Source organism: Sarcophilus harrisii, chromosome 3 (genome assembly GCF_902635505.1).
Source record: "Sarcophilus harrisii chromosome 3, mSarHar1.11, whole genome shotgun sequence".
Taxonomy (NCBI): domain Eukaryota; kingdom Metazoa; phylum Chordata; class Mammalia; order Dasyuromorphia; family Dasyuridae; genus Sarcophilus; species Sarcophilus harrisii.
Genome location: NC_045428.1, coordinates 87425239 through 87547134, shown reverse-complemented (window position 1 = coordinate 87547134; position 121896 = coordinate 87425239). Strand labels below are relative to the sequence as shown.

The window sequence follows — 121896 nt, the reverse complement described above, 5'->3', positions numbered from 1 at the left end:
ATAGATAAGTGCCTAGTTAGTAGATTGATAAATACTAGATAGAAAAATAGATTAATAATAAATTGACATATAGATAGATGATAGGGGGCCATAGACAGATTGTTTGCTAGAGAGTAGGGAGACAGATCGTAGAGAGATGATACTCAGATTTGTAGATAGCTCACTACAGATAGCTAGTAGATGGCTAGATAAATACATAGATAGATAGGTTGTTTTCTTTACTCCCTTTTCCTTGTATCAAGAGTTCTACCACTTTGTTTCATCCCCTTAAGGTCTTGAAGGATATGGGGTTTTCAAAAAATCTCTTATTAAAGTTCAAACAACTATTCATCAGCTATATCTTTAGAGAGGGAATTAAGACACAGAATAACACTGTGCTGAAGAACTATGAGGAACAAAGCCTGAGGTTAATTTCTCTTTTTTACAATATCATATGGGATCTACCTTGATCATAAGCAAATAACAGTGGCTCAAGTTAGGATTTTAACAATGGTAACTCACTTCCCCTTCCCTTCCTTCCCTTCCTTTTCTGGGTTCTTTGATCACTTAAGAAGATAAACCACAGGATAGTGGTGACCAACTTTTCCACCACTCCTGATCTGAACAAAGGAAAATGAAATATATCAGCCAAACTGGACAGTTTTCCGTGCCTCTTCTTTTCCTGCTTTCAAGCCTTTGTACAAGTCTTTATTCTTTCCCGTGCCTCTTCTTTTCCTGCTTTCAAGCCTTTGTACAAGTCTTTATTCTTTCCCGTGCCTCTTCTTTTCCTGCTTTCAAGCCTTTGTAAAAGTCTTTATTCTTTCTTTACTCTGATAGGTGTTATTGCTTTCTCCAGCCCCTAAAAAAATTATTTTGTTTACCTTTCCCATTTACTTATCTGTGGACATGCTGTTTCTCCTTACTGAATGTAAGTTCTTTGAACAAAGAGACATCTTCACATTTTTCTATTTGTATCATTGGCACTAAACACATAGTGGAGATTTAATTTATACTTGTTAAATTGAATTGAAGCAGTATAATTTTAGGGTAAAAATAAAGCACCAAAAAACCTAACTCTTCCTTCACAATTTTCATGGATTTATTTGCAAACGACAAGACAATGTGGTGAAGTGGAAAAGACAAGGTGACTGGGAGTTAAAGGAACTGGATTGAAATTCTATGTAAGCCGCTGAATAGTTATGTAATCTTTTAATCTAGTTTCTTAAAATTTTTTTTTTGGAGGGGGTTCATTTCCTTCTTTGTGGGGTGAAAAGACTGAACTAAAAGTTAGGAGTTCTTTACTTGGAGTCCAGGAACATGGTTTTAAAAAAGCTTTGGCAATTATTTAAATATAATTGCCAAATTAATATAATTTAAATATAATATATAAACCAATTATATTTAATTTTTTATATTATAATATAAGAAAAGAAATATTAAAAAGAAAATTATAATAAATTTTATATTATTCTTTTTAATCTGGTGTACTTTATTTTATATATTCAAAACTATTATCCTGAGAAATGGTTTACTAGATTGCTGTAGGGATTGAGACATCAAAAAAAAAAAAAAAAAAAAAAAAGGTTCAGAATTCCTGGACTAGATGATCATATTAGGAAGGACATTGATAAGACGGAGAGTGTTTTGAGGTAATAACGCAGGATGATAATCTGATTATAACGAGGCAACCAGATGATAAAGGGTTTGAAACACATGAGAGATGAGGAGCATTTGAAGGAAACGGGTATGAAAGAAGATGTGGAGAGACTTGACAGTTGTTAACTATCTTTAAGTATCTGAAAGATTGTCGTGTGGAAAGATTAGTTACACTTGCCCCAGAGGGCAGAACCAGGACTCGTAGGTAGAAACTGCTTCATGTTTAAAGAAAAAAAAATGCGTTTGGAGGCAGAAGATAGAGATAAAAACCTGACCGAGTTGCTATGGGCAAGTTGCACACTCAGTTTTTTTTTATGAAAAACGAGAGGATTAATACCCTTTCTCCCCAAACCATTCTATACTTATTTTCTACATGTTCTGAACATACCTAAACACGAATGTCTATTTGACCTCCCCACAGAATATAAGTTCCTCAAGAAAAAATCTGCTTCGTTTTTTTCATGTATATCTACCGTACTTAGCACACAATAGAAATTTAATAAACGCTTATTGATCACTTGGTCTTTTTCCTTCCAGTCTGACGGATCTTTCAATCTCCTTTGCGGGATCGTTTATCCGTGGGTTAGCGCTTTTCTGGGAGTCCCTAAGCCACGTTAACCCTCCATTTTCATTAGCTCCCGGAGACTTAATGGCCACTTGTATTTGGATGGTCCCACGTCTACACAGCCAACCCTAATCTCTTTCTCCAGCTCATGGATGCCTCCTGGGCATCTCAAATTTAATTTATTCAAAATGGAGTCCATCATTCCCGCCAAACGCATCTTCCTTCCTGACACCGTCGTTTTTAGCAAGCGTGACCCCTAAGAGACCTTTCCTGATTGCTGCAGTTGTCAAGACTACCCCAACCCCGCCTCTCCCTGTGTTTATCTTGTGTATGTATTTTCTGCGTTCGCTTTTCACGTCGTGTGGAGTCTCCCTGACACGGAGAAGGTTCTTTAAAAAAAAATGTTTAGTGAATTGAATTGAGGGCAGTCTAGTCCCCTCCCTGTCGTGGAATAGGACTTAATAAACGCTTAATTGTTTATTTGATTTAAGAAAGGAGCTCTCAGGAAGGCCCGAGTCTGGACTCAGAGCCCAGATTGCACAGTCACCACAAACACCCAGAAGCCTTTGCAAAAAAGCATAATGCAGCTGAGAAGCATCCAGCCAGCCTGTGGTTTAAAACCCCTGCAGCTGAGAGAGCCCCCAGGCCAATGGGAAGACAGCATCAGCGTCACGGGACACTCCAGCACGGCTGACATTTTTCTCCTTTTTTCAAAGAATTTTCTTTAGCCCCGCCTCCTTATGCGCCATCTCGCGAGAGCTGCCCTCCTCCCTCTCGCGAGGGTGGATGGAGGTACTGCTTTGGGGCGGGGCAGAAGGCACGGTAGGCGGAGCCGAGCGCTAGAGCGGCTACGGCGGAAACCGGTGCGCGGCTCGGGGGCGGGACGCGGGGGCGGGGAGGGAGGGGGGAGGGAAAAAAGGTGGGCGGGTGGGGGCGCTTCGCGGGAGCCGTTGGTCGTCGTCAAGACCGCTGACATGTCTGGGAGCAGAGGGGCTGTCGCATCCCCGAGGTGAGCTCAGAGCTGGCCCTGGAGCTTTAGGTGCAGTGGCAGGGCGGGGCCGGGGAGGGGAGGTAAGGGATGAGGGAGGGGGAGGGGCGGGGAGGATGGAGAGGGCATCTCGTCGCCCCCTTCCCATCCCCCGCCCGGCTTCGGACTCGAGTCCGGCCCCTCTCCCTCCACGCCTCCGGAGCCCGTCCCGTAGGTCCTTAGAACGCCTGCGGCAGTAGCCGCCGCCGCCGCCGCCTAGTGCTGACCGTCTCTTCGAGCTGTCTGCCGCAGGAGGGAGGGGGGTAAGAGCTGCAGAAGGGCGAGGGCGGGGGCGGGGGCGGACGCTGCTCGGGGAGGAAGGGGTCGGGGGGGGAGGGGAACCCAGACACAGCTGGAGGAAGTCCCCCTCCCCCACTGGCTCGTACACCCCACGCGGGGGCCGAGCGCTGCTCCCCCCCGCCCGCGCGCCCCGCCCCCCCCCCCCCCCCCCGCCCCCCCCCCCCCCCCCCGGAACCCGGGGTGAGCCCTGCCGGGCAGCGGGAACAGCCTCTGCGGGGGCCGCCGCAGAGCATGGGTACCTTCCCGTATTTTCCCCCATGAGCATCCCTGCGCTGAGGCAGAGGGGGCTGGGCTGGTGACGCCACTGGAAGGGACCCTGCTGGTGTCCTCCAGGTAGCTGTCAGCGGCATCCACTAAGCACCCTCCTTTCCCTGGTTCTTACTCATTTGTATAAACGCCAACGTCTCTAATGTTACAGGAAACCTTGCCTTTGAGGCTATTTTATTATACTTAACGACATGGACCCCCAAAGGCAGTTCTAATATTTCCCTTTGTAGCGTGAAGGGAAGAGGCTCATTGTTGTTGTTTTTCCCTTTAGGTTTTTAAGCTTATCCCACTCCATGAGCACAAGTGTATAGATACAGTGGAAAGAAAATTGGCTTTGGAGCCAAAGGACCTTGGTTCAAATTCTGCCTCTGACGTTTGTTTGTATGGCCTTGAATAAATCACATAATTCCACTGAGTCTCAGTTTCTCTTCTGTAGAATGAATGGGGTTTGACTAGATATTTATTTAGGCTCCTTCTATTTGTCATTTTTTTATGGATCTGATATAATCTTATAAACATTACTTCATAAGGAGGGAGGCAACATGATGTCGTGGGGGAAAAAAAAAAGTTGGATCTGAAATCAGTGAATTGAGAAATCTTATATCTGATTTCAAGTTGTATGATCAAAGACAAGTCACTTCCTGAACTTTGCCTTCTCAAGATTATTACTAATATCAAATGAAACTATAGAGAATGATATGTGTAAAGGTAATTTGTTTCTATGGGTAATTTATCTTCTTGAGCTCATTAAAATAAGTAGCAATAGTGGAAGGAAATCTGGGAAGTATTACCTGATCAGTAGAAGCTACTCTATAGGCCTTGTGTTTAGGAAACCCAAATTCTATTTTCAGCTTTGCCATATGTTTAGTCTTGGGCAAATTTCTTAACAGTTTTTTCTAGTTAGCTTTAACTATGTAGTAATAATCTGAGCTACTTTGTTAAGATTATTGTTACTGATTTTGCTGTGTTTTGAAAGTGTTCCATAAAAAACAAAAAAGTTGAAATAAAATTGAAATCATTTTTATGCTAAATTTTAAAGAGAACCATCAAATGAGCGAGCTAGAATTAATGTAGTTTAAGATCACAATTCAAAAGCCAAATGAGAAGCCATTTTTTTTGTCATTGATATCTAATAATACCTGCTTTCCCTTTGTCATAGGGCTGTTGGGAGAATCAAATAAGATAATGTTTTTGAAGTGTGTTCAAAGGCTATATAATTATCAGGTCATCATTATCATCATTATTATTAATCCGTTGGTTTTTAACTTTTTTTGTTAAACTGGATGCTCAGTAGACATCTTTTATCAATAATCATTAAGTGCTTACTGTGTGCTAGACACTGTACTAAGTTCTGTGGATATAAAAAGAGGCAACAGAGTTTACAGTCTAATGGGGAAGACAGCATACAAATAAATGGACACTACACAAACCATGTACAGGATAAATAGGAATTAATAAAGGAAAGACACTAGAATTAATATAGGAAATAAAAGATGAGGTTTTATTTGTTTTATGACTTAAAGCAAGCCAATAGGAAGTAAGTAGGTAGAACAAAGAAGGCAGAGAATTTCAGACATGGAGGAGAGCTGGAGAAAATTTCTAGAGCACCCTATCATCCCATTCACCTAGGTTCTAGGATGATAAATGCCATTTTTAACTCTTCAGTTTCTCTCCTTTCCCTTTCACCTCATCCAATCATTTGCCAAGTTCTGTTCTTTCTACCATTATAACACATCTTTTAACATTAAAACATCCCCTTCCTAGTCTTTTCCCTCCTTTCTCCCCCTGCAGGTTTTCATCACTTTATACCAGGATTATTGAAATAGCCTGTTAAAAATTGGTGTCTGCCTCTTCTTTCCCTACTTTAGTCCATCCTCCACTCTCAGCTGTCAAATTGATCTGTAAGCACAGGTCTGACCATGTCACTTCCCTCTATTCGGTAAAATCCAGTGACTCTCTTATAAACTCTAGGAGCAAATGATAAAATCCTCTTGTTTGCCTTTAAAATTTAAAATTCTCCCCATGTACTCCAGTGACACTGGCCTCCTTTCTATTTCTCAGATATGAGACATGATCTCCAGCATGCAAGTATTTCAGTAGTTGGCCTGCTTCTCTGGAACTTTCTCTTCATCTTTGCCTCTGATTCCCTGGCTTAGATTGTGACCTCTTTGAGATCAGGGATTGTCTTTAACCTTTTTTTTTTTTTTTTTTTTATCTCTTGTGATTAATGGTGCCTAGCATATAGTAGGCACTTAATAAATGGGTGTGGCCTTGCCATGAAGTGTTTGGTGATTTGTTAAAGCATCTATAGATACCTTCTCAGAATAATTATTTTAAATTAATAAAATAAATACCTGAGATAACAAACATGCCTATTTTATGAATTCATTTATCAGAACACTATATTAAATTAAGTTTATGCATCCTAAATGAAGAACTTCTGCTTTAAGCCACTAAAGCAATTTACTAAGTCTTTGATTTGGGGCAAGTTACTTAGCCTGCTAAGGCTTCATTTTCTGAATCTGTAAAAATCTCTTCTGATTCCTTATCTTTTCTCTGCATTTTCTATTGTGTCATTTGGTACTACTTTTCTATCTTTGGCATACTTCACTTTGTCTTTGACTTTGTTCTTTTACATACCTTCCATCTTGTTGTATTCATGGAAACTTGTGCCCTTAGAGGCCTGTATCCTGACCACCTCCTTCAAAACTGGATATATATATCATGCCCTTGACCCATTGGGCAAGGAATAGTAACCTTAATTTTTGTTCCTTTCTATCTCTTTTGGATTCCCTTTTGCTGTCATTGATATTCCTTCAAGGTTCACTTCGTTCATCTTTGTCATACTACATGTATTTGTTGTCATCATCCACAAGCCTCTAGTGCATTTCTTTCTTCTTTTTCAAAGCAGTTCCCTGGTTCAGTCTCCTCTTTAACTCAACTCTTGTTCTCTTTCTTGATTTGATTGTGTGTATGTGTTTCTAAGTGTGTGTGTACACACACACACACACACACACGAACAATGTCCTCAGATAACCTGTCTTCCCAAATCTTTAGCCTTGCCTGAATTGCCTCATGTCAACCATAAGCAAAAATGGTCATACTTTTGATTTCATCATCAACTGTAACACTCCTTGATTAGAATTGTAAAATGATTCTCTTTGATCCCAACCTATATTTCTGTCTTTCCCATTATTTTACTTTATTTTTCTTAAATATATTCTTTATCTTTTACTGTCATTCCCATTTATTCTGTTCTTCCTTTTCTGGTCTACTTCCAGCTTGAACTTATTTTCTTCTGTGAGCAGTTTTGAACTTATGATTACTTACTTTAGCCTATACTATATGTATTGTTCCCTATCCAGTCTTATGCTTTGTTGTCCTGTTGGTGCTTTTGCCTCAATAAAAAACCCCAATTGTAGTTTAACCTCACCATTTACCATTTTTATTCCTGCTTGTAATCCTCTTCTAGTCTCTCTTAATATTACTGGTTTTCCTTTTAATTATTTGTAATTTATCCTGTTATCTTGTTTGTACATAGTTGTTTGCCTCTGTATTGTGCTCTCCCATTAGATTGTGTACTTCTTGAGTATAGGGACCTTTTTTTTTTTTTTTTTTTTTTTTGCCACTTTTTTGTATCCTACACCCTGTACCTGATACACAGTAGATACTTGTTGCTTTTTGACTGCTGTTAGAGAAAGTTATACAATCCTGATGACTGTGCCAACTAATATTTTTTGTTACTTAATCTTAATGGGGCCACTAGTGCTATAAGCTAATCTTTTTACTTTTCCTTAGTTGATTTTATAATCTTTACATATTGCCATTCCAAGTCTTTTCTTTTTTCCCTCAAATCTACAGACTTTACTCTTTCTCCCTCTCTCTCAGAGGACTCTGCCTTCTTCTTTAAGAAAAGTACATCTATCTTTTCTATATCTTACTTATCCTTTCTATCATCTCACATTCTTTATTTGTTCCAGTGCCTTCTTTCTGCTTATGCCCTTGATTTCATCTTTTTTTTTTTTTAGAAAATATCCATTTATTCATCTTTTTATTTATTATTTATATTTATCTATCTTTTTATTTATCTTTTCCATTGGCTGCTTTCTAATCATTACAATTTCTAAAGAACATTAATTTGACCTTTACTCACCTCAATCTCTTTTTACTTTCATAGGCAAACTCATGGGGAAAAAGTTTCCCATATTGCAGTGTGGCTTTTGATGCTTTCAATCAAGTGAAAATCGAACAGAATCACTTTTTTATTCCCTGGCCATTTTCTTGACCAAAGATGGTCAAGAATCAAAATGACACCTTGGGGGACTTAACTTTTACCTCTGGAACTCCAGTACTGGTTTCTCCTTTCCCATACTGATTGGGGAGTGCCTCATATGATCCACTATGTCTGGATAGTCCTAGATATCTTTTCCCAAATCACTTCCTACAGTTATGAATGTATTCATCTCCTTTCCTACCCTCTTTCTAGTTCTAGAACTCCAATCAAATCACTTGCTACTAGTAAAGGTATGCTGGTCTCTAGTAACCATTCTTTTATTTTTCATAAACAAAATATCCTTCTTTGGCTACTTCTTCCCTACCTTATAGAAGTCATTTCACTTTTCTAGACTTCACTTTACTCATCTGTAAAATGAGGAATTTTGACTTGATCACCTACCTCTATGGCCCCTTTTAGCTTTATTATCCTATGATCCTAATCTATTGTTTTCCCTCTTAGGATGCAAGCTTATTAAAGTTAAGGACTATCTCCTTTTTTAAATATTTATGTTAATAGTTTAGCACAGTTATTGACACATAATAAGCACTTAAATACTTTTTCATTCACCCACACAGCTCTGTGTTGGATATCTTCACCCCTAACTTAATCTGTCCAGAATGAAATTTCTTTTCTTCTACAATCTTTTTTGAATTTCAAACTTCCCTGTTTTTGTTGAGGGCATCAGTATCATTTGAATAAGAGTAATTTCTTCATGCCTAGATTATTATTTCACTAATCAACTGTGTAATCCTACCTTTCCAGAGTTATTTAACATTATGCCCTTTTATCCACTCTGTTCTATTCACTCCCTACTTGTTCTCAGGAGTTTATGTTGCATTTACTGCCTCTATGCCTTTGGAGAGGCACCTTCCATTCTGAGAATCCTTCATTTTCTTCAAGGCTTTGATCAGGTGCAATCTTCTTTGTGAACTTTTTCTGTTGAACCTACTACTTGCTCTTCTCAAATTCTCTTGAATTTGCTTATTTAATCATAAGAAACTTAGGATTTGGAACTGGAAGAGAAATGAGATTTTTATTGTTTAAGGAAAGCAAAGTATTTGGTATGATAAAGTTACAAAAGGAAGAGAAAGGAGGAAAACTGTATTTAACCAGAGGTATTGAGCGTCTCATTGGAATAGGGCTAAAAAAAGCAAGAGTTTACAAAACAAATTTATACAGCTTTGCAATATTTATATTTTTGTCAAACAATTGTTGACCTATAACTTCCTGTTGAATGCTTTGCTTGATTGTCATAATCAGGAATGTCACTTAGCCAATTATAAACCAGGCATTGTGCTAAGTGCTGGGAAATTAAGGTGTGGAGACAGGAGATGTCTGTAAAGAACAGCAAGAAGAGCAGTTTGTCTAGATCATGAAGTGTGGGTTCAGTAGTAATATCAGAGAAGCTGGAAAGTTTGGTTGAGGCCAGATTATAATGGACTTTGAAAACTAAACAGAGAAATTCATAGTTTTTCCCTGTAGTCAGTAGGCAATCACTGAGGTAAAGAGAGTTACTGGTCTTTAAGGAAAATTACTTTGACAGCAAGTGTGTAGATTTAATTGGAATGTGGAGAGACTAAGGCAGGGAAATTAGTTAGAACACCTTTTTAGTGACCTAGTTGATTGTTGTCCAAGTATCATCATTATGTTAAAGTCAAGGTGTATTGTGTCTAATTTATAATTGATCAGAACAGTATGATCTTGGAAGGCTCTACCACAGGTTGGACACAAATAGTCTGCATGAACATTTGCAGTAAAAATGTCTCTAACTTGGCGCATTTCATTTTAAGCTATTGCAATTCTGTGTTGCTCATAGAGCATAGATCCTTCTTTGATACAGGCATGCTATGCTGGATGGTCTTTTGCCAGTATCTCCCATGTCACACAAGTCAGTTCCAGAATTCTTCAGAGAGAACTTGAGAATGTCCTTTCAATTCTTCTGATCTCTAAATGAGCACTTACCTTGAGTGAATTCTCTAAAATAGTCCTTTAGGCATTTGAACAATATGGACAACCTATCAGAGTTGTAATCTCTGCAGTAGAGTTTGAATAGGATAATTCAGCTTGAGAAAGGACCTCTCAGTGTCTAGTACCTTATCTCGCCAATAGTTCAAATAGAAATGATTAAAATTTCTGGCATGGTACTGGTATATGGTGGCGATTTCACAGACATAGAATGAAGTCAGTACAATGGCTTTTGTAGACCTAGGTGTAAGAGGTAAAAATGACTGGAAATTGTTAACTATGTGAGTGAAAAGAAAGGAAGCCTGGTTGGGAGAGATGATGTAATGGTAAGATAGAGCAACCAATTAGATATTTAGAGAAGTGAGAAGTGCTGAAATTAGGATAGAAACTTGGGAAACTGAAGTAATGTTAGTGCCTTCAACAGAAATAGGAAATGTGGATTAAAAGGGATAGTTTAGGAGGAATGAGTTCAATTTTGGACATGGCTAAGTTTGATTTCTCGAGGACATCTAGTTTGAAATGTCCATTGGGCAGTTGGTGATGTGAGACTGAAATTCAGGAGAGACATTTATGGAATTGTGAGTCATTTACAAAGAGATGATAGATAAACTCATCGGAACTGATACCATGAGAAAAGTTATAGAGGGAGAAGAAAAGAGGACCTAAGACAGAATCTTTGGGAGCACCTATAGTTAGGGAGTCTGAAATAAGTAAAGGAGACTAAGAAAATTGTCTTTTAATAAACCTTAAATTTAATGCTTTTGACTTATGAATGAGAGATGCTTCAGAGGACATGCTTTAAGACAACATTTTGCTCTACTGAATTAAATGCCTTTAAAAAAAGTTAAAAATCTTGTGACCTAATAGTCTTCTTTTTTTATTTTATTTTACAGATTTTTGATAGAACATATGCATGGGTAATTTTTCAACATTGATCCTTGCAGTCACTTCTGCTCCAACTTTTACCTTCCTTCCCTCCACCTCCTCCCCTAGATGGCAGGCAGTTTCATACATGTTAAACATGTGAAAGTATATCTAAAATACATATATGTGTGCATATTTATACAGTTCTCTTGGTGCACAAGAAAAATCGGATTTAGAAAGGTAAAAATAACCTGAGAAGAAAAACAAAAATACAAGGAGTCCACACTCATTTCCCAGTGTTCTTTCACTGGGTGTAGCTGGTTCTATTTATCATTGATCTGAATTGGATCCTCTCATTGCTGAAGATAACCTCTTCCATCAGAGTTGATCATCATATAGCATTGTTGTTGAAGTGTATAATGATCTCCTGGTTCTTTCTGCTCATTTCACTCAGCATCAGTTCATGTAAGTCTCTCTAGGCCTTTCTGAAGTCATCCTGTTGGTCATTTCTTACAAAACAATAATATTCCATAACATACATATGTGATAATTTACTCAGCTATTCTCCAGTTGATGGGCATCCATTCAATTTCCATTTTCTAGCTACTACGAAAAGGGCTGCCAGAAAGATTTTGCACAGACAGATCCCTTTCCCTTCATTAATATCTCTTTGGGATATAAGCCCAGTATCTAGGCTGGATCAAAGGGTATGCACAGTTTGATAAATTTTTGAGCATAGTTCCAAATTGTTCTCCAGAATGGTTGGGTCCATTCACAACTCCACCAATGAAATAATGAATCCATAAATGTCCCAGTTTTCCCGCATCCCCTCTAACAATTGTCATTGTCTTTTCCTGTCATTTTAGCCAATCTGACAGGTGTGTAATGGGTATCTCAGAGTTCTTAATTTGCATTTCTCTGATCAATAATTACTTGGAACATTTTTTTTTTTTATTTAATAGCCTTTAATTTACAGGATATATACATGGGTAACTTTACAGCATTAACAATTGCCAAACCTCTTGTTCCAATTTTTCACCTCTTACCCCCACCCCACCCCCTCCCCTAAATGGCAGGATGACCAGTAGATGTTAAATATATTAAAATATAACTTAGATATACAATAAGTATACATGACCAAAACATTATTTTGCTGTACAAAAAGAATCAGACTCTGAATTATTGTACAATTAGCTTGTGAAGGAAATCAAAGATGCAGGTGTGCATAAATATAGGGACTGGGAATTCAATGTAATGGTTTTTAGTCATCTCCCAGAGTTCTTTTTCTGGGTATAGCTAGTTCAGTTCATTACTGCTCCATTAGAAATGATTTGGTTGATCTCGTTGCTGAGGATGGCCTGATCCATCAGGACTGGTCATCATCTAGTATTGTTGTTGAAGTATATAATGATCTCCTGGTCCTGCTCATTTCACTTAGCATCAGTTCGTGTAAGTCTCTCCAGGCCTTTCTGAAATCATCCTGTTGGTCATTTCTTACAGAACAGTAATATTCCATAATTTTCATATACCACAATTTATTCAGCCATTCTCCAACTGATGGACATCCATTCAGTTTCCAGTTTCTAGCCACTACAAAAAGGGCTGCCACAAACATTCGTGCACATACAGGTCCCTTTCCCTTCTTTATAATCTCTTTGGGATATAATCCCAGTAGTAACACTGCTGGATCAAAGGGTATGCACAGTTTGATAACTTTTTGAGCATAGTTTACTTGGAACATTTTCATATGAATAGAAATAGTTTCAATTTCATCATCTGAAAATTGTTCATATCCTTTGACCATTCATCAATTGGAGAATGGCTTGATTTCTTATAAATTAGAGGCAATTCTTTATATATTTTGGAAATGAGGCCTATATCAGAACCTTTAACTGTAAAAATGTTTTCCCATTTTATTGCTTCCCTTCTAATCTTGTCTGCATTAGTTTTGTTTGTACAAAAGCTTTTTAACTTGATATAATCAAAATTTTCTATTTTGTGATCAATAATGATCTCTAGTTCTTCTTTGGTCACAAATTCCTTCCTCCTCCACTATGAAGACCGCGTATTTTAAAATCAGCTGGAGTCAGGAATTCAGGTTAAGGGAAAATCGTCACTCTTTATTCTCAGTGAAGAAAGATTGGAGGTGGAAGGAAATCAGTGATAGCAGTGTGTGCAGCTGAGTCAAGAAGCTAGCTAGACCAGCAGCCACACGAGCAGCAGCTAGGAGCATTGAACCCAGGCTCAGTCTTTCTCAGCTTCTCTTCCTGTCTCTCTGCCTCCACCCACCAAAATTGTCATTTCCTATACAACACATCAGGACTTGCACAGAGAGTGGGCGGGGGTCATTCTTTATCCAATCATGTATATTAATAGAGTATAGTCCAATTACTATTTAGCCTCACATGCTTGGGACCACAGTGCATCAACTCAAGCCTCAGCCCATTACACTCCACAAGTCTAAAAAGAGGTAAACTATCCTATGTTCTTCTAATTTATTTATAATCTCATTCTTTATGCCCAAATCATGAACCCATTTTGACATTATCTTGGTGTATGATGTTAAGTGTGGGTCCATGCTTAGTTTCTTCCATATTAATTACCAATTTTCCCAGCAATTTGTGTCAAATAGTGAATTCTTATCCCAAAAGTTGGGGTCTTTAGGTTTATCAAATATTAGATTGCTATAGTTATTGACTATTTTGTCCTGTGAACCTAACCTATTCCACTGATCAAATAGTCTGTTCCTTAGCCAATACCAAATGGTTTTGGTAACTGCTACTTTATAATATAGTTTTAGATCAGGTAAAGCTAGGCTACCTTCATTTGATTTTTTTTTTTCATTAGTTCCTTTGAAATTCTTGACCTTTTGTTCTTCCAGATGAATTTTTGTTATTTTTCTAGTCATTAAAATAGTTTCTTGGGAGTCTGATTGGTATAGCACTAAATAAATAGATTAGTTTAGGTAGTATTGTGACCTAATATTCTTTAATACTTTTTAGTCAATTGTGTGATTGTAAAGATGTAGTTTCTTATATAATATAGGATGTTAACTAGAGGTAGAAGTGAAGTTAGAAATAAGACATCTACAAGATGGAGTGTTAGGGGCAGGCCTAGCTGAACTCCTGGTATTCTCCTCTAGATTACTTTAAACAATGCCTCAATTCAAATTTTGGAGCAGCAGAGTCAGTAAAAAGCCAGAGTGAGTTTTTTTTTTTTTTTTTTTTTTGGCTTAAGAAAACTTACGAGGTAGTCAGGAGAAATCTATAAAACTTGGTCGAGGTCTGATGGAGATTTTTCTGGAGTCACACATGAGGCAATGGCAACAGTGACCAGGAACAAAATAGTAACAGTTTTGAGAGCCCTCAACCCAGAGATGCGTGTTGCTGATGCTGATGGCAAATCTACTGCTCATAAGCAGTACTGGGTTATAGTTGCAGGTTGGAAAGGAGTGCTGGTGGCTAGTTAAAAGAAGGCAGGAACCTTAGTTACCGTGTCAAAGCAGAGAGAAGCTCTACCATTTGTGGCAGCAGGGATTTAGGGACCCATTTTTGGGTAAAGATCAGAGCCCAGATCAGGAGAGCTTGACCATACCTCTGCCAGGATCATACCATTTTGGAAGCAACAAAAATGTATAGACCTCTCCAGAATTAGCCCTGAAAAAGTAGCACAAAAAAACCTAAAGTTTGGATGGTGTAAAAAGTAAAAAGAGTCTAGTTTAAACAAAGTCTACAAACATTTTTGCATATGTGGGTTTTTTTCCATGATCTCTTTGGGATACAGACCCACTAGAGACACTGCTGGATCAAAGGTTATGCACAGTTTGATAGCCCTTTGGTTATGCATAGTTACAAATTGCTCTCCAGAATGGTTTGATCAGTTTACAATTCCACCAGTTTTGTGTCACCAAGTAATGGCCCAGTTTTTCCATATTTTCTCCAATATTTATCTTTATCTTTTCCTGTCATCTTAGCCAGTCTGAGAGATATGTTAATATATAGTTCTTAGTCAAGAAATGGACTGGAAAAATGAGTAAATAACAAAAAACACTCTGATCATAAAAAACTACTAAAGTGTCAGGGAAAACTAAGACAAAAACTCAGAATACAACAACATGAAAACAGATTGACGTTTCCCCCCCTTCCCCCCCCCCCAAAAAAAAAAAGATTGAAAGAAAAATACTATATGTATTCACAAGGCCAGTAAGGATTCCATTCCTGGAAGAGGTAAAGAAAGAGATGAGTGGCATAGGAAAAATTGGGGGGGGGGGAACAGGAGAATGAGAGTGATACAGGAAAACTATGAAAAGCACAAAGAAATACTGAACAAAGTAACACCCTTAAAAAACAGAATTATCCGAATGATAAAAAGAGGCATACACATTTACCAAATAATTCCTTAAAAAGCAAGAATTGGCCAAATGACAAAAGAGTTATAAAATCTCCCTGAAAAAAAAATTGATTAGAAATTAGAATTGGACAAGTAGAAGCTGATGACTCTATGAGACCTCCAGAAGAAATCAAAGTTAAAAGAATGGGAAAAAGAAATAGAAGAAAATGTGAAATATCTCCTGGGAAAAACAATTAATCTGGAAAATAGATTAAGGAAATGTGATTTAAGAATTAATGGACTACCTAAAAGCCATTATCAAAGAGCGAGCCTAGACATCATATTTCATAGATCCAGAAGGCAAAATAGAAATTGAAATAATTTATTGATTAAATCCTAAAAGGGATCCTAAAATGAAAACTCCCAAAAATATTATAGCCAAATTCCATAGTTCCTGGTTCAAAGAGAAAATACTTCAAGCAGCCAGAAAAAAACCATTCAAACATTGTGGAGTTTTAGACAGATACACAAAATTTAGCAACTTTCATGTTAAAGGAGCAGAGGAATTGGAATGTCAAAATCAGGAAGGCAAAGGAATTAGGATCACAACCAAGCAAAATTGAATGTAATTTTTTCAGGGGAAAAACAGATATTTAATGTAATAGAAAACTTTTAATCATTCCCGATTTAAAAAAAAAAAAAAAAAAAACGACCAGAGTGGATTTGACTTTCAAATACATGACTAAAAGAAAGCATAAATAGGTACATTAATGAACTTTTGGTGATCCAACTGAACTGGTCCAATCATTCTGGAGAACAATTTAGAAATAGGCGCAAGGGGCTAGAAAATCTTTTGATCCATCAATATCGTGTCTGTGTCAGTTTCCCAAAGAGTTCCTAAAGAGATGTACTTATATGTACAGAAGCATTTATAGCCTCTCTTTTTGTGGTAGCAAAAAATTGGAAATTGGGAGGGGATACTCACTAGTTGGGGAATGGTTGAACAAGTTGTGACTTATGATTGTGATGGAATACTGTTGTTTTATAAGAAATAATGAGGGGAATGATTCAGAAAAACCAAAACAAAACATGATAGACCCATATGAATTAATGCAAAGTGAAGTGAGAAGAACCAGACAGAAACACAATATTGTAATGATGTTTAATTGTTAAAGACTTGATTACTCTGATTAATACAAAGATCCAAAAAATTACAAAGGACTCCTGATTAAAAAATGCTGTCCATGTCTTGAGAGAACCGAATTCTGAGTGCAAATTGAAATGTGATTTTTTTCACTTTTCTTATTTTTCTTGCTCTTTTTGGAAATATAGAATATTTTAATATGTTTTGCATGATTTCCCATATATAATTGATATCATATTGTTTGTCTTTTCAGTAGATAATGGAGGTTGTGGGGAAAGGGCAGAAAATTTGCAAGTCAATTTAAAAAGAAAAGAATGTTGAAAATAAATAATAATAAAAATGTTTGAATCCAGGGGGGAAAAAGAGGTTATCTGGTTCCATATCCTTCTTTTAAAGATGAAAGAACTGGTGGATCCAGGTAGGGCCTTGTGACTAAGCAGTAAATGGCTCAGCTGGGATTTGAACTCATATTCATATTTTTCCTCAAAAGTAAAAGCATATAATTAGTGTAGGAAAACTGGTGAAAAGAAATTTTTTCCAGAATATATGGGTGTCCTTTCTTATAAATTACTACATTGCCAGTAGGAAAGGAGAGACACACAGGAAGGAAGCATTTGTAGGATATGCATGTGGTTGGGGATAGCTAGCCAAGATAAATCAGACTTTATAACTGCATCTATACTGGAACTTTCTTCCTTCTCCTCCCCCCCTCCCCACCATTCTTGCTCCCTTTCAGAATTTCTGATGCCTTTTGGTGAAGTTGTTTGGTGATCTATTTTCTTTCATGAATTGGACCACAGATCCTCATATTCCAAACCTACCACTCTGCGGTGTACCCTCATTGCCTGGTTCGTGAAAGCCTGCATGTTCTCTCTTCACATTTTCATTGATGATATCATTAATATTTATGTAAATTATTCTTATAAAGATTTTATATAGATGAAAAAGATCATTTTTAATTCTCTTTGATAGAAAGTTCATCGTTCAAAAAATTATTTTTCTTCTACTGATTCTGTAGGACTAGCAGTTATGGAATATCTCAGTCTCCAAAGAATTAAAGTTATCACCCATTGGAAAAAACCTCATTTAAAGATCAAAAAAGATCTTTGTAGCACAAAAAAGATATCTTCAGAGATGTATGTATGACTGATTAGAAAAGGAGAAGTAGTTTAAACGTATAGTGAGAATGAATGTTAACTGATGGACCATTGTTGTTTTCCATTGGTATCCATGAAAATTTAGAATTATTGGGTCATAAAGGAAATCCTCCATCCTTTGAAGAATCCTGTGAAGATTATCATAAACAGGAATTGAACAAGTTGAAAAGGTATGGCTTGTTTGTGTTCTACATTAGTGATGTCAAACTCAGAAACAGATTCCTGTCATACAGGCTGTATGCTGACTTAAAAAACCACAAGCCAACATTATCTATGTTTTATTATATTTGAATTTTCTTAAAATTCTCCAATTGCATTTTAATCAAGTTCTAGCACAAATGGAAGGCCATGAGTTTCTTCTCATTGAAGAAAGTATTCACAACATAGTCTAGAAGCCTTTGACTTTATTCTTATTCCTGAGCTAACTTCTGAAATAATAAAAAAATACATATTTAATTAGAACATTTTATATATAGCTGATGGAATATCATTTGTTTTTGACTTAAAATATAAGTCTCTAGTTTTGTAAAATTCCAAGGCTTTATGGGTATTTTTATGGTTATGACAAGAAAAGATTGGACGTCACTTAAAAACAAAGAAATAGAGAAGCAAACAAAAACCCAGTGTCAGGCACAATATTAAATACATTACAATTATCTTTATTTGATTCCCACAACAATTCTAGGAGATAGGTGCTAATATTATTCCCTTTTCTCAGATGAGGAAACTGAGGCAGACAATTTAACTGATTTGCCCAGGGTAACACAACTAGTATCTGAAGTCAAATTTGAAAACAGGTCTAATTCCACGTTTGGCAATCTTATCTACTGGACACTAACTTATAACACTTTCTTTAGTTAAATCCATTCTTTGTTTCAAGCAAATGACTTGTGTATCAACTTCTGCAACATAGTTCAAAAGTCTTGGAGAATACTGGCATGATAATAGAACAAATATATTAAGGAGTTAAAAACAAACAGATTAGATAAGTAAGAAACAAGAAAAGTACTATGAGGGAAAAATAGGAGGGAGCATGTACTAGACAAATCATACCCCTCTCCCATCCCTTTCACTACCATCTCCCCCCAACACTGATGGAGAGAGTGCAGAACTCTGAACCCAAGAGTCTTAGGAATACTAGTGCTCCTTAAACTACTAGACAAAGCTTACAGCTCAGTATCTATGGACATAATTGAAGGGAGAAATCCTTGGGGAGAAGGATTCTACTTTCACTATCACTAGCAGCAACTACTGATCAGCAACTATTAACAGATAGGTAAGCAAAAGAGGTCTGAAAATGAAAGTACCTCTCAGACCACTGATCTACTTTCAGCCCAACTCTTATAATAATCGTCTGGGATAGCACCTCCTGGGGGAAAAGGTCAGTTATTCTCACCAGCTACTAGCCGTTTCTTACTCTCTCCTCCTGTCTCCTCCTCCCCCTTCTCCCCCCACCCCCCAACCTCACATGCAGGACAGGGAAATCAACCTATCTAAAGCAATAAGACACTATGAGGGAGTTGCAGTAGGTAGCATGTGCTAGTCAAGTCAAACCACTCCTACCACATTGACCAACATTGTCCCTCGGGTTGATGGAGACAACCTAGGATGCTGAAGCCTTAAGAATAGCAGTACTTCTAGCCCAGTTCTCACTATTATCATCTTATTGGGATGCTCCTTGAAATTTCCTTATACAAAGGATAGAATTCTGTACTTTGTATGATTATGTGATTCTTCATTATATGCAACTTTTTTGGAAATATACTTTAACATAGTAGTTCTCTAGCTGCCTTATTTAGTTTCCTTTTTATATTTAATTTTGGTCTATTCTTTTTATTTTTAAAATGATTCATTGATACTCTTCACTTTTTTTTTTAATATCATCATTATTACTCCTATTCCCCACCATAGAAATCTTTCTTTGTAATAATTGGTATAGTTATACAACATATAAACAAATTCATATTGATTTTGTTTGAAGATAGAGTTCTCATTCTGTACCTCTGATTTATCATTTCTCTGCATAAGTCAGTTTTCTGAAGTTATAATTAGTTATGATTTTCCTTTACAGTGTTGTGGTATTGTAGAAATTGTTCTCTTAGTTGGGTTCACTTCATTCTGTATTAGTTGACTTACATTTGAAAGTAAGAATGGAATTAGACAATTAAAAATATGGGTCAGAAGTAATTAATGTGAGAGGCCAACGACTTGTAGAATAAATATATAGGAAAATATTTTTGCCTTTTCATCAAGAAAAGATTGAGAAAGTGCTTATCAGGGTGGAGCATTAAATATCAACATAAAAGGTGAAATAGATCATATTTTAAGTGACAAAGAATGACTTACTACAAATATGGGTGTCATTCCTGAGTCAGTAGTCTATAAAGACTGACATGTTAGAGCAAAGATCAAAGTTAATAAGCTGGAAAAAATGAATAGGAAAAAAAACATTCTGATCTATTTAAACAAGTTGATGGTGAATAAAGGTCTATGAATGAAAGCATACTAATTATGATAATTTTGTACAGACATAAATCTGTGCCATAATTAGTCAAGAAAATATCAAGTACTTGTGCCAAGTGCTAAGGATACAAAGAAGGAAAAAAAAGGACCTACTTACAAGGAGCTTGAATTCTAGGGAATGTTTAATGAGCGCTTGGTCTATTAAGTAGTGAGAGATGGCAGTGAAGGGGAATACAGATTTGGGATATAAACTTTATTACAAACGTGTGACATAAGATTATGATCAGTATTGCTTTATTGTTGGAAACAAATATGAAATGACAAGAACACTATTACACAGATGGGAAAGGTTCCACTGTTCTGAAAAGCAATTTAGATTATGTGAGAAAGTGATCCCATTTTGACCCCAAGAAACCAAAGACCGGACAAAATGTGCTACATACATCAAAATATTTACATCATCTGGAAATAGTGAGGGCCCATTATTTAGAGAATGACTGAAAAAAACTTGTACAATAATGAACATGATAAAGGAATTTTGTTGAGCTGTGAGAAATTACAGAAATGAAGAATTCAGAGAACTAGGGCAAGACTTATCTGAATTTATAAAGGAAAGTTAGCAGAAGAGACACAATGATCACAGTTATGTAAACAATCATACTCAAAATGTAACTGAACTCTGATTAATTATAATCACTATTAGTCTTGATCCCAGAGAACAGATGGTGAATTTTTTTTTTATTTTTTGCTGAGGCAATGGGGGTTAAGTGACTTGCCCAGGTTCACACAACTTAAGGATTAAGTGTCTAAGACTAGATTTGAACTCAGGTCCTCCTGACTTAAGGGCTGGTGCTCTATCCACTGCAACATCTAGCTGCTCTGAATATCTTTTTTTTAATTAAATCTTTTTTATTTTAAAAATATATACATGGATAATTTTCAGCATTCACCTTTATAAAACCTTGGGTTCTAATTTTTTCCCCTCCTTCCCTCTGTCCCCTCTCCTAGACAACAAGTATGTTAACTATGTTAAACATGTGCAGTTTCTACAAATATGCTACACAAAAAAAAATCAGATCACAAAGGAGAAAAAATGAGAAAAAAAACAAAATGCAAGTAAACAACAACAAAAAGAGTGAAAATGCTATGTTGTGGTCTGCATTTAGTTCCCACAGTCCTCTCTCTGGGTGTAGATGCCTCTCTTCATCACAAGACGATTGGAACTGACCTGAATCATCTCATTGTTGAAGAGAACCACATGCCTCAGAATTGATCATTGTATAATCTTCTTGCCGTGTATAATGATCTCCTGGTTCTGTTCATTTCACTTAGCATCAGTTCATGTATTTCTCTCCAGGCCTCTATGAAATCATCCTGCTGGTCGTTTCTTATAAAACAATAACTCAATGAGATGTGCGTCCACTTAGTTTCCAGTTTCTGGCCACTACAAAAATGTTGGCCACAAACATTTTTGCACATACTTTTACTTCTTTAATATTTCTTTGGGATATAAACCCAGTAGTAACACTGCTGGATCAAAGGGTATGATAACTTTTTGAGCATAGTTCCAGATTGCCCTCCTAATGGTTGGATCCATTCACAGTTCCACCAACAATGAATGCAGCAGTGTCCCAGTTTTCCCACATCCTCGCCAACATTCATCATTATCTTTTCCTGTCATCTTAGCCAATCTGAGAGGTGTGTAGTGGTATCTCAGAGCTGTCCTAATTTTCATTTCTCTGATCAATAATGATTTAGAGCACCTTCTCGTATGACTAGAAATGGTTTTAATTTCATCAAGAGATGATGAATATCAACAGACGCCTACTATGCATCATGAAACATACTGCCTTGCTGTCTTGACGTCAGACTTCTCCAATGGTATAGCCAGGTCCTGTCTCCAAATCTGGTGCTTCTTATACTGTACCACTCCTGATCTCATTAGCTCAGTCTTTAAGAACTCCATGATGCCTTTATGCTAGGAAAGAGAAAAAGAATAGTACTTTGATAGAAAATGGTATAAGTAGGAAGTAAACTTTAAATAAAAACTATAATTTAGAATCCTAACCAAACTATGTACCCTTCTTCCACATGAAAACAAAAAGAAATCAAAAAATTCTGCAAGAACAATTTACAAATTAAGTAATATTTAATATCATCTTTTCTAGAATAACAAACAGTACCCAACCAAATAAGGAAGTCAGAATTTGGAAGTCAGAAATGCCAGTGTATTGTTTTGATGGAACTAGAAAGCAGTTCAACCCTTCTCAAAAACAGTTGGAAAACAGCCTCAATATCTTTATGCTTCTTACACACATCTGAGGAGCATAATATATGTTTAATCAAAGTCATTTTGTTCAAATCCAAATTGTGTATTTCTGTTTCTATTGCTGCCTACAGGTACCCTTGAAACCAATCTTTAAATTTAAACACTGGCATGAAGCTAAATAAAATCAGCAGAAAAGATAAAAAGGTAGTATTCATTTTCAACCTTCATGAATATCAAAGTGAGTATTTGGCATGTCAGAAATAACATCTAAAAACATCACTTATCATTGCCTATAAATGGTTACAAATCTAACCTTTCCCTACAGAGATTACTTTGAGATTTTTGGCCCTTTTGTCTTAACTCTAGCCATCAAATAAAACTAAAATTTCAATATTACTTGGCTTGTACAATCTGTTACTACCACTCCTATGCCAGGGGAGTTGAATGACTTTGAAAGAAGATAAACTGCCAACCTGCCTTCTCTAACTACAAACTCAGGTTTCAATTGAAAAGGTATCAAGCCATAGGATGAAAGCAGAACAAAGAATAGAGATCAATATCCAATGTTATTCTAGACAAGAAAAACTACAGTGTTTCTCAATTTTAATATTAACTCAAAAGTTCAAAAATCAGTTATTTCATTAACATAAGTATTCCCTTTCATGAGGAAGGTCACAATTTATTCATGTCTATCTGTCTTAGGTGACTCTTACATATGCTTCCATAAGTTCATCAAAGGGAGTCTTAAGAAAAAAGCCCCTGAGCCTTTTGAATATTCTGGACATGGTAAGATACTAATCGTGCACACACAAGCTATACCCATGTGTGGTCCCATCTACTTCTAAATCTATGATCATATTAAATTATACAAATGAAAGTTATATGAACATAAACACCACATTTGTCATAACAGATGGTGAAAAAATTCATCATAAATTGGCAAAGGACAAAAAATAAGAAAGCTAAATTAAATTTTTGTTTCTGTTTAGTGCTTTCCTGCAAGATAGGTTGCTGTTTTTTTCCAAGGACTTTTTAATCATTTGGAATACCTTTGTTTGTACATGCATTATGGACTACTGTAGATGGTATAATTTTGTCTCTTCTCTGTAGTTATAAACAGTATAATCATAATTGCTATATCACCACCATCATGAACTCTATAATAATTTTCATATCCTTGATCAGAATAGTTATTGAATTCTTGGTTTCAGTTTTGGCTTTGAATTCAATTTTGTATCACTTCATCTGTCAGATGTTATGATTATTTCTTTTTTAAAAAATTGTTGCTGTTATAACACTTTGGGTTCTGCAATTTGATTTCACACTTCACAAAACCAATATTATATCATCTGCTTCCCAGCAATTTTTTTCTAATTCTTCATGTACACATACATGTGCACGTGCCCAAACACACATGTATGTGATTTTCAAGAAGTCTCCTTATTTTATTTGGTTTTATATTCAATATTCCCAACCTCTTCAAACTCTATAAAAGATTCTTGATAGGTTCTTCATCTTTGTTTGGATATAAACTGTGTGTGTGTGTGTGTGTGTGTATCTGCACATACACATAATGTGTGTGTGTGTGTGTATTTGTGAAAGTTCTTTTCCTTTTATAAATTTATATCTTTTGGAGTCTATCAGCCTGAAATCCTTTCTATTTAAATTCTAGGATCTTATCATTACTGTCAGAATCTTTGAAAAGCACAAATCCAGATCTCCTTGATCTTTTAATTATTGAATCTATTTTAACTTTTAGTCTACAACTTCTCCAAAATGAAGCACCTCTTGAGTCAGATCTTGTATACCTTCTTGGCTGTCCAATAATTATTTTATTTTGCTTGAATTGATTTTGAACTCTATGGCAACTCTCAAGAGTTGATGTGTTCTTTCAATCGATATGATTGTTGATGTAAAAATGGAGTCAGAGTGATATTGACAGTAATTATCAAAAGAGTTGCTTCATGCAAAGATTTTTGCACTTTGTAGTTTGTCATATTCTAACAGTATTGGTTTTCCTTTGCATATTATTGTGTATGTGTTTGTGTTGTATTTCCCATTTAGAATCTAAGCTTCGTTTACTTCATTTTTATTATGTATCCTCCTTGACCTGCATAGTTTCTTAATTGTAGTGTTCTAGGTGACTTATTTATTGGCTATTGCTTTAGGTCATAGCAAGTACTTTATAATCCAAGGTAGTATGATGTTTAAATTTATACTTGTTGAAGTAAGATAAATGAGCTAGCTGTTACATGGGATTTGGTACATTTGTCACTTAATGTTTATTGAAACTGCAAATATAACCTGTACTTTCAAAGATTTTTTCCTAAGCAAAAGAAATGTTTGTGTTATATTATAATAGCAGTTTGTTGTAATCCTTTTCGTTGCATGTTAAGAATAATTTTCCTTGACATAAATATTTGTAGTTTCATGATTTGCATGTTGAATGTGAAACCATTTTTAAAAATCTCTTAATATTTTATTTTACTGCAAGAGGCTTTCCCTTCCAAGAGGTATTTTCTAGATAACTATTTTCATGGGCAGGAGAGACTAATCATCTTCTTAATCCTGGGGAATAGATTCTCAAATCGAGGATACATATTAATGAATGAGTATTTATTGGATTAGATTCATACAGAAACTTTAAAATTTTGTGATAGCTAGGAAATAACGCTGTTTTATTCTATTTTTTAAAAATCATGTCATTAGCACCTTCCCTTTACTATCTGTGTGTCTCTGTCTCCACTTTTTTTTTTTCTTTTTACATTTCTCCCTGATTGCTTGGGACAACTACAGCTTAACTGAAGTTATTCCATAATGATTAACACACTTCTCCCACATCATATTTTCCTTTTCTCAATGATTCTTCTGTCACTCTTTGAACCCTAGTCTCAGTCTCTCCCTCAGTCTGCTCTTTTGTTCTTTACATGTTTTTGTAATTGTTGTATTTGTAATTATCTTACCCAATTGCTTATTTTCTTGATCATGAGGCAGGGCAAGCTCAAAGACGGAAAGTGCATTAATCTGTGTTCAGAAGGTACAGAAATTAGCTGTGCTGCCTAAAGCTCGAAAAGCAGGCTTCTCACTTGTGTGTAGTATTTATGGGATCAGGTCACCTATGGAGAGAGTAGTAAGGCCATCAGACAGTAGGTTTTATTTTTTATGTTTTTTATTTCCTCTTGTTTAGTGGGGTTTTGTAATGTCCGGGCTAGCTCTCTGGAGGACCCTGGGATCAGTGGCTGGTCAAAGATGGAGTCTGGAATCTGGAGTCTGAAGCCTGAAGCCTGAAGTCTTCTCTATGTCTGTGGCTGAGAGAGCGTTCCCAGTTGTCCCAGCCCTTAAATACTTCACTATGATTACATCATTACAGCAACCATTACATCACCATACTAAGTACTATGTACATGCTTAACTATAAATACCTTGATGACCTAGATTTAAGTACACCTTTTCAGAGTTCCAACCCTCTACAGGGTTTTGGTTTGTTTTTTTTTATATTAGAGACAGGCATTCATCTGAGAAGCAGTTGTTCATTATACTGCCTGAAATCTTAGTGCTTTTCATTTTGGAAAGACTTCATTATTATCAAATATGTCCATATTTCTGTTTACATGCTTCTTTAGTAGGAAATACTGTAATTATTTGCAACTTTTTTCTCTATCCTAATGCACTAAGGATGTAATTTCTAGGGATTTCTAGGAATAGCCTTTATGTCCTCATGTGGATATATGATAAATTATTTGTCGTTAATTCAGTTTTCTCTTAACTTACCTACTTTTTCCTTGCAGTATGTTGTAGAAAAAAAGAGCATTGGACTTGAAATCAGAACTGGCTTTGAGTTCCAGCTGTGCCACTTATTAGCTGTGTCACCTTGGGGTAAGTCACTTAATTACTCTGATCCTCAATTAGTAGTAGCATACATTTATTTAACTTTTTTTTTACATTTTATAAAATGCTTTTCTCAGAGAAACACTGTGTATCTCTATTATGTTTTATAAATGTCAACTGGCTCAAGTTTTTGGACTATATTTTAGTATATTGTTCATCACATCATGCTATATCTTAATTTGTAATATGGGAATAAACATATTTAACCAGCTTACCTCAAAAGATTGTCCTGATTTTGAGTATTCTATAACCCTAAATATTATATAAATATGGACTGATATTATATTTATTTATGTTTTCTCAAAATATGTATATAACTGTTTTTAATTAAAATGCTGGAGAATGCTATGCATTTTTTATTACTTATTTTTGTCATGAACTACTTGTTCCCCAGTGTTCTTTAGAAACTTCATTCTGTCTACTTATACCACTCTTCATTCTCTTCTGATCATGTACATATTATATCCACATGTATATGTGTGTGCATATGTGTATATATAGGATATCCTTAGTCATAGTTTCAATCAATATATTTTATTTTTTTTCACTTAATGTTATTTTAAAGAACATCTTTTCATATATAGATATAGTTGAGCATACTTGTTATTTTTAATGGATTTATAGTATTTCATTATATTATTATAGTGTTTGCTTTTATTATTCTGCCATTGTGAGATATTTTGTCATTCCAGGTTTTTTGCTATTATAAATATTACTACTGTGAATGTCTTTGTACAAGTTAATTTTTTTTCTTTTGAGTTTTTCCTTGTGCAAAGATGAGAACTTAAATAGTTACAGTGTCTTTTACATAGTAAGTGTTGAACAAAAATATTTGTTGAATGAATGAATTCTGGATTACTCTAAAGAATAAGCCAATTTCAGCCCTCTTTGTAGTGTCCAGAAACTGGAAACAGAGTGGATGCCCATCAAATGGAGAATGGCTGAATAAATTGTCATATATGAATATTATGGAATATTATTGTTTGGTAAGAAATGACTGATGATAAGTGAAATGAGCAGGTCCAGAAGATCATTATATACTTCAACAACAATACTGTATGAGGATGTATTCTGATGGACATGGCTCTCTTCAACAATGAGATGAACCAAATCAGTTCCAATAGAGCAGTAATGAATTGAACCAGCTACACCCAGCGAAAGAACCATTACGTAGAATTTCCAATCCCTCTATTTTTGCCTGTCTGCATTTTTGATTTCCTTCACAGGCTAATTGTACACTATTTCAAAGTCCAATTCTTTTTGTACAGCAAAATAACTGTTTGGACATGTATACTTATATTGTATTTAAATTATACTTTAACATATTTAAAATAAATAAATAAAAAAATAAAAAAAAGAATAAGTCACTTTACAGTTCTGCCAACAATATAGGTACACTTCTGTCTTATCTATAATGTCTTATATTGCTAGTGGAATAGTAGTATACACAGGAAGGTAGAGAGTCAGTCAGAGAATTAAGAAAATTGACTTTCTCCTACCTTTTGCCTATATTCTCTGTATGACCACAAACAAGTCCCTTAACCACTCAATGACCACACTCACTAAGACTGTGCATTAGAAATTAATTGTTGTGCTGTTTTGACATAGGGAGTTGTTACATTGGGTCTGGAAGTTCCCTTCATCAATCAGATCAGGGTTAGGGTTAGGAGGTTCCATTCCTCTTTTCTGCCACCTTTATCCTCCCTTCTCCAAAAATTGTTCCTGTTAAGCCTAACCAGTTTTTTATTTATTTATTTTTTTTTTTGCATTTGATGATTTTGCTGTAGAACTTGTAGACAGTCTTAATAAAATTAAAATTCTCCCAGTTCATTTAGAAAAAATGTTATTTTTGGGATATATGATATAGTTGATTATGGCTTTAGGTATATTTGTGTTTATATGTTTTAAAGGGGGGAAGAATTTTTTACCTTTTTACCTTTTTTTTTTTCCTGAGGCAATGGGGTTAAGTGACTTGCCCAGGGTCATACAGCTAGGAAATATTAAGTGTCTGAGGCCAGATTTGAACTTAGGTCCTCCTGACTTCAGAATTGATACTCTTTCCACTATGCCATGTAGCTGCCTCTTGATCCATATTTTTGAAGTGCTTTGTAGTAATTTGTATATTTTTAACTACTTTGTGTGAGAAGTTTTTAATTCATTTTGCAGATTAAAAAAAGTCTTAATTTTTGTAACTGATACATAGTGAAAAGGACTTGAACATTTTGAATGGACTTTTGTTCCCTCTTTCCTTTAGCTGAAGAACTTTTGTTGCCATCATCTTCATTGTTCCTAGTGGCTTTCATGGCCACTATATTCTTTCCAGGCAGCCTCAATGAAAGGCCTTTACTAATTGTAGGACATGATGACAGAGAACTAGAATCTCTGGAGTGAGAGGTGCTTAAAGAAACTAGTAGATTGTGGTATAGTCTTTTTATTTAAGCATTAAATGCAATACTGATGCTACAGACTACAGCTTCTTGTCTTTCTTTATGTTTAGAGGGTAAGAGGAGTTGTACTATGACTGACAAAATTAGTCATTGAAATAATGAAATTAAGGTTTATAAGTCCTGTGGGAAAAGTAGTGCAAATATGATTCCCATTCTAACATTGTGGAAATTGATGCTTCAAGTGTTTTAACTTACCATTTGGTCATGCAGCTAAAATAGTTTCAGAAACTGACCTCCAATCTTATTCATCTAATTTAGGGGTTCGTAACCTTTTTTGTGTCTGGACCCTTTGGCAGTCTGAGGAAATCTTTGGATTCCTTAGATGGAATTGGTAAATAATCGAAGGAAATGGTCATTTTCAGAAGTTGGTGAAAATAAAGATAGGAAGAAATAGAGCTAATTCCTCCTGTGATTATATTCAGTTCTTTGTTATTTGTTGTGAGTTCATGAATGATTATAACCAGAGAAAGCCCCTACATGAGGGGATCCTTATGCAATTAAGACATCAGGAATGGTTCAGTTCATGACGCAGTAGAAATGGTAACTTTGAAATTAGAATGGAGGTTCTTGATGTCAATTTGGGGGGGATATACCTATTTATTTATTTTTCATTATTGGTATATTTTTTTTTTTTTGCTTTTTATTTACAAGTTATATGCATGGGTGATTTTTTTAGCATTGACAATTGCAAAACCTTTTGTTTCAACTTTTCCCCTCCTTCCTCCCACCGCCTCCTCCAGACAGCAGGTTGACCAACACATGTTAAATATGTTAAAGTATAAGTTAAATACAACGTATGTATACATATCCATACAGTTATTTTGCTGTACAAAAAGAATCAGACTTTGAAATAGTGTACAATTAACCTGTGAAGGAAATAAAAAATGCAGGCGGACAAAAATAGAGGGATTGGGAATTCTATGAAGTGGTTCATACTCATTTCCCAGAGTTCTTTTGCTGGCTGTAGCTGGTTCAATTCATTACTGCTCTATTGGAACTGATTTGGTTCATCTTCATTGAAGAAAGCCACTTCCATCAGAATTAATCATCATATTATCGTTGAAGTATATAATGATCTCCTGGCCCTGCTCATTTCACTCAGCATCAGTTCATGTAAGCCTCTCCAGGTCTTTCTGAAATTATCCTGCTGGTCATTTCTTTTAGAGCAATAATATTCCATAGTATTCACATACCACAATTTATTCAGCCATTCTCCAATTGATGGGCATCCATTCAGTTTCCAATTTCTGGCCACTACAAAGAGGGTGGCCACAAACATTCTTGCACATACAGGTCCCTTTCCCTTCTTTAAGATTTCTTTGGGATATAAGCCCAGTAGTAACACTGCTGGATCAAAGGGTATGCACAGTCTGATAACTTAACGAGTATAGTTCCAAATTGATCTCCAGAATGGTGGTATGTATTCACAATTCCACCAACCTTGATGTCAATTTCACAGATTTTTCAGAGGTTACAAGTTTTTTTTTGTTTGTTTGTTTTTGTTTTTGTTTTTCTTGTTTGTTGCATTTATTCACTCCTCCTACATTTCTATTGTTTGGAATGTTTAGTTCTTTGTTATTCATTGTGAGTTCATGAATAATTATGTATGATTAAGGTTACATTTGTAGGTATCCTAAGCTCCATTGGTCTTTGGAGTACATTCTGTTTCCTTCTATATTTTCTAGTAGATACAGAATAGTCTTGTATTATTTAAATATTCTTTCCTTGGTAGGTTTTTCATACTTGCTTGTAGAATTTGTTGTTTCTGAATTGAATTGTTAAATTTAACCACTATGTGTCTTGAAGTCTTTATTTAATTATTTTCTGGAGGTGATCTGTGAATTTTTTCAACTGGAATTTCATGTTCTGTATTCAGAAAGTTCTGGACAGTTCTCTTATTTTATTTAGGGTTTTTTTTTTTTTTTTTGCCTTTTGTATTCTTCTAGATTTATAATGCTTAGGCTGTCTCTATGCATCGTATCTTTGGCATTAATTAGTTTTACTTGCAGAGTGAACATATTTTTTTTAATGTTATTTTTTTTTTTTGCTTTATTTCTTCTAGATTATCCTTCACTTTTGTTGTTCATTCTTGTTTCTTGCTGATAGTTGTCACTGAAAATTGCAGTTTTTCTATTCTTCCCATTATTGATTTACATTTCTCTAGTCAATGGTGATTCAGAGGCTTTTTTCCTATAACTAGAAATGGCTTTAATTTTTTCATCTGAAAAATTGTTCAAATTCTTTGACTGTTTATCAATTGGTGAATGGCTTATATTCTTAAAATTTGAGTCACTTTTTTCTATATTTTAGAAATGAGACTTTTATAGGAAACATTGGATATAAAAATTTTTCCCTACCTTTCTGCCTCCCTTCTAATCTTGGCTTAATTGGTTTTATTTGTACAAAACCTTTTAAATTTAATGTAATCAAAATTATCTATTTTACATTTTATAATGTTCTCTAGTTCTGCTTTGGCCATAAATTCCTTCCTTCTCCTCAGATCTGAGAGATAAACTAACCCTTGTGCTCCTTAATTCACTTATAGTATTATCATTTATGTCTAAATCTATGAAACCATTTCTATATTGGTCAATGCCTATTTTCTTTGCCAATTTTTTTTTAATATTTTCTCAGCAATTTTTGTCAAATAATGAGTTTTTAGGTTGGAAGCTGGAATCTTTTAAATTGATCAAACACCAGATAACTATAGTTAGTGACTATTGTGTCTTGTGAACCTAATCTATTCCACTGAAACCCTACTTTGTTTCTTAGCCAGTACTAAGTGATTTTGATGATTACCATTTTATGATTTAGTTTTAGGTTTGATAGAGCCAGGCTACCTTTCTTTGCATTTTTTCTAATTAATGCTCTTGAAATTCTTGACCTTTTCTTCTTCTAGAGCAGCATCATATCTTTGTCTCCTTCCTAATGAAAAAATATAAACATAGAAAAATTATAGTTAATTTATATATGATACAAATTCTGATTTTTTTATACAAATCCTAACATAAGCATTTGATGTGAGGCAGTCTTCACAGAAACTTAATAGAACACTTAGCTCAATTTAATGTTATACACACACACACACACACACACATACATGTATGTGTGTATATATAAAGTATTTAATATTCCTCTTCAAATTCTCCTGAAGTCTTTAACATGAAACGGGTTTTAGTGATATAATGTGTTTCCCTGTCTCTGGGAACTCATTAAGTGACCCAGTATAATAAACATCTCTAGATTTAATAAATAACATATATCTCAGTGTACATATTGCTCTCTTTCAAAAGTATGTAGAATCTGTTGTGATTAATGAAATATAAATTTATTTAAAAGTATTAGGAGTTTATAGTTACATTTGGTCACTTTCTTGAAACTCATCAGTTCCAATGAATTTAAGATTTCTATTTAGTTAACTCCAAGATTTGTATACCTGCATATCTCTCCTCAGCTCTAATCCCATATCACTAATAGCTTATTGGACATTTTTAACAGGTTCTTATTGGTGTATTAAATTCATTTTGTTTAAAATAGAATTCAGTCTTCAAACCCCAACTCTTCTTCCTTCTTTCTCTTTTATATTTGAGGCTACATATCAAAGTTTACAACCTTTGTGACATGCTTGATGAGGTTTAGGTTTTGGGGTTCCCTTCTGTCAGGGAACCAATATGATGTAATGCCAAAGAAACTAAGCAAGACAAGAGATTAGAGTCCAATTCAATAGTTTATTAAATGGAGAGAAACACTGGGACCAATGGATCCATGTTTGATCCCAGGGCTAGATGAGACTATCATCTCAAAGAGTCTACCCCCGAGTATTGGGACAGCAAGCTTCTTTATAGAATAACAAGAACAATGACATAATGGAGGTACCTAGGTGGGGATAACCTAATGGTGAGGGAGGCCCCTAGGATGATACAAAGGACGTTGCCCCTAGGATGATACAAAGGAGGTTACTGATATTCTAATGACATCTAAAATGGATAAATCTTTATCTTGTCAAACATTAAGAAGGAATTTCTATAACCTAAAGATATAAAACCTTTATCTCAAACACTAAGAGGGAAAGGTTATAACCTGAGGCAGAATAACTAAATAGGACAATCGGAGAAACTGGGTCATGACCTTAAAAGGGAACTTTGGCACAACATTGATGAGGTCTAGATTTATGGAACCAAAATGAGATTAGGGTTCCTGGTGGTCAGGGAGTTAAATGATAAGGTCTAGTGGCAGGTTCAGAGTTCAGGGAACATAAATGGAGAGGTTTGGCTCTCCTGCATCCTCTTGGGATTCGGCACCAGGGTAGGGAGTTTTGGGGAAACCTCTTCTGGTGGCGTTGAGATTCTTTGTAAAGGAATTTACAAACCTGAAAAGGCTAGACTGATAAAAGAGGTTTATTATTGGCATTGGGAAGTCAGCCTTTACTATGAAAGAATAGAAGGGCTGACTTCCTTAGAGCCAAAGTCTGACAGAGAGGTAAGTTTCTAGTAGAGAGATCGTGACAGAGGGGTATAAGTCTCGTTAGGGAAATAGGTGAGGATAAAGACAGGGTAACTCTGGAAGAGCATATTATTCCAGTGGGCAAAGGTTTCCTTGGCATAGCATGGCTTGGCAAGACCTCTGCAAGGTGTTGTTTCAAGTTGGCTCTTTTTATCTACAAGCTGTGTTTCAGTTTGGGCTGGAATTTGAATAGAATTGAATGAGTCTTTAATTCAATAGGGTTGGAATTCATTTAGCTCAGGACTGAACCTACTCTACCTAGATAAATCATTTTATCTGATTCCCTGGTGAGGTCCCTCACTGAGGCAGAATTGAAGGAAATTTCTCTTTCCAAGAGTTTCAGAGAGTTTTGGGATCCCTTCTTCACTTTGAACTATTTCTTATTTATATTTTGCCAAAATGTGTCTTTCTATCTTCATAATATTTTTCATAAAAGTCTTCTCACCATTCATGAGAGTGCTAACCTAATTCAGGCCTTCACTACCTCACCTAGACTATTGCAGTAGCCTTCCATTTGTTCTCCTTTCTTTAATTTTCTCCATATATCTGACAAAATGATTTTCATAAGGTGTAGCAATGATCGTGCCATTTCTTTGCTCAGCAAACTTCAGTGACTCAGTGTTGCCTTTAGTTCAAAGTAGAAATTCCTTTGTCCTGCTTCACATTCTGGCTTCTGGGTTCTTTCTAGTTTTCTTACACTTTACAGTACTGCTCCTGGCAGCTATACTGCCCTATTTGTTCACCACACCTGATGCTCTATCTCACATCTCTCTGCTTTTACAATGAGCCTTCTCTCATTGGAATCTCTAGTTTCTTTCATAATGTAGCCTTAGTACAACCTTCTTCCAAAAGCTCTTCTTGGTCCTCAAGCTGATATCATACTCCCTTCCCCAAACTATTTTGTATTTGTTTTGTGTATTTTGTGTATATTCTGTGCAAACTTAAATGTGTACATGATCTCTATTAAAATGGCAACTTCTTAAAGTCTGTTTTACTTGTCTTTGTATTTCCAGTGCTTATGGAGATACAATAATATAAATACTTGTTGATCATTTTCTTAATTATTAGCTAGCAATAATACAATTACTAAATTGATGATGGGTTGGTTTCCACTTTTTCTGCAGCTTAAATTATTGCTCAAGGCACTAAGAGGTTACATGCTTTGCTCAGGGTAGGATAACCAGGATGTTTCAGTCAGGACTTAAACCCAAGTCTTCTTCATTTGCAGACCAACTCTATCCATTTTGGTATGCTGCCTCTCAGGGGTTTAAGATTTATTTTAAGTGAATCCTCTGCTTCATATTTAATTCAGTTTTCACTATGGGAAGTGGGAAGGAAATACTTTTACTGCCATATGTATATGTCCTGATAATTAAATTTACCACTTTAAACTCATTCTCTAAGATTCCTATGAATGAGAAACTTTTTTTTTTTATTAAGCAACTGGGGATACAAATACAAAATCAGAAAATGTTTTTCCTCAAACATTTTACATTATTATAATGGAGGAGAAATATATGAATGTGGCCAAGAAGAGGCACTTAGATATATGAGGACATAGATTGAGACACTCCATCCAGGAACAATGGCAGAGTTGGTTTGATTATCGTTCTTGATTCTAGAACTGTAGGAAAGTAGGACGTATATGAATGGAAAAGGTATGTGCCTGGAGGGTTGAGGTCATTGTGGAAAAAGGTGACCAAGAGGAAAAAAGTGAATTGAATCATAGTTTTTGTTTATTTCCTAAAGTAGCTATTTGGATGAAACAGTCACTAATCAGAAGATTGAGACCACAGACTGGAAATTCCTCCAGGACATGGTTTTTACTGTCTCAGGCAAGATAGTTTCAATAATTCTTCTTTATAGGCATGTTCAGTTTATACATTGAGAAAGGAACCAATTATGAAATCTTAATTTTCATATAGTTAAGAAGTATTTAGTAAAATGTATCTGTCGTTAGGATATGTAATATTATATATCCATAGTTCTTGTCCTTTACAGTGAAGGGAAAAGGAGGGGTGGAAGTGGGTTTTTTTTTTTTTTTTTTAATGCTTTTTGGGATGTTAGGTAGTTATAATTACACAGCACTCAGTTTTGGGTCTTTTTTTTCATTCTGTTTATATTGTCATTTTGTATATCTTTCCTAGATAAGTTTACTCCTCATTAATTCAAGAATCTTCTCATGCTTTTTGGAATTATTCATATTGCTCATTTGTTAAATTACAATGTTATTCCATTATATTCATGTTAAATAATTTGTTGATCAATTTCCAAATTATTGGTCATCTGCTTTATTTTTAGTTTTTTTCATATCACAAAATACTGCTATAGATATTTTGATATTTATTTTCTGATTTTGAACTCATTAAGGTATAATACCTAATAACCACTGGAATCCATGGACATTTTTAGATACTTTGTTAACATAATGCCAAATAGGTTTCTAGGAAAGCTGGACTGATTCACAGCTCAATCAGTAGTGTATTAGTGTGTCTTTCTATATCTCTTTCAATATCAGCTGTCCCAGTCTTTGCCATATTGCTGTATATGATTTGAAACTTCAGGATTGTTTTGGTTTGCATTTATTTTATTAGTTATTTGGAACATTGTTTTATATAATTTTATTTTTGTTTAGTTTCAGTTGTGTCTGACTCTTGGTGACACCATTTGGGATTTTGTTGGCAAAGATAGTAGAGTGGTGTGCCATTTCTTTCTAACTCACTTTGCAACTGAGTTACTGAAACAGAAACTGAGGCTAAAAGTGTTAAGTGACTTGCCCAGGATCATATAGCTAATAAATGTGTGAGGTCTATTTGGATTCAGGTCTTCCTGACTCTTAAAGCCTGGTTTTCTATCCACTGTGCCACTGAGCTGTCCTGTTTGCAATTTTTTTTTCAATAATTATTTATAACCAGAAGCCTTTTATAGTTTATACTAAGTCTTTTTACTCCATTCTTAGCAAATGACTTTTAGTCTTAAATAATTCTTCTGGTTTCTATCATCTAAGTATCAAAACAGAGAAATAGCACAATATGTAACTCATAGGGAGATTGCCTTGAACCAGGAAGACCTAGAGTCAAGTTCTGCCACTGACATATACTAGCTATGTGACCGTTGGCATGTCTTTTAACCTTTAGTCCTCTAGGCAATTCTCTAACACTGTGAATTGAAAAGAAAAGTCAGTCTGAATTGGGAGAATTTGCTTTTTTAGAGATATATACGATACAAAGATCATTTCCCCATAATTGTCAACTTGCTTTAATATCTGAATTATGTTGATTTTGTTAGTTTAACAGATTTTTAATTTTATGTAATTTATGTAATTTGTTATCTTTTAATTTTTTGTGATCTTTATCCTTTGTTTAAGAATTCTTAATTCCCTAACCACAACTATGATACCTGATGTTTTTCCTCTAATTTTTTTAATAACATGCCTTTTAAGTTTCAGGTCACAGTAAATAATAAGTTCTTTTTAAGATTTAAAAGATTTTTTTTTCTTTTTTAAATACTTATTATTGAAATTGTGCAACCTGAAGGACAGTATGAGTCAAAAGAGATGTTAAGTAATGCAGAAACTGAAATTCTTTACATATAACTAGTACTTTATTACTAGCAGTTTGTAAAGCATTTTACCAATATTTCATTAAGGTAGAAGTCACACAATAGCAATATCAGAAGAGGAATACAAATATCATTATTCACAGAAATGCTAAATGATTTGCTCACAGCCACACACCTAATAAGTTCAGAGGTAGACTGTGAAACAGTTTTCTGCTAACTTGGGGTTCATCACTCTTTCCCTTAGGCCATGCCTCCTGTTAAGCCAATAAGTACATTCTAAATTAGGACAGCTAGGTGACATAGTGAATAGTGCACCAGGCTGAGTCATGAAACCTGAGTTCAATTCCAAACTCAGATACTTAATAACTGTATGACTCTGGGCAAGCCAATTAATCCTGTTTGCCTCAGTTCTTCATCTTTAAAATGAACCCAGAGAAGGAAATGGCAAACTATTACAGCATCTGCAAACCAATTACCAAAAGGGGACATGGAGAGTTGGATACAACTGAAAAACAGTTAAAAAAAAAAAAAATCCTCCAAAGTACCATGCTGAATTAGTTTTAAAATTATAGGTCACTAATTTTTAATTAGTGATATTAATATAAAATGATTATTTGATTTACTTATGTCAGGAATTGATGCCCTCTTTTAATGTATGTGTGTGTGTGTGTTTTTTTTTAAGGTGTTTTTGGAGTAATTCTTCATTGATTAATTGCAAACTACATATAGTTATGGATACTTATCAGACTGTTAAAAGCAATAAAATGAAGACAATGAAGGCTACAATGTCTGTCAAAAAAGTAAGTGTGTGATTGTTTTGTTAAATAACACTCTTTAGACCTGGAACTTTTTCATTTCACAGTTGATATAGTTGGGACCCCCTATGATTATGACTTCTATATGACCACATAACTAATTAGAATCAAAGTTAGAAGTTGGGACTAGAACTAAGTCTTTTGACTATAGTATGGCATACTTTCCTTTACATCATGCAGTTAAAATTTTTGTCTAGTTTTTAAGAAAATTCTTTGTAAGGCAAAGAATTTATAATTTACCATTGCTATTGTTAACAGGATTCTTTATTTTGATGTCAGTGAAACCAGAATTATAAAGTGACAGATTCGTTAAAAATCAATAATTTCACTAAAATTTTTAATCAGCTTTTTATTTTCTGTACTTAATTAGGGGGAAGGATGGAAATCCAAAGGAAATACAAAACAGTGAACTTTGTCGGTGGTGGTGGGGTTTTTTTTTTTTTTTTTCTTTTAAAGATTTTAATTCCTTCTCACAACTTCCTTGGTTGTGTCATGAAAATTAATGACACCATCTATCATATCCATGTTACACTCTCATCTTTATCACATTTGAAGGATAATTCATTGCCTCCATCTTCTGATCCTTTCTTTTGATATCTGGTCCACCTATATGTATCATGGATACCACTTCTGAATTTTTCTGATATTTAATTCCTATAATTATCTTCTGTTTCACTAGCATCTTCTACCTTAAAATGGGAATGATGATATCACGGGAAAGTTAGTGGATTTAGTTAGAAATCCTAGGTTTAATAAAGTCTTTGTCACTTAATAGGCTTTTCATTTTGAGTTAAGTCACTTTAGCTTCTCAAACTGTTTTCTGTTTTATAAAATTGAGAGTTATAAAATCCAATATTTAAATAATTTTTCACAGCATATAGAGCATTTCATAATCATCATTTCATTTGATCCTCATAACAATTTCGGAAGATAGATTGCGTATATGTAATCTTATCCATAGCTTATAGGTGAGGAATCTTAGGTCTGTTGGTAGTAAGTGATTTGCCAGAGTTCACGCCCAACTGGTAATTGGCAGAGTTAAACTTGGAAAAACTCACATCTTGTGATAACTAATCTAGCTAGTATACTAAACTAAAACTGCCTTAAATAATAGCTTGCATTTCCACAGTTCTGTGGACCATGTAGAGTTATTGTGAGTTAGGGCGATATCCACCCCAAGCACATGAAGATTTCTTCAAGCAAAATGAACAGATGAGATAATGTGTTCCAGCAGCCATAAAGGTGGCTGAAGCAGCTGTTGTGAAGAGCTTAGAGCTTAGTTAGACATCAGAGATGCCAAGGTCACCCACTGCATTCCAGGCCAAAGCCAGTTGGTTTGACTTTTGTTTTGCCACTGAACTCTGTTGACTCTGAAAGGGAAAGGGAGACTAATGACTTGTGCAGTGAGTGTTGACTCTGAAAGGGAAAGGGAGACTAATGACTTGTGTAGTTATGCCTCACTTAAATTCAGCTCACATTCAAATCAGACATTACCCTGTAGTAATAGCAGTTCTTTTCAAGCTCTATGTAAATGTTAACTGTTGTTATTCAAACATGCTGTGATCCTATTTCCTTTTCTTTTACTGCAGGCTTTTGGAATCTTTGATCTGTTAAAATTGTTTCTACTTTCAATCTTCCTGTTTTCAACAAGCCTATTAAGAGACCTGGCTTTGAAATAAAAAATTGTCTTCTGTTCTGATATATATTGTCTGTTTGACCGTGTGTAAATCTCCTTCTCTTGAAAGTTACTTCATTCAAGAAATAGTGAAGTGTAGTTGATAGTGAGCTATTCTTGGAATCGGAAAGATCTAGGTCCAAATTCTGCCTCTGATATTCTGCCTCTGAGATTATGTGATCCTGAGGTTCTCAGTGCTTCAGAAAGTTATTTAAAACTACAAGGTTGGTGTGCAAACAGTTGGTGATCCTGGTGAAGGAACTCCTTCTCCAGAAGTTGTATATTCGTTAATGAAATCACAGGATTATTAAAAAAATATTACTTCTTCCTATAATAGCTGACAGTTATAGAGCACTTTAAAATGTATAAAGTATATTTACATGTCATTTATGTCATTTGAGGATATATTAACTCTTGATCTTTTCTCAATCATCTCCTTTTGAATGATTTGAGACTGTCAATCTTTTATTTGATAGAAGCTAATACCTATCCTTTCCTAATATATTAAATTGCTCTATGATATCCTCAAGAAATGGACATGCAATCTCTGCTTGAAATTCTCTGGGAAGAAGAGGAATAGGGTTATCCTAATTTCAATTATTAGTTAAAAAAAAAAAAAAAAACTCTTGGAAAACTGTCTGCTTCCTTGACTTCTTATTATACTGTTCTGGTTCTTTTTCACATTTTATTGGTAGTGACAACATATAGGAAACTATGTACATCCAAGAAATGGGGTGATTGGGAAGATTTTTAGAGGGAAGGAATTAGTAGTAGGTAACCTGGCAAGGGCCTTTTGTAGAAAGTAGGATTTGAATGTGAAGAAAGCTAGGTGGCAGAGATAATAAGGGAGAACATTCTAGACTTAAGGGAATTTTATATCTGATGTTGAGGTAATAAGGAGCTTACTAGAATTTATCTTCTAGCATGTTAATTACATTTATAAAAACATTTTAAAATTCTTTGGTTTTTAATTCTTGCTTCATATCTTCTAGAAATTCTAGTTGTCTTTGTGTCCAAAGTTGTGTTTTTTTTTTTTTTTTTTTTTTTTTTGAGGTTTTGCTTTTAGTTGTTTTGGAGCCATTGACTCCTGCATTTGCATCTTGAACATCCCCATCACCGTAAAAAAAAAAAAAAAAAAAAAAAAAAAAAAAAAAGAAAATGGGAAGAGAACAAGCTTATATTAAGCACCTAATATGTGGCAGGCTCTGTGTTAAATACTTTACAAATTAATCTTATTTTATCCTCACAGCAGCCCTATGAGTTTAGTGCTATCATTATTTCCATTTTCTATTTAGGAAACTGAGGCAGAGCTTAAGTAACTTGCCTATGGTCACATAAGTAATAAGCATGTCCAGTGCTCTATCCCCTGCACTATTTAAATAAAAGCTATTCTTGACAGTTTTTAATAGTGTAATTCTTTTTTTTTTCCTAATTCTTCCAGCCTATTCCCTTACCTAGACTTATTGTTAGGGCCAGGCTCTGCATATTAATGGAGAGAATACATGATTTGGTCCTGTCACTTCTTTCTTAGGATAAAGAGTGTTATGTTGTTCCAGGATTTCAGGGATAACTCTAGAAATGAACCATTGTTCCTAAAGTGGTCTGATTAGGACATTGTCCTGAGCAATGCTCCTTTGATCTGAGTTTTCCAATTTTCTGATTTGAGTTTCTGTCAGAGCAAAAGGCTTGTTGGCTTGGCTGTTGGGAATTTTTCAGTTGACTATTGCTAGATTTAGCTACTATCAGTCATCTGGAAATCTCTACAAGTTCAGAAGTTAATCTTTGATTCCTAATATTGTTATTCCTCTGTAGGCTTCAACCTGAACTAGGATCTAGAAATGAAACTCTACTCTGTTCCTGAGGTCCAAGATATACATCTACTTCTTGCTTCTGAACTTAATCTTTGCTTGGTACACAAACTCAGGCTCTCAATAGCTCTGCACCTTAGAATGCTAGATGTAGTCGAAGAACCCCTTCTCAAACAGACGTGGATTTGTGACCTAGAACTGGGTAATAGGAGACAGAATTGACAGATGGCACCTGTTCCTGTTCCTGCATCTTACACAAAAGTAGGCCCCCTTTATACTGGATTTAGGACCTTTTTTTGTTGTGGTGCACACATACTTTCCTAATGTTGTAGTGTTACATATGGGGCATCCCTGTGTTGGAAACAAAATTCTGAACCTCAATCAGGACACAGTAAATGAACAAACTCAGGATGAGTGAAGCAATTTAAACTTTTAATACATTCCTGCATAAGTAAAAACATAGCCATTTACTCCTCCCAACCACACAGTCCCTTCTCCATCTCCCCCATGGCTGAAGAAATAAGGTTAACATTCTTTTCTGATCCTCTTACAACTACATCCCTTAATATCCCTTAATAAGGGAGAGGATTTCAGAATTCTTGAACATTTGTGGGTGATGGCAAGAACAAGGGTTGTTTGGGTTTGGCTTAGGTGGAATGGAGGAGTAGCTCATGGAAAGTGAATAGTTTGAGGAAAACTAAATGATTAAGGTATATGAGGGGAAAGTCAGTGTATATGTTGAAGGCCTGTAGATCAAAGCTGCTTAACTTGGGTTGCAAGCCCACATGGGGTAGGGTAACTGAATGTGGGAGTTGTAAAATTATGATTTTTTTTTATCAGTAAATGATTTGTATACTTTTTTTTAAAACATACCTGTATATCCAAGTCATATAAATATTTCTTGGCCAAAAAGGAGGGGGAAATGTGAGTGGAAAAAGTTTTAAGGAGCTCTACTGTAGATGATGATAGGAGTTGATGAAAATAATTGTAAGCCAGTTATCAAATTCATTGAGGAAGTAAAGGGCACAGTGACCTAGGGAGTTAATAAACAACTGGGATTTTGATGGGGTGACACAATTTATTTGAATAGAATAAATAGAAAGCAAGAGCATATGCAATGTAAGTGATAGAGGAAGAGGGAGCAGTTGTCTTTCTTCTAGGTATGTCCATAATATATACATGGAATGTATGAAACTGACTAGAAATATCATTAAGATAAAAAGTTAGGTAATAGTAGAGTTTTTTTTTCCCCTTGATATTTCTTTTTATTCTTTCTTATAGGTTGGAAAGGTAGGGTCCTCTCTGGCTTTCCTAAGTGTTTTGTTGTTGTTGTTGTTGTTGTTTTCTTCTTCTAGCCAAGAGGAGTCTTAAATATCTAGTTCCAGTTTTCTAGGAAGCTAGAAGAATTTGTTTGTTTTTAAATATGGGAGCTGAGGAGATCACCCATTGAAATAGTACAAAAGGAGAAGAGAAGAGGGCCCATAGAGCTCTCTGGAACATCTCAGAGAGAGTAATGTCAAAAAACTTTATAATTTTCACATGTCAGAAGTACATATGATCAGAACAGTAAATGAGTAATTTTTCTTTAAGCTGAATGTTTGTATATAAAATTAAAAAAACACTATCTGTGAAATTTCGCAGAGTAGCTCACATGAGGGTCTGGCACTATGTGAATATTAATACTTCCACTAGCTTTTTTTAATGATTCTCTTTTTCCAGTCTAATTAAATTTTATATTTATAAATAATAAACACAATTTACATATATATGTTTATTTACATATATGTAATTTCAATATATATGTGTGAATTCATGTGGGTATAAATGCATTCATGTAAACATGTGTATACATAGAGGTGGCTAGATGTACATTGAAGAGAATACTGGTCTTGGTGTCATGAAAACCTGAATTCAGATGCAACTAGCAGGCAAGTCATCTACTTAGCAGTTTCCTCAATTCCTTACAATAGTACCCATCTGCAGTTGTTTTGAGGATCAAATGAAATAATATTTGTAAAGCACTTGGTATAATGCCAAGTAGATTCATAATAGATGCTATATAGATGATAATTGCCAATATTACTATTATTATTATTATTATTATGGTTTTGTATGTGGTAATTATTTTAATTCTTTACTTGGTATATATGGGTAATTCAGTCAAGCCATCAATTTTTCCTCAATTTTGACTGAAGTTACTTGAATCATTCAGATAATGTTTCAATGATTCATTCTTTTTTAACATGTCCATATGAAACTGTGTTTAGGAATATTGACTTTAAGACTTCATCCGATTTAAAATTTAAACCACAGAACATTTTTGTTTGTATTTTTATCACTCTGGATTGTGAACTATTCTCTGTGCTTTATTAGTATTTTTCCACTTTGATTTTGCACATCCCTTTTCTTTTGTTTTCAATGTTCTCCTCTTTTACACTTCTCCATCCTTATCGAGATTTTTTTAAATGGTGACTCAGCGTTTTTCTCCATGAAGCCTTCTGTTACTACTTTGTTAAGAAGTTGAGAGTCATAGAATGATAGACTCGTGTGCAATCTTAGTGATCATCTAGTCTTATCCATTTATATTAGTGATAAGAAAATTGAAACTTGAAATGTGAAATCTTATCCAGAGCCAGTTAATGGCAGAATAGATAGCAGGATCCTTAGTTGAAAACTTCTAATAACTAGTTTCTTTGAACACATGTAATTCGTAGTTTATATCATTTTTGTTATAATATACAGCAAACTCTTTCAGAACAAAGCCTATTTCTTTTTCTTTTTTTCTTTTTTGAATCTTCCATGCCAACAGAGTGCAGGACAATTATTAAGTGCTTTAAAAACTCTGCCCTTAGAGTCAGCAAGACCTGAGTTCAAATCCTCCTCCAAGCACTTTCTAGTGGCATGATCCTGGACAAATTACTTAAATGCTCTTAGATTCAGTTTCCTTATTTATATGGTAAGAATAGCATTTACTTCTAAGGGCTGTTGTGAGGATCAAATGAAAGTTTATGAAGACTTAAAGCACTGTATATGCTTCTTGTTGTTATGTTACTGCATACTATATGGATACATACATCTCTTAACATAGATTATTAGCTTCTTGAGAGCAAAAAATCTTTTTTTTCCCCTTTATTTCCCTGAGTTAATTAGAGCACCTGTATTTGATGTTCAATAAGTGTTTAGTAAAGGAATGTCTAAAATCAGAATGCTTTCATGGATTAATTAATTTGTTTTGTAATAAAATATATGGTTTTCTTTCAGAGTTTCATTGAAGGTGTACTTCAGTCCATAAAGTCTTTGTTACAGAGCCAAAAGGAATTATGCGTTGTTTCAGCAGAGGAATATATAAAGCCAGAAGAACAGACCAATATGGTTGAGGTTTGGCATTACTACTTTCTAAACATCTAATTAGTTAGACACAAGAAAGGACTGAATATTTTCATTTTTTTAAAGTTAACACTGTTGAATCTAGCATTAAATATTTGAATGTTTTCAAGAACACAGAAGACTAAATTAGGTCTTTGCTTTCTGTAAGAAGTCAATACAGTCAATTCTGTAAGAAGTCAATAAGAAGTAGAATTTTTTGTGTATCACTGAGGATAGTGCTATTTTATAATATTGTCACGCTATTGAAAATATGTTTAAGGGCAAATAATTATTCTATTCCAATATGTCTCTTCAAGTCTTTTCAATTTTAAATCTTATATAAAAACCTGAATTTTTTGCTAATATAGTAATTGATAGAGATTGGGAGTGGAATCTAGTTGGTTGATTTTATCAATGCAAGGAGCTCTTAGTATGGAAACACCTTCCACTGATACACATTGGCACACTCTCTGATTTAGAATTGTAGAGGATTTCTTGGAATACTAAGGGACTAATTTGCACCCAGCTCTGATTGACTGTCCATCTAGTAGTCTGTGGTGTCTCTCAGTAACTGAAATAACATAAGTAATTTTCCCTTGAAGTAATTTTCAAGAGTTTTTTCACTAAATGTCTCTTATATAAAGTGAGCAGATTGTTGTAAAACAAAACAAAATCCGGTGCATACTCTTCCTATAGCCAAAATGAAGAAGAGACTATTAAACTAAGTTATTGATGTTGGAAGAGCCAGCTTAGGAATTTTAAGTGGAATGAAAAAGAAGATTAATGTGGTTATTGTATGGAGGACCAATCAAAAGAGGCAACCAGATTGTAAAATCCCTTTGGAAAGTGGCAATTCATAAATATAGGACTAAGGTTTAGTTGTAACATAATTTGGGGGAGATAGAAATAGGGAAAAAGAGGAGGAAATAAATCTTTTAGTTTACTCATCATTATGTTGAATGGAATACTATTTAGTACAGCTTGGTAACCCTATCTTTAATATTCATAAAATACTGGTCATCAGATTCTTCTGTTTTATATTCAAGACTGTCATATAAGACAGGGCTTCCTAACTTTTTTCCATTTTTCACCTGAGAAATTTTTATGCAACTCTGGCTATAGAAAATAGGTATACAAATCAAACATTTACTGATACAAACAAACAAATGGTAAAATTATATGTATACCAAAAAATTGTATGTTTAGAATTTATTTTAAGACAATTTTTTGGTATACATATAATTTTACCCTTTTTTAAAGATGAAGACAAATTTACATATCAGTGAGATGTATATGTTTATTTTTACATAAAGAATTAAAATCTGGTGGAATGTTTGATATTTTTTACTATTGCCACCTTTTTTTGTGACCTGTACATTCAGTTTCCTGACCCCATATGGGATTTCATTCTACAGTTTAAGAAGTTTTAGTATAAAACATTCAGAATTATATTGGAAAAATCATCTTATGGTAAGCAATTAAAATTTTTCTTCTTAATGGACTTCTGCTTTTATGCTCTCTCTATCCACTTCTTCTGATATGACAGTTGGGGAAATTTCAGCTTAGCAGAATTTTTTTTTTCCAGGTTACCTTTCTAGATTTCAATGAAGAAACAGACGCTGGTCACATGCAGGTAAAATAAAATTTGGAGTATGCAAAGGAACTTTCATAAATCATTTCAATAAGCCTTTTGATACTATGAAAAATTTTTCCTATATTATAGTATGCTATTATCTGTGATTCTTAAAATTGATTTTTAAAAAAAGTTCTGAGAGTGTTTTGGAAGTTCATTTGAGTTTTCCTCTCATGGAAAAAGTAATAATTATAGCAGTTGAAGTAATAATCATTAAAGTAATCTGAATTATTCACAGACAGCAAGTTGGCTTTCCTTCTTCACTGCAAATATACACTGTTGGAAGATAAAAAAATTAAGGCTTTAATTTTAAAATTAAGATTACAGTTAAGGGATTATTTTTTAAAAAGTATACTTATTGAATGTCATTTAAGTTGTAGCAAAACACTTTAGTATGTTTTTGTTATGTTTATTCTTTTGAAATTGCAACTCAGATTACTGAATTTGGACTTTCTTTTATGTCAGTTACTCATAAGCAATTTTACATGTTGACAACCATTAACTTAAATCTATAAATACTAGGTGGCCTAGATAAAAATGTTAAGTTTTTTTTTTATTCTTTGAAAATTGGTTTTCCATAGATTCTGTTAACCAAATAGTTTTTTATTTTCAAATTTACAGACCAAATTAAGATTATCTCATACCTTTTTTTCTTTGTTGCTAAAATTAGGATTTAGCTACAGTTTCTCTGGAACTTCCGGATCTTCTGAATTCTATCCACTTCTGCAATCTAAATGAAAATGAAATTATTTTTCTGAAGGATATAAATAAGTCATTTCAAACAAATGCTGACCCTCAAAAACAGGTAAAGTTTTAAAAAATTATTCATTTTCACAAACATTTAGCTCTTCCTTTCCTTCCCCTCTGCTCATGCTGAACAATAAAAAGGAAAAGAAAACTTTTATAACAAATATATGTTAGCCATGGCAAAAAAAATGTATATCACATTATGCATTTCATGAACTCTTTGGCAGTAGATGGGTATTGTGTTTAATTTTTAGTCCTCTGATGTGCCATTGGTTTTTATTATTGTATCAGTCAGTTCTAAAATTTTTCAGATTTTTTTGTTATATTATTGTTTTTATATAAATCGTTCTCCTGGTTTTGCATACTTTATTCTGTGTCAGTTTAAAAAAGGTCTTTCATATTTCCACTAAAACTGTTCATTTTGTCTTAAGCACACTAATATTCCAACAATGTATATAAATTTCTTTAGCTATTCCTCAATAGTTGGGAATCCCCTTAGTTTCCTCTGGAGCTATTATAGAAAAAAAAAAAATTCTTGTTATAAATATTTTTGCACATAAAGGACCTTTTACTCCTTATTTGATCTTTTTTGTTTGTCAGCCTAATAGTGGTCTTCATGGGTGAAAGGGTATATATAGTTTAGTGACTGTGGGGCATAGTGCAAAGTTGCTTTTCACAATGGTTAGACCAGTTCACAATCCACCATCAGTACATTAATGCAGCTGTTTTTCTGAGGCCCTTCCAACATTTGTCATTGTCCTCTTTTTATCTTTGTCAGTGTGATTTAACTTGTATTGATAGGATTATTAGTGAATGGGAGTATAGCCTTTAATTTTTCCTTTAATAACTGTAGATTCATATCCTTTCGCCATATTTATCTAGCAGGAATGGTTTTTTCTCTTACTCATTTTGAATTAGTTCTAGATATGTCTTTGATTTGAGACCTTCATCAGAGAAACTTGCTGCAAAAATTTTTCTAGGTATCTTTTTCCCTTCTGATTTTAACAGCATTAGTTTCATTTCTGTAAAAACCTTTTTAAATTTTACATTATCAAAATTGTCTGTGTTAAAGCATTTCAATAAATTTTTCTGACTTTAATTTTTCACATCAGAATTTATATTTCTGGCCAATACTATTAGTGAAACTTTGACATCGATTTTTCAGTATTTTTTTCTTTAAGATATTCTTTGTTGCTGTTTTCTTGTTTCAATTATGTCTGACTATTTGTGACTCCTTCTGGAATTTTCTTGACAAAGATACTGGAGAAGTTTGCCATTCCCTTCCCCAGTCTATTTTTAAAGATGTCAGGAAACTGAAACAGATAGGATTAAGTAACTTACCCAGGGTCACCCACCTGCCCACTTAATGTATGAGACTGGAATTGAACTTGGGTCTTCCTGACTCTAGATCAGATGCCTGGAGTTTTCTTAAGAAAATATTACTTATCAAGAATTGAAGTTAAATTTGGACCATAGAGAATAAATTGGTTTATATTAATTTAAATTTAAGTAATGAGAAATATGACTTTTATTGCTTTGTATTCATTCATCATGCTCTTGAATTAATTGCTTACTTTCTTCAAATACCTGATTATATAGAATATAGGCACTTAACACATCACAATATGTCCTACATTTGCTATTTTTGTTATTTGTTCTAGAATATATGTTTAATTTCATCTTCCAGCTAAAAGAAGTCATGCAAAGCAGGTGACTAGGAATGTGTAATTTTAACATAGTATTTTATTTCTAAAAAAAAAAAAAAAAACCCAAAACAGGGGCATTTAAAAAAATGAGACAACCAGATCTATAGAACTTAGGCAATAATTATTTGTTAATCAAGTATATGATCTCTGTGGTGTACATCAAAATGAATAATTTTATGTCTTGGAATTTTAGATATTCATGAAGAGTTTTTTTCAAAGATTTCTTAAAAATTATGCATGAAGAATATGAACTTGCATTTTTATTTGATATCTTAAAGTTGAGATTACAGTTCTGATCTCTTATTTCCTTATTTAGACTCTTTATTCTTAATTAATCTATAATGCAGTGTGTGAGTATATCTTCTTTTAATGAGGATAATAATAGCAGCTGTCTTCCAGTGTTGTTTTAAGGATCAAATGAGATAATTTTTGTAATGTGCCTTGCAAATTTTAAAATTCTATGTACATGCAAGCTATTTATTTTTATAAGATTTGACATTTAGTATCTTTTAAGTCTCAAAAAAAACTTTCTTCTTTGCTTTTTTATCACACCACAGTTTTTTTGTTTTTATCCTTTCTTTTTACCACTCTTTGTTTCTTCCTTTTTATTGAAATTCTCTAATCTTTCAGTGAAATTGACTTCCTTAACTTAAACTTGTATTTTTATGGATCAAATTCAGATGTGTATCTCTGATCTTAGCTTTTTTTTTTTTTTTAAGCTCTAAATCTACCTCTCAATTACTTACAGGATTTGAAACCCAATACATATTAAACTGAAGCAGTTTCAAAAATCTGTTCTTAGGAGTTCAGTCTTTCTGTTAATGACACCATTGTGTTTAGAGTTTAGGACCTTGGAGTCAAAAAGGCATGAAACTGAATCCTTTCTCACCTTTCTGCTGCTGTATAGATGAGGCTACTCATTCTAACTGCAAAGTCTGCTTATATGTATAACACCATGCTAGATGATGAAGAAAAACACAGGATACCATTTCTGTCTTTGATCAGCTGGGGAAACAATCCATAAAACTCAATAAAAAATTCAGTCATGGTATTAGAGATAAATTATAGTTTAATATAGCAACATGATAATTATTTTTAAACAGTAAATAATTTCTATTGAATGGTACAAGTGATAATGGTCAAGGAAAAATCTCTCTGAGATGATTTTGAGACTGAAAGAGGAGAGGTTTTTAATTGAGTGTGAGGGATTAGCAGCATTTTATATAGATGATCAGAATAGAGAGGAAACATAAAGATATAAAAGAAAAAGAAGAGAAATGAAGGTAAGTTCTCAAAAAAAAAGGGGGAGTAAACAGAAATGTTGTAAATTAACAGACAGGAATAGACTATTGTCTACTAATAGTAGACTATGCTACTATTTGGGCAGCATCTTTCCCCTTTTAAGATGTATTATTTCTAGATTTTCATTTACAGACAAATGTTGGAAAATAATATTTTTAATCTCCTATTATCTTCTCCAAGAATCATTTTTCTAGCGTGCTTTGTGTAATGAGAGTATCTCCAGCAACATCCCCAAGACTCAGAGTTGATTTTGTATTTAATCTACTAAGCAAATATGCGACAGGCATCCGCTATACTTTGGAAACATACTTACGTCAGAAACGTCACCTGGAGAAATGTCATGGAGATGATGATGACACTAATCAGTCGGTGTCTTCTATTGAGGATGATTTTGTCACTGCATTTGAACAGTTAGATGAAGATGAACCTTCCAAGATGCATAGTGATGGTAAGTTTTCTGTTGTGTTTTCTTGAGCTAGATGATAGCATTATAGGGATAATAAACATAAAAATTTTTTTTTCTCTGATTAACATATTGATATTTCCTGACTCTTGAGAAAAGTATTTTCCTAAATTTGCAACTCCTTAGTGGAGCTCATAATTTGTGATGTCACAAGTTTTAAAATTTTAATTTTGTTGTAAAATCCATGTAGTCTATGGTTTATCAACAAATGTATAACAACCAGCTTTCTGGGGAGGAGGAATGAATGCATAAAACATTTAAATTTTCTTTATCACTTAAATCTGAACAGTCAGCAAAACAATCAAACCCTAATTTGTAGCATTTGCTGATTTTTGAGGTGTAAATATTCACATGAGAAACTTAACAATCACCTTTCTTGAGCTGATATGAGCTGTCTCCACTACATCCCTGATTTTGCTCATCAAATGGAAAACCAGTAGTCTTCCAACTTAGGAATTGTAGAATATTGAACAGAGATATCATATGACTTAAGGTGAAAACTTTGGTTTAACAGTGTATAAGTTACAGAAGACTTTGTAACTTATACACACACACTCCCTTCTCCCCTCCCTCCCTTTGCTCCTCCCCCCCTTCCTTCCATCCTTTCTCCTTTCATCATATACACACACACACACACACACACATACATTTTGTTGCAGGTAGTATAAGAAAAATTAATTTTTTTGTTGAAGAATACTTTTATTTTTGCTTTAGGAATAAGCTTTGCTACATTGCAGAGCCAATGTGATGCTGCTTCACAGACTATCCCTGCTCACTGCTTAGAAGCCAGTGATTCAGAGTTCCTGATTACCTCTATGAGACAGAAGTCAGTGGCCAAGTCTTCTTCATCTTCCCTAATTAATGTTTTGGGATTTAAGGAGCAACCTTCCAATGTGAAAAATTCAGTCACAACTTCTATTTCTGAACCTTGGACTCAAAGGAGTTTGTATAAGTCATGTCATCCTTCAGATATAAATGTTACATTACAAAAAACGCTATTTTCATCTTCTCCAGCTGATTCATCTGAATCAGAATGTTCAAGCCCAAGCCCTGTTATTTTCTTAGATGAAGAAGGGTATCAAAAAAGCTTAAAAGCAAAACTTGAGTTGCCAAAGATTCCTGTAGGGAAAGATGGTATAGAAGACTCAGATTCTGAAATAGGTGAATTTTTTGACAGTTTTGATCAGTTTGATGAGCTAGAACAAGCTTCAGATGCTTCTTGTCAACTGAAATGGGAACCTGTTGTAGGAAATCCATCCAAAAAAAGAGTTCACAAACATGGGAAGTCTTGTTCCATTACCACTACCATGAATCCTCAGAAATTCAAGTTTGATCGTCCCACTCTCCCAGCTAATGTAAGAAAACCAACTCCTCGTAAACCAGAATCTCCCTACAGTAATTTGTATGATGTCCCAGACTCCCCTCGTCCAGTGAAGACATCAGGAGAGGACAGTGGTCTGTTTAGTCCCATTCGATCTTCAGCTTTCAGTCCTCTGGGGAGCTGTTCTACTACCGAGTGCTACTGCCACATTGATGTCAATGGAGAAAAGTTTAATGAAAATCATGATAATATTTATTATCATGCTTACTCTGATTATGCAAACAATGTATCATGTGAAATACTTGGCTCGGTTTTTCATTCTCAGTTTGTCCCCAAATACACTGAAAATCTATCTTGCATTGATAGTATTGTATCCACTCTAGATCTTAAACCCAGGGAACTTGATTGGAAAGTAAGATCAAAATACAAATCTTTAATGATTAAGCAGAATATTCAGAAATTTGCTGCTGACCTTGTGGAAAAAAGTTTTGGCTATGCTTTTAAAGACTTACAGAAGGGAGTCTCTTCATGTACCAATGCTCTTTGTAGCTTAGCAATGAAATTGACATCTTCAGTCTTTGACATGGCGTTTAATGAAATTGGAAGGCGGAGAGCATTTTCGCTGAAGGAGCGTGCCATCAGTGGTTTGGCCAGCTTTCTGGTTGGTGATGCTCTAACCAGTGCTTTACGAGATTTACATTTTGTCAAAAAGCAGATATTTACTAACACTGCTGCCAGGTTTGCTGCAGACCTTGCTGAAGAACTTATTTTTGAAGGTCTTATGGAAGTATGCCAGTTTTCCCATCCATCAACACCCACAGGGACACACAACAGTCCTTTTGATTATGAAGACAAAGTAGTAAGGTCATATGCAAAGGATTTGTCTGAATCTGTCATACAGGAAGCATTCATTGAATTATCACAAGTTGATGTGACTTTTACCACAAAAGCAGCAATTAGTGTCTCTATGGATAACATCAAGTGTGTCAGTGCAGAAAGTGTGTTGCAGTCAACACAAACCTCGGCTTCTTTTCCTACTTGTCATGATCAAATGCTGAGAGCATTGAATCCAGTACAAGACTACACAAAAGAATACACAGTACAACAGGCTTTGTTTTGTACTTCTGGTATTGTAACTTCTATACCAGTGCCCTTGGCAGGAAGTGCTCTTGGCAGATATTACACTTCATCTAATACATATCAGCTAAGTTCTCATCTGCCATCAGATAATAGTCATAAGATGAATAATGATTCTACCCAAACATCCTTTATGACAAAAAATAAAGAAGAGGAAGTAGCTTGTCTTAGAAATATTTATCTGTCTTCAAAACATAATGCAAGTAATGAAAATAACCATGAGTTTTCATATAATCAGAATGATCTTAAATTAACAAATAGCATTGGAATTAATGATTGTTCAGAATTAGCTTGTGATCTATCAGCTATCAATAGTTTCTCTGGAACAATGGTAGATATGATAGTAACTGAAACTTATGAAGCAATTGCCACCTCTAAAGTTACCAAAGGAGTTGGAGAATTGTCAGATTATTTAAAGAAAGGTAAAGCAGAAGAAAAAATCCTTTTAACACATGATGGAACATCTCTACAGCATGGTGAAAGTAGCTCTAAAAACTATTTTGCTGATCATCTATCTAAATATATTATAAAATACTCCATAGATGAAAGCACATTGGTAGCATCAAACAACAAGAATTTGGCACATAGTACTGGTATGCCAACATGTGTAAACAGCTTTAGAAAAGATGTACCTAGTTTAGTAAAGAAACATGAAACAACAGAGAAACAATTTTTGCCTGCTGTTAAAGAGGAGTCACAGTTGACCCTGAATGAGGTTACCAACTTTCAAGATGGTCCATATCAGTCTACTCAGGATATGCCCTTATTAGTAAAGGATTATGTTCCAGAATATAAGGAATCCGTGGCTCCCAAGATTTCTTCAGCTACAATACCACCTTGTCCAGATATAACATTCCAAGGACAGAATACAGAGGAACTCACTGAGGCAATGGATTCTTCAATAAAGTCTTTTGACAAATCATTGAAAAAACATGACCTAAGTAAAACTGTGCTTGGTTCTCTACCTTTTGGACAAGAAATCTGGTTTTCTCCTGCTCACACTTTCTCTCCTACAGTGCTTTCTGGTGAAGACATTTCGCAGGTGGAAGATAAACAAAAAATCAGAGATGGGAATATAATACCTCATACCCCTCCACCAACTCCTCTAGTACCACTCCAGATTAGTTCAGAGCAGAACCTAAGGAAATTAACTAAAAAACTCAAAGGAGAATTAGCAAAAGAATTTGCACCTGCTACGCCACCTTCTACACCTCGAAATCCATCTCTTAATGGTTTATCTGAAAATGAGCAAAATACCATAGAAAAAGAAGAGTTTATGTTGAAACTCATGAGGTCTCTTTCAGAAGAAGTTGAAAGCAGTGAAGATGAAGAATATCCAGAAATGCATATGAAATCAGAGTGTTCAGAAAAAACAGCCCAATATGCAAATAATTTAGCAACACATATAATTTCTTTGGCAACTGACATGGCTGCTTCCTATTTACATGATAAAAGCTTCCAAGAACCTAGTATAAAATCTCATTTAAATGTTCAGTCTCAAACATCTGGATATGCTGCACTTGTAAATAAAGATGAGACTTTACAGTGTTTACAGGACTATGCAGGTGATGTGGCTGGGAATGTCATCAGAGAAGCTAAGAAAATGGTAAAATCAAAACATTGTAAACTACTGAGGCTAAAGAAGAATAACTGTCATGTAGATAGTCTTTGTCTCAAAAGAGATGAGAGAGACTGTTACTCAAAAGAGAAGTGGAATATACAGACTGAACAGTGGCCAAGAGAAGTTGACCCACTTAACCATTCTTTATTTCAGAATTCCTTCATGTCAGGTCTGACATCCAAGTATCCCAGCTGTGAAAGTGTGACAGATGAATATGCTGGTCACATTATCCAAGTTCTGAAAAGGGAAGGTGCTAATAGTGAGTTAATAATGGATCAGTATGCTAGTCGACTTGCTTATAGATCTATTAAATCGGGATTGCAACAGGCAGCTAGGAAAATTCAGCTTAAATATAATAGAAAAATATTCCCTGTACGAAGCTCACAGATGAACAGTAAGAATGAACTATTAAAATTCTTGAATAAAGATAAGCATCAAATAGATAAAAAAGGACAAGGCAAAAGAAACATAGATCATCTTTGTGAAAACCAAGCTGATGAAAGGGCTAAACTTACACAGAGAATCGATTGTCCAGAGTTGTTAAAATTTTCAGAATCTCTTGCTTACAGCATAACACGAGATGTCACAAGAAAGTTAAAAATGTCCACAGTTGGCTTGCCAAAATCTTTAACAGATTCTTGCCTTTATAAAAAATCTGCATGTGAGGAAGATATGGGAACTTATGTTGAATCAGCTTTTCCTAAATCTCTTCAACTTTCTTCTCCAAAACAAAAACTTTACCACAGCACAAGCAGCTTAAATGAATATGGATATGGAGACAGCATTATTCAAGCTATAGAGCAATATGCCAGAAAAATAGTTGATGACACTTTAGAAATAAGTTTGGAATCTGCAGTTCTTCAAGTTTCTAAAAACAGAAAATCAGCTGATAGATTTACTTATGCTGAAAAGTTGTCACCATTTTCTGGTACAGCTTGTAGGTATTGTAACTTGAAAGAACACCATAATTTCATGGGAAAATCATCACAGTACTTTTTTGGACAGGAGTCCTCTGCTAGAAATCAGCCAGTACCTAATTCAAAACGTGTACCTGGCTGTCAGAAGTCCAGACTTTTTCACCTTGATGTTCCCAAAATCCATATTGATCTTGAACAGAAGGTGGTGCTGGCTGAAAAGATAGTTGCCGCAGCTATTGAAAAAGCAGAAAGAGAAATAAGTAATACCAGTCTGACAGCTGATAGTGGAATTGGAAAAGATGGTGTGAGCTTTGCTGACAGCCTTACCACAGAAATAATGACTTCAGCTATGATGAACATTGGTCACAATGTTAACATCAGGTAAATTTTGTGTATATATAATATTTATCTTAAATATAATATATATACATATACACATATATACCCATATACATACATATGCATTTTTTTAAATCAAATGAAAACTTTGTTTCCTCTGTTCAAGTATTGGACACTTAAAAAAAAACATTAAACATTAAGTGCCTACTATGTGCAGAGCATAGTACTAATACTAATGAGTCATGGGCACTATCTACTTTGCCATCTGAGGATTCTGCCCTCCCCTTAGAGGAGTGCATTGAGGAGAATGGAATTTGATCTCCAAAACTTGGGAACCAAACTGGAGATGCTTTTAAGTTTTCTTCATTTTCAGAAATAGCACTTAGAGTCTTTCTTCTTCAGATGAGAGTATTAGATTAGATGACTCCCAAGAAAGATCTCTTCATGCTAGGCCCTAGGAGATAAGAGATTTTTGCTTCATAAAAGATGGGGGTGGGGGGGAGAGTGTCTAATAATTAGAACTGTCTGAAAAGTGGAGTGGATTGCTTTGGGAAGATGAGTTCTTGCTCAATATAATTAGTTCTTGAAGCAGAACCTGGGTCAGTCTTTTTTGGGAATGTTGTAGAAGGGGATGCCTGTTCTGGTTTGTATCAGCTTGGACTACATAGTGTCTCAGGTCTCTTCCAACTCCAATTTTCCATAATTTTGTTAGATAAAAAGATTGAGTTAAGATGCTCTCTCTGACATCTTAGAACTTTACAATTCAGCAGTACTTTTTTTTTTCCTGCTTTCTATTTAACAGTTTCAGTTCAATTCAGGAAATCTTTTTTAAAAGTAATGTATAAGGCACTGTGTCCAGTTCTGAGGATATGAAGGTGAAAAATATCACTGACTTTGCCTTCAAGGAAATTGCACTTTATTGGAGTCTTAGTTGACATACATAGAAAAAGTATAAGATATATATGATACATACATACATATATGTGCATTTACAGTATAACAATTTGAGTCAAAAGAGAGATCAAACTTAGTTTTCTAAGAAGATTTAAGGAACAATTATGTGTTCTGAGGCAGTTTTAAGTAATAGATACTGTTTTACTGCTTGAAATAATAGCAATAACATTTCTAAGGCCACATATAGTAGAAAACAGAAGATTTTTATCAAAAGATTTTTTTTTATTAAGAGATTTTTTTATCAAAATAGACTAGACTATTGTAATAGTTTCATTATCTGGTCTCTTTGCCACCGGTCCTTTTTCTGTTACATCCTTCACACAATCACTCCTATTCAAAAAACTTTGGAAGCATCCTATTTATAAAATAAAATAGAAAATTTTCTTCTTGACCTTAAAAGTATGCTGGTAATTCCCTACTGATTTAACCTTATTTGATATTACTTCCCTTTACTTAATATATATTCTAGTCACATCAGACTGCTAAGTGTTTCCTGACCTTCATGCTTTCCCTCACCCTCATTAGAGATAGATAGCATGTCAAGATTCCTTATTGCCTAGAATACATTCCCTTTTTGTCTTTGCCTGAGAAAATCAGTTTCATTTTCTGGGATCTATTTTGCTGCTATTTTGCCACAAATCCATCCCTGATCCCTTAGCTGAAAATTATTTTCCATGTTTTCTTAGAGTACTCTCTGGAGCTCTTCTTTGATCCTATCATATTTTATGTAATACATATTTATCATTTGTATACATGCCATACCTACTAATATATTCTAAGGTCCTTGAGGGCAGGAACTGTGACAGTTTTCATTTTGGGGCTCCTACAACCAGCACATAGTAAGTACTGAATAAGTGTTTCTTGACTTACTTTTAATTCCTTTCTAATGGAAAAATTTCTTTAAAAATCAGAACTGAAGAAACACTTGACAAATGTAAGCTTTTGTGGTATGCTTGTGTTTCAGTTTATAGTTTTGTATTCATTGTAAATTGTTTCAGTTTTATGGACAAGTTATTATGTCTTGGCTTTCACATTTTTAGAATAATTGTTTACAAATCCTCCCTAGCAATGGAAAAAAAAAAGCAAAAGAAAAGGGAAGCTGATTGTAAGGGCTTACAAGTATAAGCATAATTTTTGCAAAATAAATTTTGGTTGATATCTTTTGTTTTTATAGTTAGTACATTTTGAATTGATTTCTTCCTTCAAAGAGTAGTCCTTTAAAATAGTATTAAAAATAAATTATCAAAATTAACCAATATTTTTAAAAAATTGGCACTATATATAGTGTTCTTTACCCATAGTCCTCTGTCTTTATCCCATGCCTGTACATTAGCAGGGGCTTTTATGGGTTCTGTTTTTTTGGGGAAAAGAAAGTAGCTTCCTGTTCTAATTTTAAAAAATAACAAGTAGTTTTATTGCACAGTTTATAGCAACTGGGCTTTTTACTTGTTCTTCCCTCTCTTGATCTGACAGATTAATTTTAATTTTTTGAGAGAAACTCTGATTTATGTAAATATTCAGGAACATTGTTACAAAATTATGAATGTTCAGTTTAGTGTTGGCAAGGTAATTTAGAGGGAGAAAATTTAAATCATATTTTAAAATATCAGTTATATAATGATTATTGTTAATAATAACTTATTCAAATAGTTCTATAAGGTTTACAGAGAGCTTTACAAATATTATCTCATTTTATCCTCACAGCAATCCAGGGAAGAAGTCAGTGCTATTGTTATAACATCTCTTATTTTATAGATGAGGAAACTGAAATTATGTGAATTGCCCCAGAATCACATAGCTAATAATTTTCTTCAATCAAATTTGAATTCATGTTTTCCTGAATCTAGGTCAACACAATCCACTATACTGCCTAACTCCCTCATTATTGATTCTACTTTGAAACCGCCAATCCTCTGTGCATTTTAGCTAAAATGTCAGCACAATGTAAGATATTTATGAGAAATGTATAAAAAACAAAACACAAAAGTTGTATTCTGCTCTTGTACAAAATAATTAATACATTAACACAAAAGAAACCAGAAAGAGAGCAGAACCAGAAAAAAATTTGAGAAGGGAGATTAAATGAGCAAAAGGATGAAAGGACTTTCATGTACAAATAGATTTTAAAAAAATATATACATGATCCTTTCGTTTAGAAAAGACAGATGCTAGTAAGGAAATATGAAAAAATGCCATGAAATCAGAGGAACTATTATGTGAAAATGGACTTCATTATCAAATTTTGGAATCTTTGAATTGAGAAGTAATTCTTAAAGCATGACATTGTTTAAGATATTTTACATTATTAGTTGTTCTGATATTATTCATAGCATACATTTATATGGAACTTAAAATATATTTACTATTTCTTCATAAAGCTTGGAAAAAGTAATACAAGTGAAAAATAGTGAAAAGCTTCCTCTTTTATAATTGAAGAAACCTTGGAAGTATAAAACAGAAATTATGAATTATTAGATGGAGGAAAGAGATCCTAGAAATCATCTAGTCTGACAAATCTTCCTCCTTCCCCCCTCCTTTTATAGGTGAGAAATCCTATTTAGTATTGCTGGTAGAAAGCAGAAATTAATTTTAAAAGTAATTTGATAATTTAGGAATTATAGAGAAAGCTTTTAAGGTAAAGTTAGAGGTACTTGGAGGATATCCTTCAAGTTATTATGAATTGACCTAATATCAGAAATAGTATAATAAGTTAGATAAGCTTGACATTTCTTTCCAAAGTCATTTGCATTTATGCATTTCTATTCATTTTCTCATTGAATTGGTGCAGAAATATAATATAGAATGAATGATATGTTGATTCAAATTTCTGTTTAGTTCAATAGGAAAAGAAGGATTTCAGTCAGTTGACTCTGTTGGTAGCCAGCAGATGAGTCTGAGTATTGGTGATGACAGTAGTTGGTCTAATCTAAGTTTCGAAGATGACCATCAGGACGAGAGCAGCAGTTTTCTTCATCTCAGTGACAGGTAACTGAAATTTGGCATATGCATATAATTATCTAGTTTATTTGGCCCTACATACTTCCTTGTAGGCTCATTATAGAAAATCTTTACACCTTAACCTTGTAGATGACAAACATGTTTCCAAATTTTAAATATGGTATTATTTCTTGTAACAAACATTTATTGAAAATAGAGGAAATGCACTGTATGGAGTAAAGGGTTCTTTGAAAATAGAGGAAATGCACTGTATGGAGTAAAGGGTTCTTCAGAAAATCAAGTGTAGTAGTAGGTAGTTGTCGTCGTCGTCGTCGTCGTCGTACTAGTACTAGTAATAACCAAGAAAATTATATAATTAAAATAAAATCTCATTAATCACTTTTGTGCTATGAGGTGAAAAGTGCTATTTCAGCAGTTAATATAGGATAAAATGTTTAATTTTTATATAAATCAAAGAAATTAGATTTGAAATATGCAGTATGTAATAGTAAAACAGCATTGAAATATTTGTCATCATTTAATAAGTTTTATAATGCAGAATGTGTTTATCATATTTAGGTAACGTTATGGTAAAAGATATTTTAGAGAACATATAAAGAAAAGATTTTGTATTTGAGTAACTTTAAAAGACATAAAATTGTAAATAAATGTTAACTGCAAATACTATAAATTCTACCATACCAACAATTTGAGTTTAAAAAATTTATATTCTTTTTATAATTTTTAACCTTTTAAAAAGCCTCTTTATAGACTTTAAAAATCTAGCAGGGCATAATGACTAAAGGGTCCTGCCTTGGAGGAAGGAAGACTTGAATTCAAGTCCTTCCTCTGACAAATATTAGCTGGGTATTTGGGTCAACGCAGTGCCCTACTTTTAAAACAATAATTTGTAGATGAGTGGCTTATTTACATTTGTGGAGGGAGTTAACAAACTGGGAATTCCCTATTGATGAAATCATAAGTCTAGACGAAATAATCTAATTTTCTTGTGTATATGTATGTGTGTGTACGCATGCACATATGCATGAGCGCTCTACACCCCTGATTCTTGGGATCAAAGAGTTAGAGCTGGAAGGAAGAAGAAAATGGGGAAAAAAAGGATTCATAAAGCAGTTCAATTGAAAAAGTTTGCAAATTAATACATAAAGTATCAAACCAATCTTTTTTTAAAAGGACTTTTTAAAAAAGTTCTTATTTAATTCAGTTATTAAATGACAAATGACTCATTTTTATACTAGGCAAGTTACAAAACTATAATCATTATAAAATCAAGTATGATTTTGAACAGCAGAGGGTGCTTGTATCATACCTAACTTCTCCCATAATATTTTATGTAATATTTTAAAATTTTACTTCTCTTCATTTATAACCTTGCATAAAGTATATTCCTGATTAAAAATCTATGAAACACTGACTAAAACATACTTTTTGACACTAGATTGTAAAAAATAAGTAAATAATAGTAAATAAAATAGTAAATAATAGTTATTATTTGTTTTTATTATTATACCTCTTAGATTCATGTATTTCTGTTTATAGGTTTTCATTTACAACACAAAATTTCTCTCTTAATGCTATTGTTTCTTGATGTTTGCCTGAGAAACTGATGGATTCAATAAACTCTGGGCCCAAACTCTTGCCACTTTGTCATTCTTAGTAGTGTACTTTCTGTACTATCATTTTGTAACTCCTCTAAGAATTGTTATTTTTCATCAGATGTTAGCATAAATTTCAGAATCTATTACTGTGTAATATAGACATATAACTTATATAAGAAAATTATACTCACTATTTTTTTTTAATATTTATTGTTCAGATAAGTGGGGGCAAGGGAAGGTACTGTGGAAGAGGTAGAAAAACACTAGGGAATGAAGAGTGGATTCAGGAGTGAAAGAAGCATTGCTGAGACATCTCATAAAATAAATTTTCTGAGCCAAAGACTCTCCTGTCAAAGACAAAGCCTCGGAGTGGACCTTAAATAATAAACATTTAATAAATGCTTTTATATTCACTTATTTCTCAGTCACAGCCAAAATAAACCCTAGTGAAGTTGAGTTGCATTTTTAAATATTGATCTTTATTTTAGCACTTTATTCCCCAAAAGTCTGATTGATACTGAATTTAGCCAATGAATACTAATGGTGTATCTGATCATAGTTTACTATACCAGTGAAAACCACTATTATTTCTTAAAGCCATATAAGAAAATGGATTCATTCCATATATGGTTTTATTTCTTGTAATATTGCTTATTAGTCATCTTTAGAAAGCACAGCAACTTACTTTGAGCAACACCTTTGACATGTAGACTTGTAGATGTGTGAACAAGATGCTCATAGATATCAGTGAAAAATATGGAAGATCTCCAGAGGTGTACCAGAGAGCCTCTTATTATTGGTTCTTATTCATCATTTTTACTAGTACTTTGAATGGAACTGGAAGCTTATCTAGTTTGTTTTTTTTTTAATTTGAATGACACACATCTAGGATGGAAACTAATAAATTGGAAAGATTAAGTTAAAAACAACATTGATACAAGTACATATGGTGCGTAACCCAGCATGAAAAATATGAAGGTTTTAATTAAGTAAAAAGTTATAGTTAGCTTTGTGTGGGACAACTCTTAAGAAACTTTTTGAAACTTTAAGCTCGACTTAGGGAGAAAAAGTGTGGTGTATTCCCATGATACTTGGCATTGAACAATTTTTTTTATTGTACAATGATGGTAGTATATACTTCTTTATAGTACCAATTAACAGATGAAAGTTAATAGAATTGCTTAAAAATTACAAGAAAGCTAATTTGAAAGGTTTAGAATAATTGCAGATTATAGAATTAATCATGCAGCTTTACTTAAATATGTAGACACGGTAAGCTATTTGTGTTTTTAGAAATAAAGTACATTTAGAAATATTTTTTGTAATTTAAAGTAATATCTTTTGTAATCTCATTTACATTGAGTAATGTTTTATAACGGCTTATTGCAAACTAACATTATTATTTTAATTACTCAAATTTTAAAGTTGCATGTTCTAAGTTTCTGTAAGGAATTCCATTTAATTTTATTTCTAAGTGCAGTTGCCATTTTGTTTGAAGTTGCTTTGCTGCAGTTTTAGAATACAATTATTTTACTGTTTAGAAATGGCCACTGCAAATTTTTTTCTTTTACTTTTTATTAGGTAGCAGGCATGTAGATGTAACAAATGATCTGTTTCATATTAAAGACTAGCCAACCCGAAAACTATAGTAATTGTTTATTAGATGAGCTCCATTCATTTGTGATTTCATTTTTATCAGACTTCTTTTACTCTGAAAATGCTATTGTCACCATTTACCCCTTAATTTACATGTAAAACAGAAATTGAAGTTTGCTTTTGTAATTACAGCACTTTTACTGTATAAATTACAGTACTGTCTATATAAAAGTACATAAACAGCATCAAAAACAAACAGCACAATATATCATAAAGGAGTCTTTAAACTACCTTAGTAGCTGCCCCCCCTTTTCCAAACCATCCTTACATTGAAGATGTTTTGTTGTTTTTTTTACAAATTTGTCTGAAGCGTATTTGTTCTCTATGGAACCTGTTACTTAAGTTCTTTCATTTGCTGTTCTATTATGTGTCATTTGTATTCACTGGAAAAGTGTCAAGTAAAGGGGAAACCCTTGACACTCCAGTCAGTTTTGACAGTGGCAAAATATTATTGGAGGGTTGGGATGGAGGAAGGAATAAACCTTTATATAGTATCTACTGTGTGGTACTTTGCTGAGTGCTTTACAAATATTATTTCTTTTGATCCTCACAACTCTGAGGTGAGTGCTCTTATTATCCTCATTTTCTAGTTGAGAAACTATGGCAAACAGAGACTAAATGACTTGTTCAGGGTCATGTAGTCTGACACAGAATTTGAACCCAGGTCTTGCTGAATCCAGGCCCAGTGCTCCATCCACAGTGCCACTTAGCTACCTCTGCCTCTCATTGTATATTAAGGACAGAATCTGAATGCCTTAATATTAAGGCAGGATCTGTTTAGATCTACTGTTCATTTTCTAGTTCAGCTCTGTTCTCTTCTTCTCTGGCAGTAATGGTAACAGCAGTAGCTGGAGCAGTCTTGGTTTAGAAGGAGATATGTGTGAGGAGAATTTATCCTTTCCAACATCAGACAGGTTGGTCTAGTCCAGAAATTTAAACAGATGAGTTTTTCATCACTAATGCATGAAATTATACTTATAAATGAATGTGTGTTACCCATGCACATAAATATCAACATCCTTTTCTCCTAATCTTGGCATGATACTGCCTAATGAACTTACATTTGGTGAAGTATGGCTATATCAAGTGTGAATGACATCTAATTATAAAGTAAGTTAATTTTTTGCATGCTCTGCTTACTCTTTTTAATCTATCAATTATTATTTCCCAAAGAAGAGCTTGCTTCCTACAGAATTTCTGTTTTCTTTTTCTTTTTCTTTGTCTTTTTTATTTTTGTCTTCAGTTCATGTGGGTTTTATTTGGTAGGGATGATCTCAAGTATAAGAAAAATGAACTTTAAAGAGAAATATTAATGTTATTATGTATTGAATGCCTGCATAAATCTTCAAGGCATGAATTACTAAGCACCTAAGTGAAACTCAAGTCTTGTCTTTTAAGAGCTTGTATTTAAGACTATTGTAGACTATTTTTGTATTTGAATTCTATGTCTAAAATTATTTGGATATTTTTACATTAAGGTAGGATTTCTAAGTCACTGCTTACTTATCCTTTGGAATCCATTGGCAGATTTTAACATGAAATGGTGTGAGAAGCAAAGCTTCCTTTTAATTGTTTCTTGATTCTTTTTTTAAACATTGTGTACCTTACCATTTTCACATTCATGTGTTTTGGAACTGACTTTGTATATTACTGGTTAAAGTTTTATTAATATTTGCCTTTTTATTTCAAAATACAGTGATGGAACAGATGATAAAGATGAAGAACATAAACATGTTATAGAAGGTAATGGATCTTAACTAGAAATATTTAGCATTATATGTCGCGTAATATTTTATAGAATACTTTCACATCTACTAATCTCACATTTCTTAAGATATTTTTTGAGTTCATCTATTCTTTATGACAAGTGAGTCACACAGTATCATATCAAATAGTTTTGGTTGAATATTACATATGTAATTTTAAGTTCTTTCTGAAATTGGTTAAGTACTTGCTAAAGTAATAAAGTATTATATACCCTAAAATAATTATGAGATTTATTTTTCTTTTAAGTGTAATCATAGTTCACATAACATTTTGTTCAAACTATGGAAGTTTCCCCCAAATTCTAAAAATCTACCACAGAAGCATAATATTTTATTATAATTGTGGCATAATGTTAGCTTGGTCTCTTATTTTTAATCAAAAGATAAAAATATAACAAAAAGACTTTTGTTTCCAACTTAAGAATTTCAGCTTATAAATGATAGCAAAAATGTTTACCTAACTTAATTCCTCCATAGCTCCACATACTTTTATTTTAGAAAGTAGTCAAATATTTATTTTACTTATATAACCCATGTTCTATAGATACTTGATGCTACTTTTTTGGACGAGTGCTATCTTTTCAGGTAAATTAGCCATTTTTTGTTATAGTTTTGGAGTATAACTTTTTGAAGCGTTAATTACATTTTCATGTCTGTCAGCATATATAAATATATATATATATATTTTTTTCTTCATTCCTACTGTGATAAAGGAATAATAAAACTACTTGTCTGGAAAATTTAATCAAAAGGGTTAAACTCCATAGAGTACTGTATAGAAAGAAAAATAGCAGACACAACCAGAAATTCACAGGAAACAAAGTCCAAGAAAAGCTGTTTTATACCTGTTTACAGAAGTAGGGCTCACAAGCAGGGTCACCTGAATATCCTAATACAGGGAGTTAGATTTGATCTTAAAGGTATCATTAAGACTTCATAGCTAAAAAACCGTATACTAAGAAAGATACACTGTTGTGAGGAAATCCAGGGATCAAACATTTGAGTGAATATCAACACTGGCAGAAACAGAAACAATTTTGGGGAGTTATTGACTTGGGTAAAGAGTCCTATCATCAGAGGAGTTGCTAGAATTTGATCTGGGTGTGAATCCTGGCAATAATTCTTATTAGCTATGTGACCATGGATAACAGGGACTGTATAATTGTATTATGTAACTGGAGAAAGAAATGCAATACAAATGTGAATAGTTATACTCCTTCACAGACTTCTACTCTAATTCCTCTGTATAGGGAATTGAGTATCTTAATTTGTTGAAATTTAGTAGTGATGATTAATCAGAAAACTTTTTGTCGAATCATTGTTGAAGTATTTAAAAATCTGTTTCTTGTCTTAGATTATAATACAATGAACGTGGTTTTCTTTGAGGTCTTTTAATGTGTGTCTGTGGTCATTGTAAATGACAGTTTTGATAGTATAGTAGAATAGATATAGAATTTATTGTTTCTTATTTATTTTTTCTGAACCATAATTTATTCTTTCTGAGCCAAGTTGTATAATATTTTTTCTTAAATCTTTTAAAGTAGTTTGTATATATGTGGTGAGAGAGGTTGTTTCTCTTTTTATATAGACTTGACAGAAATTTTCTAGAATTATATTCTAGTTAATTAAGATTTTATTGTATAATAGTAAGTCTTATTAAAGCAGTAATAGTTTTTATATTTCTTTTATACTTTTCTCCCCGTCTTTGTAACTGTTGTAATCAAGTGAAGTCTGTCACATCAGTTAGATCCTGGTTATTTTTGCCTATTTATTTATTTATTTGTTTGTTCTTCAGTCTGATTTAATGGGGAAAAAAATCCAAGAATGGAGACCAAGAGATATTGAGCTCTAGTGCTGTTGCATACCCATCAATTTTTAATAATTAAGGACTAAATTTAGGTTATTACTTCCTCATTAAGTAATACTCTTTTGGTTCAATTTTAGGCAATTCATAATCCATCAGAGTTTCATTTTCCTCATTTATGAAATTAAGACTAGATAATCTCTGAGGTCCCAGGTAGCACTAAAATCCTGACTGTGTTCATGATGTGTATGTGTATATATCACTGTGTATTTAACATTGTAACATTTAGAGGTGGAAACAAACTAGCTCCACATCTTTTCATTTTACATATGAGGTAACTGGCCTGGTCATATTAAATGATTTTTCCAAGGTCACAGAACTAGTTAGTGGAAGAATTTGGACTTAATTTTTACTCAGTCAATTTAAAATGTGTATTTTCAGATTCTTGGATAACATATTGCTGAGTGTTTTTATTCTGGGATGTTAATTTTCTGGGCATTTTCTCTTCCCTCCTTCAATATGTAATTAATTTATTTACTAATTGTATAAATAATTGTTCTGTGTATTCAAGGTGTTCTGTGAATAAAAATAGTTTGTTTTATCTATGATTTAAGCCAATTTGAAACACCAGATAGTGTGGTTTTTTAAAATTCATATATACATATATATAATACATATGTGTATATGTATTTCAAATTCATTTTCTAAAAAATTAGGATACTTGTTGGTACATTTTTTTCTTTGACTTATATGACTTAGAATTGTAGTTTTTAAACATTGATTATATCATTCATAGCGTTCTAGATAACCTATTTAAAACTTCAAAAGTATATGTTTATAAATGTGTAGCAGAAGACATGTATAATGTTAAATTTTCTGCTAGCTTAAAAGAAATGTTATCATTTGTGAGATTTGCACTTTTGTGGTACAATTAAAAATTGATTGCCATCATTTTTTTTTAAATCTTAGAAAATAGAACTTTCTTATCAATATTTGGAAAATATAGTGATTTGAGTTTGGTTGTTGTGTTTCACCTTTTGATTGTTTGGTTTTAAATATTAGGTTTGGAGGAAATTGGGAAGAAACTATCAATAGTAAATATTGATATGGCTCCATGTGTTGTGGATCCTCAACTGAGGCTTGCCCTTCAATGGCTTGCTGCCTCAGAGGCAGATGTGGAACAACTTTATTTTCATGACTCTGCAAAGAAAGAATTCATGCTGGTGAGTGCTGTTAAGATATATGCACACTTTGTCAGTATTATCCATCCATTGATTCTCTATTGTCATATTTTGGTAAAGGTGTCTTATAACTCTATATCTCAACTAGGTTCACTATGAACCAAGAGTCAAGAAGCTTGTTAACTGCAGTTATCTGTTTTAGAATTACAGTAAATTTTCTGTTTGAGAATTATAGTAATTCATCCTTTTAATCTTATTTTATATAGTTCGTGGACATATTCTAAACAGAATCTACTTATTTTAATGAAGAAATGTGATCTTTTTGAATTTTATTTATCAAGATTATCATTAACATTTGAATCGGTGATAAATTAATGATGTAGATGGCAGGACTTGGGTCAATCTGATGAGTTTATGTTGAAGCCATTAGCTTTATAGTTTACCTCATTAGTAGTGGAATTTTGAATATTATGGTGTATTCATTGCCTTACTTGAAGTCCCATTTGAATACCACTATCTTAATGATCAAATTGGCATGTTTTGATATTATAGACCTTGCATTCTAAGTTGACTGTTTTTATCTTTTACAAAATACTTCTTTTTTGTGTGTGTCATTTTTTCCCCAAATAATTCAAGACCAATTAATTTTGCTGTTTAGTGGAAGTTTATTGTTTATGATTACAGTGTGGCAGTAAGTTATTTTTCATTACAATAAAGTTATAATTTAGGAATTTAAAGAATATCATAGACATACTTAAGGCAGAGTTAATAAGTATAAAGGTCTGTGGAGGTGTGGAGGTTTTGAGAATGCTTAGTTTTTAAAGAATTAGTATCTTTGCCTTTCTTGTGATCAACTAGGATAGAAGGTACACGTACCACTCAGAGAAATACTTTTAGGTGCTTGTGTACACACATACACACACACATACATACAATATACATATACACAGATATATAAACCAAGTCCTGTTAGAAAGAGTAAGTAATTAAAATAAGTTATAAAATTACAAATTTTCTTGCAAAAAAAATTCAGGAATAATGGGGAAAATATAATACATTTTAAATATCAAACCTACTTTGCTTTAGGATATGTTGAACAAACTTCTAAAATGATTCAGTGGTTAATAATTTGTCTCTCTTTCATTACTTTTTGATATAGCTCCAAGTTAACTGCAAATTGACTATTGGGTTAGTAAAAATTCATCAAGATCCAACTTCAAGGGCTTAACTGCTTTCACATAATTTGCATGCTAACTTTTGAGAGGGGTGATTTTTATTTGCTTTGCCCATCTATTGTTAACAATCAGTTTCTTCTCATCAGCATTTTAAGTATAAGTGAAATAAAAAAAACCCGTATAGCAGACATGCTGTATAAGTTTTGGTGTGGAATTTCCTTGAAGCATTCAGTGGAGAAAAATGGTAGTATTCATGGGTTTTAATACCTATGACATCATTTTCTTTGCTTGTCTATTTCTTATACTTCTTGGTTTAAAGTATTTGTTATTTTAATAGTATTTAATAGCAATAATTAAATAGTAGGGTATTTAACATCATAAATGTATTTCATTTTTGATATCTGTATATTTTGATGGCATAAAAAAATGGGAATGGTAAAAATATAGTGTATATTTACAGTGCACATATAGCTGTGTAGGAAAGCATTGTATGAAAAGGTAAATCAAAAAGATAGGTGCATATCCACAGAAAATTAAAAATAATGATTAATAAAACAAATTTGTGATTAAATATGCACATATCAATATACTTTTAAAAAAGTTATTGTTTATAGTATTTTACATTTTTCAATTTTTGACGTTTGTGTAGGACTGTTAGGGTTATGTTGAAAAAATAGGAACTAGATGGGTGGCTTAAGGCAGTTAGGAGGTTCTATAGGTAGAGCACTTTGCCTGGAATTAGGGAGACCTGTATTCACATACAGCTTCAGACACTTAGGTAGCTGTGTGGTTCTAGGCAAGTCACTGAACTGTCGGCCAGTTTCTGCAACTGTGATGGAAAGGTGATAATGGTTCCTGCCTCATAGAATTGTAAGAATCAAATGAGGTAATTCTAGTAAAGAGCTTACTTCAGTGTCTGGCTCATAAGAGACGCGTAATAAATGTTTGTTTCCTATCTTTCTTCTTTCTTGGGGCGGAGGGAATGAATAGTAATAACAGTAGGTAAATCCCTGAGAACTTTTAAAGAGCAGCCCCATAAATGACAAACAAAACTTTTCGGAGGTTTATCTCCAAAAATTCTCCTTTTACCAATCTGACTTAGTTTGTATGGAAAAAAGAATGCAGTGCTGTTTATTAAAATAGAGTGGTGGCCTATAAACACTTTGCTTCAGTGATTAGGTTCTAAAAGACTCTCACTCAGCAGATTTTTAAACTTCCTTCCAGTAGAAATGAAAACAAAGACAATGTGGAATTGGATTTTTATTACTTTACACTTAATTCCATTAATTCCATTAATTACCATGGAAGTTTCCTAAATTGGAAAATCATATTTCAATTGAACATCAGGTGTTCTTCTTTCTCACACCCACATTGTGTTATGAAAGGAAGATCCCCATGTCTTTATTAAGATTTGGCAATTTTTATTGTGATTTCTTGTACTTAATTGAGCATGTGACAATTCTTTAGAATGAGAATTTGCTGTTCTATGAAGCCTTTGTACCAGTATTTGAAGTGCTGGATATTTGTAGTTGTGTCTCCATATAAGGCACAGGGCCTTACCTTACTTCTAGCGACCAGCAAGAAAAAGTGTGTAGCTTGAGGGAAACTTAGTTGATATTGAGTAATGCATCATAGTGGGGTTCTTAGTAATTTAAAAAAAAAAATGTGTTTTTAGAATATCTCCTAATTGTTGGATTTTTGGTTAATTCTGTTTTCTTTTTCTTTTCTTTTTTTTTTTTTAAGCTTTCAAAAAGAGTACGGGAGAAAGAATGGAAAGTGGGAGACCTCTTGCAAGCGGTTCTTAAATATTATGAAATGATGGAGAAGGCTTCTGATGAGGAGAGATGCAAACCTCTGTTTTGTTGGATCTTGGAAAATGCATAAAACAAATCCAGCCACTGTACATTTTATTCCTCTTTTTGAGTGAAAAGATATGTATGCAGGATAAAATGTAACTAGCAAACATTAACATTGTTAGCATAGTTGAAAGTGAATAAATAACCTTTTTTGAGTTATTTGTGATATATCTATATACATTATGATAATCTAGTTCATATCTTTGTAATCTGTATTAGAATATTATCTTCATTTATTCTTCTATCCATGTGTTGTATTCAGAGTGAGAAATTGGTAAATGAAGGAAAGTCTGATGATGAAGCTTAACTTTGTCTTGCAGGATTTTCATTGTGTCCAGTAGTGCTGCTAAAAACTGCATTTGTGATTTATTGAATACTCTTTTATTACTGAGATGGCTGTTAATAGAATTTAGCCAGCTAATAAAATTTATAACACTTTTACCTGCTACAATTTTGCAACATACAATTTTTGCCCTTTGGGAAAAAATATAGTATTAATGACTAATTTGACACCACTTGTCAATAAGATTGAGGCTAGTTTTTTCTTCTGGAAAAATTTGTCATTTGGCCAATCTTTTTAAATTACAGTTTATTTTTCATAGTTAAAATACTATCAAACTTCCTACTGTAACTGCTTGAAACGGAACAACATAATTTATTAAAGAGCAGATACATTAAAATTTTAAAATTGCTACAAACACCAGAAGTGATAGATTTCATAATCTTTGATCACGTAAAACGTTATTTGCCAATTTTGCCAGTTTATGTTAGAGTGAAAGTGTACATGTGAGAGAAAGTATATGTAAGTAAACATCCCCTTGGCTTTGCAAATGATTTTTTCCCCTATTTTTAAGATTTCATTTCATTTTATTTATATCTTAGGGAGAACTCACTGTTGAACATTATAAAGGTGCTTTAAATAATCTGACATCACAATGAGAAGAGTTTTGATTTTTCTTATTAAATTTCCAGTTTTACCTTATAATGTCATACTGAAAATAAAGATTATGTAAATTGAAAGACAATGCTAAAGCAGACATGCTTTGCATAGAGAGAAACAGTTATATGGTTGATTGACAGATTTTACAATAGCTCTACAACTGATATCAGGTTTCTTTAGAAGAGATAAGCCCTTCCCAAATTCCAACAAATGTGGTGGTAACCTTTTAAAAAAATTTTAAAATTATATTCTTTTTTAATACAACATAATATTTCACCAATCCTTTGGATGAAATGTTTCCTATTGTCTTTATAAACTGGAAGTTGATAGAAGTTAGAGATTAGGAATTCTATGTCATATGACATCAAAAGTTTTTAATTTAGCTTTCATTTTACTAATAGCTAAGAGGCCTTCAGCAAATACTGTATTGTGGGTACTTCTTTTTTTGTTGTGTTTATTCCTGAGCATCAATTATGCATAGAATAAAAGGCATGGCATTTTCTCATATTACTTACATTGTTAATAGTATTATTGTTGCAGTGGACTTCTCTCTCTCTCTCTCTCTCTCTCTCTCTCTCTCTCTCTCTTTTTTAAAGAAAAGTGCTAAAAAGTATTTGAATACCTTTTGAAGTTTTGTGGGAAACTTTGAGATTGTCTTATATAGGAAAACTGCCAGAATAGACTAGACCTTTGCCATTTCTGTTATTTCATCTTGAAGTTTCATTTTAATTGGTTTGAGAAATGCAGGAGTCAGGCAGAATTTTTACTACTTTTTCAGACAATGAAATGACACATAGTGGGCTGCTATAAATATTAGGATTGTTTTCTCTTATTAACTATAATGTAGGTTAATTGCATATTAGATTTTAGCTTGTATTTTTCATGTCTGTTTAAAAAAAAAAAACTGTCATTGCAGTTAACATGCATCGTCAATCAGCAAGAAACCAAAATTCTGAATTGTTTTATTCTGAAGTGGCTATATAACTAATTATTTTGCAAATCTTTGCAAACACAGAGATTTTTGTCGTTTTCTCAGTAATTCTTGTTTTCAGATTAGATTCTGCTTATCTTTTTGCCTCCCTCATAGTTCTTTGGAACATTACAGTATTCAGAGATTCATTATAGAAGTACAGATTGTTAATAAATGTGATTACTAATAATGGAAATTTCATATTATATCAGGACAGTGACATAGAAGTCATTTTAATATAGATGTCATCGTAAGCATTATTTGTTTTTTTTTTTTTATAAAGAGAAAATAAGAGTTCAAACAGTATATTCAATCAATCCCGATTCAATCAAACAGTATATTCAAAATAATTTTTCTCAAAGATGTGTGTGTGTGTGTGTGTGTGTGTGCGATTTTTCCAGTGATATTTCAGTTCATTTGACTACTTATGCTTTAATTCTGTTTGGGACAGCTGTCATTGACATTTTTAACGACAAAACCGCTTGATGTTGTAATTTCATAAAATTTCCAATTTGTAGGGATTTTAATTCTGATGAAATGTAATAACATGTTCTGACCTATTCAAAATTGTGACTTATGTTGAACTTTTTGTAAATCACTTCCATCTCAAGCCATTACAAAAAGTATAAAAATTAAAAATGAAAAAAACTGAAGATAAAATAAGATATGCCTTAGTACATCTTTATTTTCAGATTGATTAAAGTATGTGCTAAGATTTGATTTTTTTAGATAGTCACTGTCACAAAAAAAATTGTCATATTTTTGGTATGTTTAACATTTGTAACTGATTTATTTTAAGATTCTTTGTTTTACAGATGATTCCTTCACAAACCACATCAAGGTTTGTTAAGGAATAGAGAAAAAGATGAAATCTCTTTGTCAAGAAAAGTCTGATAGAATATATGATAGTGTCTTTATTTTAAAAATGCTTGCAACGTTTAAGTAAATTATCTATAAAGCTTTAGTTTAGCCTAAATAATGAGTTTATTTTGCTGCTGAGAAGGGTTTAAATTGCTTATGAAATGTGCCATTTAGTAACATAAAAATGAGTAGTTTATTCATGTAGCCTTGAAGGAATTGGAACTAAACTTTGCAGTTGGAAGAAAGTATTATCTCAAAAATGTGTATTTTGGGTGCTGGTTAAGCAAAATTATTTTTCAATATCTGATATTGTCATTAATTCAACCCATTATACTTAAAAATTTGCAATTTTCTAAGGTAACTTTCCATGTCTTTTTGTGAAAGGGAGGGTAGGGGAGGGTAGGGAAGAGAAAGGGAAAGGGAAAAGGATGATGGAAATAAGGAGCTATTTGTCCATCCTTTGAGTGTGGAAAAACAAGAAAAATAACAAATCCTGTCACCAGCACAAGAAGTTTATAGAAATTAGTGGATATTGATGATGATTAGTACTAAAAGGCAAAAAAAAATTTTTTTTCTGGTTTCTTTGCTGTTTTTTTCTTTTGGGTGGAAAAAGTAAATATGCAAAAGTCAGCAAGAAACTTTTTCAAGCATTTACTGTATTTTTGTTTTGAAGAGACAGATACAGTATTAGCTACTCTCATTATGTTTTGTAACATTTGTGTACATTCCTTTTGTATAGGTGATGTTATAGTTCTATAAGTTTATTGTTAGGTTTAAATAGTATTTAATATTAATTGGATTTGCTATTTTTGTTAATTGTGCAGTGGTACAGTAATTCACAACCTTAGTTTAATGAGTCAGATGTATACTAAAAACAGTTAACCCTTTATGTAACTCAGTCTTGTATTTTGTAACAGTGGCATTTTTTGCTATTTAGTAATTTCATGTTATGTTCAGTTTCCAAATGATGAACTCTGGTTGCACTTAATTGTCTTTATTTTCACAGTGGCTTAAATAAACATTTCAAAAAATCCTTTTTGTAATAATTAATAATTTTTATTCTACCTTATAGGACAAAGTTTTTTTTAAAGTCTTTAATCTCCTAACTTCTCCAGGAACTTAAGATTCTATTGGATTTGGTTCTGGTTATTTAGTAAGTGGTAAACTTTTCTATTAACTAGAAACCAGTGGTATTTGTATGGATTTTCTGTCTTTAAAAAACATGTGAAAGGTTTAACTAATTGGTGGTCATCTAAGTTAGAAAGGTAAATCTTGTCTTCTGGCCTGCCATATGCTACCCAAGAGCAGTCCAAATTAGATTAAAATGTAATTGGGAAATTTTTAACAAATTGGATAAAAATATAATAAAATACAGATGTTATTTCTGTGGTTTCCTAAGATAATAGATGACCCACAGCCATTTATTTCTGTTGAGTTTGATACTGCTGATCTAAATACCATCCCATTTCTAAAGATCTAGGAGAATGAGGAGAAATATAGGCTGGGGGGAAAAATGCAAAAAAAAAAAAAGGTCTTATTTATTGCTTAGAGGGAGTATTGTTACATTTTCTTTTTTGCCTTCTGACAAATGTGATTTCAGATGCTAAGGTATTACAAATGTTTTGAACTTTTACTAGAGTGAAATAATTGATTGCTACTTTGAGATGATATTAAAACCATGATGTAAAGAACCTCTCTCTTTTCAATTTAGTTACGCCATTAAGTTACATCATATGAATATGATGTTTGTTATTTTTCTCCAACATTGAATTCAAGGCAGCTAAATTATCTGCCTTTCCCTCTATGAATGTGACTCTATATCTTTATGTGGCTCCATACTTATTTTTGTTCATGTGATTCCTTTTCCCTTTTTCTTTGAGGATATATGCCCAATAGTGACATCTATAATGGTATATATAGTTTAGTAACATTTGGATATATTTCTAAATTGTTTTCCAAAATCACTGACCTAATTCAAGCTACACAAAAAAATGCATTACAGTGCTTGTTCTTCTTTAAAACTTCCATAAATTGCTGTGACTATCATATCCCCTTACCAAAGCCTGAGAGAGTTACATCCCTTATCACATGCCTTATTGAACACCTGAGAAAACAACTTGGCAAGAAGAAGATGTCAGAATATTTTGTTCAAAATTTTAAAAATGGAAGTAAGATTTTTTAGGATTAATAATTGGGGAAAGTATGTCATTCAATTTTTCTATTAAGGTTTATTTTGTAGGTAGCTCATTTCCGTATATCAGAAAGGCCTAGTGGCTTTATTATGTTTCCCTCAGGAAAGAGATCTGTGGAGATGTTGAATCACTTAAAGTGGTGTGAGTAGGGGAAAAAAAAGATGTAAAATATCCTAGGCAAGGAAAGCTATGAAAAAGCTGCAAATATGCATTGAAACAAAATCAGAGAGAGTTTGGAGATTGATAACTGGTGGTCTATAGACACTCTAGAGCCCTAACTGGAGCTCTCCCCACTTCTTATCTGGACTTAAGTTCAAGGTCGAAAACCAATATTAGGCATCCCCTTGATTCTATTTGGTTCTGCCTTGTTGCTATTGTCTTAATCTTCTTTGCCCTATGATTATGTTTTAGGCAGAGACATAGCTTTTCATTGTTCATGTAATGACCACATTTCATGTGTAGATTTCTAAGATGTCCATTCTAGTAGATGTAGACTAGTGCTGGAGAAGCTGTTCTCCATTCTTCCTAATTCTGCTGATTAGGTACTTAACCCTTGTTTCCCACCTATAAAATGTGCTAAATATTTCCCATGATTTTTATTGATAGAATTGATGTTGATCTTTTGCTCATTTACAAATTATTGCTTTCTGGTTCCCTTTAGGTTTCTGATCTATGTATACATCCTTATGAGGTGGTAATCTTTTATGCTATGATTTCATGGATTTGCCTTTCTATAGCACAGTTCTATGAGCAATTGGATGTTTAGTAGTTGTTTTTTGATGGTTCAGTTCACCCTGTTTTGTGGTCAGTGTTCAATCACCGTATTCTTTTAGAGTCTGAGTAAATTCCTACTTTTATTTGAAAAATTGACTAATATCTATATATATTTTAATAAGCCCAGTAAATACTTGGTACAAGTCAGCATTTTATTAAAGTAGTGAGGAGTGGTTAACTTTTGAAATATTTGGGGGGAAATGCAAATTTTGTCCACTAGGAAGCAGTATAGTACAGTGGAAAGAATGCTGAACTGAAAGTCAAAGATGCCAGGTTTGAATCTTGCCTCTATGGCCTTAATTAAGTCACATGTCCACAGCTCAGTTTCTTCATCTGTAAAATGAGTAGGCCAGGCTAGATGATCCCTAAAGCCCTTCCATGTGATCCAAGATACACTGTCATCATTCTGCATGTCACTTAGTTCTGCACCAGTTGGTATAGTGTGGACTAATCTTATACATTTGAATAAAGGCAGATTTTTCCACAAAACAAGTGATTTCTATATAAAAGTAGACTTGAGTTATACTGTCCTCTTTACCTATTATTGCTATTCCCCTACCCCCAATCTCCAACCCTTTCTACTCCCATTGATAGTTTTTTCATTGCTGAGCAGTTCCCTAGGACCAAAACTTCCTGTTACTTGCCCCAGCAGACAGATTGTTTTTCCTTATTGGTCTCCTGGCATCTAATCTCTTTCTCCTCTAATTCATGCTTATTGTATTTTTTAAATTGATGGTCCTAAAGCACGGATCTAATCATAACCTTGGATTCAACAGCATTGGCTTCTTTTTGACTCTAGGATAAACTATTTTCAGGCCATCCTTTTAAAATATCTTTTTAAAAATGTGCTTTATTGTGTAATTATTAATTGCATGAATATTAATAGCACATCTCTGTATGAGTCCTCTGCTAAATAAACATATGAAAGAATCTATGTACATTTAAAAAAATACTATCGGGAGTGCTCAATCAAGAAGTTTATAGAAATTGAGTTGAAGTCCAACTCTGACGTTGTGAGATGATCTGTGAACCACTCCATCTTTCAATGCCAGCTAATTTTCTTAGACTAGAGAGATTGCAGAACATGCATTACTTTTCATTGGTAGATGAAGTTGCCTTACTGGGAGTTCCTGCTTCAGTGAAATCACAGGTTTGGGATACACATACACATACACACACACACACACACACACACACACACAAAATCAATAAAAATGTATTGTGTAAGCAGTGATGATTAATCATTATCAAAGAAGCATGGCAAGAAAGGAGACAAGCATTTATTGATTGTGTGCCAAATAATCATGCTTAGCACTTTATGGATATCTTATTTGTAGTCCTTGTCAACAAGGGTAAAATTTTTGTAGTGGATGAGGTCTTTTCTTGAAGTTTCTTGAATCATGAAGTCTTTACTAGTCCTATTAAGAACTTACCCTCTCAGACCTCTCATTTAGCACTTTGTTTTTACACTCTTAATGCAATGGTCTTTCCCACTCTACTTTTTTGGAGAGGGAGGGAGAATGTGGTGGTAGTGTTGGTTGTCAGTTATTTGTCATGTTCAATTCTCCATAACTCCATTTGGGCTTTTCTTGGCAAAGATACTGAAGTGGTTTGCCATCCATTTCCCTCTTCAGCTCATTTTGCAGATGAAAACAGAGGCAAACAGGGTTATATGACTTGCCCAGGATCATATAGCTACTAAATGCCTGAGGCTGCATTTGAACTTGTCTTTCTAACTTCAAGCCATTGTAGTGGGTGAGCCACCTAGCTACCTCATATGGAAGTGATCTTGTTAGAAATAGAGGGTTAGTTTTGGGCAGGGGCCCAGGGAGTGAGAGTATATAGGGGCACAGAGATAAATCCTAGATGCATATTGCAATATATCCATTCCAGCTTACTTTGTGCAATTCCCTTTGGACGAGTGGAACTCTTTTATTTGAGGTATTTTTGCTTCAGAGCATTGGGAGCACTACCTACAAGATACCTGAGAAAAACATGGGATAATACTGAGGATAGTGGGGTATGGAGTCTGGGAGTTTTTCCAAGAAGTTGGCCAGAGTATCTGGATCATATTTAAGTTACGATAAACCTGAGATGCTATCAAGTAGAGATGAGGACAGTGATGAAGTACTGAGCCTCTTCTAGATGAAATAGTATAGTTTGGAAATAAGCTCATGATTGACTAAAGAAGGTGGGAGTGGGACTAGGCTCAGTCTCTGTATTACACGTTGGCAGCCATACCAAAACCCTTTTCCTTCCATCATTTCTTTGGAGGACAGTGCTCTAATGCATTTGTCACTACTTTGTTTTTATCAGAGTTATTCCTTTTTTTTCCTCCGCCATTACAGTCTAAACTACTTGTGATTAGGAACCATGTTTTATCTCAACACAATAAAACTTCTTTTCAACCTCCTCACACAGAGGTAAATGCAGAAAATGATCTTTCAAAGACAACCAATAAGGAAATTTATTTTGCTTAATTATGCATACTTATTATAAGAAATTTGCTTTTTCCATTGGGAATGGAAATAGGAAGGAAAGAAAATAGAGTTCTATTGATTTAAAAATTTTAGTTTAAAATGACTGAATCAAATTTAAACTGAATCTAGGTGGTAGACATTGGGGCATCTACTGATCAGGAGCAAATGGCTCAGAATTGACTTAACTTCCTTGTCCTCTTCTCCCTCCCCTGCCCTTTTTTTCCCAGGCAGAAGGGAACAGAAGGGAAAAATAAACTATTACATTACCTTTCCCCCACACCTTCCCTTTTCTCAAATCAAGTCCTCGATATATGACAAATTGAATACCAAGAGTTTCACAGTTCAGAGACTGCAAAATTTACCTCATTGAAGCTGTCAACTTCCAAAGGGGCCTAAGACCATTAGCCTTTCATCTTCAAAGCCTTTCATCTCCCTTTCTTACAACTCTCTCTCTGAGGGCCTTAAAATACCTCAAAGATATTTCTCACCTCTTGGAAGCAGGTAGGGAGTAAGTCTTCAGCTCTTCACAGAAGAGAAAAGGAAGGGCAAAAGCTATTAGATTGCCTAGATCCTCCGTGAACTGTTGTTCAGTTCAGAACCAAAAAGAAGACTGCAGGTTCCAGTGTTAAGATAGCCTCCTTCATGTCATTCTGGGTTTATAGAATGATGGACAATAATAAACCTGATCATTCACATATTGCATTAAAATTGGCTCTGGAAATTGTGTTCTTCAAACTGCTTAGGATTTGTTTTCCCCCCTCATCTCATTGCTATTGTACAAGAATCAAAGATTCTCATCTCTACATAATTAATACAAACTATGCACAGGAATAATAATAGCTGACTTCTATAGAATGTTCTAAACTTTGCAAAACTCTAAACAGTGTTGTATTTGACTCTTTTATTTTTTTTATTTTTTATTTTTTTTATTTAATAGCTTTTTATTTACAGGTTATATGTATGGGTAACTTTACAGCATTAACAATTGCCAAACCTCTTGTTCCAATTTTTCCCCTCTTACCCCCCATCCCCTCTCCCAGATGGCAGGATGACCAGTAGATGTTAAATATATTAATATATAAATTAGATACACAATAAGTATACATGACCAAACTGTTGTTTTGCTGTACAAAAAGAATCAGACTCTGAAATATTATATAATTAGCTTGTGAAGGAAATCAAAAATGCAGGTGGGCATGAATATAGGGATTGGAAATTCAATGTAATGGTTTTTAGTCATCTCCCAGAGTTCTTTCTCTGGGCATAGCTGGTTCAGTTCATTACTGCTCCTTTGGAAATGATTTGGTTGGTCTCGTTGCTGAGGATGGCCAGGTCCATCAGAACTGGTCATCATATAGTATTGTTGTTGGAGTATATAATGATCTCCTGGTCCTGCTCATTTCACTCAGCATCAGTTCGTGTAAGTCTCTCCAGGCCTTTCTGAAATCATCCTGTTGGTCATTTCTTACAGAACAATAATATTCCATAATATTCATACACCACAATTTATTCAGCCATTCTCCAACTGATGGGCATCCATTCAGTTTTCAGTTTCTAGCCACTACAAAGAGGGCTGCCACAAACATTCGGTTGCATTTGACTCTTACGAAAACCCTGTGAAGAAGGTACCCATTGTACATGTTATACCCATTTGCCCAGATAAGAAAAGTGATAGCTACTAGATCATCAAAATTTAAACTCAATACCTTCTGATTTTTAAGTACAGTACCCTAACCCATATATGCAATATTGCTTTTCAAAAGCAGCAAAAATTCTATTGATACAGTACTTTGTTTTAAAAGGATTTTTCCTGTCATCCTGTCAGTTATTTCTTGCAACAACTTAATACAGTACAACTTCCATTCCCAGAGAAATGGAAAATGAAAAATGACTATCGTATGATACTAATTGGGCCGGATATCTCCCTAGCTATCTTAGACCATTAATAGTGTGTCTCTACCATAAACTACCATAAACACTAAATCAGGAAATCCACAAAGACCAAACTGACGTCATGGTTCATTTCTGGCTAATAATGGATATTTAACCAGACTCAAAGTAAACACAACCTCACTCTTAAGAGCTAAGCTATTTCTGCACAGTTCCTCATTGGAGATGTGCTGGGAAACCAATTTCATGGACTAATTTATAAAGTCACAGCCTAATGTGTGCATTGCATCCAGTTTAAAGCCAGCATCTGTTAGGCCTGGGTCTGACCGTAATGATAGGATTCACCAAGTGTCGAAGTTGAGCATGTTGGAGTTGGGCTGTGCATCCAGGGCATTGGATTACTTGATTCCATGGGGGTAAAGTGAATTACTGTAAGTAATTAAACTAAAACCTGGTACTGATGGATGGGTCATAATGGAATGACCGTGAGTGATGGCAAGCCTGGCTGTATTTCAAATCCTATTCTGGAAGCAGAACTAGAGATAGGAGACTGGCACATGTTTGATTGTGGCCTGGCTTATAATATTCAGAAAACCACCATCAACTGAGCAGTCATGGCAATTCCTTCAGCATTTCTGTGGCTTGCTTGAGTGGGTGATATTTGCTAGGTGAGTAACACAGAATCTACTGCCATGTTTTTAACACTGGTCATATAACAACCGTGACCATCTTAGGCTTTCTACCATAGATTTTTCCATGGTGGAGGGGAAAAAAAGGAAATTTTATAGCTCAAAATTTTTAGGTGTTTTCTATCTTTGGACCTTTACATTCTCTTGGCCTAAATGGAAGAGACACATGGATGGGGAAATATTCAGTTTGGTTACTCTGAGGACTGTGAAGAATACAGATGTTTTCTTGAGACAGATGTTCTATAAACTTTAAAAAGCTGAAATAAAGTAGGCTGCATCGACTATAAATCAGGTTACAATCAGTAAGAATCCTAATAGAAACTTAACTAAAAACTTTGAGTCAAGATTCATAATTTTGAATCCTAGCCCTAAACATTGTAGCTATGGAAACAATTTACAATCTTTCTGTTTCTGTTTCCTCATCTATAAATGGGAATAATCATATTTATACTGCTTATTTCATAGAATTTTTTTTTAATGGAAAGCTCTACATAAACCAGAACTGAGTTATCATGTTCTTGCCTTTTGGACATCATTGCTATAAACGGGTCAGTGTGAAAAGGTCAGGGAAATTTAAGAAGGTTATATTTAACAAGGGGGCTAATCTTTATGCCCATTTCTAAGGCTATTTTAATTGGATTGTTACATGTGTAATTTGAATTTCTTGTTATAACTAGTCTCCCAGACTATCTCTAGTGAATAATGCCAATAAGATTTGTTTTAGGTTTTCTTTTCCCCTTATAGTGCAAGGGTAGTTTTTAAAAAAAAGAATATAACTTCAGCCATTCTTAAGGTTCATAGATTTTGAGCTGGAAGGAACTTTTAAAATATCTCACTTAAGCCCCTCATTTTTTACATATCAGGAAATGAAGTCTTGTCCAATATTATGTAGTAAATAAATAGTGGAGCTAGGTATTCGACTTTAAATCTAGAATTGCTTCTACTTATGTGCCAGGCACTGTGCTAAGTTAGTGTGAGGGATACCAAAAGAGGTAAAAGATAGTTACCCTCAGGGAACTTACAGTCGAGTGTGAGAGACACCATGCAAACATACATAGATACATGTATATATATATATCTACATAAAAATTCAACATAGATTTATTTTGCATATCAGAGATATGTAGATATGTAATAAAGATATGATCAATAGAAAATAACAGAAATAAGACATTAGAATTGAGAGTTTGGAGAAGGCTTCCAATGTACTAAAGTGTCCCCTGTTGAAGAATAGAGGCCATTGAAATAGTTACTATTATTTTCTATGAAAATTCTAGTGCTTTCTTTAATGAAAAAAATATTGATAATAAATATTTAAGACACCCACAGAAATATCTTCAGGCACCATTTACTTGATTAAATCTCAGAGTTAGAAAGAACTCAAAAGTCATCTAATCCAATCCATACCTGAGTATTAATGCTTTCTATAATATACTTGACTAATAATTATCCAACTTCTATTTGGAAGCTCATTCCACTTTTGGATGATAGTACTACTTAGGAAATATTTTTAAATACACCAAAATTCTAAGCTTTCCGTGACCCAGAAGAACAAATCTCAGCCCATTTCCACATTAAAATCCTTTAAACACTTAAATTTATTTTACAAATTTTATATTCTTCAAATTGAATATGCCAAGTTCTTTCAATTGATCACATATGAATTACAGATCATATAATCAAAGAATATTAATAATGGAGGGGATCTGAGTAATTGATAAGGCTGACTCATAACCCCAAAACACTCCACCAATACAACATATCCAACAAATCATCATCTATCCTTTGCTTGAAGATCTCTAGAAAGAGGAAATTTACTATTTGTTCAGGAAGGTTATGCATAGAAATGTGGGATATGCTCTGAATGGATGGGACATTACAGCAAGAGTGCTAAGGAACAGAAGGAATCGGAGCAGTGTATGAAAGCTCATGTGGAACTGCATCAGCTCTGAAGGAAAAGGAATTTGAATTTAAGGCTATTCATGTACCCCTAGAATTTGAGTTAGGGAAAAAGCTTGATGAAAGTGAATTACTGAACATAGTAGGAGAGAGACTGATCGATCAGAGGTTCAGCTCCAAGAGAACACAGCATTAAAGAGGAAGATCCCTGTGTTGGTTAGCACACCCTCCTTGTAGCAGAATAGGAGGTGCTGAATGAACTCAAAGTAGATGTTGGTTCATGTTTTTTTTTTATAATCATCTTTTGGATTCTGGGTTTAAAGACAGTTGAAGTTTGCTTTATCTGTGGTGTATAATTTCTGTTTTGAAGAGGTTTGAGAGGTTGTGAGGTTCTGAGAAAATATCTACTCCATTTTGTTAATATAATCCAGAAGTCCTGGGATATCATCTTAATACCTAACGCAGACAAGGATAAAGCACAGGAAAACTATAGACCATTATAACTTATGAATATTCATTCAAAATTTAAAAATAAAATCCTATCAAGTAGACTACAGAGATTCATTCAGGAAATAATTCATTTTGGCCAAGTTGGGTCTGTAGTAGGGATTCAAGGATGACTCAACATTAGCAAAACAATATAATTAATCCTTCTAAACACATCAAAAAACCACATGGTTATTTAAATAAATGCAGAAAAACCATTTGACAGACTAAAACATTTTTGCTTTAAAAAAACCCTACAAAACATAGATATAAAGGAATCTTTTAACATCACAATATATATTTGTCTAAACCAAAAGAAAGCGTCATAAGCAATGCAAATGCATTAGAAAATTTTCTAATAAATGAAAGAATAAATTAAGGGGACCCACCCTCACCATAATTACTTGATAGAGCTGTAGAAAACCCAGCAATAGCAACAAAAGAAGAGATAGAAAGGTATAAAGATAAGAAAAGAGGAGATAAAACTATCCCTATTAATTGATGAATAATGAAAACTACTAAAAAATTAATATAGATTTTAATTAAGATAATAGCATTGGTAAAGTTGTTGGCTACAAATGCACAAATGACAGCATTTCTTTGTAATATAAAACAAAAAGGACAATAATAGAAAAGGAAATCCTATTCAAAATAAGTACAAAATGTGCAAAAGTATCTGGAGATCAGTCTACTAAAATATCAAAGTATTTGCATAGATTCAATTACAAAGTATTCTTTAAAGAATTAAGGAACAACTAAATACCTGGTGGAATCTTCAGTGAAATCTTCAGAGCTCATGACTGCAGTAACATAATAAAAATGAAAATATGACCAAAATTAATTTATAGTTTTAATGCTATAACAAACTGTCAAAGAGATACTTTACAGAACTTAATAAAATAATAGCAACATTCATTTCAAGTAAAAAATTTAAAACATCAAGGAAAGTAATGAGAAAAGCAGAGATAAAGAAGAAATGACACTTTCAGATCTCAGACTACATTATAAAATTAGCAGCAATCAAGTTATTTATTTTTGGTTAAAAAAATAGAGGAAATCATTGGAACAGCAACACAAGTGAGAATCAGAAACAATTAGTATTTAGTAACCCAGTGATTGACAACCTGAAAAATATATATTAAATAGGCAATGCCACTTTAATTGACTAAAAAATAATAACTGTTGGGAAATCTAGAAAATAGTTGTAAAAATATTAGGCTGAAACAAAATCCTATACCATATCCTATAATTAATTCAACATAGATATGTAACTTGAATCTTAAAAGTTAATATCTATATCTATATATATCTATATCTATATCTATATATATATATATAGATATATATATATATATGAAACAGCTAGGTGGAATAGTGGATAGAGCAGCAGCCCTGAAGTCAGGAGGACCTGTGTTCAAATGTGGTCTCATATGCTTAATACTTCCTAGCTGTGTGACCCTAGGCAAGTCACGTAATCCCAATTGCCTCAGCAAAAACAAACAAATAAAAAGTGTAGAAGAGAACATCTATACTTTTCGTAGCTATGGCACCAACCTGGCTGATTTATTTAAATGGGAAGCACAGTGATGAAGTCTTGGGAGCTAAATTTGCTAGTAGTTGATATATAACTTGACATATAACTGGGTTATCCTAGGATCCATGAAAGTTGTCTTATTGACAACTATAATCTCTAAACTCCAATCACCGTGCTTTCCACTTAAGTAAATCATCCAGGATGAGTTTTAAATTATGAAACCCTTCCAAAACAAGATTGGAGAGAGTAAATCAGACTAAATCCAGAGAGACAAATCTCATTGGTGTTTTTTTCTTAATTTATTTAAAACAAATACAAAAATAGAAAAAGAAAGAAAAACAGAAAAAGGAAAAGAATTGTTGTACACACAATAGAGCATAAGAGAGGATTCAAAATATGAAACAAATTCCTATTTCAAGAAAACCTATATAATAAATGCTACACATTGTGTTCTGAATTATCTTTGCTTCCTTATAAGTTTTCTTTTGTTCTCTTCTGTGCACTTTTTACTTAATTCTTTTTTCCTCTTTCTTCTCCTTTTCTAAGATAGCTACAATTAACCATGTATACATACATATACACACATCTATAATCTATAATCATATACAGCTATATAAAATTGTATTATATTTGTCCTCTGTTTCTTTGAAAGTATATAATACTACAATTCATAACTCTTAAGTCTTTGCTTGTTTTCCTAAATCCACCAACTCATCATTTTCTACACAGCTATATTCTAACCTTCAGCTATCTATTTTAAAGAATCTAAAGCAATATTAATAAATATGGTTGACATATAGTGTACTTTCCCTATTTTTCTCTTTTGATTAAATCTATTTTAGAGATCAATGAATACTATTCTTACTTTTTTTCTAATAAATTCTCTTCTTGATCATTATTATTATATTTGTGTGTAACTCTTAGTTCCCATCCCTGATAACTTGCCTTATATATGCTAGCTTACCTTACTATTATTTAACCTATGCCCCCAGGATCTCGCCATTATCTTCTTCCCCCACTCTTTCACTACCATTTTATCCCATTCTCACTAATCTACACACATTTATCCTCCCCCCCACCCCCCGCCTTATTCTATTTCCTTCCTCTCTTATTTCTTTATCAATTTAGAAGACTTTTAAACTGGTTCTTGTTCTTAAAGAAATTAGTAATTAGTAGTATTAGTATTTACTAGTTCCTTTTCAAATGCTAAGAAACCATTCCTTACATATAATTACTAAACACTTTCTCATACATTATTGTATTCTTTTTCCTAATGAAAATGGAGAAAGCAACAGAGAAATATGTTTTGGGATTACTTGATTCATTTATAGATTACTATTCAATGGACAAATTCTTAACCTTCCATGAATATGGCATTTAACATAGTGCCAGGATAATCACTTTCTCCTGAGTCATGTCACTGTTCCTAACTAATAAAATTGGAAAGATCAATTGACTTTTTAAAAATAAAACTTTATCTTCCTTTATTTTGGGATAAGTTTAGAAGAGACACAGAATAGGAAACCTGTTAGGAGGTTCTTGAAAATGATTCAGATGAAGTAGACCCCAATATAATACATTTGTTTTCTAGCAGTGCATATTTCTAAACAAATTGTAATGGTGCTGGCAGAGAACTTGAAGACATAAGTGGAATTAATGACATTTTTGTTATTTTTGCCTCATACTCATCTATAAGTGTACTGAATTTTAAAAATGTTCTAGCTGCAACATTTTAAAATGATCTAAATGTATGGTTTCTAAATCAATATTTAGTCCTTCTTTCTTAGAAGAAAATATGGACAGTTTGGAAGGAACTCAGAATAGAATGCAGAATAGGCAGGATCCTTTTGTTCTTGTTACCAAGTTGATCTATTTCCTTTCCTCAAAGAGTGAATAGCTTAGTATTTATGATTTTAGTGTGTTTTTATCCTTTAGTTTATTTGTCTAAATTATCCCCTTAAAAAAGCTGAATTGGCCAAATGGAAAAAGAAGTATTAACAAATGTTCATTAAAGAAAAGAAATCCTTGAAAAGTAAATAGGATTTTTTTTCAGCTGTACTTGTAACCTACACAAAACTTGATCATACAGAGCATAAAAATCAAGTCTAGCAGGAAGAAATAGAAAAAGAAGTCCTTAAAAATAACTGTAGACAATATAAAATACTTGGTAATGTACTTTCCAAGAGAATCTCAGGAACTATATGAATATATTTACAGAACATTTTTCACACAAATAAAGTCAAATTTAAACAACTGGAGAAATATGAATGGGTAGGATGAGCCAAAACAATAAAAATAATTCCACTTAAGTTAATTTACTTATTTAGTAAGTAAATTTATTTAGCCATACTACTCAAACTATCAAAATTATTTTTAGAGCTAGAAAAATTAGGAACAAAATTCATCTGGAATATGAACATCAAGAATATCAAGGGAAGCAGTGGAAAAAAATGTGAAAAAAAGGTAGTATAGCAATACCAGATCTCAAACTGTGTTATAAAGTATTAAGCAAAACAATCTGATACTGACTAAGAAATAGAGTGATAAAATAATGGAATAGATTAGGTACACTATACTTGATAGTGAATGACCATAGTAATCTAGTTCTTGATAAATGCAAAAATCCAGGGTTTGGGGATAAGATCTTCTTATCTGATATAAATTGCTGGGAAAATTGGAAAGTAGTTGGGCAGAAAATAGGCATAAAACACCATTGCACACCATTTACCTAGATAAGGTCAAAATGGGTACCTGACACATATAAGCAAATTAGGGTGGCAAAGAATATCTTACCTGTCAGATCTATATATAAGGGAAGAATTTATGATCAAACAAGAAATAGAGAGCTTTATGGAAAGTAAAATAGATACTTTCTATCTAAAAAAATAGATTTTTTGATTACATGAAATTAAAAAGCCATTAACAAAACCAAGGCAGACATGATTAGGAAGAAAGCAGAAAACTAGTAAGAAATGTACAAGTTTTTCTGACAAAAGCCTCATTTCTCAAATATATATATAATCAACTAAGTCAAATTCATAAGAATACAAGTCATTGCCCAATTGATAAATAGTCAAAGAATATTAATAAATAGTTTTCAGATAAAGAAATCAAAGCTAATTATAGTTATATGAAAAAATGCTCTAAATCACTATTGATTAGAGAAATGCACATTAGAACAATTCTGAGGTATCACTTCACACCTGTCAAATTGACTAATATGACATAAAAGAAAAATAAGGTAAATCTAAAGGTCTGTATCCAAGAGATATTTTTTTTGAAAGAAAAAATCTTCCATGTACAAAAACATTTATAACAATTTTGTGTATTTTTGTTTTTGTATACATGTGTAGTAGTGGTGTTAGCAAAGAATTAGAAATTGAAGTGTTGTTCATCAATTGAATATTGTGATATATGATTGTGATGGAATGCTAATGATGAACAGTATGCTTTCAGGAAAACCTGGGAAGACATATGAACTGTTGCATAGTGAGTCAAGAAGAAGGGAAGTAGGAAGCTGGGAAAAAAATTTTTTACTGCCAGTATTTCTAATAAAGGCCACATTTCAAAAATCTATTGATAATTGACTCAAATTCATAAGAATTCATAAGACTCAAATTCATTAAGCCATTCCTCAATTGATAAGTGGTCAAAAGATATGAACCAACAGTTTTCAGATGAAGAAATTAAAGCCATTTCTAGTTATATGAAAAAATACTCTAAATCATTATTGATCAGAGAAATGCAAATTAAGACAACTCTGAGGTACCATTTCACACTTCTCAGATTGGCTAAGATGACAGGAAAAGATAATGATAAATGTTGGAGGGCATGTGGGAAAACTGGGACACATACATTGTTGTTGGAGTTATGAAGTGATCCAACCATACTGATGAGCAATTTAGAAATATGTCCAAAGGACTATAAAACTGTGTATACCATTTGATCCTGCAGTTCCATTACTGGGTCTGCATCCCAATGAAAGAGGGAAAAGGACCCACATATGCAAAAATGTTTGTAGCAGCTCCTTTTAGTAATGGAAATGAACTGGAAATTGAGTTCAACAATTAGGGAATGAATGAATAAGTTATGGTATATGAATGAAATGGAATATTATTGTTCTATAAGAAATGATCTGCAGGCTGATTTCAGAAAAATCTGGAAAGGCTTACATGAACAGATGCTAAGTGAAGTGAGCAGAACCAAGAAAACATTGTACACAGTAACAAGATTATGTGATGATCAACTGTGATGGACTTAGCTCTTTTCAGCAATGAGGTAATTCAAGGTAAATCTAAAGGCTTATGATTGAAAGTGCCATCCGCATTGAGAGAGAGAACTAGGAGACTGAATGAAGATCAAAGAATAGTATTTGCATGTTTGTTTGCTTGTGTTTTTTTTTCCTTTCTCATTTTTTTTTTCTTTTTGATCTTTTTGTGTGTGTGTGTGCAGCATGATGAATATGGAAATATGTTTAGAAGAATTGCACATGTTTAAACTATATTAGATTGCTTACTCTCTTAGGGAAGGGATAGAGGGAATGGAAAAAATTGGAACACAAAGTTTTGCAAAGGTGAATGTTATAAACCATCTTTGCATGTATTTGGAAAAATAAAATACTATTAAAATAAAAAAAGATGAAAAATTCTATCCAGTTCCAGATAAAGAGCTGATAGAAACTGAATGTAGATTGAAGCATACTTTTTTAAAGTATATTTTTGTTTTGGTATGTGTTTTCTTTTGCAACATGGCTAATGCTGAAATGTTTTGCATACCTGCACAAGTATAATGTATAGTAAGTTGCTTGCCTTCTCAATGAGGAGGTAAAGGTGGGAGGGAAAAAATTTAGAACTCAAAATTTAAAAAAAAAGTTATTTTTTATGCATAATTAAAAAATTAAATATGTAAAATTTTAAATTTTAAAACCTTGCAAAGTATAACCCCATTTTACAAAGAAAATCAAGAAATAAAGATGAGAATAAAGGATAATCTTTTACTTTCTAATTCTATTCTTGTAAGGAAAGTTATGATATCAAAAAAAAAAAAAAGGAAAAAATAGCCCTCACTTTTAGCAATCCTTGAATTAAGTATGAGATTCTTATAGACTAAGAGGATGAGTTCATAGAGAAGGGAGCTGAGTGGGAGATGTAATAAGAGGGTCCAAGAACCCAAATCCATCTGTAATTAGTTATATTTGGCTTGATGGTGTTCCCCTTAAACTTCAATATATTTTTCTATGTTTAGTCAATCAAAATAAACACTTCTTTAGGTAATGAGATGGTATTCCATGGTAAATAGCTGACTTGGCACATTGAAAACAGCTTGGATGAATAGGATAAATATTTGTGGCTGTTAGAAATCTTAACCATATCTTTGGAATTGGTTCCTATGGACTATTATAGAACAGTTATGTTTTTATCATTCCCTCCCCACCCCCTGACTAGAATAAGTAAATGTCATACCCATTTCATCACTAGTCCATTGTTAGGTGGGTGTACTGCTTCTTTCCTGTGAATATGACATTGTATATGATGACAAGATGGTTAGTTGTTCCTAGGTCATGTCATTATTCTTAACTTATGGACATTCTTGGAGCATCAGGAAAAAGCACGACTGTTTTATTTTATTTGCGTGTGTGTGGTTAACCAAACCAGCCATCCTGTCTGCTGAAAGGAGCACTGCATTGAGAGATTGTGATAGGAAAACATGGTGTTTTCAATGCCCAAGAATTCAGCAGTTTTGGACAGCCATTTGCATGGAGTTCAGATAGTAGTTGGCTTGTCTGGTTTCATTCATAGGGATGCTCTAGTGCATGAAATCCAGGGCCAATATTTTCATGATTACAAACCTTTCCTTCTAGTCAGAAGTAAGCTGTAACCCTATCTGTTTTTGACTGAAATGCAATGGATCCTAGGTCAACCCAACCACAAAGAGGGACTTACTATAATTTTTGACTAGCTAAAAAAGCCTGTGTGAGGTGTCTTTGGAAAACAGCCTAAAACTGAAGTTCTTTGGGCTGAAGTAGTAGAATATGGAAAAAAATTCATTGAAAAGGATTTTTCAATGCATGCTGCCAACCTCAAATGATTAGTTTCCATCTAGAAAAGAAAAATAAAGGCAAGGACAAGATAAAGGTCATTGCTCAGACTGCCCTACTACATGAATCATTCCAACCAAATAATCAGGAGATTTCCGTCCACAAGACCTCAAAACAGGCTCAAATAGCATTGAAAAAAGTTGTATTTTCCCATTTTTAATGGCAAGAAGTTCATTTGAGTTAAACAAATGACATCACACAAAAGGGGAAAAGGAGGCTAACATTTTAGTTTTGACAAACACACTGGTAGTCTTTTTTAAGGGCATAGAGTTTGGGTCTTGTGATGGCTGTGATAACCAAGAGATTCAAAAATGTGGAGTTAGGGTCATGTTTCACTGGAGACAATAGACTTGTTTCTCAGAACCCAAACCTGGCCTTCATTTCTGTAGTAAATCATTCCCAGATTTCATCAATAGTGTGAACAGGGTGACCAATTAATACAAGCAGTATTCTTCTTGACAAAATATGCACAGACTCCTTCTTCTATGTATAGGAGAAAAGCAAAATGCCATAAGCCAAGATATCAAGCAACCAATCAACATAGAACTCTAAGGAAAAAATGAGGACTTCTTTTCATATCAAGAGGTCAACTTTTAAGAAAAAGCATAAACACAAAGAGATAAACCAAACAGAAATAATTACAGTGCTGGTTTGTTTCTTGGTATTTGGGATCAGAAAGTTGAGATTTCTAACTCTGTTTGACATCTTTCTTTTCTAGAACTAGTCAAAGACCATAGCCAGGAAGAGCTGGGGATGAACAATGTTCTGTTAACAAATATTAGTCAAAACATTGTAAGGATGGGAAAGGGAGGGGAGCAGGGACAGAAAAAGCAGGGAGATGATTGCATTCTAGTTATAAAACTTTCTAGTTTCTTTGAGTTGGATTATCAGCCCTGGGAGTCCCTTAATAGAGTGTAGGAAGTAAAAGAATTGATGCATCATCCCGTGGGCATGAAGTAAGCAGAGTGGATCAAAAGAAGCTGATTCTATCTCTTTAAAGTCACTGGATATTTAAAAAGAAGGATCAAGAGGAGGGAAAAGTAGGAGTGTCCAGAATATTTCCCAGGATTCCCTCCAGTGGGAAGAACTCAGCAATAAATCACATTTGCTGCCAGAGATGAGGAGACCTTGCCATGGCTAATAAAGTGAACCACTCATGATGCTTTTTTTAAAATATTGAAATTATAGCAGTCCTGCTTCTTGGTAGTGAAACTGAGCAAGTACACAAATAACTGGCTATTATCATTTGACTACAGAGATGACCCTCCACTTAGGGACACTTTTTCATGAAAGTTGGAAGTAGGGACCTTCACTATAGCTAAAACCTAGCAGTACTATCTCATTGTTATTATAATAGTTGTTTTCTTTAAATTTTGTGTCAATTATAAAAATTAAATCATATTTTAGAGAGGCTTTAGAGATGATTTAGTTTAACTCTCTTGTAATGAGTGTCCCCTGCCCTTCTTAGGACCTTTGGGTTCACATGGACTTAGGTCAGATTCTTGGGGCTAACTTTAAATGGTTAAGTTGTTCATGCGAACTCATTGTCCCTACTTAGAGATAATTTAGAATCATCTCAAAAAAAAACTTAATTGTTCATTTATGATATATAGAAAAGTTCCAATGTTAATTAATCCAAGGTATTCTGGAAAACAATCTAAAATCATGCAAGAAAAATCACTAAACTATTCATATTCTTTGACCCTATGGTCTAACTTTGCAACATGTACTCTAAAAGAGTTAAAGGAAGAAATATGGAAAATATAAGGTAATCTTTCCTAGAGTTCTATGGTTGATAACTGGGAAAATATCCTGATACAAAGTTTATTTGCATTTTCATCATATACAGACTGATTCACTATTTCCAACAATTTATCAAAACTTTTCATTTTTTTCCATAGCAAAAATCAATTAGACTTGCCTTCAACACTTAGAGGCATACAGAATATTTCCTCTTTCTAGTCCTCTGTACCCTGTAGATTTCTGCTGTACCCCCTTTTTCAGTACTGGAGGGAAATACTCTCTGCTTTCTGCCAGTTTTCTGTTGGCCTCCTCTTTCCAGCACTGGGTCACACACTAGCTTCCCTTAAGGAAAATTCTCTCTCTCTGTTGAATTATACTCTCTCTCTTAACAATTGGAACACTCATTTTTTTGCTTTTATGTATTATCTAATATATTCTAACCTATATAACTTCTCTGATTTTTGTTTGCTTTCATTTTGGTTGAATGAGTTTATTTGCTAAGATTTCAGAGATATCTTTTAACAATTAAGAGAATTGAGGGGATTGATGCATAAATGTCTATATCTCCTTCTATATTCAAGATTTGGCCTTAAGATGAGAAGGTGTCTTCTACTCCATTAAATTATTTTCAAAAAGATCCAGGTCCTCTCATCACATTTATCTGAGGTACAGATTTCTCTGAGCCTCAGAACAGTCTATTTCTCCTTAAGTATTTTGATTTAATTTTACTGGGGGAAGGGAGACGTGAGTAGGTGTGGGTGACTTGCTCGTGTAGATTATTTGTGTTCCCATGGGTATATCTAAATGAAACTTGCAGAGAATTGTATGGCAAGTGAAAGATTAAATGACTGAGGAAAACAAAAGTTCAATCTTCTGAGCATTTCACTTTATTAAACAATGCATGCCACTTAGTATAAACAATTATTATTTTCAAGTTTTCCTATCCCCCAGAAATACACAGGGATTCTTCAAAAAGAATGAAGCACATGCATTCCAATTGCTATCATGAAACACATTTTTATTAATAATATTTTGATGAGAGAAAAAGAGCTCTTTTTGATACCATTAAAAATTAAATAAAAAATAAATATTGTTTCATCATATGTTAAAATTTGTTTTGTGTATATTCTATAATGTGCATAATATATTAATTCAGTAGTAAATATAATTTCAAAAACTCATAAAATTATGCATAGTAAGTACATTGATCCATAAGTTTAGAGCTGGAAAGGCCTGTTTTTCTTTTCTTTTGTTTACTACCTGTGTGATAATAAAGTTTAGAGATCATTCCACTGGAGGTCATTATTAATATGAACCCTGTGGTGAATCCTTTTGTCATGAGAATAATGATGGTCTAAGCATTCTATTGTGTAAAAAATTAAAGAAGCTGTTGTCCAGACCCTCTGTGAGTTTTCTGATCGTCATGGTTTATTTTGTTTTAATTTTTATTTTCCAGACATTTCTTGAGACTGCATCTATGAGACAGTCAAATAAATTAGCCAGCTGTACTGGCCCTCAAGAGTCCCTGTGGTTTGCGTTTATTTAGTTTTAATTTTATTAGCTTCTTTATTTTGCCTTCAATTAAGAGCTTTGTCTCCTTTCTCTTACTTAGCTGTTTTAAGTTTAAAATTGTAATCTGAAGTTTCACATTATAATGTAGCCTCTGTTTAAAACTCAATATAACTAAATCTTGTCAGAAGTCCAGAATAAAAGATATGTCAGGTAATCTAAAGGAACTCAATATTACTTATTGAATCTATGAATTATTTTGAGGGTCTGTACCTCTAATGCCCCCTTCCTACCTCCCAAAGCACCTTTATATCTACCTCATAAAATGGGAACATAAGATCTGGAAGTTTCTATCAAAAACAAAAGAAGATGATCTTGAAATACAGTTTTCCAAAGAGCAAATGATATATAAATTTACAACAACAACAAAAAGAAAAAACTTGCCTTAAAAGTCTAAGTATAATCGTATGACAGTGGAAAGAGGAATGTGCCTTTAATTTTATAGGAGACTTTCAAACATTTCTGATGAAAAGACTAGAATTAAGTAAGAACTTTGAAATACAAACTTATGAATCCAGAGAAACCTAAAAAGGTAAATTTATTGAGCAATTGGAAGGAGTTGTAAAGATCAATGCTTCATAGGAACTTGGAATGTAAGATCTATGAGGTGGGGTGATTTGGATATAGTCTAGCATGAAAATATTAAACAACATTCTGGGCGTCAGTAAACCTAAATTGATGGGAGTGGGTGAATTTAATTCATGTGAATAATCTAGGCAAGAATCCCTTAGAAGAAGTGGAATAGCCCTCGAGGTCAATAAAAAAAGAGAGAAAAGCCATAATAGGGTATAATCCCAAATATGACAGAATGATGTTCAAATCCAAGACAAAATATTCAACATCACATTAATTCTCATCTACACTCTAACCACTAATACTGAGAAGGCAAAGTTGATAAGTTATATCTACAGTATCTTCTCAAAATAACATCATAAACTGATGTCACATTCACCATAGGAGATTAGAATACTAAAGTAGGAAATCAAAAGATAATTGGAATAACAAGCAAGTTGGACCTCGGAATGTAAAATAAAGCAAGGTAGAAACTAAGAGTTTTGTCAAGATAACTCACTAGTCATAGAGAAAGCTCTTTTTTCAACAAACCATCAATATCAGTATCAAAATTAGCTTGATTATATACTTTGTAACCAAAGGTAGAGAAGACAAAAAACAAAAACAAAAAAAAGAAGAGAAGGAACTTAACAGTAGAAGAGATTAGGCAAGAATATGCAGAAAAACTATATAGGAAAGATATTAACATTACAGATATTCATGGTTATTGATCTAAAGTCATACATCCTGAAGAATGAAATCAAGGAAGCATTGCTAATAATAAAGCTAAAAGAAGTAATGCTCTACTGAGCACAGTGGAACTATTTAAAACTATAAAAGATGATTCTGTAAAGTGCTGCACTCACTATGTCAGCAATATGCCAGTGGCCACTGAATTGGGAAAGATCAGTTTATGTCCCAATTCTAAAGAAGGGCAACGCTAAGGAGTGTTCAAATTACCGAACAATAGTGCTCATTTCACATATCAGCAAGGTTATGTTTAAGATCCTGCAAACCAGGCTTCAGCAATGTGTGAGAAGTTCAGGCTAGTTTTGGAGGAGGCAAGGAATTGTTGTTCACTTATTTCATTAGTGCCCAACTTTTTGTGACCCATTTGGGGTTTTCTTGGCAAAGGTATTGGAATGATTTGACATTTCTGAGGCTGAGGCTAATGGTCACACAGTTAGTGTCTGAGATTGAATTTAAAATCAGGTCTTCTTGATTCCAGGCCCAGTGTTCTTTCCACTGCACCAGGGAATTAGAGACCAAATTGCCAACATTCATTGGATTATGGAGAAAGGCAGGGAACTCCAGAAAAACATCTACTTCTGCTTCATTGACTACATGACTGTGTGGGTCAAAATAAATGTGGCTAGTCCCCGGAGATGAGAGTACCAGATCTTTTTGTCTCCTGAAAAACATGTACACAGATCAAGAAACAACAGAACCAAACATGGAATAACTGGTTTAATATTAAGAAAGGAATATGGCAAAGATGGATATTATCCCCTTATTTATTTAACTTATGTGCCAAGTACAGGTTAGCTAAATCAAGAGATTAAAGTTAAGGTTGCCAGCAGAAATATGAACAAGCCCAGATCTGCAGATTGTACCTCTCAGATGGCAGAAAGTGAAGATGAATTAAGAAGCCTCTTGATAGAGGTGAAAGAAGGGAGTGTAAAAGCTGGCTTGAATCCTAACATTAAAAAACAACTAAGATCATGGCAACTGGTCCTACCATTTCCTGGCAATTAGAGATTGAGGAAATGAAAGCATTGTGAGATTTTATATTCTTGATCTCAAAGATCATTGCAGACAATACCTGTAACTATAAAATTAAAAGACTCTTGCTCCTTGGAAGGAAAGCAACAGCAAATCTGGCTAGCATACTAAAAAGTAGAGATATCATCTTGCTGACAAAGATCTGTATAGTCAAAGCTACAACTTTTCTAATATGGCTATAACTGCAAGGAAAGCTGAGCATCTTAGAATCAATGCTTTCAAATTATGATGCTGGAGATAATTTTTGAAAGTCCCTTGAAGAGCAAAGAGATCAAATCAGTTACTATTTAAGGAAATTAATTCATTATACTCATCAAAAAGGCAAACATTAAAGCTGAAACTAAAATACTTTGGCTATATAATGAGAAGACAACAGTGGAAAAGACCATGATGTTGGGCGAGTTTGAAGACAAAAGGAGGAGACAGAAGATAAAAAGATGGATACAGTGGCATGGAAGCAATGAACAATGACCTCAGAAAGACTTCAGGTGATAGTGGAGATAGAATAGCTTAGTGTGCTATCATTTGTGGGACTACAAAGTGTTGGACTGGACTGAATGAATAGTAACAACAAACAAAATAAAATAGACATCTTTATCCTAAAGGTACTTAATCCTAAAGGGAGGATTAAATGGGGTGGAAAAACAAAAATCAAAAAAGTAGAATCTAAATGAGTGATTTAGATTACTTACCTTTTTGATAACAGGAAATGAATGAACAAATTGAGTTATATAAAGGTAATGAAATATTATTGTGATATATTAAGCACAGAAGATAAAGTTCTGGACCTGGAGTCAAGAGAACCTGATTTTAAATCTGTCCTCAGACACGTCTTAGCTGTGTGAACTTATGCAAGTCATTTAAACCTGTTTGCCTCAATTTCCCTCATCTGTAAAATGAGCTGGAGAAAAGAAATGGAAAACTATTTCAATATCTTTGCCATGAAAACCCCTAAAAGTTGAACTTAACTGAAAATGACTGAATAGACACAAAATCAGAAATGAAAAAAGATTTTTTTTTTTAAAGTTCAGAGAATTCTGGGCAATATGACCTGATGTAAAGTGAACAGAACCAGAAGAACAATTTATAAAAAAGCAACAACATTTAGAGGAAAACAATTTTGAAATAATTAATAATTCTTAATCAATCCCAACTAAATCTTCAGAGGACCTTTGATGAAGCATATTACTTACATTCTGATAAAGAGGCGAGGGAACAAATATAGAGCCATACATTATTATACATGGCCATTATGTAGATTAATTTATTTGATTGTTTGATTTTTATTATTTCTAATATTTTAATGTTTTCCCAATTATATGTAAAAGCAATTTTTAACATTTGGTTTTTAAATTTTGATTTCCAAATTTTCTCTCTCCCTCCCCCTCATCATTGAGAAGGCAAGCAACTTGATATAAATTATATGTATACAATCAGGCAAAACATGTTTCACTATTAGTCATATTGTGGGGGGAAAAACACAGACCAAACTAAAACAAAAATCTAAGAAAGGTAAATAGAGAAAGAAATGGTTTTAATCTCCATTCAGATTCTATCAGTTTTTTCTCTGGATATGGGTAAGATTTTTCATCATAAGTCCTACAGAATTGCCTTAGATCATTGTATTGTTGAGAACAGCCAAGTCATTCATCACTGATCATCATGTGATTTTGTTGTTATTGTGTACACTTTTCTCCTTATTTTGTTTACTTCAGTTTGCATAATTTCTTGTAAATATTTTAAAATTTTTCTAAAATTTCTAAAATGAGCATCTTGCTCATCATTTCTTATAGTAAAATAGTATTCTATCAATTATATACTATAACTTGTTCAGCTATTCCTTATTTGATGGCCATCCCCTCAATTTCCAATTATTTTCCACCACCACAAAAAAAGCTGCTATAACTATCTTTGCAAATATAAATCTTTTTCCTTTTTTTTTTTTTAATCTCTTTGGGATACAGACACAGTAATGGTATTGCTGGGTCAAAGAGTATTTATGCCTTTATAGAATAGTGGATATAGTTGCAAATTGCTCTCCAGAATTACTGGATCAGTTTACAATGTCATGAACAGTGTTTTAGTGTCCCAGTTTTCCCACATTCTCTTCAAGATTTGTCATTTCCTTTTTCTGTCATATTAACATATCTCTAATCAAAGTGATTTAGAGTATTTTTTCACATGATTAGAGATAGCTGTGATTTCTTCTCCTGAAAACTGCTTGTTCATATCCTTTGACCATTTATCAATTAGAGAATTACTTGTATTCTTATAAATTTGACTTCATTCTCTACATATTTGAGAAATGAGGTCTCTATCAGAGAAAATTCTGTATTTTTTTCATAGTTGTGATTACTATGTATTTTCCACTATTCTTTGTTTTCCCTGTTTATCCTTTTTTCTCTCTCTCTTATTCTTCCATATTCAGCTCTGGTCTTTTCACCAGAAATGCTTGATTATGCTCTATTTTATTAAATATACACTTTTTACCCTGAAGGATTATATTCAATTTTACGGGGGAGGGATGATTATTAATTATAATCCTAATTCCTTTGCCCTTTAGAATATCATATTCTAAGTCTTCTGATCCTTTAATATGGAAACTTTTAAATCTTGTGTGTGCCTGGCTACAGCTCCAAAACACTTGAATTATTTCTTTCTGGCTACTTATTTTCTCCTTGATCTGGGAGTTCTGGAACTTGGCCATGATATTCTTGAGAGTTTTCATTTTGAGATATCTTTCAGGAGATGATTAGTAGATTCTTTTAATATTTATTTTATGCTCTTATTTTAGGATATCAATGCAGTTTCCCATGATAATTTCTTTAAAGATAATCATGATTTAGTCATGGTTTTCTGGTAATTCAGTAATTCTTCAATATCTCTCTAGACCTATTTTCCAGTAGGTTGTTTTTTCAATGATATATTTCACATTTTCTTTGATTTGATTTTGTTTCATTGTTTCTTAATGTCTCATTGAGTTATTAGCTTTCACTTGCCCAATTTTAATTATTAAGGAATTATTTCCTCTAGTGAGCTTTTATATATTATTTTCCATTTGGCCAATTCTCCTTTTTAAGGAGCTCTTTTCTTCAATGAATTTTTGTATCTCTTTTTCCATTTGACTGATTCAGTTTTATAAGGAGTTCTCCTTTGTGGATTTTTGTGCCATTTTTACCATTTGGCCTATTCTTTTTTTAAGGTGTTATTTTCTTTAGTAATTTTTTCTGACTCTCCTATTAACTCTTTTTTTTTCATGATTTTTTTGCATCACTCTCATTTCTTTCCCCATTTTTTTTTTTTTGCTTCTTTCATTTGATTTTTAGAATCCCTTTTTCAACTTTTCCAGGAATTCTTTTTTTTTAGTCTTAAAGACCAATTCACATTTTTCTTTGATGTCTTGGATGTAGTAGCCACTTTGATAGTTCCAAATTGCTCTTGCATAGTTCCAAATTGCTCTCCAGAATGGCTGAATGTATTCACAATTCCACCAACAATGTATTAGTGTCCCTGTTTTCCCACATCCCCTCCAACATTTTTCATTATCTTTGCCTGTCATTCTAGCCAATCTGACAGGTGTGTAGTGGTATCTCAAAGTTGTCTTAATTTGCATTTCTCTGATTAATAATGACTTGGAGCATCTTTTCATATGGCTAGAAATAGTTTCAATTTCTTCATCTGAGAATTGTCTGTTCATATCTTTTGACCATTTATCAATTGGAGAATGGTTTGATTTCTTATAAATTAGAGTCAATTCTCTATATATTTTGGAAATGAGGCCTTTATCAGAACCTTTAGCTGTAAAAATGTTTTCCCAGTTTGTTGCTTCCCTTCTAATTTTGTTTGCCTTAATTAAAAAATATAGTTTTAAAGTAATGTGTAGAATTTATGTGCTTAAAAAAAGGTAGTATGAAATGAAGACAGATTGAAAGGAAGCTTTCTTTTATATTCTAATGCATATATGAAAACACTTTTTTAATTGTGGTGTTTATATTCCAAATGAAAATAAATTAACTTTTAAAGTGAAAAGTATAGGTGTAATGCATATTTAAAGAGAACAGCTGGAAATTATAGAGATCTACAGTTTCATATACAATTCTATCACTATGTATGTAGAAATGTCCATTTATTTGGTGTTTAAATTCTGAATAGAAATAAATTTAAGAAAAAAAAATCAGATGTATTCTGATGGAAGTAGATATCTTTGACAAAGAGAAGATCTAATTCAGTTCCAATTGATCAATGATGGACAGAATCAACTATACCCAGAGAAGGAACACTGGGAAATGAATGTGGACTACTTGCATTTTTGTTTTTTCTTCCCAGGTTATTTTTACCTTCTGAATCCAAATCTTCTTGTGCAACAAGAGAATTTTATGGTTTTGCACACATATATTGTATCTAGGATATACTATAACATATTTAACATGTATAAGACTGCCTGCCATCTAGGCGAATACAGGCCTACAAATTTGTTTTTTGATTTATTTGGTCAATCTCTCTCTCTCTCTTTCTCTCTCTCTCTCTCTCTCTCTCTCTCTCTCTCTCAAAATAGGCTATCTCTGCTATATATATATATATATATATTACTTCTGGCCACTACCTCCATTCTCCCACTCTTCTGCAACCCCTTCCATTTCTGGAAATTTCCAGGTCCTCCACAGGTACATTAATGGATTGTTCTTTGTTTATGACATCAGAACTGAGTAACCAGTCAGAATTGAGACCTTTTCCTCTGACTCTCCTGTATGATGAAGTAGCTCCATTTTGATGGCTAACCTAAGTGTTTTCTCTTTACATTAATAGAAAAAAACGAGAATAGAGCAATAGGTTACAAATGGATCTTACCCATCTGGAGATATGACTAACCTCTTGTTCCTCTATTGAATGTATGCTATCCATGGATATTCTTTTCTTCTCCTTTTTCCCTCTCCTCTTCTAGGCCATCTCAAGTTATGTCATAGATCTTGCCTCCTTTGAATGTAAATGCACTAAATAAAAGCCTATTGCATGTAACATTTTTTGGCTAGCCTTTTTCATCTGTGGAAAATTCCCCCAAAGCAGCCGCATTAGATTGACATGGCGTCCAATCTTGTAAATAGCTTCCAAAGGAAGCCTTGACTCTACTCCCTCTGCAGAAAATGGAAGGTCACCTCTCTGCCATAAATGGCATAAAATTTCTGCCAAGGTGACAAGAAGTCACTTATTCTCAAAAATCAGGAATTTATCATATACTACCAGAAAGCCCTATTCCTTAAATCATCACATAACCTAAATTGCAGTGCTAAGAAAGTATCCCCCAAAATGACAAAGGGGTAGAAAGTCAGAAGTCAGGTCAAAACCACACAGTCTGATTGAGCACTTAACCCTAGGGCACACTGCAAGGCAGAGTGAGACAGGAATGCAAAGCACTAGTCCTCCTATTACTTGATATTGGCATTCATTTTTCAATGAAACTGTTTTTTAACAAGGTTATAAATATGCTTCAAAAGACTAGTGAAATATGTATAATTGCTTCCGCCTAAACCATGTGAAATTGTCCATTACCTAATTTGAAATTATGCTTCTAGTGGTGGAAAAAAAAGTTAAAAAGTAGTTTTAGCTAGGGATTGAGGAATTCATTTGATTCCAGGCAAAAAGGGACTTCGCTTCCCTATTGATCAAGAGAATTGGAAGAAATAGCTCAGTCTTGGCAATGGACATAAAGCCATAAGAACTTCACTGGTTTATGAAGACTTTCCTCACAAGAAATATAGGTAATGAAGTTTTTTAATTCTCATTTCCTAAGTGTGGAAACTGAGGCAGTGAGGGGTTAAAATTTGATTTATTTGGTCAATCTCTCTCTCTCTCTCTCTCTCTCTCTCTCTCTCTCTCTCTCTCTCTCTCAAAACAGGCTATCTCTGCTATATACATAGCTCTTCCTTCTGGCCACTACCTCCATTCTCCCACTCTTCTGCAACTCTTCCATTTCTGGAAATTTCCAGGTCCTCCACAGGTACATTAATGGATCGTTCTTTGTTTAGGACATCAGAACTGAGTAACCAGTCATAAATGAGACCTTTTCCTAAGTGTGGAAACTGAGGCAGTGGAGGAGTTAAATGCCAATATGTCCAAAGTAACACTACTATTAAGGACCAGAATCCGAATTTGAACTCAGACCAATGATTTCTTCATTGTATCATTCTAGCAAGGATGAAGTAACAAAGAAGGATTTAAAGATCCCTGGTGTCAGGGGTAAAATAAGGGGAAAAAATATTGAAAACAGTATCTAGAAGATTTCCTCACCTCATCAGAAGGCGGAATGCCAAACTCCTCCCAATGCCTTTCTTTATAGAGAGCACACTTCATTGCAACTGCTGCTCTGCCTGGTTTTAATTTCATTGAACAAGATTCAATAGCATCTTTCCTCCCTACTGTACCCATCCCTGCCCCAGATTAAGCTCCATCACTCTAATAATCTCATCACACTGATGTCTCCCTGTTCTCCTGTTGCCTTTTTCTTTAGATTGCAAGCTCCTTGAGGGCGAAAACCATCTTTTAAAAACTATCCAACAAACAAAAAAAAAGATTGTCCCCATTATTTAGCACAGTGTTTGGCACATAGTTGTGCCAGAGGACCTTTGTTTGTAGAAACGATCAACAATATCAAGATGTTGGGGTAAAATAGTAGTGATATCTTGACTTGAATAGGATTTAAGTGAGGCAGTTAGTTGTACAAAGTTATCAGCTTCATTTTCCCTTCCAGAATCATCGAAGTCCAATGAAAAGACAAGATTCAAGATAACTGGTGACGACCCAGGATGTAATGGATGCTTCTGACAGTTTTTGACATCTGACCAAACTCTAAGATCTCCACAGCACCTGCTCTTCTTATCTGTCCATTCTGCATGGGGAAATCTTCGCATGCTTAGCGTTGTTGGGTACTTTCAGTCTGGTTGAGTTTATTGTAATAATTTACTGGGATATGATTGTTGCACATGCTGTAGCTTCTTGGAGCCCAGGTGATTTGGGTAATGGTGAAAACCCAAGGTGGATGAACAGCCTGTGGCAAGCCTTCAATCCGAGCTACTAGTGTCAGGCATGACACTTCCTTGCCCACCCATATACCCCTTGGTACATAGTCGGCACTGAATAAATATTTCTTAGATTGAATTGGATTGGAAAACTGTTTCAGAAGGGTGAGATGCAAGTTCTTCAGTAAATATGATTTTGTGTCCCAGCACCAAGTATTGGTGGCACATAACAGATGCTCAATAAATGCTAGTTAATTCATTGATCATGCTTGACAATCAGCTATACAGAACAGTAGCTAGAATACTAGACTAGGACTGAGGAAGACCTGAGTTCAAATCCTGATTCAGATATTTACTTAGCTGTGTGAGCAAATCAGTAACAATCTGTCAACTGCAGTTTCCTCATCTATAAAATGAGGATGATGATAGGTTGTATTTCACAGGGTTGTTGTGAGGATAAGATGAGGTTATAGGAAAGTCCTTTGCAAATCCTAAACTGCATGACAAGTGATAGTTACAATCATCATCATCTTGAGCCATGTCATGGGAGAGGGTGTGAAACACTTTTCCTAGTATGGTTTCAACTAATTAATTCACATTATCTCTCTAAGTTTCTCTTCTCTTAGATTTTTTGCTTAATTACATTTAGACTACAGAGATTCTAGCCAGGGTACTTGTCAAAAACCCATCTATCTATCTAACTACATATATAAATATATATATGCATAGATATGTATGTATATATATACACGTATACACACACTATATATTATACATATTTTATATGTGTATACACACATGTATATATATACTGTGTATGCATGATTTTTAATTAGGGAAAAGGAAACAAATATTTATTATCTATATACTATATGCTAGGCACTGGGCTAAGTACTTTTCTTAAGGCACAGATTATATCAAATTACCTCTGAAATCTAATTCTCATATTCTGGATTTACCAATTGCAGGAAGCTATAAACTTGGGGGCAATATGACCATTGCTGTGAAGTGATCTTCCATTTTCAGGCCAAAGTTTTAGAGCTGGAAAGAACCTTAAGAATTCATGAAGCCTTACTGTCATTTTATAATTGAGGAAACTGAGACCCAGTGACATTACTTGTCTAAGATCATACAGTTAGTTAATAGTGGCATTGGTGGAAGGTCTAAAACTAGTATCTCCATCCTCGGACTGACAATGTAGCATGCCTTCTATTTTATCTTTTAACCTTGGATGGGTTTTCAGACGTGATAGTAGAGCTATTTGGGCTATGAAGTCCAAATCGTGTTCCTTTTTGTTCAGTTCCAAATTGCGCAAGGAATCTTTGATTGAACTTTGTTCACTGTGACTCAAGAAGTCCATGTCAAAGTATAGGTTCATCTGATAAGTTTTTGAAGATTCTATGAAATGGGATTTAGTACATTTTAATCTTTTTTGAACAGGAGGTTGTTCCAAATAGTTAATCTCGTAATATGCCCTTTTGTTTGATTTCTGCTTTACTTTGTTAAAATGAGAGCCATCATTTATGTTTGCAGAAAATCCCAATTCTCCATCAAAAGCAATTTAGAAGAGGGAGGTTAGGAAATGCTTTTTGCTTCTTAGAAAGTAAGTACATTTTTCATATCCCTTTAGAGATACAAAGCTGGCTCCTTCTCACAGTTACAATATCCAATTTTTAAAGAAACAAGTGTGCTTTTGGTGGTATGGGAAAAAGTGCATTATAACCAGTACCCTGCCTTCAAGAGATGATAAACACATCACTTTGCAGTTTGTCCTGATAAACTCTAGGCTTCTCTAATTATCTCAGAGTCTTACAAGCCATAACTCATCAAGTTTCCTACAATGACTGATATCAGTTGATAGTAAGAATCTTCTTATAACTTGCAGGAGAAAGATAGGAAGAGGTTAAAAAACTCAAATATTGAGCTTAGGGTTAAATTTAATCATCATGTAGTGGCAGTAATAGTAATAGTAGCAGTAATAATGGTGGTAGTAAAATAAATAGTGATAGTAATACTAGGATTAAAAGTTCTCCTCTTTCCATGTTTCTATGTTTTGGAGGTAATATTTTGTAATGTAGCAAGATCACAGAAGACATGGGTTTGAAGCCCAACTGCTCCTAACAACCTGTGTGTATCCCTGAGCAGTCCACATAGACTTTTGGTCTCGGTTTTCTTATCTTTAAAATTGGGATAATAAAACCTGTCTTATGTACTCACTGGGTTATGATGATCAAAAAAGCAGGAGCATGACACAGCCATTTTATGGTTCCCTATTGCCCATGAGATATAATTTAAAAGCAATTCTCTTTATGGCATTGAAGGCTTTCCACTGTGAGTTTCCAAACTACTTTTCCAGTTTTATTTCACCCTTAATTTATAAATACATTCTATGTTCCTTAGTCATTTCTCCTTTCCCAGTTGTGTCTCCTTTTTCTGCACTCTCTCATCTCCATGCATTCATACAAGCTGACCCCATGCCTATATCACCTTCTTTTCTTATTTCAATCTGCTGAAATCCTTCCCTTCTTTTGAGAATTACCTGAAATCCAATTTGAAATGATCATCAGATTTAAAAATTCTTATAACACTTTAGGTCTTTGCTCTTTTTAAAAAAATCTTACTTCATAAAATTCTTATTTATAAACACAGTGTCTCTATGAAAGGGATCTTCCTTTTTCAGCTTCTCATTATACACTTGAAGAAACTGAGAAGAAGTGAAATAATTTGTTGAAAGTCACACAGCAAATTAATAGTCCTATTCTTTTGAATCACAACACAGTATTTTTTTCTAACATATCCTAGAGCTTTTCTGGTTTGGGTAGATTTTTGGAAGTGGGAAAAAGAAATAATTATTTGGGTTATAAAGTCCAAATCATTTTCCACATCAATTCTAAATAGCACAAGAAACCTTTGATTGAATTTTGTCTGCTCTACCTCAAGAAGTCTATACACAAACTCACCTGATAGTGTGTAAAGATTCTTTCAATTTTTCTCCTTATATTTCCAGGGCCTACCAAAGTTCTTGAAACATAATTAGTGCTTAATAAATACTAGTTGATTGATTGTTGATATGGTAGAGAGTTATGGTAACAGACAATGTTATTAATTTTGTGTTCTGCACATTGCTTTATGCAATAGAAACATTCCTGAAATATATGGGAACCAAAGTTATATAAGCCTTCCATTATTTTCCCTTTATGCTATCAGTTTGTTGTTCAGTTGTTTCACTAGTACACAATTTCATGACCCCATTTGGATTTTTCTTGGCAAAGAGGTCAGAATGGTTCCCTGTTTCTTTCTCTAGCTCATTTTTACAGATGGGGAAATTGAGACAAAAAGTGACTTTCCCAGAATCATACTGCTATGTAGTATCTGAAGATAGATTTGAACTTAGGAAGATGAGTGAGTTTTCCTGATTTCGGGCCAGGTGCCCTGTCCACTGCACCACCAGTTTAGAGCTAACACTAAGGCCATTTGCCGGATGTTTCTGATTCTTTGCTTTAGATTTATCAGCCTCTTTGTTATATGGTTAATGACCAGATGATCCATTTTAACTTTATTATTTCCTCCAAGTTTTAATGATGTCCTCTGAAACAATAGTCATTTTTTAATTTCACCATCCTTGCCATCTTCTCTTTAAAGAAATCCTATTCAATTACATTTCACACATTTTCATTGTCTACAATATAACAGGTACTAGAATTATACAAAAAGATCACAGACAAAAACGATTTTTCTCAAGAAACTTATGACCTACTTGGAAGAGGAAATACAACACATACACAGATAATCAATATAAAATATGTATGAAATGAATGTAAAACAATTTAGATGGTTGGGGAAGATGCTAAAAATCTGTGAGGATGAGGAAAGGCCCCATGTTGGAGGCAGTATTCCATTTGAACCTTGAATGGAGCCAGGGATTCCAAGAGAAAGTTTTAAGGGGAATATTCTAGGTCTGGGAAACAGTTTATGCAAAAACAGGGAGAGGAGAGATGGAATGTCAAAGTCCTAGAAAAACTATTTGGCTAAAATATAGGGTGTGGGAGAGAGGATTCTGTGAAATCTTAATCTATGTTAAGAAACATAGGTTGGTGCTAGTTGTGAAGGACTTTAAAAACTAAACCAAGGAGTTAATGTTTTATCTTAGAGACAAGAGGATGTTACTGAAACTTTTGGAATATGGAGGGAATTATATGTATAGATCTATGATTTAAGAATATGAATTTGACAATTGTGCAGATGAAAGTATTAAGAATAGAAAGACTGGAAGTGTGGAAATCAATTAAAAGATTATTGCATATCCCAAAGAGATCTTAAAAGAGGGAAAGGGACCCATATGTGCAAAAATGTTTATAGTAGCCCTTTTTGTAGTGGCAAGAAACTGGAAACTGAGTGGATGCCCGTCAATTGGAGAATGGATGAATAAATTGTGGTATATGAGTGCTATGGAATACTATTGTTCTGTAAGAAACGACCAGCAGGATGATTTTAGAGAGACCCAGAGAGACTTACATAAACTGATGCTAAGTGAAATGAGCAGAACCAGAAGATCATTATACATGTCAACAAGAAGAATATATGATGATCAATTCTGACAGATGTGGCTCTCTTCAACATTGAGATGATTCAAACCAGGTCCACTTGTGCAGTGATGAAAAGAACTATCTACACAGAGAGAGAGAACCATAGGAACAAAGGGTGGAACACAACATAGCATTCTTACTCTCTCTGTTGTTTGCTTGCATTTTTTTTCTCAGTTTTTCTTCCTTCTTGATCTGATTTTTCTTGCACAATAAGATAACTATATAAATATGTATACAAATTATGGATCTAACATGTATTTCAATATATTTAACATATATTGGACTACCTGCCAGATAAGGAAGGGGGTAGGGGGAAGGAGGGGAAAATTTGCAACAAAAGGTTATGCAAGAGTAAATATTGGAAAAATTACCCATGCATATGCTTTGTAAATAAAATCTTTAATTAAAAAACATATAAAATTTAAAAAAAGATTATTGCAAAAAAAAAAAAAAAACCTGTTAAACAAAAGTGACTGACAAAACAGCCTTATGTGACAGACTATACCACATTCTTTAGTTACCTTTGCCTTTCCACAGATCATGAAAAACACTGATCTATTCCCTAGGAGAAAGGTTGATTAGTGCAATTGTTGTTGTTTTTGTTTGTTTTTTTCTTTCTCCAAGAGGACCATGACTCTGGGAGGTGATACAATGACATGCAAGTGAATTGGATTTAAGTGATTTTAAGTGGATTAAGTAGATTTAAGTGGATTTTCCCCTCCAAAATCATCGGGTCCAGTGGCAAAGTATAGATTAAGATGACTGGATATGCAATAGGAGACCTTTCAGAGTTCAGTTCCCTTTTACTGTTGTTTTTATTGACATTACTGTAGTCATTGAGTATATTATTTTTCTGTTTTTTTCCCCTCTACATCAATTCATGGAAATCTTTCCTTGATTCACTACGTTCCTTATATTGATAATTTCTTGTGGTATAAAAGTATTGCCTTGTATTCATTTATCACAATGTATTTAGTTATTTCCCAATTTGTTGGCCCCTACTATTGTTTCAAGTTTCTTGTTACCACAAAAAAAGTATTGCTATGAAAATTTTGATATACATTTTACCTTTCCTTCTTCCTTTAACTACCTTAGAGCACATGCTTCATAGTTGGATCACTGGGTCAAAATATATGCATGATTTTATATTATATTCCAGAACATTTTGGACCAATTAACATGAGAGCTTTTCTATATATCATAAATGAATACATTCTTTTGTAAAACAATCGTCCTTTATTTACCTGTTTTAAGAATTCAGAATAGTTTAAAATAATAGCTTTGTTTTCAAAATATATGCAAAGATAGTTTTCAACATTCACTCTGGCAAAATCTTATGTTCCCAATTTTTCTCCCTCCTTCCTCACCTGGCCCCCAGTTAACAAATAGTCCAATATATATTAGAAATGTACAATTCTTCCACATATATTTCCATATTTATCAGCTGCACAAGAAAAATCAGATTGAAAAGGAAAAACAAAAGATGAAAAAGAAAACAAAAAGCAAGAAAACAAGAACAAAAAAAATGAAAATACTATGTTGTAATCCGCATTAAGTCCCCACATCGTCTCTCTGGTTGCAGATGACTCCCTCCATCACAAGTCCATTGGAACTGGCCTGATTCACCCTCATTGTTGAAAAAAGCCACATCCATCAGAGTTGATCATCACATAATCTTGTTGTTGCCCTGTACAGTGTTCTCTGGGTTCTACTTACTTCACTTAGTATCAGTAAATGCAAATCTTTCTAGGCTCTTCTGAAATCATCCTGCTTATCACTGCTTATAAAACAATAATATTCTATAACATTCCTATACCATAATTTATTCAGCCATTCTCCAACTCATGATTATCGACTCAGTTTTCAGTTCCTTGGCCCCCCCAGCACAAAGGGCTGCTACAAACATTTTTGCACATGTGAGTCCTTTTCCCTTTTTTATGATCTCTTTAGAAATCAGACCCAGTACAGACACTGCTGGATCAAAGAATATGAACAGTATGATAGTCTTTTGAGAATAGTTCCAAATTGCTCTCCAGAATGATTGCCTCAGTTCACAGCTCCATCAACAATGTATTAGTGTCCCTGTTTTCCCACATTCCCTCCAACACTTATCTTTCCTGCTATCTTAACCAATCTGAGAGGTATTTAGTGGTATGTCAGAGTTGTCTTAATTTGCATTTCTCTAATCAATAGTGATTCAGAGCATTTTTTGTTATGACTTGAAATGGCTTTAACTTCTTTGTCTGAAAATTGTTCATATTCTTTGAATCAAAGTGGTCAAAGAATATGACCACTTATCATGTTGTTAAAAAAAAAAAAAGTTGCTTAATTGTTTTTCAGTTATGTCCATCTCTGTAATCCCATTGGGATTTTTTTTTTTTTTTTGGCAGAGATACGGGAATGATTTGTCATTTCCTTCTCAAGCTCATTTTACATATGAGAAAACTGAGGCAAATAGAGTTAAGTGACTTTCACAGGGTCACACAGTTAGTAATTGTTTGAGACCAGATTTATTTTTTCAATAGTTATTTTTCCAAATATAAATATAATTTTCAACATTCACCTTTGCAAAATCTTGTGTTCCAAATTTTTTTCCCTCTCCTCCCTGTTCCCCTCTGCAAGACAGCAAGCAATCTGATATAGATTGAATATGTGCAGTTCTTCTAAATATTTTTCTAATACTCATCATGCTGTACACACATAAAAAGTCAGATCAAAAGGGGAAAAAATGATAAGCAAGAAAACAACAACCAAAAAAAAAAAAGATGACAACATTATGACTTGATTCAGATTCAGTTTCCATGCCTCTCTCTTTGGATGTGGATGGCACTTTCCAAAACAAGTTGAGACCATATTTGGACTCAGGAAGATGAGTCTTTCTGACTTCAGACCTAGCATTCTATCCACTATGCCATAAATGTGCTCTCTTTTGCATATTACCAACATATATGTATGAGTATTTACTCTGTGCATGACTTGTGGGGGATGAAGTTATTCCTTTTTCCCCTTCTCATCTCCCCCACAATTAATAGAAAAAGGAAAAGGCAGAAATAATTAATCAAAATGAATCCACACAGTAGCCATGTTCAAAAGCATTCAAAAAGCATTCTCTGAAATAATCTCTTCTATCATTTCTTGTGTCACAATAATATCCCATTACACTTATATATTTCCATTTGTTCTACCATTCTCCAGTTGTCCAGTTCTTTACTTTTCTTTTTTTCCTTCTTTCAGTAAACACTTTAAAATCAGAAAGTTTGTTTAATTTGTGACTATTTCCTCTTTTGTGTTATCATCCTTAAACACTATCTCTTTGTGCTATTTCCCTGTTAATTTTGACCTTTTTCTACACCAATTTGTACACCAGCCTTTGTCCATTTCAGGAAATAGTGAATCTCATCTGATTCTCATTTTCCCTTTTATGTTTGCATATTCTTCTTCTCATTCACCATAATTATAAGAAATAGCAAGTTCAATTCCTTCTTTCTCCTTTTTACCCTATTGTTTTCTTTCTTTTACTGCCCCTCCCCCCACCCCACTTTCTTTCCTCTTCTTGAATCCCCAGAATAGAACCACTCCACCCCAGTCATTATTTTTATTTTTTAACTTCTCAATTCTCTTTTAAGACATTAATATCATGAAGAGATAATTATTTCTTTTTTACCTGTTAGAATGTTAGCAAATATCACCATATAGGTCCTTATAATCGATTTACATTTCCAGGTTTTTCTGGATGCTTGCATTTGGATTTCAAACTTTCTACTGTTCTTTGTTCCTTCTTTTCCTAGTTTTTATTAGAAATGCTTAAAAACTGTATATTTCTTTAAAGGTCCATTTTTTTCTTTCTGTGTTTTGCAGGTTAAATAACTTTTAGTTGTAAGGTTATATAATTTGCTTCTTGGAATATTGTATTCCAATATCTCTTCTAGTTTAGATAGAAGGTTCCAAGTCTTGTGTGATCCTGTTGATAATTTTTTTTGAGCATTTACAGTATTTTGTCTTTTATATAGGCACTCTGAATTTTGTCTTAGATGTTCCTTGGACTTTTTCATTTCTCCTAGATATTCATATAGTCCTTTTGAAAAATCCAGTTTTTCCTTTGGGTTTCTGCTTGTAGTTTTGATGGAGTTAGATTTGTAATATTTTAAAAAATAATGATGAATTATTCAATTCAGCACTTTAATTCCTGAGTTAGGGCTTTTTGTCAGGGTTCAGCCTCTTTGGTGATTTTGCATAGCATGGTCAAACTTTTGTATCTTGGGTGGCTTGCGGTCCTAAACTGACCTCCACCTCTCTAGATTAAGATTCCTCTGGATCTTTGAGGCTGAGAGAGCTGAATCTTCAGGGTCATTTTCTCAGTTTTCAGGACAGAATATTAGGAACACAGAGTCTCTGAGTATCGATGTTTTAGTTTTTGCAAGATCACACTTAAGTGGTCATCACTACAGAGGTTTTTGCCTACTGCCTCTCCCACAGGTTTCAACATCACCATTTTAAGTTTTTCTCAGGGCAGTCTTCTTTCTCTGCTCTTGCTGTCTTTGAAAAGTCCTGTAAGCTATAAGCATTTGGGAGTGCTAACTCTCACTCTGCTACATTGACTCCCTTTCCTACTGTCTGTGGGCTTCATGCTGAATTTTTACACAGCTCTGGAATAAAAGATGTCATTTACTGTAGTTTTTTATTGGATCCCTTGATCATTATTTTGTCTGGTGTGAATTTAGACCTTTCCCAGAATAAGTGTGGGGAAATTGGGCAACATGCTTTCTTTTCAGGTAGTCATTTTGATTTGATGTCCTATGGGATAATCTCCTTGAAGGATTGTTATATGAAGGAAATATCAGTATTATTCTGTTTGACCCCAGAAGGCACAATCAAGAACAATGAGTAGAATGTGCAAAGTAAAATTTAAGCTTAATGTCAGAAAAAGCTTTCTAAGAGTTGAGATGTACAAAGGTGGAATGGGACACTTAGAGAGGGGGATTCTGTTTTCTTAGAGTTCTTCATGCACGGCTGAATGGCCACTTGTTACATATTTTATGATGCAGTTGAGCTAAATGGTTGTTGAGATGTCTTCATTTCTCAAATTCTATGATTTTTTTTATATAGTCTGCAGTGGGGCCTCTGGGTCCAAGGTGTTAATAATTTAGTGACTTTTTACATACAGCTCCATGTTGTTTCTCAGAAGCAGATGGAATGATTCACAGCTACATCTGCAATACATCAGCATGACTATCTTTATATAACCCTTTCAACAATAACTATTTCCATCTTTTATTTTTTTATTTCTTTACCAACTTGATGGAGGTAAAGAGAAAATCCAGAGTTGCTTAAATTTGCATTTCTCTTTTTAGTAGTGATTTAGAATATTTTTATATGGATGCCAATAATTCTTATTTCTTAATTTGGCAATTGTTTTTATTTTTTGACCACTTATCTATTGGGAAATGATTCAGTCATATGTATTTTGCCAATCTCTTGTTGATCTTGAATAACAGACTTTTATCAGAGAGGTGTGATGCATAAATTCTTCCCCACTAATTTCATTCTCTCAAAAAAAATAATTTTAATATGGAAAGCTTTCTGTTTTGTAAAGATCTTATCTCTTATATAAAATTTCCCTAAACACAGATTTAAAAATTATCTCCTAATTTCCTTTAATTTTTTTTTTAAGGAAGTAACCTTTTACTTTTGAATTGCTTGTCTATTAGTAGCTTATTTTAAACAAATAATGTAAAATGCTAATCTGATCCTCTTTTGTAACAAGATGATTTCTAGCTTTTCTCACAATTCTTGTCTAATAGGTATTCTTTCTTCAATAGTTTGCATTTGGGAGTCCATAAAACAGCTGCTGCACTCATTTATTTATGGATCTTTCTTATCTAAATTATTTTGATTTTTCTATTTTTTACAAGGTCCCAATAGTTTTCACAATTATTGCCTTATGCTATGTTTGAGATATTGTAATGCTCAAGTCCCTGCATTGTTATTTGTCTTTATTATTTCCCAAGAGATTTTAGACCTTCAATTCTTCTAAATGAACTTTGTTATTATTTTGTATAGTTCTACAAATCAACCTCTTGGTGGATCATCAGATCTATTGATTAATTAAAGTAGTTTCATCATTTAAAAATTATATTAGTATATCTCAACTGTGATCACTGAATATCTTTCCAAATATTTAAAGGTTCTTTTTTCTATGGATATTATTCTCTGTTATGCTCTGCTTTATCTTGGCATATTAACTGTTGTATATTATATATATATATATATATATATATATATATATATTGTATTTATTTTGAATGAAATTGAATTCTTTCTCCTGAATCTTGTTAGTAAAATGTAGACATGGTTATAATTTTTATGTTTTCATTTTGTGTTCTAAAATCTTACTGAAGCTATTATTTATCTCAGTTAGTTTCTTCAGTAATTCTCTGGTGTTTTAAGTAAAACATCAATTCATCTACAAATAGGGATAATTTTATCCCCTCTTTCTAAATATTTATAACTTTAATTACCTTCTCTTCTCTCATTATGATACCTAGCTTTGCTAATGCTATGTCAAATAATAATGGGGAGAGAAAATGTTTTTATATTACCCAGATTTGTATATTTCATGATAAATTAATGATAACCATTGGTTTTAGATACTTACTTTTATATGTCATATATTAAAGAAGAGTGTTTCCATGTTTTTTTTTCAGTTTTTTAACCTAATAAATGCTGTCCTATATTTATTAATTTGAGCACATACTTTTTAGTGTATGTAATTAACTGTGCTATTTCTTTTCCTAATTTTCTTTACATTCTTTGTATAGCAGAAGCAAAATTTTAATTTCTCCCTCATGCAAGGTAAGATAATTTTTCCTTTAAATGTATTGAGACCATCTTTAAGAGCTGGTTGGCCCAGGGGACTAAAGTCACTACCCTGTGGCATCAGTACAAAGCAGCTAAAATGAGCTCCAGAGACTCTGTTGCTTGATAGTTGGAAAACAGATAGTTGAGCAACAGAAACAAGGCAATTTAGTTCAGCTAAAACTACTTGAGATGATCTCAATGCATATTCTAATTAAAAATTATTTTCCTCCTATGGCTAAATAAAACTTTAAAAAATTGTAGAATGACTTTATGGCAGTCTCATTTTATTCCAACAGAGAACAACTATCTGGGGGACTGATCTGTGTCAAACCCAGGCTAGAACATTTGGTTATAAATTCAAGTTGACCATAGTGAAATTTTCTTGGCTTAAAAGTAGTAGTCTCTTTGCTAAAATTTTATTAAACATTTTAGCATTAATATTTATTAGTTAAATTTCTCTCTAGCTCTCATTCTCTGTTTCATACTTCTTTTGTCTGGGTATTAAGATCATATTTTCTTTATTAAAGGAGTCTGTAATAATGTCCTCTTACTTAACTATTAAGTATTAAATTTGAAATATAAACATTTATTTTCCCTTTAAATATTTTATAATAATATCCCTCCAAACTCATGCACCAATGGGTTTTCATTTAATTTAGTAGGCAATGGAGAGTTACTGGAGGTTTTTGAATTGTGAAGTAGCATGGCCATATACATGCATTAGGAAGATTTGTTCGACATCAATGAAAAGAGTAGATTTGAAGAGAGGAAAGACTAAAAGGCCCTCTCTCCTGATCTCCAATCTAACATCTTCAACTGTCTATTGGAATCCCAAACTGGATGTCTCCTTCACATCAGTATGTGAAACACTGAACTCATTATCTTTCCCTAAAAGAGAATTATCATCCTTCTTGCCCCCCAAACTCCATTCACTCACTGCTTTGCTCACCCAAATCCAACTTGTTGCTGAGTCTTGTAGCTTCATTCTATCTTCACAAAATCTCTCTTATAGTTCCCCTTCTGTCCTCTGATTCCACAACTATCCCAGGACAAGCTTTCAATTTCTCACATTTAGGAAATTTTGTAATAGTCTTCTGGTTGATCTCTCTGCCTCAAATCCCTCTCTTCCCTAGTCCATTCTCCACTTAGCTACCAAAGTGATCTTCCTAAAGGACAAATCTGAAATGTCCTGTGCCTCTACAATCCTACTCAATAAACTCCAGTAACTCTTTATTGCCTTGAAGATAAAATTGAAGATTTTTTAAGATAAAATATGGTCTAATCCCTAATATTTAGCAAAGAATCTGACACATAGCAAGTACTTAGTAAATGTTTTTTGACCAAGTGAGTAAAGGCAAGGAGATTCATCAGAAGATTATTTGAATTCTGGTCTTTTTAACTCCAGACGTAGCATTGTATTACCTAGCTACTCTATGAAGAACACATTTAGGGATGGGGTGAAGATTTCTCCCAGTGGAATGGGCAGATGAGAATAATTTATTTCATGGTGATGAAGGTGGCTGAAGAAGGTGTCTGGGGTGCTTAGAGCTTAGTCAGACATTACTCCAGTCTGCTTTTATATGCAGTTTTAACTATATGAAATTTGACATTTTTTGAATTCAATTATGAAATTGAATTTCATAAGCAAAATTTTTACCAGTGAAAATCATAATGGTCACAAAACAAGGTCATGTGCTTCCTCAATTTATTTCCTCTGTTTCCAAATTTCTATTTAAATCAGAGGCAGTGTGGTTTAATAGGTCAAATATCAGACCTGAAGTTAGAAGAAACTTTCAATTCTGACTTCAAGATTTACAATCAAGTGTGACAACTCTCAATTTAAAGGAAGAAAATTAGAGATTTAAAGATTTGTAAGTATAGGAACCTTAGAAGCTATCTGACTCCACTTCCCTGTTTTATAGATGAAGAAACTGAAGCTAAAGGAAGTAATGTTACTTGTCACATAAGTAAATAATTAAGTAGCAGGGCTCAGATTTACTTGAGAATCCCTGACTTAACTGTACTACATAGTGTCTTTCATTTCATGAAAATCTATACACATAGTCAGTATAAAGTGCTCTGTCATTTTAGTACTTTCATCTGTAAATTGAAAAGAAAATAATGTTTACTATTATGTCACTCCTGTATTTGAGTAATGATTACGTCTTCATGGTGGAGTGAGACTAATCCCTAGAGTGACCTTAGTCTCCGTTTATTCCTTACCATTGGCTCTGAGACTTTGAATTTGTAAAATTGCTCAGCCCCAATGTTCAAAGATTTCATCTGAAATGTTACTATGTAGCTATGGTGGATTGGAAGTTAGGGGGCATATGGATCCCTGAGTTCAAATATGACCTCAGATCCTAACTACCTGTGTGACCCTGGGCAAGTCACTTAATCCTATTTGCCTCTGTTTCCTCATCTATAAAGTGAGCTGGAGAAGAAAATGGCAAATCATTTCAATCTCTTTGCCAAGAAAACCCCAAATGAGTCATGAAGAATCAGACAAGACTGAACTAAAACAAAAGGGTAAGGAATTAAACAAAAAAGAGGTAGAGTCAATTACAAAAAACAAATACTTTTTGACCACATGAAAATGAAAAGCTTCTGGACAAACAAAATGAACAATTTTATGATGAGAAGGGAAGTGATAGACTTAGAAAAAAATCTTTGTATCAAATTTCTTTGATTGGGATTTGATATCACAGATATATAAATAGTTAATAGAAATATTTAAAGCCATGGAGAAATATAGAAAGTATTTAAAGAAAGTTTTCAAAAAATGAATTGCAAACTATTAACAATTATATGTAAGAAGGCCCCAAGTCCTAAACAATAAGAGAAATAAAAATCAAGACATTGTTGAAGTTTCACCGTACCTAATACATTTCTACAGATGGCTAAGACAAAACAGTCAATGTTAAAAGAGTTTTGGAAAGATAGGCACATATGTATTGCTTGGGGAGCTATGAATTGGTATGTGCATTATTATGGAAAAGAATTTAGAATTATTCAAATAAAGTGTCTAAAATATCCATACCTATTGACCTAAAGATTTCGTTGCTAAGAAGGTCAATAATAAAAACAAATATACCATATATATTTCCATATATACCAAATTATTCATATCAGCACTTTTTGTGGGAGTAAAGAATTAGAAAGTTAAAACCAATTGATTGAATAATGGGTAAATAAGTTGTGATACTTGAATGTAATACTATTTTCCTGTGCTAAAAGGAATGATGAGCATAATAAAGAAAAGACTGAGATCCATGGAAGAACCTACATGAACTGATGAAAAGAGAAAGAAGAGCCGAGAAAATAATATACACAAATACAACTAAAAATGATAAAAAGTAAATTTTGCTAAATTATAAAGACCACATTTGACCCCAAGAAAAAATATGGGAAAATGTATTCCTTTCCACTCCTTTGAAGAGGATGAATTCTGTGAGCATAGAATTGCACGATCATTTTTACTAGTATTTTTTTCCTTTTTTTCTTAAAAAAAAACCAAAAGGGGCAGCTAGGTGGCGCACTGGATAGAGAACCAACCTTGAAGTCAGGAGGACCTAAGTACAAATGTGGTCTAGGACACTTAAAGTGTCCTAACTGTATGACCTTGGAAAAGTCACTTAATCCTAATTGCCTCCGCAAAAACAACAAACAAACAAACAAACCCTTTATTATAAGGAGGTAAGTCTAGAACAGTAGAAATGGAAAGGAAAAAGAGAGGCAAGTCTGAATAAATGCAATTTTATTTTAAAAAGAAATTTTAGTATATCTTCTTAAATAGAACACCCTTTGTAGTTTAATTTCTATATGAACAATTTGTCAGGGAGTGGATAGAGAGCCAGTGTGCTAGTAAAGAACTTCTGCCTCAGATAACATATTAGTTCTATGATTTGGGGCAAATGATTTATCCTCTCTAGAACGCTAGACAACTTTCTGAGATGACAGTCTTAAAGCAGATGCTGAGAAAATGACAGATCTGGTCCAAAAAACTGGGAGGAAAAGGAGGAAAGGTTGAGAAAGAAAGGAAGGAAGGAAAAATGAAGGGAAGAAAAAATTAAGATGAAGAATTTAGAATAATAAAGAAAAAAATGAAATCAATATCTTTGCTCTTTTGTTTTCTTGGCTATAAAATAAGAGAACTGGGCTAGATCAGTGGTTCTCAAACTTTTGTTCTCATATCTTTATACTATTAAAAATTATTGAGAATTTGTCCAAAGAGTTTTTGTTTATATTTATGGACGACATTTTGAGAATTACTGGACTAGATGATCTCTAAGATTCTTCCCCTACCTACCATTCCTGAAATCTTTGAAGGCAGGTATATAGCTGATTTGAATGACTTTAGACTGATTGCAATAATAATCCTTTTGAAAAAAAATTTTTTTGAGACAAGAAGAATGGAGCAAATATAAAAAAATGGAAAAGTTTTTTTTTATTATAATAACTTTTTATTGACATAACCCATGCCAGGGTAATTTTTTTACAACATTATCCCTTGCACTCACTTCTGTTCCGATTTTTCCCTCCCACCCTCCACCCCTTCCCCTAGATGGCAAGCAGTCCTATATATGTTCAATATGTCACAGTATATCCTAGATAAAATATATGTGTGCAGAACCAAACAGTTTTCTTGTTGCACAGGGAGAATTGGATTCAGAAGGTAACAATAACCCAGGAAGAAAAATAAAAATGCAAACAGTTTACATTCATTTCCCAGTGTTTTTTCTTTGGGTGTAGCTGCTTCTGTCCATCATTGATCAATTGAAACTGAAGTAGGTCTCTTTGTTGAAGAAATCCACTATGGAAAAGTTTTAATAAAGTAATTAATGAGTTCTAGCTTCAACTTTTTTGTTCAATTGTTTATTCTTTTTCTTTCATGTCCAAGTCTTCATGACCCCATTTGGAGTTTTCTTGACAAAGATACTAGGGTGATTTGTCATTTCTTTCTCCAGATCATTTTAGAATTGAAGAAACTGATGCAGAGTTAAATGACTTGCCCAAGTTCACACAGCTAGTAAGTGTTTGAGATCAGATTTGAACTCAAGAAGATGAGTTTCTGATTCTATCCACTTTGTCTCTTAGATGTCTAGAGTTATCTAGAAGCTGATGAAATGGACACATTCTCCTCTGTTTAGGTTTCTGGGATTATTTCACAAAGAAAGAGAATGGGAAGGAGATATTTTTATTGCTTCGTTCAGGATTCTAAAGGAAAATTTGCTACATATATTCAACATATATACAGAAGGCGACAGAGGTGGCCATGGAGTTCCATTTCATTCCAGGCTTTATTTAATAATAAAATTAATGAATCTTGAAATTTAATTCTATTCCTCATTGTCTAGAGATTTGGAAGCTCTACAATTTTTATGTTGAGTATTTTCTTGTGTGATCAAGGGTTCATAAAATCAAGTAAATAACATTTATTAAGCACTTGCTATTTGCCAAACATCATACTAAGAAATGGGAATATAAATTCAAGGAAAAAAAAGGAAAAAATAGTCTATTTATGAGGGGCTTACTTATGAGAGGCAGGGAAGCAGGAGGTGAGGAATGATGGAGGAGTGTGGAAATTCAGGAGTGGAACTGTGACAAAAGTGAAGGCATGAGCTCAGTTAGAGCACTTCCTTAAAATGGAGATCCCAGGAAGAACTCAATAATTTGAGGGAAGGGCATAAAGGATTGTAAGACTATTCTAGGATGAGAAAGCTGCTGAAAGTATGGTAAAGAAATTTTAAAAATCAAGAGCAGAGTGGGCAAGGAATGAAGGAATGAACTTGATTAGCTTCTGTTTGAACTATGAAAGGGAACTCATGATGTCTGATTGAATGTATCTTTTTTTCTAATGTAATACAAATTTCAAAATATAGATGATGGTCTAATTGAACTTCCAGGAGTTCTTGATTCAAAATATATTCATTTTCTTTTTATAAGCAAATCATAGCTGAATCTTTTTAATAATTAATTGTCTAGGTACACTTTATTGTCCATTTATTGTTTTAGAATTACTTTGCAAAAAAGAGTGTGTGAGGGAGGGAGAAGAAAATGTAATTCTTAGGAAATTATGACTTAGTTCAAGCTGAAATCTCTCTCCTCCTAGTTTCTACCCAATATAAATTTGAATAAGGCAAATTTGTCTTCTACATTTTGCAAGCTGAGGTTTTTTTCCCCCAAAGTATACATTTTGTAAAACATGTGAAAAAGTTTTGTTTACTTGATTTTCCCAAGATGGTAATCAAAGTTCAGGATTTTCTAACTTTGGTGTTATTTATCATTTTTTGGGAACTCTTTCCACTATTTTTTAAAAACAAATAATAATATATTGCATTTGGAATTAAATTCAAAAACAACCCATGGTTCATATGATGAGCTTTTAAAATTTTAAGTAGTGCATAATGCCTTTCAGAGGTATATTACTACAGCTTACTCCTTGGTATTAGTTTAGAGATCAACTAAAGAGGCACCTTTAAGATCCTGGTACCTTGCTGTGGGCTTGCTGCAGGGGCACTAC

At 33.5% G+C, this 121896-nt stretch overlaps 1 protein-coding gene across 4 annotated transcripts; it reads left to right on the top strand.

Annotated features, from left to right (window-relative positions):
• The first annotated feature begins 3042 nt into the window (after window positions 1-3042).
• On the top strand, window positions 3043-74262 carry AKAP11 (A-kinase anchoring protein 11). Of its 4 annotated transcripts, none has more exons than XM_031958427.1 (13): window positions 3043-3063; window positions 26050-26137; window positions 37343-37460; window positions 44220-44336; window positions 45910-45957; window positions 46628-46762; window positions 49893-50160; window positions 50890-55552; window positions 59300-59449; window positions 63507-63590; window positions 64373-64419; window positions 67309-67469; window positions 70346-74262. In XM_031958427.1, exons 3-13 carry the CDS (start codon window positions 37392-37394, stop codon window positions 70484-70486), a joined length of 5883 nt encoding a protein of 1960 aa, XP_031814287.1. In that variant the 5' UTR covers window positions 3043-3063; window positions 26050-26137; window positions 37343-37391; the 3' UTR covers window positions 70487-74262. The 4 variants fall into 4 exon arrangements, with proteins under 4 accessions (XP_031814287.1, XP_031814286.1, XP_031814289.1 ...); XM_031958426.1 differs by lacking the exon at window positions 3043-3063 and adding an exon at window positions 3113-3209; XM_031958429.1 differs by lacking the exons at window positions 3043-3063; window positions 63507-63590 and adding an exon at window positions 3113-3209.
• Window positions 74263-121896: the final 47634 nt, after the last annotated feature.

Excerpts from the sequence above, each read along its gene's own strand:
- AKAP11 (XM_031958427.1), top strand. The coding sequence starts at position 37,392 with ATGGATACTTATCAGACTGTTAAAAGCAATAAAATGAAGACAATGAAG. Across the intron at positions 45,958-46,627 it reads CAGACGCTGGTCACATGCAG|GATTTAGCTACAGTTTCTCT; the intron begins GTAAAATAAAAT and ends TGCTAAAATTAG. Across the intron at positions 67,470-70,345 it reads CAAAGAAAGAATTCATGCTG|CTTTCAAAAAGAGTACGGGA; the intron begins GTGAGTGCTGTT and ends TTTTTTTTTAAG.